Source organism: Astatotilapia calliptera, chromosome 10, assembly GCF_964374335.1.
Source record: "Astatotilapia calliptera chromosome 10, fAstCal68.1, whole genome shotgun sequence".
In the NCBI taxonomy this organism is placed as follows: domain Eukaryota; kingdom Metazoa; phylum Chordata; class Actinopteri; order Cichliformes; family Cichlidae; genus Astatotilapia; species Astatotilapia calliptera.
The window spans coordinates 25,905,483-26,049,661 of record NC_137431.1 but is presented as its reverse complement, the minus strand read 5'-3'; the positions used below and the strand labels follow the sequence as shown (position 1 = coordinate 26,049,661).

The window sequence follows — 144,179 nt, the reverse complement described above, 5'->3', positions numbered from 1 at the left end:
AAGTTACAGAGGTTTTACTAGAGACACAGCTAAGCCTTTTGCAGTTCGGCATAATTTTAAAAAGTTTGACATTTCTTGTTGGAAGTCTTTTTTTTTTAAAAAAGACAGCGGCTGACAGCGCTGTAAACAACGTTAGACTGGAGGGCAATAAGCTAGCAAATAATGCAGAAAACAGAGATTTGAGATGGGAAATACATTGAGAGAGAGAACTGTGCAGGAAATGTGATTTCATCGTGGTGGAAGCAAAACAGCAAAAGTAAGAGAGAATTCATGACGATGTTTACGTGAAGTGTAGCTTTGATCTTCTTTTGCTTCCGGTTCGGTGAATTTTGGTCACAATGATGAAACCTGCAGCTTCAGAATCTGTGAGCTGTCAGCTTTCAGCCCAGATGGCGTGTCTGTTGGGTGAGGATGCCGACATCTCGCAGATTCTGATGCGTCGGGTCTGCGCTTTGTGTTTACGTCTTTGTGTGGAATCCGTTTACTCTCATTTGCTTTTTTAGCTCTTTAGTGGTTGCTGAAATAGTTTTGTGAGCTTTAACCTGAAATTCTGGCGTTTCTGGCAAAATACATTTATATTTAAAAATCGATTCAGTATTTAATGAATCTATATCGCTTTATTCAAGCTAAAATCGATTTTAATTGGAAAACCGATTATCGAAACCCACCTGTAATAATGATTTGCTATGTGGTGGCTAGCTACACAGCTATGGTTAGCATAATATAAAGACAGTGAAGCTGGAGGACGAACGTTAAAAAAAGTTCAAAAGTTAACGTGAGGGTTCCCGATGGTTTGGGACAAATGCAACTGCATGGCAGGATGCTGTAAACAGACCAAACTTCAGTCAGGAGAACAACTGAGATATTGTGGATGGATTATTGTTCAGATTAAACAGAACAAGATACAAAGCATTAAAACAAGTTAAAGACACAACAGCCTTAATAAATGCAGAGTAGTTTAGACCGGGAAGCAAGGTTCATACGTCATCACTTAACAACTGGATACTAATTGCTTAACGCTTTATTTTAATAACAATAACTAAAGTAAATGAACCTTGTAACGCTTTAAGAGCTGCACAATATTGTCACATAATAAAAAATGAAAAATGTTTCTTACCTATATATCATATCTTAGGTCACACTTTTTAACTAGCTGCTTAAAGCCCTGCTTTTCCACCATGTAACCACATCAGTAACTTACATCCGTTTACTCTTCCTGTTTGTTCCTGAACATTATCAGATGTAGGTAACCCGTGGGACAAGAAGCTCCATCTAGCATGTAAAAAGTCATATTTCCTCAGCCGAAAGACTCGGGGTTTTTTTTGCATAGGAGCTTTTTGTTTTCTTGTTATCCCACAAAATAAGATGAAGTCCAGGTCCCAGCTACATCAACTACAGCGTTTCACTGCCTTTCTTTATCACTGCAGCCCCTTCATGAGTTCATGGCAGAGTTTTAGTAGCTAGATCATCCTATCTGTATGCACATTTGTAGAGGCTTTGGCTACATGCTACTAATGTTACACACTTTCAAGAGACCAGCTACATCAACATTAAGGAGCTGCAGCAGTCTTTAGTGGAAAAATATAAACTAAATCTATTTTTTTAATATCCCAAAATGACTATGACCTTAGGTGTATGTTGTTTGTCTTATTATGTGGCAATAGACACATAATAAGACAAGCCAATCATATTACCCATTTTACATTAGCTTGTTTAAATGCTAACATACTGACACTAACGCAAGTTTGTTACACTCAGTTAACAACACTCACACAAAAATAATACTACAACCATCTTAACTAACTCATTGACTAACTAATTTGAAAACAGTTAATGTTAGCTTACAATATTTTGAACCTTAACAATAGATAGATAGATAGATAGATAGATAGATAGATAGATAGATAGATAGATAGATAGACAGACAGACACACACACACACACACACACACACACACACAAAACAAAACAAAACAAAACAAAACAAAACAAAACAAAAATATTAGTAATTAGTAATATAATATAATTTATATATATTATATTAATATAATTTGCTTTGCTGTGAAGCAAAGCAAATGATTCACATCATTTTCAAACTCCTCAAATCTTTTATTGAGTGTATATATTCACTCAGGGATTTGATTAGGACTGAGATCTAGCTGTGGAGGCTCTTTGAGTATAGTGAACTCATTGTCGTGTTCAAGAAACCAGGTTTATGATGATTTGAGCTTTGAGAAATGGTGCATTTTCCTGCTGTAAGCAGCCACTAGACGACGGGTAAACTGTGCTCATAAAGGGATGGACATGATCAGCAAGAATACTCAGGTAGGCTGTTGCGTTTACATGATGCTTAGTTTATACTAGGGGGCCAAGAGAATATCCCCCACACCATTATACCACCAGAAGCCTAAACGTAGGATAGATCCATGCTTTTATGTTGTTTATGCCAAATTCTGACCCTAACATCCAAATGTCACGGCAGATATCGAGAATCATCAGACCGAAAAAAAATCATCACACCATCTTCTGTAGTCCAATTTTGGTGATGCGTGCAAATAGTAGCTTCAGTTTCCTGTTCTTAGCTGACAGGAGTAGCACTTGATGAGGCCTGTTGCTGCTGCAGCCCATCCTCTTTGAATTCGAAAGAAAAAGAAGCACACTGATTCACAGGAGGTCTTCGCGTCTCCTAATATTAGTAAACATCGGTTTTGTGTAACACTTACCATGATTGCTTAAAACCTACGGAGCCCCTCTGATGACATGGTCCAAAAAATAAATAAGTAGTCCACAATTGTTCAGGGACTCTAGGTCACTCAGATCCCTGACAATTTTAGGCTGGGAATGAGCTACAAATGCATTTTGAAAAGCCTGGCACTGCAAGGAACCATTATTCCAGAGAGACATTTAAACAGGATATTGAGAGCCCAGTTGCTTTGCAGACGTAAATACGACCCGGACGCTGGGATAGATTTTATTGTCAACCAACTGCAAGGGCCTGGGAAGGATCAAGTGTTTCGTTCCCACAAATTAGCATTTCGTGGGCACGTTACACCTATTTCGTGCCCACGAAGTAGTATTTTGTGGCCACAATTTATTTATTTTTTTGGACCATGTCATCAGAGGGGCTCCGTAAAAACCAGTCATTGTAGTGTCTCACATTAGGCCAATAATAGTAGACCTGTGCTACATTTGTCCAGCTAGGCAACACATATTTCTGCATAAGAGATACATGAGACACCCTTTAAATAAGCAAATTTCATGTTTAAAATATGGAAATGCAGCCAAAATGGACCATACAATGGCCTCAGTGAACACATCAGCACATAAGTAGAGATGAGGAAACTCAATCACATTAGATATTAATATTACTATGAGTAAATTATATATATTATATATTCTGTTACATGGTTTAAAGAATACAATGTGATAATCACACATGAGAACGCTGTTTCCAGTTATACAAATTTATTTTATTTCACTATTAAAGAAACCAATTATGTGAATAAAAGCTCACCACAAGAACATCTCCCAACCCAGTCTTACAAAGTTGCAGTTACAATAAAAAACTGTTGGTGAGCTAAAAAACAATCCTGGTGCTGATGCTTGTCATTGAACGTTTTGGACAGAGCTCTTGATTGAAATGCCTACCGTTGTGTGTAGGCATTTCGGTCCAGATGTTATGGAGTTCAGTTCAGCTAAGATGTATTTCTAAAGCACCGGATCGCAAAAATAGCCGCTTCTCGGCTGTTTATATTGTAAGGTAAAGACCATACAATATAAGAGAGAAAACCCCCCAACAATCAGATGATCCGCTGTGAGCAAACCCTTGATGACAGTGTCTGTGAAGGTTATCAGTCATCAAGGCCATAGTAGTCTAAGGAGCTTGGAAAGAAAAGCGCCTGGACTTCTTTAAGTTAAAGAAGTCCAGGCGCTTTTCTCCAAGCTCCTTAGACTTGGTGACGGTGGGAAAGAAAAACTCCCTTTTAACAGGAAGAAACTTTCGGCAGAACCAGGCTCAGTGAGGGGCGGCCATCTGCCTCGACCGGTTGGGGGGGGGCACAGCTGTTATAACCCCTGACGCAGCATAGCTTCTAATTCTGAAAGATACGTAGATACCTTAAACCTGCACTCTATGCAGGACACCAAGCGATGACACGACTTGCAGTACTATAGGAGTCTATGCAGAAACAGTTTTCTCTCTTGAATCTCTGTAATTTTTTTGCTACTGAGTGTCTGGGTGCAGTCACTCATTTTGGGCCAATTAAATCAAATGAACTTCCATTGTCTAAGTTATAGCCCTATTGAACTTGCGTTAACCAGCTTTAATAGGGAGGGCCAAAGTCGTAGTTGTGCTAAATTTCCTCGAATTCTCCTCGGAGATTTTCGAGTAGCTTCCTTTGTTCTTGAAAGTTCTTTTCCATTTGTCTCATCGCTTCCCGTCCATTCCACATCTTTTTGGTAAGGTCACTAACCGTATTTTCTAAGGCCTTATTTTGTTGTTTGAGTATGTCAACTTGGACATCGTAGTTGTTTATCAGATTGTTATGTTCTTCCTGTGAAACTTTGGGAGTCTGAGCTTGGGTTTGCAACGCCATGTCTTCTGTTTTCAAGGCTTCCTGTAAATCATACAGATTTTTCTTGACCTCTTCAAGCTCTCTTTTCATTTCCTCAAATTCATGGCACAACAACTCCTTTTCTCTGTTGGTCACGTTAAAATCATGTTGGGAGTCTTTCTCAGTGGCTTTGGAGATCCGTGATTCTCCTTTCACACCCTCATCGTGTGGTTTCAGTTCTTTTTGAGAATCACCACTCCTTTTGGAAAGCTCCTGGAGGTCCTGTTCAAGAAGTTCGTTATGCCGCCTCAATATGTCAATTTCATGTGCAAAGCATTGGCGTTCCAGGGTCTGTCTGAGCTGTTCACTGTCCGTTGTTTTGTTTTCCTCATTCATGATCCTTTTTCTTTCTTCACTCTCTTGTAACTCTTTAAAGGCTGTGTTTTCCTGATGGAGCTCAGTTTTAACAGCCTGTATTTCCTGTTGCATGTCATCTTTTTCCTTTTCAAAGTCCCTTTTCAGCTCACACATGCGTTTTACCGTCACATCATTTTCCTCTCTTAAAGACTGGTTGTCCTTTTCCATGTCTCCCACTTTTATAACCAAGCCTGTCTTGCTGCTTTGCAACTCTCTGATTTCTGCCTCCATTTCCTGCATCACCTCTTTCTGTTGCTGGATCTCTTTGGTTTTGGAGCTGTTTAAATCCTTTAGAATTTGGTTCCAATATTCCAGCTCTTGAATTTTGAAGTGAATTGTTTCATTCTCTAGTTGCAGGTCTCTTTTCCTCTTGTTTTTAGAGAACCCACTTCATTTGAAGAGAACTTCAATGTTTTTTTGGAGAATCTTGTTCTCATTTATGAGCTCTCTTTTTTGCTCCTTAAGGTCGGCGTTCTCGACTTTAAGGTCACATATGGTAGAGTTTTGTTGTTTGAGAGTTTTATTCTCATTTTTCAGCTCTTTGATTTGCTGTTGAAGTTTTTCGTTCTCGGCTCTCATGTTGCATGCAACAGGATTTGACAGACTCATATTTCAAATTGAAGTTGATGCTAAATCTCTGTACCAACTAAAAGATTTTTTAAAAATACGGTCAACTGTGTCAGAAACGGAAGTTTCGAGTAGTTTAAGTGTTTTCCTGCCTAGTGAATTCTTCCACTATCTTTGAAAGACTGACAAGAGTGAGAACCTCTCCCCTATTTATAGGTTTTCGTGTGCTGATGTCATAAAGAAGACCAGAGATCAAAGGGATTCTGCCACTAAAAGTTATTCCACGCAATAATTTGCATTCATAACAGTTTCAAACGAAAGCTCAGCAACACTGACGTCAAGTAACATCAACCAGATGACGTGAGCAGGGCATTTTGGGGAACCCAGAGTGTTTCCAGCTGATTAAATACCATAAAAGACGTAGTTATTTTAACGCCATATAAGTAGTAGCACTTATATGGCGTTGGACGTCTTTATTTGCATACTCACCCAGTATAACCACAAGACCAAAATACTGCCATATATAACATGTCTAACTTTTCTGGCTGATAACATCACAGGAGCACTAACAGAAAATGGCCCACTGAGGATGCTTATAGGTTCCAGAGTCCTGTGAACGTCTAATTGGCTGCCTCACTATATTACTTCACACAGCTTTCAACCAACAGTAAATGTGGTGCCATATTACTGACTACCTGGGGCATTTGCTTTATACAGTAACAGCCAACATGTTACAGCAGCTGCTTGGAAATCTCAAGCACTCAGATATATGATTTAAATGCAACAGAGGAACAAAGAGCACGGTGAAAAAGTCTTGTGCTACCTTTCATTTCTTTATATTTTGTCAGGAAGACCATCAGAAAGCCTGGAAAACTATTGCTTAAGACCACTTTCAAAAATAAGAAATGTGGCTCCTTGGAAAAAAATATATATAAGCGTGGCTTAAGACTTTTCCACAGTACGGTGACTGTGAAAACATTCATTTAAAGGCCTGCTTTCAGCTGTGCTTAAGCAGAGCTGCCCAGGTTTTAGTTGACCTCACAGCCCAGTTTGTCAGTGGTGCTAGTTTCAGTCATTATGCAAATGTGTCAATGGTCTGGACGTGTTTTCATCATTAACCACTTATGCACATGTTTTACAGATGAGGCAGATTACGTAAATCAAGATGTTGAAAGAAGCATCGGTGAGAAGATGTGACCATCCTGGACAGCTCTGCAAGTTATCTGGTGGAAAACTGAAGCTGAAAACTGCTACTTTAAAAAAAGATTCTCATGTCTGTCTGACTGATGTGCAAATAACATGCACAGATGCTTTTGGACACTGAAAGTGAAAACCAAGTCTGCCACCTGGTGGTGAAATAAATCAATTTAAATATAGTGTAAACAAATTTGTGTTTTGCTTTTTTTAAAATCTTTGATAAAAACCTTTTTCTTAAAAAAAAAAAGGTTTCCATTTTTTAATCCAGTCTGTATACGTAAAAAAAAATGAGTGATGAAAATGATAAAAAAAAAAACATGATCAAATTAACTGAAACTGACCACACATAGGCTATTATTTGCTTTTTCTGCTCATATTCTAGAATTTTTTCAAATTTATGACACTGATCCCTGTGAAAAAAGTATAATGTATTACAGAGGAAGTAGACTTCATTAAATTATATACATGCAATAATTTATAGTTGTGGTCAGAAGTTTACATACTCTCATCATGGGCATGAAGGTCATGGTATTTTGGGGCTTTCAATGATTTCTCTGAACTGATCTTTTTCCAGGGTGGAATGATTGTACAACATCTTTAATGACTTTAGAAAACTGGGTGCACAAGTTTGAATCTATTTTGGATTTTCTCTAATCCGGCTCAAGTATATACATACACTTCCACTAATCTTTGGTTAAATATCCATTGGTAAGCTTCTGGAATACATTTCCTGGATATTTGATTACTCTTCTTGGCAGTATTGGTAGAGTTCATTTAAACTGATTGGTTTGCTGGCACAGGCACGGACCTGACGTTTAAGCACAGTCCACAAATTTCCAATAGGGCTGAAGTCGGGGCTTTGGGAAGGCCATCCCAGAAGCTTTGTTAGCCTGCTCTATCCTATTCTGAAATCAGTTCTCATGTGTGTTTGGGATCATTGTCCTGCTGGAACACAAGTTTGAGTTTTTTTTAAATATTTGAGTATATGTATATATTTCAGTTTGTATGTATACTTCTGACTCTGTGTGGAATAAAGAAAATCCAAAAGATTAACATGTATGCTGTACAATCTGGAAAAAGATCAAAGACATTCCCATGACATTTATGCCCATTTATGATCATTGTGTGTAAACTTCTCACCAAAACTATATGTGCAACAAAAACACAAAGGATTGATTCCAAGTATGTCTCTCTCTGTAGTAATTAACTTATTTTATTGTTAATAAAATAAAGTTATTTGATTAACTTCTTTTTGGTTTTATTTTTGTTTTGCAAGTTCGCAACAGTGTTTCAGTTTTACTTTGTTTTTTTTAAACATTTTGGTTCCATTTAATGACATTTTTCAAACCTATTTTTAGTCATTATAATAACCGTGGTGTTCAAGTACATTATGTTTACACAGTGATTCTATGCGGTAAATAATAAAGCCAGAGAGGTTTTTCTTCTTAACAAAGCCAGAGTCATGTAAATCATTTCATCTTTAATGGATTGTTTTGACATGTTGGTGAAAGTCTTCATTAATAACTTCCGAGTCAACGGCTTCTTAGTCCTCGGTGGGTTCAGGCTCTGTGTCAGATTAGCTGATTATAAAGTCATAAATTCAGGCTCATGCATCATCTCACACAGTTATTCTTAAATTTGAAAACAAAAATAAGAAGCCTCTAAAGTGGCTCTTTGATTAAATAAAAGAAAACATGACTATGGGTCAAACACAATAGTACAGGATTGTGGCTCTCAAACCTCCAGCCCAACCACATGGGAGCATCACCTGTTCACTGTGATGCACAACATCCAATCAAAATTACATCATAAAGAGACATTTGTTGTCAATCCTGGTACGACTTGTTTGATCCAGAATTTGAGCCCCTATTACTCTCATGATAGTTTGTATGCAGACTCAAGTCTACTATTTATGGTTAATAAGGGTAACCTTTAAAAGTCATGAGCTACTCATAATATAGGTAGACCAGCAGAAGACCACAAAAATGTGTCTCACCATCAGGATTTGAACCCTGACACTGAAGTCAGGCATGCCACCGAGATTTGGAGACATTATGAAGGATCAACACTAAATACAGAGACTCTTTGCATACATTTTATCAATAGAAGTCCATGCAAGTTTGAATGCTTATATTTGAGCTTTACTAGATAATGGAAACATGGAAAACAAAACAATAATAGCTCTGCTAACTTATTCAGTTTTAAAAGTTCACAAAATAATTATTTTAATTTTTCACCCCGTTTTTTTTTTTTTACCTTTGTTCACCAAAAAGTTAAATAACTTTGTTTCCTTTCCTGGTAGTGCAGATAACCCAGAATAAGCTTTATCGCGTCATCAGTTTCACCAGTAAATGGCTGCATTTCTATGACAGTAACACCTTCAAAGGAGGAGTCGTTCACAGCAGAGTTTTTAACACAGAGACAGTTTTATTAGCCTGAACAGATCAGCCGAGACATCTGTCTGAAGCCGCTCGAAACCAGCAACCACCACAGAGGACAGACGACCAGAGCAAACATTAGTGCCAACAGACAAAATGTAACACACCAAGTTACCATTTCTCTCATACATTTTAATATATATACTTTGCATGTATATACACTCAGGGTGGTGCAGTGACGTTCCCAGGGAGGCAAAAGTGACGCAGCAAAACATTTACACACACGAGCCACTGAGGAAGTTTACAGTGAAGCAGACGTTGCTGTTTGAACCCAGATTCAGTCATTGCAGAGGCAGTTTGTGTTTCAGCAGAAAGAAACGACTTCCACCTCGATGAGGTTGATCTTTTTTGTCCTAACCATTAAGTAAAGGCTCCTACTTTCAGCAGAGTGGCTTTGAGAAGCATGTCGAAGTAAGGCAGGGCGCTCTACTCAGTAATGACAGCAGGTGTGAGGTAACGTTTTCCTCCTCTGAGTCACAACTTCAAAAACAAAGACTGAACATGAAACGGCTGCAGGGTAAAGATGGGATTTGTCTTATTTCACTTCTGGGGATGTTCTGGGAGTAAACAGGAGTCTGGCTGTGTAGCTAACCACCTCTCGTACACACACTCGCTCTCCAGTTGATGAAGGTTTAAGCGTTACTCAGGGCGTCCACACCTGGCAGGACTTTACCTGAGGACACAAAGAGCAGATGCTCAGTCAGGCTCAACATGTTAAAAACAGTGTTTTCTATTCTGTGAGTGAACATGGGGCAGCTTCTCCCATCACACACCCTCCAGCAGCTCCAGGCTGGCTCCGCCTCCCGTGCTGACATGGCTAACTTTGTCTTCTGTGTTCCACTTGGCGCAGCAAGTAGCGGTGTCACCCCCACCTGAACAAACACACGTGAACGATTTAAAGGTACAAAAACACCATTAAATTATACTTTTACTTGCTCTTTGTGCACATTCCACACATTTATGTTTTTTTTGTTTTGTTTTTTTCACCCAATCAAACAGCCTCATCATTTAATCTCGCTGTAAACCCCCTCATAACATTTACGATCACCGAATGTTATTAAGAAGGTGACATGGCTGCAGTAAAACCATCATAAATGACTCATTTTTGGACTAACTGCACATGTGGTGCTACTGTTTGTACAGCAAACAAACCAGATGTAAGAACACACCTCATTATGAAAGATCTGCTTTTATCTGACAGTTTAAAAGGTGCAGAGAGACAGGAAACAAAGCTTTTCTCCTCAGCTTTGCATACTCAAACATTTTGTTTATTACGATTTGTCAGTAGTAAAAGAACAAGATCTAAAAAAAACAAATATGGAACTGAACCTGAATGATTAAAAAAAAAAGAAAAAAAAAAAAGTCCGAACTGTAAAGCTGCACTATAAGTAAACGTAATGTTCTTGAATGCAGCACGAGTCCCTGTGTGTCTCCAGTAAACACTTGTGTCCCATAAACCAGACTACAAATAAATCACAGTAAAATCTCCTTGTGATGAGCGAGGGATGAAACTGAGTGAAACTAAGGAACACGCTCCCCATTCGTCTCCTCTTTCTTACCGATGATTGTGATGCAGCCAGATTTGGTCACCTCGACCACTTTGTCCATCAGGTTCTTCGTCCCTTTAGCGAAGTTGTCCCACTCGAACACACCGACCGGACCGTTCCACACGATCTGCTTGGCCCTGCCGACCGCCTCTGCGTAGGCCTTAGAGCTCTCGGGTCCACAGTCCAGACCCTGCAGAGGAGGAAAGAATGCTTAACCTTTCTTCATAGTCCATTAAGTAGTTTTAATTTAAAATAACTTGTCCTTTCTCACCATCCAGCCGGCGGGGATGCCAGCAGCAACTGTTGCAGTACCGGTGGCGGCATGTTCGTCGAACTTGTCAGCAGTGACGAAGTCGACGGGCAGCGTGATCTTGACTTTGTTCTTCTCAGCTTTGGCCATCAGGTCTTTGACGATGCCGGCGCCCTCCTCGTCATACAGGGAGGTACCGATCTGACAGGAGCAGGAGGACGGGAGAAAAGATTTGTGACTTACATGAAACCAGCAAAGACACAATTAAAAACAAGTAAATCTGAGGAACTATATACGAAGAGTATTCAGAATGGGGACACATTGAACACTTTTGAACATCCTAAGTTTTGCATCTAAAACTTTATATTCAGCTATACATTTTAAGATTTACCGTAAACTTCCATGACTATTACTTTAAAAAATAAATTAATATACAGCCCTCTGAAATCTGATGTTTCTTTATGATACAGACAGGACTGCAAGAAGAAAAAACATTTACTCAAATCTGCAGACATTTATCACTGCATGATTCATATTTTGGGTTTTCTTCTATACGAGTCTCAAAGAGGTTTTGTGTTCAAGTCCTACTTAATGTTTGGAAGTTGCACCGAAGCTACCCCACGAGATGAAAACTGTCGAGTTAAGCTGATGCTGAAACTTATTTTACTTCACGCCCTTCATGTGTTGAGCAAGTTTGTGTCATTTCTAGTGGAGACGCTCAGTGCCATTTAAAGGGAAGTGACAACAGCTTTCTGATATCTTGCAGCCTCAGATGGATCAAGATCATTTAGGAATGTACACAACACAACATTTACCGCCCAAACAGGAACAGTAGGAGGATGCCCGTTTCACAGGGCAGATTTGCCCATTGTGGTGCAAAATAACCTCACCTTTTTGTAGTTTCCAAGTTTACTAAATCTAAAAAAAGTTATGCAATGTCACAAATGACTGGGATAAGAATTTTATAGCTGCACCTGTAACTGTTTGCATTGAGGCACAAATCACAATAAGTAACGGCCTGTCATTTTTAAGAGCTCCAGCTTCTTTCACCTCACACCCACTCTGTCTTCATACCTCTGCTCTTGCCTCATAGTTCAACTGTGAGCTTAGTGAGATTAGGAATCTTTTTCCCCAGGCAGGCAGCAACTTATCACTATTATTGGGTTTGTGGTAGCTATTCATTTCATAAACTGGGCAAATAAAACCAGGAGGAGGAAACTGAATAAAATCTGCTTGTCAAGAAGTCAAATTTAGGTCACAATCGTGACTTTCGGTCTCTGCAGTGATGCAAACAAAACTGTTTCACAAGACCGTTTCGTCACTACAAAAGTCCAAGTGTGAGCTCCATTAGAAGGAGAAATTTTATTTTATTAATCTACCTGAGGCTGAACACTGAGGTTAAAACATGAATACTCATGGAAAACTAAGAAACATATCCACTCAAGACTCAAAAAGCATCACTGTTTTAACTTAGTGTGTTGTATGCGATTTGTTTTTTTTAACCGAGTCATCTTTTTTGGGAAGTTCATCCAGCACAAGGGGAGCAAGTGTAAATGCAAACTATGAACAGCTAAACAATGTGCTGAAGCTCAAAGCTTTCTGAGGCACAGAGCAGGCGACCTCCATCAGGTGAAGTCATTTGAGCCACCATTTTTAACGGTTTGATTTTCGAATTGCTTTGGCGACGCATCCTCCTCCTCACCTCCATGTTGTTGAGGACTTTGAGGAAGGTGAAAGCCATGCCACCCCCGATGATCATCTCATCAACCTTATCCAACATGTTGTTGATCAGCTGGATCTTATCTTTCACCTTTGCTCTAAAACAGAGAAAACACGTCAGGACAGACAAACAGTGACAATCCTGAAATTCACTCATCTGTACATACAGGAGCTAAAAACTGGTTTATTTTATTAGTTAAGATGTCATAGCCAAATTTTATCCTTAGATTTTCTCTCTTTATCAAAACTGCACAGTCTTTCGCCGCAGGGCATCTGGTGAACCCACTGCCTCCTAATGCAAAGTTCTGTGAGTCAATAATTCAATTAAGTCTTTGATTATATAAGATTAGGCATTTCAAGCAAAAATATTCACTGGCTCTCTGTGAGGGCCTCCTCCTCTTCCTTTATGCTTTAAGGGTTTCATGTAGGCTTCGTGACAGCTGCTGTAGTCTTTGGCTTTGAATGAAACTCTTCTTTGTAAAGTAGCATCTAGTTACACTGAGACAAACTTTAGTAATTCAAAGTCTTTTAGCAGTGCATTATTTCTCCATTATTGTTAAATATTGGCTCATGGAGCTGCTTAGATATTATATTGTATTGCATCCCACCACACAGAACAGTGCAGGAAAACCATTAATGACAAGAAATGGTTGAATAATCTGGTTTTTGTTGTTGTTGTTTTTTTATTCCAATATTCGAACACAACCTTCTGTCATTATACCAAACCCTTATCAATAGATCTGCACTGTTATTACATTTCAACTGTAGTTATTAAAAAGAATTATGTCAGTGAAATCAGAAAGCGAAGCTGCTAATCGATTTATCTGCACCTCTGTACCATTAACCTCACCGCTGATGACTTTGAGCTGCAGAAAAGTCTGCCGTCTCCTATTGCAGGTGTAATGTTGTAAGTCAGGGGTTTAACAACAGCAGTCGACGCAGATCATTTACACACTAATGGTCAGCATCCTCACAGAGGAGCTGATTGGCTGCAGCAGTTGACGCCGACTGCCAGCAATTGTTGCACAATGTACTCTGGCATGTTGCCACATCTGGCTGGCAGCAGACCAAGCAAGTTAAGGGTTATGAAACCACGGCAGGACAGAGGTACAAAGCTACAGGAAACAGTGCCACAGTCTCACTAAAACTGTTGATCAAGTCATTATTCCTGAGAAGCAGCTCTTATTCTCACTGTATAGAAGCAATTTCTATACAATTAAATAGAAATACATTCTAATGGTTACCTTATACAAGACTTTGACACGATTAGCAACTGTTAGAAAATAAAGTTGTTTATTTTGGAAGTCCTCACTTAATGATGGAAACTGTAGTTTTACTTCTGTGCACAGAAGGTTAATGGGCAGTTTTCTTTCTGAGCATAATTTGCAGACACATGATAAAAGGTTTAAAACATACATAAAATTTTGCTTGTTGACCACCAAATATTTGTGACCATAAATCAGGGGTTAGCGTATAAATCAAAATCAACTTAAATCTTAATCCTGGATCTGCCTGCTCACTGAGCCTTGAATAAAGCAGTGCACAGTGACACCACAGACAATATAATGAGCTTTTCCTCTATTCCTGGCTGGACACCCTGTGACCCTTCCTAAAGAACTGAGCAGAAGAAAATAATGTCTAAAGTGGACACAAATCAGAACTAGTGACCATGCTCTGTGTAGTTTTTTTTAATATTGTCCAGCCAACATTTTCAAACTTCATCTGTTAAAAAGAGATGTTCTCACCCTCCGAGGATAGCCAGGAAGGGCCTCTGAGGTTTTTCCAGAGCCATGGCGAAGTAGTCGAGCTCCTTCTTCATGAGGAAACCAGCTGCCTTCTGAGGCAGATTCACTCCCACCATGGAGCTAACAGCGACAAGGATGAAGAAGTTACAAACTACTGAATTATACCATTTAATTAAACTAATCGAATTGAAACTTCTCAAAGACCATCTGCTTTGAGACCGCAGATTTCACCTAGTGATCATCACTGTATCCACCTGACCTGCGTGGCGCTCACCTGTGGGCTCTGTGAGCCGTCCCAAAGGCATCGTTGACGTAAACGTCTCCCAGTTTGGACAGAGACGCTCTGAAGAAATCAATCTGCTCCTGGGTTGCCTTCGTCTGGAAAGACAAGAGAAGACAAACACCATTTGTTAAGGCTGCAAAGTGCAAAAGCAAGAGTTCATTTTACTTCAACAAGACTGTTGGCCTAAATTCAGGGACTCGTTTAAGTCCTGTGAACTGATGCTGCATGTCTCATCATCCTGATCTCAAAGCAGTTTTTCCTTGTTTCAGCTCCAATCCAGTTCCACTGTCCACATACAAATAAAAGCTAATCTACCTGCCACCAATGAGCAGAGGGCAACACCTACATACCCAAATATCTTCAAGCTCAACTCCGTTTTGTGTCCAGGTATAATCGGACTGCTGTCAATATGAACTCAGTTTATCCATCAGGATTCAGTCAGTACATTGTGGGTCAGGTTTCTGATGCACTTTAACAGGGAAAGGTCACAACTGTGAGACTGTAGGCAGAGTAAAGGTCAAGAGAGCTCTTTAGGGGTCGACCAAATGCCAGGGAGCCCAGGTCACTTCTTTCCAAGGGACAGGTTTCAGGCTTTAAACTTTTACCCCCCTCCAAAGAGTATGAGCTTCAGAAACCAACAGAAGTTAGCAATTTTTGTAAAATAATTGAATAGCTGCAGATTAGTTTTCCATTACTTGACCAGACTAACTACTTGCTTCAGGCCAAAAAATAAACTGGGTAAAACTAAATATGGATCTTCCCCCATAGTTCGACACAGTGATGCTTTTAATAGCCAGACCTCCAAGCTGAAATAACCCTGATGAACTTCTGTGAAAGTTCATCAGTGAAATGTCACAGCTACAGAAAACACTTTACAGTTTCACAAACCGATCCTTGTGTAAAAAGCAGTGGAGCGCCCATTTAAGTGAGAAAGTGAGACCATTTCATGTTTTTATAATGAGCTAAAAATAAAGAGACCGTGGTGTATACACTACAGCGGTACAGTAGAAACCAACCAGCATACCAACGAGGCCTCACAGGACAGGAAAAGCCCACAGACCTTCAAGATAAATGTCAACAGGTCAAAAGTGGTGCTCGGCCACGGCTCAGACCGATGCTCATTTCAGACAGCGTCTGTCTGCGAGTTTGAATATGCTACATTATTTATGCCTCAGCATAAAGGAGGAGATTAGGGAGTGCGACCAGGCATTCTCTAACCAGACTATTTATCCCAGAGATGGGAAATTGCTCCTACAGCAGCCTTACTAAACCACACCATAAATGGCTTATGAGTAGACGAATATGAATCTCAATAAAAACACAAATGACCAAATTTATCTTAAATAGGTAAATGAAAGCCTATTATTGTGTGTGTTGCATCATTAGGGCTTTTTAGAAAAGCTGGTTTTAGAAAAGTTTAGTCACATTTTCACAGTTAGTTTATCCTACGAACATAGTGCGGTTAACAGTGTGCTACAAAACAGTCTCTGCACCAGCACTGTGATGTCAGATGGTGATGCAGCAATTTCAGGAGAAGCTGCAGCTGGAGTGACTGAGTCTTCCTCCATGTGACCGAGCACAAAGAAAATCTGCTGAACCGACAAGGTGTTGGCCATTTTTCTGCTTCACTTTGCATCTTTTTAGGTCTTATTGAAAGTGTGTAAAATATAGAACACACTTTTTTTAAACTATAAAAAAGACACCTTTGTCTGAGGCCTGGGTCATATTTTCAAATACAATTTTGCCTTCCAGTGATTCATCCATCCATCCATCCATTCGCTTCCGCTTATCCTTTTCAGGGTCGCGGGGGGCGCTGGCGCCTATCCCAGCTGTCATAGGACGAAAGGCGGGGTACACCCTGGACAGGTCGCCAGTCTGTTGCAGGGCTAACACACAGGGACAGACAACCATTCACTCACATTCCTTCGAACATTCACACCTAGTGACAATTTGGATTATCCAATTAACCTATCCCCACAAGCTGCATGTCTTTGGACGGTGGGAGGAAGCCGGAGTACCCGGAGGGAACCCACGCAAACACGGGGAGAACATGCAAACTCCACACAGAAAGACCCCGGCCTGATGGTGGAATTGAACTCAGGACCTTCTTGCTGTGAGGCAACAGTGCTAACCACCGTGCCACCGTGCTGCCCAATTCCAGTGATTATGTTGACAAAATGATTGGGCCACATTCCCTTTCGCACTGACGCTCTCATTCTCCGTGTCTTTTGTGCTCGAAAATTCAACTGCAGCATGTTCGTGGATAGAGCCTGGTCTGTCCTCCGTGTACGGCTTGGTTGCCAAATAACAACTTGCTCAGTTACATTTGTGATGCAGCAAATTGCCATGTGATGCAAATAGAGAAAAACCAATTTGGCCAAACTACATTATTTCAATCTCTGAAAAATTCACTTCAGTGTGTTGTGAGAGGTTAATGTTCAACTTCTTTTAGATGGAGGCAAAAAGAAAAAAGTAGAGGACTGGAAGTAAAGAGACAAACTGTAGGACTACATGCAAGTTCTGAAAATAACAGGAACTTGATTGCAGCTGTAAGTTATCGTGCTCTTCTTCACACCGATGGCAGTTCAGAGACTAAATATTCAATTTTCTAATATGACTGTAGTCTTAGATGACAGACCAATATTCTGTCTTTAGGAAAACTGACACACACACACAAAAAAACAAAACAAAAACTGAAGCCCAAACCACACATAACGCTGCCGAGTCTAACCACTGTTAACACTCAAACCTCAGAAGCTCACCTTGTTCCCAGAGGGGTCCTTCCCTTTGCCCTCCTCGGCAACGTGGAAGCGGAGGTTCTCCAGCAGGATGACGGATCCAGAGGTGGGGTCAGCACAGGCAGCTTCCACCTCAGGGCCCACACAGTCCTTCAGGAAGGTGACGTCCCTACAGTCACAGAATTAGTGAGTGTGATTATGATTGGTTCTTAGAGCAGATCTTCTCTTCTTTAGTGTATAGATAGACATGTATACATTTTAAACGAAACAAATCTGCCTTTGCTAGAAGCAACCAAAAATAGCGTTAATATCTTTCTTACTAATACCAGAATATTTCAACCATAACAAGGACACCACCTCTGCCCTTGTTAACAAACACCACTTATTCAGGCCATCATCTCACCTCCCTAGGAGGGTCTTGAGCTCTGCGGCGACGGGCTCCAGGGAGTATTTCTCAGGCATGGCGTTTCCGTCAGGACGGCCCAGGTGACTCATCAGCACCACAGACTTGGCTCCATGATCCAGGCAGTGCTGGATGCTGGGGACGGCTGCCTTGATCCTGAAGGCACCACACAAGTGAACAGGAGTGTTTAGAAAAAAAGAATCAAGTCACACTTACTCAAACTTAATATTAATGTTCTTGCTTTTAGGAATGTTACATTCTTCCCTTTTCTGTTAAAAGACTACAGTTACGTTTGTCAAAAATCAAGGCCAGTGAGATCTTGACATCGATGTATGGAGTTTTAACAGAATTAAAGCATGCTAGGAAACTACATATTTTTTCAGTTTTCATTTCCGAGGAAGGCTCTCAGCAAATCTAAATCTGCTACTCCTCTTCTAGAAATCCCAGCTGCTTAACACATAACAGACTGAAAAGATTCAGAATAAGATAGACGCTACCTCTGGTTGTTTGTGATCGCCTTGTCCTTCATTGGAACGTTGAAGTCGACTCTGAAAGGGAAGAAACATTTCACATCAGAAAATAAAACCAGGATGCTACAAAGTGCTACAAAATTTTAGGGAATTTGGCAAGACTTTAAGACAGGGGTGTGGAACTCTAGGCCTCAAGGGCCAGTGTTCTGCAGGTTTTAAATATCACCCTGGGTCAATACACCTGAATCAAATGATTACTTCAAGACATATTGAGTGGGTAATTTAGTCATTTCAATCAGCTGGGTTGGATCAAGGACACATCTAAAACCTGCAGGACACCGGCCCTAGAGGCCTGGCGTTCCCCCACCCCTGCTTTAAGACTATACCCCTTACCCATTTGTTAGAAACCAGATGTAACTGGCAGCTGAGACAGGAGGTCTTGATTTAAATCTTGCACCATTTTTAGCTCAGTGTTTGGTCCCTTCTCCTTCCTCTATTGACTCCTGGAGTCAGCTATACACAGCTCGAGTCCCCTGATGCCAAGCAGTCAATACCATTAGCTGAGAAGCTTTCCTCTAAAATGACTTTTAGCATGCTTTATTTTTATTTCCTATGTAGAGAGGAACATACGTTTTAACCTTCAAGGTTTTAACCTTGAATCCCCCCAAAAATCATCAGGACAGTAATAAAATTTTTTTTACTCATGCATGAAATTGGTCGACTTTGTTTTGTTTTTAAAGGTGGGGAAAAAAAAAAAAAGCCCATTTTGAGCCAGGAACTGAAACAGTTTTCCTTTTCATAGATGCACACTGGCAGCTTAGAGTACACGCCGTGTCCCTCGTACTCCAGCCGGTTACATAACTGCCTCTCCTTTCCCTCCCTCTGGGGAACTGATGCTCTGAGATGTGATCAGCCTGCACGCACTCTGTACCTGCCGTCATTGTTACAGCAATCCACTGTCTTAGTCTGAAAGCCATCAGTCAGCAATTCAGAGGCTCAACAGTAGGATCTTGTTCACAGGTGCCACTCATCCAAAAGCTGTGATAGTTTTCCGCTCTACTTCTGTAAATTTCTGCATTTCCCCCCCTGTTGCTCTTGAATGCAGATCTTTATACGGTTTATAGCACAGTGGACTCTAAAGCTCTTTTAGCTGCTTTACAACTAGAAATAAGCTCAATGAAGGAGTTAACAGCAGCTCAGCAGCTGATTTTCATGGGAATTTTCAGTCACTTAATAAAGACTTGGATTGCAGTAGACTTCAAGTCTACTGCAATCCATCAAGTAAAACTTTAAACCTTTTTTTTTAATGCTGTAAAGTTTGGTACATTAACATGTGAGGGTATTTCTCACTTTTGTACAGAGCCCCAAAAAGCACTAGTGTGTTTGACTCTCCATTTTTGCCTTCATCTTTCTGTTCGCTGGAATTTTGCAACCCTAAAACTGACATGTTTCATGCTGCTGCAGCAGGAGCCTACATGACAGAGGAAGCCGGCTGCAAGTCTCTGCTGAACACATTTCAATTCTGTCAGCCACTTCAGGTCTCTATAGCAACATAGAGCCCTTTCCCCTTTTCAATAAAGAGCCCCTCCCCCTTTTAAATTCAGGGCCAGCCTTGTTCAGTAAGGAAACCCCGATTCACTGCCTCCATCTGAATCTGGGGGAAAAAAACCCCACCACCACCATGTGTCATGCCACGACAGGCCCTGGGTGTGATCTGACGTAACCCATTGTCTAACTGTCTTAGACCGGCACAACATTCGCTCACATAACTCAACATGTGGTGAATTTTGACCTTTTAACACTCAGCAATACGGGTGAACCTTGTTCTAAGCCACCTGGTGTTGCATCACCAAACTGAGCGAACCAGCATGGCCCTCTGACATTTTCACACATGGTGTCAGTTTCAAAAGTGCCTTCAAGATCACTGGAGGGGGCTGCAGAAATATAAAGTGAATGACTGCCAAATTAGACTAATATAAATTTGACTTCAGTTGTGTCCAGTTAGGATGCAGGGCATCTTTTCTGCTAGAGAGATTTCACTGGAAGATAGGAATAATAATAAAATAAAACAAACAAATTGGACTGAATTGCCAGTGACCTAATCATTACCTGTTAAAGTGGATCAGTCGGCTGATTAATAAAGTCAGAGTCTTGTTTGATTCAGTTTTCAAGCAATTAAAGTGTTTCTTTGGCTCAACCTTCATATCCCAGCTCAAAAATCACTCAACTTTTTTGGGTTGTTTTGGGCCTCCTAAACTACTGAGAATGGATGTCAAAATGTGAATCTGGATATTTGCGATAGCTATTTTTTGCCGATTATCATTAACTATGAAATTAATAATCCCTTTCATAGATAACGCCAACAATTGCTAGTTTTCCCTCTATATATGAAATAGTTCCTGGTGCTGTCTGAATCATCACCTTTAAAATCTCCTTTGAGGCCTAAGCTGAAATCTGAAGACTTCAATAACATTCATCATCAATTTTCAGGTTTTTAAACTGACAAACTCATTATTATTAGAGGGATGCTGGTGTATTTTACAGGACTGACTCGGATGCCAGTGGTTCCATCCATCCATGCAGCATCTCCGCACAGGCACGTAACATGAAAGGAAAACGTGACAACCGACGAGTTCACTTCCTGTCGTCTGCCCGTCGGACTAAACCGACTCAGACACCATTTAGCCATCACTTTAATGCCCTCACATCACTGTGTGTGAGCACCAAACAGTCTGCCACCGCAGGAAGAACAAACACGACATTTTGGAGAAGCTCATCAATAATCTCATTTCCGATTAGCCGCTACGGTGCCAGCAGAAGCTAACTGCCAGGCGATAATTAACGCTCACCTCATAACGACCCGCTTCCCCTTGACGTCCACCTTGTCCAGGGTGAGTTTGTTAGACAGAGACATTTTGCTGAGTTTAGCTGCTTCTTTCGTGCACCTTCCTTTGCTGGATCTCCTCCGCCTCCTTCGGCTGTTGGTTAGCTACCGAATGACAGCGGTGACCTTAACGCAGCGGAGGAACACCACCGGGCAGGGCAAATCGCACACCCGCCGCTGCTGATTGGCTAATGCATTAGGAGAGCTTCCACGCTGATTGGATCGGTTTGCTGTTTATCTTCTGATGCTTCCTGATTACTGCATCAGCTGAACTTAGTGGATGTCATTCAACCCCCCTCCCCTCCTGCATACTTTAGAAGATATAGCAAAGGCCAGGGACGGATCTACAGTCATGGCATTGGGTGGCATGTGCCGCCATATAATAGTCTTTTGTCACCCCAGTCAGTCAGTCATCTGCAAAACTAGGGTGGCACTAAGGGGGACAAGAAATTATTTTAGGGTTCCACATGCCACCCTATGCCACCCCTGTAGATCGGCCCCTGCCTATATGCTCTTTTTAAATTTTATTGATAGCCACTAAAACCATAATTATGATTAAAATAAACTATATATACTGATGCTTTTTTTCCTGAATACTGTCATCAGGTTTAGTGCAGGAAAAAAATGGTAAAAACGTCATTTTCAAATGACAGCACAAAAAAAGGAAAAAAATGCTACCACGAAAAATGTACTGTGTCGACCAATAAAAAAATGATATGGCAGCACATGAGGTTTGTGTGACTAATGCGAGAGAGAGAGCGAGTTTTGAAATGTGAGAGATTTGTGAAGTTTAGCATTTTGTGGTGTAGTTAGTGTGTAGCATTGTCTAGTATAGTCAGTGTGTAGTGTAGTCATTGTTTGGTTTTGTGTGTTAAAAAAATTAGGGTACTATTGAATGTCAAAGTAGGCAATGCTGTCTCTAAGTGGAAAAAAGGAGGAGCAATACACCTCCCATTGTTAGACCTGCAGGTTTTAGGCCTGTGGTGTTCTCATGTAATGTAACAAACCTCATGTTACAATTTTATTTTTTCTATTAAAAAAAGAGTGTGATGCTTGAGTTAGATTTGTGTGTTAGACTATATTTAAATGAAATGTGTATACTTTGATGTATTTTAACCATATATAATACATATTACAGAAAGTAACAGTTGCATATGTGTAAAAAAAAAAAACTAAGGACATTTCTCTAGATCTACCCCTGGCAAAAGCATCAAGGATATTATTTTTGCAAAAATAAGCACATGAAGGAAAAATATAATTAGGTTAATAATAAGGAAAGTAATATCTGTAAGGTAAAAACTGTCAATACCGATTAATACTTTTGAATAAATGAATGAAATTCATAATACATTTTAAAAACATACCAGTAACTAAAACTTAAGAAATCTTTTAACAGATTATTTAGATTCAGGGATAGCTTCTTTCCCAGAGCTATCACCGTAGTAAATAAGCACAAAAACAATTGAACCTATTCCATACCGTCACTGTCATTATATTATGCTGCTATTCATACTGTCATTATATTAATGCTGCTATCCTGTATATATTGTACATACTATTGTTTGAGTACTTACGATTGTTTTTTTTGTACTTTTTATATTTTACATTTATATTTATTATTGAAACTTGCACCAAGGGAGTGGCACTCCAATTTCGTTGTACTCTGTACAATGACAATAAAGGCTATTCTATTCTATTATTGTATACACATCCTTGGATGAATATATTTGATGTACTGAGTACATTAGTTAGAAAATGTGTCACCACTTTGCAAAGGTCCCAAAAGAGATAGCATCATGCTCTGGGGCTGGTACAGTGGTACTGGTACATTGAACACAAATGGATGGAATAATGAAGGATGACCTCCAAATTCTTCAACTTCATCTCAAGTCAACTACATGGGTTGGTACCAGTGAGTGTACTAAAAATCTGACTACATTGGTATTCAAAGCTTTCCAGGTTATTTTTGTTTTTCAGGCCTGTATTTCTCATGTAACAGTATTTCTCATGATCACACAAACCTTGTAATTTTAGATTACCATATTGCTCCCTTCAAATGTCTTAAGCCTCTGTTAAAAAGCCTAATAAAAACACACGGCAGGTAGTAAAATCTGTATTATTTAAATGTTTTAATGCCCTTCAGCAACTCACTTTTCCTCAGTTCAAAACAGTTCTGTCTGATATCAAGCCAACTAATAACTTTATTCAAACAGATGGAGTCAGTAGAATCACACTTAATTTATTTGGACAAAGAAACATGTTGGAATAAACAAGAGCATTTGCTGTCTGAACACGCAGATATTTTATTCATCTGTACAAACAGAAGGGTTGGATGGAAGGTAGCTCTGTCATGGCACCTCTTCACTCCTCTCTCCACGGTTTGGGCTGGATCTTCCCGACAGGTGACAGATTCCAGGTGATGCCAGTCGAAGTTAGCACCTGAAGCAAGAGAAGTCAAATTTATTTTTTCAGTATTGCCTGGTGAAAATGAGAAAACAGACAAGTTTGGAAATATGAAACCAATTTTTAAAAAACTGAAAAATTTGCATATCAGTGGAAAATGCGAGTGTGAAGTATCAAACTTTGTTTTTAATTACTTTTTACTTTTGCCATTTAATAAAAACACCAATACAGAAAACATGGTTATTCTGTAGAATTTCATTTTGAAACAAACGTCTCAATACAGTAGGGAGTCTATATTCAGTCCCCAAAACCTTGGCAATTGCTTTATTTAAATCATTTATTCTGTTTTAAACTGAATTAAACCAAAGTATAGTTTTAACAAATGTGATCTCAGTATCGACCAAACTAACCGCAATGTTTTTTGTTATCTTTAAAAATAGATTATTCCTCCTCCCCCCACACCAAACATCCAACCACACTGACTATATTATCAATGTTAAGGTCTGTTCAGGTCATGCTCATAACTGAATGTGATGCGATCAAACTTACGTATCCCCACACGGCTGTGCAGAAGATGGCTCCACTGACCAACACACCAGCACCGTACTTTGAGTGGAAATTCTGGGGGAGGTTGGATCCATGCCTCACCTGCCGCATGGCCTGGCCTACATGACAAGAAGAAACAGTCCTCATGTTAATGACTGAGCTGTCAGAATGAAAAGAGATGATATACAGAAACTACTGAAAACAAAGGGAACAAAATCAATCAGTAACAGAAACTAATGATAAAAACAAAACAAATCTAAACAAACATCTTTTTGTTTAATTTTTTTACTTCATCTTATTATTGATGTATATGTAGAGGTATTCATGGAGCGCTTCTATTTTCTATCTAAACTATGTGTTTTTGTGTATTTTTACAGTTGTCCCCTTTCATAACATACACAGTAACTCATTTTTAAAGTGGGGTTTAAAGAAACCAATACATGCTTAAAATAAGCACGTACATTCTGCTCTCCTGTAATAAATAGTATTTGTGAGTACAATTCGCTGTATTAAATGTTAAGCTCAATACTTCCACAATCAATTTCGCTTTCTGCTAGCCTCTTTTAGAAGGGCAAGTCAAGAGATTTACTAATCTTATTTGCCCTTGCAGTATCGCACTCTCACATCAGACGGGTACATTCGCGTACTTTCAAAAATGAATGCATACTAGGATAAATACTCGATAAAGAAATGAGCATTGCAAGTGTGTTAGCCTGTCACGTCTTCGAGTTACGCAGGTCAGAGGGTCGGACAACGACATGTTTATTGAATAAGGAGCACTTTAAAACGACTACCTAATAATGACTCTCACTTACGGGATATAACTCTGGTTATTAAATTAATCGGGAAAACAGCTTTTTAAGATTTCCTCCTTCAGTGGTGCTAAGGTTAGCCTGTCTGCATGCTGACTGCGGTCACCGGCCCATCAAACTGTCATTCTCCAGGTCAACTAGTATTAAACAGCACACCGATCTAAAAGCGCAACCATTTAGGGCGAGTTTATATGAAAATAACTGCTTTCTTACCGCTAATGTTCACTGCAGCTTTACCAAACCGGTACATGTTGCCTAGCCTGATGTCTTCAGATACCCTTGAAGCACGGAAGTGTAATATGGCCGCCGCACGTAGACAAAGCGGAAGTTATGCTGCGTTCATGTTCAATAGTAAAATAGTCCCCGCCAATGTACTTGAGTAAGTCATTCAACCTTCCATAAAAAGGCTCTGGTCTCCGCTAGCAAACGAGCTGTTCTCGTGACGATGTTTTTCAATTTTCACATCAACCTACTATATTAAAACCTGTGGAATTAATGCTGATGCTTAGTTATGTCAAATTAAACGGATATCCGCTAAAGATAATATAAATTACTTCATATTTATCCCACTCTTCTCTATTCCCTGAACGCAGCATCATCACGAGTCTTAAAACGAGCATGCGCAGATAAAGTCTTAACATTAAAAGTGAATACAGAAGATAAATACGCACTTTAAGCTGAGATAAAGTTGTAAAATACGCTCACATAACTGGCAGTTGCTTTTGTTAAGAAATATAACGACATATATTACAATCGAATCAAATCATAGGCTACACAGTGTTAGGGTTAAGACCCCTACTAACAACATGGTTGAGCACCGTGTCAGGATGGCCGAGTGGTCTAAGGCGCCAGACTCAAGGATAATCTCCTTCCGCAGAGACGGGACTTCTGGTCTCCGAATGGAGGCGTGGGTTCGAATCCCACTTCTGACACATAACTTTTTTTGGTTAAAATCGATGATACAAAATGATTAGGGTAGGCTGAGTAGGTTATTAGTTAATTTCTACAAATTAGTTTAGAACTAATTAACAAGTTTACCAGCTCAAACATTTATGCTAATGTTCTGAGCTTTCTGCACAAGTACTCACTCTGCATTTTGTAGGAATCGTGTGTTTGTCAGGCACAATCCAGGACTTTTTAAAATCAGAGTGCTTTTCAGATGTAAATGAAGTGTAGAAAACTGTTGCAGAAAACACTGATCCACGTAGATTTTCCTGTACAACTATTACAGAGAATGGTCCAGAAACAGAGAAACTACCCAGTGAGTTCTCAGGGTGAAAATATCTTGTTGATGTAAGAGGTCAGATGAGAATAGCCAGGCTCCTATGAGCTGATAGGAAGGTAACAGAAACTCAAATTCAAATTCAAAGTGTTTATTGTCAGTACAGAAGAAATAGCATTCTCTGTGCAATGACACTCTTCCTTTGCTGTCCATTCACAAATGCCAAGTTAGGTAAGGGGTAAAAGAACAAAAATAAAATTAAATAAAATTAAATAAATAAAAAGATAAAATACGGATAAAAAAATAATAAAAAAGATAAATAATTACAAATAAGTAAGCAAAGAAAAGTGTGGTATGCAGATGTTGATGTCACTCTGTATATTTTATTTTATTTATTTTATTTATTGTTTACTCTATTTAATTTGTAAAATATGTGTACACACACACACACACACACACACATAGAAAAATATTTAGTATACACATCCAGAAATGCATATACTATTATATATTGTACATATATTTATTAGTTTCAGATGTAGCCATTCTTGTATTTTGCTTGTTTACATTATTGTATTTTGCACAACTCTGTTGCTTGTGAAGCTCGCACACAAGAATTTCACTCACATGTGCTGTACCAATGTACCTGCACATGTGATGTGACAATAAAGGTGATTTGATTTGATTTGATTAGATGGATGTACAAAGGAGCTTAATGTGCAAAGCAACCTGATGTGCAAAATTGCAGTTGAGGTAGGTCAGCTGTTCAGGAGTCTGATAGCAGTGGGGAAAAAGGAGTTGTTGAGTCGGGATGTTCTAGATTTCACACTTCTGAACCTTCATCTCGAGGGCAGTCCATAGAAGTAGTGCTGCTGTTCTTCCTCATGTCCACTATTATCTCCTTTGTCTTATCAGTGTTGAAGGCAAGGTTGTTGTCCTCACACCATGACACGACTCGTTATAACCGCGGTATGCAGAAGAGCATCTCTGAGCACACAACACACTGAAACTTAAACCAGATGGGCTACATCAGGAAAAGACCACACTGGGTGCCACTCCTGTCAGAAGAGCTTGCGTGGATTCGGCAAATAGGAGACTGGAAAAACATCACATGGTCTAATGGGTCTTAATTTGTGCTGAGCCATTCAGATGGTAGGGTCGGAATTGGGCATAAACATAAAGGCATGTAAACATGTTCAATAAAAATCGAAATATAGATATAGAAAGACACAAGACAGTCAAGTCTTCATATTGTAGTTTTTTTTATTTAAATCAAAACATCATTTCAGGATTATAACAGTATGACTGTATGATGAATAATATATATACGCATACCAGGAATGTCAACATATTGGATGCTTTGTTTGTTTTAAATGGAAGTTACATAGAAGAAAACATTTTTCTACAGTCAGAAACAACTCCTGAGTTACAAATGAACTCACGTCTGAAGGCTTGAAAACGCTTCAAAGTTTAGCTGTTACGTCCATGACAGCTGATCTGAGGGTTGGTTTTGGTCTCTCTGTCATCATGGATTTAGTGTTAAAATCAAGGTAAACAGAATAAATGGGGGGAAATAATTTCCAAATGTTTGTTCGTTTAAAGGAGCACCACGGTGACCGCACTTACCATTACGCATTTTTTCTAATTCATTTACTGACAAGGTTTTTACATGTCTACTGCTTTTACAGGTCAAAAAGCAAATTGAGAATGAAAAGAGCAGCAAATCCTTTGTCTGGGATGTTGAATCCAGATGCTAAAATGCTTAACTGCTGTTCTGTGGTAAGATCGCAGGAGACAGCAGAGGGAGAGAGAAGATGGCCTTTCCATGCAGAGGAAACACATCAACCTGCACTGTCACAGTAGTATTATAAAGCTACTTTCAGCTGTTCCCTCCTGAAAGATACCCTTAAAGAACCCCAAAGGGATCTGTGTCTCTTCCTGGAGTCAAACCAGGGATCTTTCACTTGTTAATAGTGACTATGGAGACATTGATATAAGATCAATCAAATATGTTAAAGGTTCCCACCAAATCCCCTCAAAATCAGCTCATTTTTGGGACAGATTTAGTGTATTTAATTATGCCATGCAAAATTTGACCTTTATACTTGGAATATTTTTTTCCAGCTACAGGAACTGTTAGGAGTAAGCCGAAGGGTAGGGATAACAGACCTATGGTACATCATCATCCTCTTACAGTTTGAACATGCATGCAGGTACAAATCTTCAGAGATCATCAGTACAACAGGCCTGATGTGAAAGTTAGATGTAGTTTGTAAGGAAAATGTACTTACTCTTATAATTAAAGTGACAATGGACGAGTTTTAGATTTAACTTATCATGTTAGGAACTGCACAATGTAGCGGCTACAGAACAATGACACCAGCAGTGTTTAGACTACCTCCTTTAAGGCCTTGATTTAATGACGCAAGTCTGTGTCAAGGGCAGTGTATTATTATTTCCTGTGATTTATGTCATCTTACAGCAATGGATTTTCTTATCACACAGGCCCAAAGACTCAAATGTACAACTAACCCCTATGAGCCAAAGGTTCAGACTTTACACTGCTCAGTTTCAGACAGTTTTTTCTACTTTTGGGTCTCTGTGAGGTCACAGAGAGGGGATGTCAGCAATATGGTTATCTCAGGCACAGAACTCTGCCTGGTGTTTCTGATGGGCAGCCAATCATAACCAAAAATCGCTTCCTGAGACCCTAGAGCGAAACCTGGCAACCATCAAGATGAGCTGATCACCTTTTTCAGCACCACATAACTACCAGGAGCTCAACAAAACGCTGGGATTGGTTGGTGGATCAGTGTTTGAGAGATTACAGTAACAGCTCTAAACAATTAAAGAACTCTACATTAGAAAGCTGCATTTCTAACCGTTAATGCCTTCAGACGAGATTAATAAAGATAAATTGAATTCAGTCATTGTATACAAGCCGAGATTGGTCCAAAAGTAGTGGTAGATGGTCAGAAGGTGGAGGAGTTTTCCAGCGACCCTATTAGGGTTATCAAATTACCAATATACATTAAGGCATCTTGTTCCCCCTTGTGGTCACGGTTCATGTTTTAGTTCGCCTTCTTGTTTTTTCCTTCCTCGTCATCGGTGTACTCCGTCGGCTCCTCTCCTGGCTTCAGAAGCTTGCCGATGTAGTCGTACTTCACTGAAACGTAGAACAAAAATCTAATTTAAAAAAAGAAAAAGAAAAAAGACCCGAAGGGAAAACAGCCAAGGTCTGCACGTTGCGATCTGCAGCTGTCTCACTTTATTAATGTGACCTCACACCAAGGCCACCTGCGTGAGGTGGCCATGAAACTCATCCAGAGCCGCCTCAAGTTACTCTTTTTCTCATTTTCTTATGAAAATCAAACATTTTATCACTGCAATTTTGTTTAAGCTCATGCAAGCAGTGACATTCTCTGATCGCTCTCTCTCTGTGCTTCTGGGCTGTTTCAGGAAAAAGCCCTGAACACATAAATGGCAGAGATGGCCAAAATCTCTTCCTTTTTCACCTGCATGGTTCCAACAGGTTTTTGCAAATTTGCACTATGAGCATGATGGGAAACAATCTTAAAGCAATCCAGTTGTAATCTGATATCCTTTTAATCTGATAACAGGCTACTGACAGTGAGGAAAATAAATATTTGTGGCTAAAGGGTAAAGGGAGATAATGGATTAAGAGCTGGCAAATCAAACTGCCCGACATACTTGTTGACTGAAACCCTGGTTGATCTAAGTACAGGCTTTATTTTACTATAAATGCTTAGTAAATTATAAAATACACAAGAATTGTAAAACATTTTTAAATTTTTTTCTGTGGCATTTTTGGACCCTAATAACCTGACAGTGTGCTTTATCTTCCACTCACTGGTGAACTGAGACTCCCAATCAGAAAGGCTCTCCTTTTGCATGGAGTTCAGGTCCGACAGGTCATCGTGTTCATCTTTCAGGCCCTCCTTATCCAGGCAGAAGGTTGCCAGACCTCTGGATGCATCTCTGCCTGCAAACACTCCGTACGGTCCATCTGCAAGGTGAGGAAGACATACGATCAGATGATCGTGCATGGGAAAATATCTTGAATATTTGTCTTTAAACCACAGAGCGCGCTGAGGAAAAATCTGACGTTAAAGAAAGGTTATTTCAAATACAGATAATGATACATTTTCCCCAAAACCCCCCCAAAGATGTGGTTCATATCATTGAGGGTGTTTAAAACTCCTAACGAATGCTGTCTTATCCCAGAGTATACTGAACTAGGTGAGTGACCACCTGCCTCAGTTTGGATTTATTTAAAAGATATAACAAAAAGATCAGCATATAGAGTTAATCAGCCTTATTTGCCCCCCCCCAACAGCAAACAACAGCCAGTCCTAAGGTTTTCCTCGAGAGCTGCCAAAGCTTTTTCAACTTGAGGGCAAATTTTAATATAAGTGATCCAAACTCCTGAAATGAGACAAACCGTGGAATTTAGGCTACAGGGCAGGGTGTGGAATGCACTAAGAAAATCTGCGTGACAGATGACTATCATGTTGTCCAGAGGTTACACGCAACAGAGGTTACATTCTTAGATAAGACAAAACCCGAGAGTGCTCACTCTGTGCCCGTTTCCACAGAAGTGAAAAGTCACAGAGAAAATTGACTGTGTCCAGGAAATCATATCATCCACATCCAGATACTTCCCTAACTAATTTACTTACCTAATTTTTAAATTTTGTGTTTTCACGGCCTCAGACTTTTCTTTAGATTTTTGGCCATTTGCTAAACATATTTTTGGCTTTTATTAATTAAATGGAACTTAAAAAAAACTTGTTAAAGATGACAGTCCTGGTGGTTTTCACTCTTTCATTTCATCCTCTTAGAAAGTGGTTTTCAGAAATGGGAATGTGCAGCTTAAGTGATTTTGTTTGGTTTAAACGTATTGTTGTCCATTTTCTGTAAAGCTATCATCAGAAACAACTGCTATATCTGTGTCCAAAGCGTTGTGTATTGCATTGATGAGACATCAAGTGAAACTGAACCAGGGCTGGGTTGTACTTTTGTGTAATAACAGTTTGTACCATAAGATGGTGCAGTGAGTTTTAGATCAATTCTGCTTAGTCACTACAAAAAAAACATAGTCAAATTAATTCAAAGTAGTCCAAATGTAAAGCTATAAAAAAGAACAATCTAGATAACAGCTATTAAGACATTAACTACATGTTAACAGCACATTCAGACCAATCAGAGAGTCTATCTACTTTGTGTCAAGCTCTGAAGGCACCAATATTTTGACTCCTATATTATGTCCTCCATCCGCACAGTACATACTGTTGTGCTTTTACTATATTACCTGGATGCCCCGGGGCTCATATAAAACCCTGAATGGTCCCTACTGCAGTTTTAAACCCCTAATAGACTGGACTCTTCTATGGACAGAAGAAGCATCGGGTATGTTTTAAACATTGCAGGGATCAAGCCCTTTTTCTAAGAACCCAACGTCTTCATAGACGATCTCTGGCTCCAAGGCCACCGCAGCCCCTCTGTTATGAAACGGGATCTCAGTTAAACAACTAAAGGGGGTGTGGCGCCAGCTCCAAGACACAGAAGTCAACTAAAAGTTGTGCCAAGCAGCAACAGTTTTTTGTTTTTTTTTTGCATTTAGCGATAGTAACTAAACTAAAACCCACGCTAAACTAACTGCCGTTGGTTTTGTTCGTGGCACGAGGACACCACAGTTAGTAACCACTGCACGCGCGAACGTTACCTGGTCCGTAGAACTTCTTCCCTCTGGTCACGTCAAACACTTTTCCGTTGATGGCCATGAGGATCCGCGGGTTCTGCAGCCCATCGTAGGGCTTCAGCTCCGCAAGCGTAAAATCTCTCTTCTTCATTTTGGGCAGTGGTTTGTCCTCCTCGCTGAGCTCCGGTGGTTTGTCCCCGCGGAAGATTTTGTACAAAAGGAAAAAGCAGAGACTGAGCAGGGTCAGATTCAGCGGAGAAGTGAAGATCTCCTGAAAAATTCCACCAGAAGTTAACTCGCTACTCTCTGCTTCGGCCATGTTGTCGTCTCTTTCCCCTGAACAGTGTGTGCTGGGTGGGATTGGTGGAGCCTGACCTCACACTACTCAACGGCTTAGGGCCGAGCCAGCGCTTGTGATCCCTGGACCAATCACAGTTCTCTCTCACCCTTACAGTCCGCTGTTTGGACCAATCAACGTCTTCTAAGTGCCTCCATAGATATCGTACTTTGTCCATGTAACAATCATCTGTGGAGGCCAAAAAAAGTCTAAAAAGCGCCAAAAACAACAAGGAAGTTACGGTGCGACATGAAACCACCACTAAAAGAAGATATAAAAGACTACAAACAGTTATGTAATGTAACAAACAAATTAAACAAAACAACACATAAAATAAATACAGAGATGCAAATTTATACAAATGCTTCTTAATTCCTTTGTGTTCATTTTGGATGTTTTTGACTGCATCTTGTCTTTTTTGTGTATGTGGTCTTTGTTTTCTTCATTTGGTCCCCGAATTAAATTAATGTCCTTGGTCCTGTGGTGGATATCGTCAATAATTATATTGATAACTTTACACAAAAAACTAACAATAATTCTGTTTTAGAAATGATTAATATGATAAGTCTTTAATTAGTTCCAAAACAGAATAAATACATAATAAATAAGTAAATAAAGATATATTTCTAAAAAAAAGAAAAAAAAGAGTAAATGTAAACAAAAACAGGCTTAAAATGTTTAGAAGGTCCCAGCACAACTACATAATGGCTACATATTCCTATTAAAAGAGATAAAAATGACCACCACAACAAAGTTATGTTATTATAAGTCAAACACAAACAAATGAAACAAAGCAACACACATAAAACAAACACAGAGACGCAAAATGACAGAAAAGCGCTTCTTTGGACTCGGTGTGAAAGTGTTTTTGGTTGTTTTATGTCTTTTTGTGACTCTCTGTTACTTTTGAATAAAAATGTTTTTATAAAATAAAGTTTAAAAAAGTGGATCATTTTCTTGTGCCTGGTGGTCTCATTCAATAATTAATGCTTGAGATAAATATATCCATGAATTAATTGTATAATATGCTAAATCAATACATATTATTATTATGTGTGCAACTTGTAATCTTGTATTCTTCTAGATTTAAGTCTCTTTTTTTTAACTTCTGGGTGATTTTCTGATGAGATTAAGGTGCACACAGGCAGACTGAATTAAATAATAACAGTAAAAAGCTGTGGTTGTGGTAGGGTCATTTGTGGCTTTCAACATCCGTCGATTGTGTCATAGAACTCGGTCCACTTCCTCTTGGAAACCGCCTCTCTCCGGTATTTGGTTCCCACCCACCCAAACAAAGCTCAGCTGGCGATTTTTTTCCTCACAGAGACGATACTTAGCTTCGTGTCTGCCCCAGCGGCAGTAACCTGAACCTGTTTTCAGAGGACTGGATTCCTGATAACCAGAAACCATGACCAGTTGGCTCCCGTGTGTCCCGGTAACACGCTCAGCTGACTGAAGGCTTGTTTATAATTTCACTCATTGCGCAACAATAATAACGTTAACCGAGCTAACCGCCAGCGCTACCAGTACTAACACCACCCGGCTCTGCGAGGCTGGGAGCAGAGATGAAGAGCGAGCCGACGGCTGCTGTGTCCACTTTAAAGCGGATTTGATAGACGGGGCTCAGCCTTGGTTTTGGTTCCTGCTGGGAGGAGATCTGATGCTACGAGAGATTTGTTGAGTCAAGCTAGCTACCCGGTGAGTTTTGATGTTTTTATATGTAGCCTAGCCCAACTCGGGAGCCCTGAAACCCTGTAAAGATAATGCTCGGCCGTGTTTGAGCAAGTAAGCTAGCTGGATCATTTCTAGCTTCATGCAAGGTAGTAAAACCACACCTTTGCTTTTTTTTTTTATTAAGAGAAAATAAAAGAAAGAGACTTTAGTAAAACTCTAATTAAAGCTAACTCTATATCTCAGGAATAGAAACACACCTAGTAAGACTTTCCTTTTAAATTCAGGTTATCTTAAAATAATATAGTAAAGTACATAGTGTATAAATATTTAATCTACGTTATGATAATTAGTGGTTATTTTCAATGACAAGTGCAGCAGTTATGCAGTAGTAGCTATAAATTTAAAGGAAATAATTCGTGTTTTATGTTGTTAGTCAGATTAAACTAGAAATTAAGGCTACAATTGTACCTTTTTCTTTACCACTTTTATGTAGGTTTTTGAGGGTTGGGTCTTACTGCTGCAGTTTTGTTTCACTTTCATCTTTGAAAAAATAAGAAAAGAAATGCATCCAGAGATTCAAATCGTAAAAAAATGATTGTGAGATTCCCTGTGAAGTAACTATGGTGTTAACAGACTCTTACAGAACGGGTGAGGATTTAAGTTGGTAATTTCTCATTGTTTCCAGTGCATGATTTATAAAGTTCAGTCTCTAACTCGTGTATTTTCTCTTTTCAGCTGCCTTATAAATCAACTCCCCTCTGCTCTCCCTTGTTTGCTGTGCCGTGGTCTCTTCTCTGGCTTTTCCAGACGCCGTCGTTATGACCGCAATGCGTGTGGACGTCAAAGTGGTGATGCTAGGAAAAGAGAGCGTGGGGAAGACTAGTCTGGTGGAGAGATATGTTCACCATCGCTTCTTGGTGGGCCCGTACCAGAATGTGAGTGTCAGCTGCTCCACTTCAATTTTCCATGTTGGTCTGCTGCCTCCATGAAGGGCTTCAGTTTTAACTTTAGCCCAAGGGAGGCTGTGGTAACAGAAGATCAAGTCTGTGATTGTTTCAATGCGTCAAAGCTCTGACAGGAAGTAGGGTTGCAGTAATGTTTTAGTACATTTCTGCAAGCTAATGCTGCATTTTCCATAAATAATAACAGTATAGTAAACATTCTATATATACCACCTTTGCAAAGGGCTTTGACAAACAGACAAACACAGACCAATCAATGGCAGATCTAAACATTAAAGTTGGACAAAAAATGTAAACTTATACATGTATAAGAAAAGAATAAAGGGAGCCTAGAAGGCAAAAGTATAAGGTAAGACATCAAGTAAAAGAGAGTTCTAAGAGGTGGTTACCCACTCTGCAAGCCTAATCTCCTCAGGTAGGTAATTCCAAAGTAGGCACCTTCAGATGTAGGTCTGGAACAACCAGGAGGCCCCACCTAAGGATTTAAGGCTCACTCATTTCTGCAGCTGTAGGCCTATGAGGCAGACATCCTCAATTCTATCTTGTAAAGGAAGCTGCTCTGTTGATGACTTTCTCCATGTGAGAGTGTGAAAGTATTGGTTTTATCCTCACAGTGTTGACCTCCCTCGTTCTCACTTAACAGTTTATTTATTCTCGACAGGCTTTTAACAAAGTGAGCCATCTTCACCTATGAGCCTTATTTTAAAGTGATTCCAATTAAATATGACTGCATCATAAATTGTTTTCTTAGACCCAACAGGATTAATGGCACTTGTTTTATATCTTGGACCACTTCTAATTGCACCATGTGACAATACTGTGAGGTGCAGAAAGTTTGATGATCCAATTAATCATCTCAAATAATCAAGTATTTTTCCCACCATGGTTCGTTTATTCCAGCTAGGTGTCACACCCGTTTTATACAAGTCATTAGCCTCTTTAAAGCCGCAGGAGTTAACCCAAAATGCTTTCTGGTTTAGGCAAACCTGTTAGCCTTCCAAGTCTCCAAAAACACAAACACTAAAATAGAAGACGTAAGTAAACACACATCATGTTTAAAATCTACAAATGGAAACAAAAAACAATTAACGTCAAAATGATAAAAATAGCTTTTAATGGTATTCAAAGTGCATATTTAGGATTTTCTGGAAAATCTAGATATTGCTTACATTTCCTACAACACTCATGTAGAAAACACCTGTGGATCTTTACTTAAAGCTCCTCCATCAAGCCATCTCTCTTCCTTTCCTCTGTCCTCCAGATGGATTTTAGGAGACACGAAGTCTTTCAGTATGACGCAATGAGATTGATTTCTGTGTCAAAACCTGCGTACATTTCGAGGAGGCACAAATTAGAGAAATGAGAAAAGCTTTAAGAAAAAACGAAATCCACATATCATCTGACAAATATCAATCTAACATGGCTGAAAGCAGTCATATCATATGTTTGCAGTGTCTAACCCCACTGCTTCTCTCTTTCTGACAGACCATCGGTGCTGCTTTTGTTGCCAAGCCAATCCAGGTGGGAGAGAAAGTGATTACTCTTGGAATATGGGTGAGTTAGAGGCTGCCTAAAATGCACGTGCTTTGTGATAGTCAGTCGTTTCACATTTGATCCCTTTCTTGCAGTTCAATGAGCTGATGGAAGATTCATAAACCCAAAAAGGAATTTTGTATATTTCCCTTTTTTTTTCTTTCCTTTTTTCAAAATTTCCTCTGTTTGAAGACCGGAAAATAGCCATGAGTAAGAGCAAAGCCAGTCCGATGTCATTTGTCCTGCTGAAGTTGCTACTTTATGCTGTTAAAAGGTTCATACTAACAGTAACTCTGTCTATTTTTTCCAAACCCAACTACCCACTGCACTCATGGTGTCACAGCTTCAAAGTTATTGGAACCAAGAGAACTAATATTGCTAAGCTTTGCTATGTCACAACCAAAACTTCCTCAACACAATAAAACTTTATGTACCATATGTATTCCAATAAACGGTCCAGAATTTTCCTTTTTGTGCACCATCAGCCAAGCTGACTGGTCTCCACCCCATGTTGTGCTTTTGTCCCTACAGGCCTTTGTGTTGTTTGTGTTGATCACATTTCCAAAGACCTAGCTTTTAACTGACTACCTGGTTTCTGTTTTAGGAAATAACCAAAACAACAGCCTCTTTATATCTTTAATACCGGTATAATCATACTTAAATTACTACCTAACTGAAGGTTGATGATTCTGAATTTTCCTTTCAGAATAGATTAATGTCATCAGCATGTACCCAGTATTAATGTATCTTAACTTTTAATTTAAATTAGTCGATGTTAGTGCCAGTTAGAAGAACTCTCTGCATAGCTGTCCTGACTCAACCTGCTAAAGGATTAAAAGTCCGAAGCTAAACAAATGGTTTCCCTGTGTGAATGTGGAAACTATGTAAAAATGATGGTGTGTGTGTGGGTGGATGCAAATAGTTATTAATGAAAGTAGTTTTTATCATATCTCATATAAATGGTAATAAGAATAGAGGTAAAAAAAAATACATAATATTAATTTGACCTGTAAAATTTTGGAACCACAGCCTGTTGCGGCATAAAGATAAAGCATTTGAGCTGTTTATGATAGCTTTAAACAAAAAGTTAAGGCTTCTCTCCTGATCATTTCATCACTGTTTAGGTTCCAGTTCCAGTTAGTTCATCTCTTCTCTTGTGTTTCCCACTCAGGACACAGCTGGATCAGAGCGTTACGAAGCCATGAGCAGAATCTACTACAGAGGAGCTCGAGCCGCCATCGTCTGCTATGGTAAATCTATACTTTTACAGTGAAGAGGAGATATTCCTACGTTAATAACTTCACTGGATACTCACCCTGACCTCCTGTCAAAATCAGCTGATATTTGTTGTGTGTGTTGAAAGTTGGTGCTTCTTAATTATCCTTGTTTTTCCACTGTTTTTGGTGCCTTGTAACTTAAACTTAGCCTAAATACATGAGTTAGCACAATAATTTGTTTAGGGCTGAAAAACACATTTAAGAGCAATTTTACAACCACTTCAGTGTTGCAACAAAATCGCGTTTGTTAAGCAGCTTTGAGTATCAGTATCAAGAATGTCAGGTTGGCCGGTGTGCAAATTAGCACAGTGTTGCTGATAATTATGACGCGCATATCTGGTTTATAAAGATGATGGTGTTCACTCACTTTCAGTCACAGCCAGGTTGAATTTCATGATACGTTCTTTTAATAGGTGAGTCGTGACTGTTAATGTGTTACAAGGGGACCACAAGAACTGTGACAAGTCAGCTTGGCCTGCGTTTCTTTTCTTAGTTTCAGATTTTGTTTTCCCACCCTCATTTGGGCGACTGTAGCTCAGGGGGGTTGGGAAGCGCATCTGTAACTGGAAGGTCGCCGGTTCGATCCCCGGGCTCTCTGTCCTGGTCGTTGTGTCCTTCGGCAAGACACTTTACCCTACTGCCTACTGGTGTTGGCCAGAGGGGTCGATGGCGCGATATGGCAGCCTCGCTTCTTTCAGTCTGCCCCAGGGCAGCTGTGGCTACAACCATAGCTGCCTCCACCAGTGTGTGAATGTGAGAGTGAATGAATAGTGGCATTGTAAAGCGCTTTGGGTGCCTTGAAAAGCGCTATATAAATCCAATCCATTATTATTATTATTATTATTATTATTATTATTATAAATTCTGAAGTTATGAGGGTCAAAACGAAAGTGTGGGTCGGCTTCAGTACCAGTTCTGCTCGGTGCTACCACAGCTCACTCGAGGCAGCAGTTTCCATTTCATAAATGAGACGTCCTGCCCATCACTGCACTCTGTAAAACAGTCAGGAGAATCCTTCAAAGGCAGGTACACTGACTCGACCTGGTGATGATTTCAGCAGGTGACGTGTAAATCAAACTGGTGTTGTGATGTCCGGTTTGAGCTGTTGTGTAGAAAAATGTTTCAGCATGTTGTGGGCATTTTAATCCGACTTTAAATAATCATGTTACAGATTACAAGATTACAGCTACCAATGCTTTGGGCTGTTTCAACTGTGCACATATGACAGTGCTGTGGAAAATTTGAAACCGGTTCTCAAGCAGCACCGGTTTTCAATTCCAGTCTGTAATCTCTGTATATCTTCCTATTCAGTATCATTTATTGTGACAGAAAGGTCCCATTTCCATCTATCTAAGGTCTTGGAAAAACCACAGGTGGCAACAACGGCTATCATTTTAGGCATTTGAAACCACAGCTTTCTGATAGAAGATATGTACGGTTGTGCTTTGCAATCTATAATATCAAATTTGTCAATGGCAAAAGAAATTGAGTTTAGGGATACAATATTTCTCAATCCTTTTAAACGGCAGTAATGCATTATCAGTTTTTTTTTTCTTTCAGTGTATTACCCCATTTCCTAGAATCGGCATCAAAGAATCCTGGCTTAAGTGTTAAGAAGCAAACTAGTTGGTGTGGTGTTGGCCTCTAACCAAAGAGCCACTGTCCAGTCCTGAACTGCTTTCAGATCTGTGTCTTTTTTCCACATTGGGGAACTTTGTAAAAATAGTCGGTGGATAGTCATTTCCCAGCAGATTAGTCACACTGCTGTGATGTTTAGTTTAACATCTTTCTTCTTTAACTTCCTCCTTCTTAAGTTGGATTGTATTTCACCTTATAGCCTAATCTTTCAGCATATTTAATCAATTATATTATCAAACAAATAATGGACAGATTGGCTGTTAGTTTTAATGTGTGACGAATATGGGGTGCCTGCTCTGTATGGATTGGTGAGTGTGTGTGTGTGTGTGTGTTAGGGCTGCCACAAACGATTATTTTGATAGTCGACTAGTCACCGATTATTTTTGCGATTAGTCGACTAATCAGATCATCATCCATTAGACGTAAAACTACAGCTTATTGCACCAGCAGCATCTGCTCTTATATAACTATCATTAGCTTACAGCTTTAAGTGTTTAAGGTCTGTGCTAACTAAAAATAAAGACAAGATGATAGTTTATTAAATTTTAATGAAGTTTTCAGATTGTTTCAGTGGAGTTTAATAAACTCCTTGCTATCTAAAATATAACAGGACACTGGAGTATATTCTGGAGCATCTCACACTTCTGATAATCAGCTGTCTGCTTGACGTTTATTCAGCTGTGTAAAAACTATAACTTTAATCTCAGACAAACTGATTTACTCAGGAACAAATAAAATACTAAAAAAAAAAGCCAAACAATAACATTTTAAGTTATCTAAGTGACTCATATATATTCAACCTGAGTAGCGAAAGACAGCGGTGGGTTTGAAAACGATTTGCGGGGAGTCCGGTGTTCTCACGGCTCTAGTGAGCCTCGCCCCCGGCTCGCTAACGAGCTAGTGGGTAACAGACGTCTCTGAAAACGTCGGAGCGCTTTTGAAAATATGTGGTGTCTTGATAAACTGAGCAGATATTTGAGGTTTACACAGCTACATTCTCGCCTGAAAATATGTTAAACGTTTAGTTTGTGACCCAGAAAGAATAATAAGAGTAACATTAAAACTAACTAGCTGCCGCCATTGTTGGAAACTGCGCTGGGCCGCGCTATGAATTCTGGGACACAGCTGCTTCTTCTTCTTCGGGGTTTAACGGTAGCTGACATCCTTGTACATGCAATGCTGCCATCTTCTGTTTCAGTCCGTTATTACACTCTTAAATTCTGCCACTTATTCCTGCGTCTTTTGTGATCTTACAAAGCTTCAAACGACGCGTCGACTATTAAATCAGTCGTCGACGATTTTGATAGTCGACGTAATCGTGACTAGTCGACTAATCGTGGCAGCCCTAGTGTGTGTGTCTAGACAAGGATGTTGAATACTGAAAAGTCTGCTGTATATTTTTGGCTTTCAGATCTGACTGACAGCAGCAGCTTCCAGCGAGCTCGCTTCTGGGTCAAAGAGCTGCAAAACTACGAGGAGGTAAGATGGTTTCTTTCATTGAAATGATTGCACGTCATTTGATATGTGATTTTTTTTTTTTTTTTTTTTTTTCTTCACACGCCCAACAGTCATCTTAATATGGAAGCTCAAAAGGGTTTTGGGGGCATTCAGTTTTACACCATAAGTAAAGTTAGCAAATTGCGTTTATACAATAGCCGATTTATACAATAAAATTATATTATGATGGTGTAACTCTGCTAGTTGGCTGTGTTGGTTGCTAAATTGGGGTTTCAGTGTAATTGCCTCTGAGGTAATCCGGCCTCCATTTTGTAAAGCAGTCAGTTTATATGCATCTGTTAGGATAATGAAGCACTGAAAAAACACTGTCTCATTCTGAACTCTATTTCAGTCCTTTACACAGCTGAAAGTACCATATATTTAAACCAGGCAATATCTAATCAAATAAGACTCAGCTTGATGGATGTGATCAGATGGTTCAGTTTGTAGTAAAAAAAATATAAGAGTTCAGTCCACAACCTTATGGAAGATTGTTTTTATTTTATTTGATTGTTTTATTGATCCAGATAAATGTATGTGTTATTACTATCTGTGGCCGCACAGTCTGCTGTCAGCGAGGTTTACTTGAAGCTGAAGTCCCACATTGGATTTCTGAAATTTCCATCATGTCAGTAATGGACATTGTGTTTTATTCTGGTGTGTTGTGCACTGCAGCACTGTAAGATCTACCTGTGTGGCACCAAGAGCGACCTGATCCAGGAAGACCGGAGTCTTCGCAAAATCGACTACCACGACGCTCAGGACTTTGCTGAAGGTGAGCCCAGTGGAGTGTAGACATGCAGAAAGATTACGCTGTAACATGTTTTCTTTCTGAGACGGTGGCCTGGTCAGAAGTGAATTAACATCAGTATGCTTAACAGTATGCATTACTTATGAAAACAGTTGAGCAATAGTCTTGTGGTTTCTTTCAGGTTACTGATTTCTGATTTTCGAAATTTTCAAATTCCTAAAGTTGAGGCATTCATAATTTTCTAAAATGTAAACATAAATACATAAAACATGGAAGAATAAAAAAACCTAGTTTGGTTGTTTATTGATATAAAGCTAGTCAACTTTGTCTTTTATATGTGAACAAATTTACAGACGATCACAGACAGTTTCAGTTGTATCCACAGTGTCACTTAAAAATACCCTGAGTGTTTAGTACATGAGTCATTTTCCTTACTTTATATACTGTAAATATGTGTTTGAACTCTATAAATGCTCTTCAGCTGTGGAAAAATGATTTATAGTTGATTCCTTGAATGTTTCTGATATTTTCTTGTCTTTTTCTTGAAAATTGTATCCGAGACAGCTTTAAGAGACCAGTCAGATGTGTTGACAAAGTTGATCATTTAACCTTAGAAACAGGATTTTCCACGTGCGCTGTCATGTTTGAAACTGGGGGAAAGACTGTATACTGAAGAGCTTGTGAACACTCTGGATGTTGTTAAAAGGATGTTAAGAAATCTCTAACTTCTGTCTGCTTTCTCTGTGTGATCAGCCCGAGTTGCAACACAAACACAATTTCTCTTCACTTACATAAGTTTGTCCTTCAGACTGACTGATGTTTAACCTGAATGTTCTGGTTAATATTCACAGAGATTGGTGCACAGCACTTTGAGACCTCCAGTAAAACGGGGAATAATGTAGGTGAGTTCGACCTCGAGTCACCGGAAGACTTCATGTAACACAGGTTGTTGGCTCTGACCGCAGCCTCATTCATTCATTCGTGGTTTTGATGAGTGAGGAAGTGAGCTGTAGCATTAAAAATATGGGTATGTTTTCGTTAACATGCAGGATGATCAGAGGATGGTCAGAACACAGCATGGCAGATACAAGTTGGCTCCTCATAAAAGATGCTTGAAGCTGCTGCAGATACCCACTCAGTTTTGGATTAAATGTATTCTTAGCAGTGTTGTATGTGCAAATGAAAGCCTTTCAGTTTTTGATTGGAAACATTTCAAGAGTATCAAAACTGTTGCTCTTTGGCAGCTTTTCTGTCTGTAAAAATGCAACACAGGGGTCAAACTTAGACACATTTCTTCACAAAAACAGGAGGCAGAAGGAAGGTTACACAGGGTGACCGCTTAAGATCTGAGTAGTGCATCATGAGGTTTTCGAATTGGTGTGTGTAGCCAGAATCAAACAGGGACAAACTGACATGACAAAATCCACCAAAATGGCATAAAAAGTAGGTTACTGATTCACCCAAGTCCACCTTTTATTTTTGTTTACCCAAGAGAATCTCTGCATATTTTCACACCCTTCTTCAAACAAAACAGCTGACATGAACTGGACAAATGTTATTTTTAAGTTACTTATTAGCACATAGTTTTAATATGTACTGATAAATTTTGTGCACTTAAGAGTGTTTCTCTTTTTTTATGCGAGTGTGATCAAAGAGTGTTACCATAATTTTCCGCTAATCACAGCCAGACATATTTAATTTACTTCCTGACAAGAGAAAATATTTAATCTAAGAAGCTTAATGAATGGATTAATTAATTGGTAGATTATTGCCAGTATTCTAGTGTGAGGCCATGGCTGAATCTGATGATTAAAGTCTAATTAGAACAAGAGCGTTGTCTCCTTTGTGGCTTTTAGCATTCTCTCGCTGGATGCAGGTTTTGGAGCATCCCTTATCAGCCTGCTTACACTAAAAGAAGCTATTGCGTGCTGTACACCAGGTTTTAGGAATGTGAGTTGGCTTGTTTTTGTTGGCCATGACAGATACGAACTGATGGAAACTGACAGGCCTCATTCTTCCTCTGCTTTCCAGATGAGTTATTCCAGAAAGTTGCAGAGGATTACAACAGCACTGCTTTCCAGTATATGACAGGTAAGCGTGTCGTTCATGTACACAGATTGTTTTTGTTATCTTTATATCAATTCATGTGGCAAGGGTAATGGAAATTTGTTTGAAGTTATGTTATCCGTAGCAGAATTTACTGCAGAACTTTCAGGAAAATCTAATTTTTTAAAGTTAAAGGTTTAGCATCTGTGCAGAAAATATTAAAAATGTTACACATCCACAAACGTGTTTGAATTAAAGAAAAGCATGGAAGTAACAAAGGATTACAAATAAAAGCCCTTGACTTTTATTTAGTGACTTTATATTTAATTTACTTTATTGCAATTTGTTGTTACTCCATCAAAATCAATAGTTCATCTATATTATGATGTTAAACTAGCATACAGTTATATGGAATACAAGTCAACATACTTTATATCTAAAGATTTTTTTCTAGTAGTATTAAAACAAATACTTTTTAAAATAAAAAAAATAAGAAACCAAGTTATAACATTTCACAAACAAAATTCATGGATTTAAAAAAAACAAAACTTTTTTGCACAGAAATTAATAAAAATCCTTTCAGAATAAATAAACAATGCTGAGACCAATTGTTCTTTTTTTTTTTTTCTTTTTTTTTTGGGTCCAAGAATTTCTGTTTGGTAAATGTATAGCTGAGATTTAGACACTACAGTATTAGTGCTCAGATGGGATGATGCATGAGGGATCACATTTTTGGCTTTTAAATAGTATTAATCCAAAATAAAAAAGCAGAAATTAACTGTGACACAAGTGATATGAAGTAGCCATTCATACTTAGAAAATATCAGTGGTCCCAGAAATGATCCCTGAGGAACACCATCATAAAATGGAGTAAGTTACAAATTACTGACCTATAATATAGTAGACGCGGGACCTTATAGAAAAGTTTAGACTTTGGAGAAATATATCTATTATCTTTGTTGCTAAAATTTTGGGGAAAAAAGACCAGTACCAGTCTTTTAGATGTGAATATAAAGTTAGAGCTTTCAGCTAATTAACTTAAATGGGAAATGGGTGAAACAGGTTTCCTTAGGTTTGGCAGGACTTTCTCTAATCTATACAAACTATCAAAATGTAAAAGCAATATGCAATGTGTTTATCTCCTGGAAATGATCTCAAACTAATTTAAAGTCCTATCACTTTTGTTTCATAGCAGAGGAAACGGGCGTCGACTTAGGCCAGAAGAAGGACTCTTATTTCTACTCCTGTTGTCACAACAACTGATGCTGAGGAGCAGGACAGGAAGTGTTTGCATTCCCTCAGCTGGAGTCAAACCTGGAAATGCTGGAAAGCTGTAACTCATCTATGAATGTGGTACCAAATCACAAAAAGGAAAATCAAACAAAACTCTTTATACTTTGTTGGATATGTTTCTTTTTTTCTTTTGTGCCATAATGAACTGAGAGCTGCAAGACTTTGGGGAAGAGGATCCTCAACTGCTGGGTGGTGAGGGACTTAAAGACCACCACGCCCACTTTTTTTCACCAAGTTATTCATATTTATCACCATATCAACTTGTGACTTTCCTGCAGCCCACAGGGCGATAAGCCTCCCCAAGTTCACAGTGTTAAACAATCAGAAGCAACACTGTGGTTGGACAACAGCCTGCAGTGGTAAGGGTGTGGGATCCTCACTGAAGCCAGACTGAAAGAGAACTCGATTGATGCTGTGTGTTTTAGCGGTTGCTGTGTTTTGGGAGGGGGAGTTGTTTGTTTGCAAATGCTGATTTTGTTTACCTCCAACTGTATTTAACATTGTTGTGGAAACACATCTGTCAGTCCTGCTCATGTTCAGTCAAGGCTACACAGATGGAGAAGCCAGCTAGGATGAAGTGTGTCAGAAAACTACTTGTGTTCCTGCTCTTAATTAAAGCCGGGGTAGGCAACATGACCCATAATAACCTTTCAAGAGGGCGCTAGACTCATGCAACTCCTCTACGCTCTGATTTTAGGCTTTAAAAGAAATCAATCAGTTAAGTTAAAAAAAAAAAGAAAAAGCCTGAGTAAGAATTCATATGTGGTAGCTTATTGGGTTTTGCAGAAGAATTTTTACCCAGAAGAGTAGGGTTTGAATCCTGTGTGGAGACCAAACTAAGCTCATGCTTCAGGATGAAGGTTGTAGATTCTGGCACAATCTTGGTTTGTCTTTTCTAGTTTTCTACCCGCTGCATTTTTAAGTGAAATACTTGAAAAACTGGCAAAACACACGACATTTTTCTTTATAGAGGCCTTTACAGTAACAGTACATCTTTTGCTATGTGTCAGCCACGAAAGCGCCGTACGCTGCCACTACTCAGACTTGTTGTGCATTTGTCCTAGTTGCCACTCAAGGTAGTGCACCAACACCCACAAAACCCCCCAAAAACTGTGGCCCAAAAAGCATAATTCCCAAAGACAAAATAATTTAAATAATAATGCCTGAATTGGGTATAAATTCCCCCCCCCAAAAAAAATCCAGTATGAAGTCCAATTGCTGTGTCCAACACAGCAAGAACACTAAATGCTGCTAAAACAGATCTGTTTTGCATCATAAGCTACAATTTCTGTAAAAATGTCCGAAAAATAAGCTGGTTTTAAGGAGGTGACTAACAACACGCCCACATATCTGTAATTAAATTGCATGGCCTGAGCTGCCTAAAAGAACATTTTTAGGGAATGTTACTTTTCTACAAATAATCTACTGTTTTTCTAAGTTTGAATGCATCTCTCAAAGAAAGAAATATATCTGACAGATTTCTAGCAGGAAAATCTTGGAATGTTCAAATGATTTCAGGAAGAAGCTCTTCTGCAGAAGGACGATCAGCGAAAAGCCTCGTGGGCTAACATTGTAATGTCCCACAAACATTTAAAGCTATATTTAAGATTCGAGTCACTAATTTATTGCCTTTTAAGTTGTACTGCGCAATGGACTTGTAGGTTGCTGCTTTGATGTGTTGATGTTCAATATTGATGCAAATATTTTTTAAAAAACAACTGATGTCCACATCTGTTCTGAAAAATAAAAGGCTCATTCCAAGAATGTTTCAGAACGCAGATAGATTGTAAGTTTGAATTGATCCACAGTATTTTGCTTGTGTGTAATATTTGGCAAAGACTGACAAAAATACTGTATATGCGCAATTTTGGCATTGGATTGCATATCAGCATAAATCTTTGCACGTTTGCCTACAGAAGTGAATTCGAGGAATACTAAAAACCTTTTTGATTCAGGTTGGTATGTTTGGCTTTTTATCCCACACTTACAGCCCACTTTAGTGGATCGGACCAGTGAAACTCCTTTTTCTTGATATAAATAACTTTTAACTACACACTTAATCCATGACATATTTTAGTATTAGAAAAATAAGTGCAATTTCAAAAGCATAAAAAAATGCTGCAATGAAGGAAATCTGTCACCATGACTCTTTGGGCATAAATTGTAAGAAATAAATGGAAAATAATGGAAAAAGTTGTAACTTATTGCCCAGACTGTCCTGTCGTTATAAAAAAGAAAATTTTGATAATTCACAAAATATCATATTAAAAAAAAATATATTTCTATATATCTATAGTAGTGAAAACATACTAATTTGGATCCTTGACTTGTGTGATTTATTTTAATTAAATAATAATGTGGTATAATGTAATTATTTTAAAAATTGACATTATTGGCTTTAAAAAGCATCCAAGTATCTCACAGATCTCTTTTCAGATTTATAATTATTAATCTCAAAACAAAAAAAAAGATACGAGCCACAAGATGCTTATTTCATGTCTTCTTATATATTTATATAGCAGTTGTTTTGACAGGTCAGTGGTTGAGATCTAACATAATTACACTGGAATGAGACATTTCTTGTTGGGCAACTGTAAAAAGGCATTAGTAGGGAAACTTGGCTCTCACAGGGGCGACATTGTTCCTTAAAAATATCTCCAAAGAAATACACTCTAAGGCATTGGCAGATAACACACAGACAATATTAAGCTTGAAGACAGAGCGAAACGTGGCAAGAACACATACCCAAGTGCAAGCGTGGTGACAGGAGTCCGCCGTTTCAAACGTTTTTGCTCCCTCCGAAAGACTTTTGTTTCCCCGAGAAGTGCGGGGGTCAAGAACGAGGGAGGAGGGCATCGACCCCGCCGCTCTCCCTCCCTCCCTCGTCACCGTTTGTGCGTCACAGACCAGCGAATAAATAATGACTACAGAGCACAGCACACACACTGGAGCCAACTGAGTGCTACCTTTTCTTTCCGACTGCAAGGGCAAGGCTGAGCGTTCATTTCGCGTTGCACACCATTAGTTGTTGGACGACGTGAGCCTGCAGTCCAACAACAGTGGAGCTGAATGTCCCAGGATGGCACGAAATCTTTCACACTTTAACTTTCAAACAGTTAATCTTTTTTTTTTGGCATGAAATGTTCGAATCTAGAGTCTATTTGTAGCTGCAAACCAAATCTACATGTATTAAAAAACAGTTGATTCCATTATACTGCATTTTGTTTTTCCCAACAACACCAGGAAAGACAAAGTTGGCATGGTTAAGACTACTCCAGGCAGCCTGTCATATCTTCACTGGTAGTCCTGGATCTTGAAGCACCAACTAATTGATGTGAGTCATCATGAAGAACTGGAAATGGAGAGGAGAGTGGATTTAATATAAGCAACAATTAATATTCCCAGGATATGGAGTCCTGCGTGTACGTTGACTCGGGCCTTTGTGGCAGGTGTTGCCAGCATCGTGCGTCCCGACAACTGGACCACAAGGGCGAGTTGGTTGTGGTGGTTCAACAGTGTTCAGATTAGAAAGAAAAGCTTTAAAAAGGACACAGAGAACTTCAGCTAGTTTAATTCTAGACAAATACAACGTTTTTCTGACACGGCCTCAAACTGCACGGATGTAAACATAATCCCGATTTAACTCAGTAGAAGTCACAAACCGAGCCCAGCTGTGACTCTCTTTTCTAGCATAAAACATCTGCCTCTAACCGCACAAAGCTTCATAGGACACCTGACCTACACCTCCAACAAACATGTGAGAAAACAAAACAAAAAAAGATGAAATGTGTTTCCAAGTCTCATGATTGATGTCCCGGGTCCGGATAGTTTTTGTGCACTCGTAGCAGGTGTGTAGATGGAGGTAGGGAGTGATTACCAGGGTAAAACTACATGTAATGCAAGCATAAATAAACTGCAAAATTGTTGGATGTGTGTCAGTGTATACATAAATTATATTATATTATATTTTTTATTTATAAACCTCACAATTTGTTTATTTTTTTAAATGTAGTTTTCTCCTAAAAGCCCCTCCATACATCCAACTGAATACTGAACATTAACAGTGACTGTAACTGAGTAACCTCCATGTGCTTCCTCACTGTAGTGACTCTGTAAATAATGATCCTCTGTGCGTCACTCCTCTTCTTCATCCTCCTCCTCCTCTTCTTCTTCTTCATCTTTGAGCTCCAGGTATTCGACCCCCTCCTCCTCCATTACCGTCTCTCTGTCGTCTTCACTAGTGTCTGATTTATGCCTCTCTGCATCACCCTCTTCCAACAGCTCCTCCTCCTCCTCCTCTTCTTCAGCCAACAGGTCTTCCTCCAAGACATCCCTCTCCTCCTCATATGAGGAGATGGGCGAGTAGTGGGGGAGGTCGAACACGTGCGGGCTGCTGGGAGCATCAGAACTACTGGGAGGAGGCGACGTTGCAGGAGCTGCGACGGGAATAGTGATAGGTACTGGGATGGAAAAAGCAGGAAAGGACTCTGACGCGCACATGCCGGCACCGGTGCTTACGTCCCAGGCCCTCCTGGCAGTCGGGTTAACGTTGCAGGTAGTGTTAGTAGCAGAGGAGGGAATGACCGCCATGCCCAGCCCTGAGGTGAGGGCTGTGGGTTCGGGTGTGTACTCTCGGATCTCGCCTGCTTCTAGCGGTTCCCCGCAGGGGTCATGGGCACTACAGGACAGCTTGCCGTCCAGTTTGGAGATGAAGAGCAGGCCGTCATGGTGCTGGCAGCAGTAGGAACTGACGCACAGTTCGCAGAAGGACGCAGCCTCCTTACTGCATATGTCACACTGGTGCCACGGACATTCCCACCGACCTACAACAAATGCAAGAACATTAAGGAATCTTTATTTCACTGAGGACCACAACAACATTTCCACCAGCTGTAATAAACATTTGGTGGCATAGATCTGTTTTGGGACCATCCTACATTTTATTTTCATAAAAACTGGGTGATATTGTGTGGATTAGAGAAAATCCTAAATAAATTAAGTCACTGACCTGCAGGCCTCTTGGTGAGGTTCAGGCAGTCTGCATGGTAAACCTTGGGACATCCAGGTTTTTTACATGACACCATCTGTCCTCCGTCTCCGCAGATGAAACACTCGTCCTCCCTTTCTTTGGTCAACACCACCTTTTTCTTCCTCTTGCCGTGACCTCTCCTCTTCAGCTTGCGATCTTTATCATCAGGCGGGGGGTTGTTCTGGTTCAGAGAGCAGAGGAGTAGGTTATTCCCAAACAAACACAGGTGGTTATTAATTTTTGTGGCGTGTCCCTCCTCTCACCTTTGGCCTGAGGCCTAAGAAGCCGCTGCAGTTTGATGCTCCACATTTACACACTGTCTTCCTGTTGCCCAAACACTCCAGGTTGTAGTTGAAGGTGAGCTCTGTGCCTGAAAGGATAAACACAAATGAGTGAGAGTGGCTTGCTGGCATCACCAAACATCAAGATAGAAACAACTTCTATCTTCTGATCTGTAAGAGGCGGCGAACCTGCGGCAATGTCGATGAGAGCGAACAGTCCCACCCGGGTGTCACCGTTCACCGTCCACTTCTGCGTCTCACAGTTTGGCTGACAGCTGTGGTTCATGAAGCGTGCCTCGTTCCCCTTCGGCCCAGCATCAATGATCCGATCCTAAAACACAAAGTCATCCAACAAGAAATTAAATTAAACTTAATTACTGTATAGGTCTCTAGTTTGAAGTTGTAGCTATAACCTGTACTCAAACACAGGTCTGGCCATGAAATTTCCAAAGTGCCAAGAAAGCATCTACTGCTGGTAACAAGGTTAAAACTACCAAACACACGATTCTGTTAGAAGTGCATTCATACCTATCAGGAGGTATTGATTGAAAAAAAGAGACGGCAGGAAATAAGAGATGTAGGAAAGCCATTCATGTTCAGAGGCTTTACTCCAAAGCTGTTCTGTGTGAATAATTTTAGATCTTAATTAGATTTAATCTAACCATGTGGCAGTTTGCTACCGTTTTTTTTTCTTAAACCATAATTTGGACTGCTTTAAACACTCTTCTGTGTTCCCTGTTAAGGCTCAAGTCCTTGGTTAATGTTGATGCACTTGTTATTTCTCCTCAGAACTACATTGACCACTTTATCCTCTATACTCGCTCAAAAAGAAAAACGACACTACCAGTTACTAGACAAAGTTGGGGAGGCCACTAACTGAGCTCTGACCCAATGTGACTGGGGCCTTATTCACTTGATCCAACATGGCCACCATGATTGTCACACATTCATAATAACTGACAAGTTAATGTCATGTAGTAAGCGGCCACGTAGCTGCAAAACCTCAGTTAGTGCATTCTGTAGTCTTGAATAGGGTTGCTCTTGAGGTTAGCAGCGTTTTCACAGTTATAGTTCATTTACTCTGGTCCAAATCAGTTAATGGTAGGGCTTTTCGATATAATGATATGTATCGGATGACGTCTAATGTTTCATTTTACGCTATCATTTGTTTCGTGGTGTCGCAAAATAAACTGTTTATGGCAATACTTTTTCATCGTTTTGATGGTCACTGTAGTGGCTATATTATTTTCTTAAAGTTCTCTCTTTCTCTTATATTTAATATAACCACACTACAGACAGACAAGCGCTTGTTTTAATGCCTTGTCGTTAGCAACAAGGTAACAGCATCACGTGTCCGCTTGTTTATTTTCCACATAAACCTTTCACAATAAAGCTCAAGATCCTGTTGAGACTTTTCAAAATAAACTGAATCATATGAAAGACGATGCAGAGTGTTTTCCGATGAAAAGCAACATAGAGCCGTCAGGTGCTAAAAAAAATAAACCTTAGACTCAAACGCAGCACGCTGTGTAATAAATACTCACAAAGAAAACGGCGGCTGTTACAACTTATGTCTAAAAATGTATAGTTTCATGCATCGGTTACAACACTCGACTCCAGGTACATGACGCCCAGCTGGAAACACTTCCCGCAAGTCGAGCTGCGCGAGATTCACAGAATTTACAGAAAATGTTAAATTTTTGTGATTTATATCGTTATCGGACGATAGATGTCTTATATCGGGATATGAGATTTTGGTCATATCACACAGCCCTAGTTAATGGGTTTGTAAACTTGAAGTATTTTCCTGTGGTTTGGTTTCTTTCCACTTAGTTATTAGGGAAGATATGATGAAACGATAATTTACATTTTACAGCTGGTTGCCAGCCCATACAGACCTTTGTACATCGAAGTTACCCTGTTGCATCCCAGAATGCAAAATATATGTGGCTACGGGAAGATGTTAATTTAAACTTCCAACGTTCACCTGATAGTTGGTTGAGGTCTGATCACTTTCACACCATAAATGAATCGGTTAGGAACTGAATGAGACCTCCTCCTCCGAAGGGTCTTGGTGCAGTTGTTTTGCGATTAATGTGTACACACCTGCATAAGTGAACTGAACGTAACAGGCTAATGTGAAAACACCCTAAAAACACACGTGGCTCTGAGTCGTACCTTGTCAAGAGTTAACATGTAGAAGTTACAGATGTTGTTGTCCTGAGCGTGTCTGATCCTCGACCTGCACTCCTCCTCATCGATCACCTCCCCGACATACTCGCTCACAAACTGACCCTGAGAGAACAAACACATACGGGAAACGTGGATCATTCACTCCTGGCTTATGATGGGAATTCCAGCAGCAACAGCAGCAGCACTGCGGTTACCTTCTTAATGTCATGGACACAGCGGAGCCCCCAGCCTCGAGACAGCGTCCTAAAGATCTCTACTTGGCTGTACTGACGCTTGGTGAACGCCTGGTTGAGGCACCGCTCGGCCGCCGGGCAAACCTGCAAGTAAAGAAGCGGCCTCGGTCAGATACTCGACACCTGGCTGCAAAGTCCAGGGCAGGCAGCCGCTAAAGTTCCCGATTCAACTTTAGAAGATCTGGAGCAATACAACTATTACGTCTTAGCCCCACTAAACTCCAATTGGTCAAGCACAGCTATTGGTGGCAGCATAGTAGATTTTTAAACGCATTTCTTAACATCCTGAAAGTAGAAAATTTCACTAAATAACTAAAAACACTTAGATCATGCACCTTGTACAATAAAATTCTAGAAAAAAATGAAACCAAACTAACTGGATTAAAATACTTGTAGAAGCAGTCTGTATGATTTAATACACCTGTGGCCATCGAAGTGACTGGAACACCTGAATTCAATGATTTGGATCAGTCAGTGAATCCATCTGTAGCTGTGCATGAGCGTGATGAAGGTGTTTCGGTACCTGTGGATGGCATTCGTAGAGCAGCATGCGGTTGATACACTCGGAGTCCATCCCACATGGACTATCATCTGTCTTCTTGCAGTTACAGCGGGGGATCTCTGAGAGGTCGGCAGTGAAGATCTGAACCTTTCCTATTGGTCGATTAACCTGAATGAGTCAGAAAGGTGTGTATCACTCATCACCGAGCATTACAATCAAACCTCATTTTTTAAGTCAACTTATGAAGAAAGCTTTTTACAGTTTCTTTGTGATTTAAGCAGCTTGATTTCAAAGTAAAGGCACCTCCATTACCTTAATGTGTTTGTATGGAGGAGGCTTCCTGTCGTTCTTCCTGTCCTCTTGAAGCTGCCGAAGCTCCTTCTCTGCCTGCAGCTCACGGAACCGCACAGCCGCCTCCTCCAAAGCTGAGGAAGGACGTCAAAAGTCAGCGATCGCAAACACAAACCATGATATCAAACCGATCAAAGGACAAATTTTACTTTTGCCTACCTTTTTTGTAGGTCGCATCAACCCCTTTACCCATCTTTTCCTTGCTGTTGGCGTCCACGTCCATGTAAGGGAAGACTCTGGCCTGGTAGGTCCACAGGTAGTCGTTGGAGCCGAAGAAATGAACGGGGAACTCGCCGACATCGTGCCTCATTCTCTGGATGTTTTCTGGGATTGTTTTGGGATGGCTGACCTCTGCCGGCCACCACCTTATGGAGCAGAAAATGGGAGAATAAAGGATTTGATGACGTGCGTCTGACTTTTCAGATTTAAAAGACTCTGTGGGTCATAGCTGACCTGTAGCGCCCAACTTTGACCCATACAATGTCTTTATAGCGAGGCTTCTTCCCGGCCTTGCAGTCGTTGCAGTACCAGCTGCCTTTGGGCATCTCGATGTTCAGACACTCCCGATGAAATGCAGCAGGACAGGACTCACAGCAGAGTAGGCTGCCCCCTGGAGCACAGGAGGAGGGACAGCATTGCATTAACCTCTCATCAATGAATCATGAAGCCAGCCGTCTGACAGCTAAAGCTTGTCAGACGGCTGGTCTCACATTTAGTCCTATATGTACTCTGTATGTATACAGAGGAGTTTATGGTTGGCTCAATGACTTTAAGGTCCTGTTGCTGTAAAACAAGCCCAAATCATCACACTTCCACCATCAGCAGCTGGTATAAGATGTTCCAGCTGATTGGCTTGTTTCGTTTTTCGCATTACAGTCAAACATCTCCCCTTTGGTCTCATCTATCCAAAGGTCTTTATTCCAGTAGTCTTGTGGTTTGTTCAGATCCGACTTGTGCGAAAACTGAGCTGTAGTGCCATGTTCTTTCTCCTACAAACCTCTCAAAACAAGCCATACTTGTTCATTCTTTTTTTCAAATTGTACCATCAAGAACTTCAGGTGAGGCCTTGAGAGTCTGACATGCAGCTCTTGGGCTTTTTGCAGTTTTGCTAAACAACGTTGGGGTAAATTTGCTGGAATGTCCACTTCTGGGAAGTTTGGCAGCTGTGTTCAGTTTCTACTTGTGAATGATCGTTCTCACGGTAGAATGATGGTCTTTAAATTGTTTGGAAATCTACTTGTAACCCTTCCCAGACAGATAGGCAGTAACAACTGCTTCTCTAAGATCATTACTTGGCTTGGCTGCCACAGAGTCTGCGGGACTCTGTGGTGATTTTGTGGGAGTCCGTTGGACTCTGTGGCACTATCCCACTGGGTATAGTAAACAATGAGACACTGGAAAATACCAAATTTTCCAGAACACCTGCCAGAGCAGACCAAAACTGGAAACTTCCATTCCTAAAAAAGTGGGAGCTCCCAAGAGCCTTGGGTCTTTGATTATGTCCAAATGAGTCTATGGCCTAACCCTTTCTGGGTGCTTTATGTCTATTTTACTTCAATTTTGTCCATGTTTTTAAATGTATTAAAACTGTATTTCACTAAACGCTTTTCTGCCTGTTGAGGCTGCATCTCCAGTGGATTTTGCATGTTTTTGGACCAGTTTGAAAGTTTACCTTAGAGCAGAAATTTGGTCTTCAGCTCTAGCCTTTGAAACAACGATGATGATGAATTAAACAAAAATCTTAGTTCTTGTGGAAACAATAAAAGGTATTCTTAAGTTTTTCATACAGTAATTCTGGATTTTGGTTCAGTTTTTGTTAAATAAATAATGACAGTGACATATGCCACGTGTTGGTGATCGTAAAATACTTTGTGAGAACCAGATGATTTATTAATATCCTGACATAAAACCTTACCGGTACTTTATTTTCCACCTGACTGTAATTCGTAACCGTAAGGTGAAATAAAATATAAATCTGAGGTGAAGAAAACAGCTCAGCAACAAAACCAGTTTAGTCTGGTCTGGAGTTTCCTTTCGCATCTGTACCTTCAGTGCAGACGAAGCACCAGCTGACGTTCACGTGTTCGTGATTCTTGACGCCGCGGCGGGGGGTGAAATGGTTAGGACAGACAATGCTGTTGTTGGAGAGTACAACACTGCCCGCTGCCATACAAAGATCTGTAGCGTGATAGGCAACCGGGCAGCGCACGCAACGTACCAGCCGACCTGTAGACGTAAAGAGGAGAGTAAATGCCACGGCGCAAGACGGGTGATTACAGCGAAGGTGCGGTCTGAGCGTCCTCTGATTACCTTTAGAGATGTTGGAGCTGTTGGGATTAGCGATGAAGCAGGTGAGGCAAACGTGGATGGAGCAGCGGAAACCTCTGTTTACGGGTACGGTCGGGGCGTAGTTGGCGATGCACTCGCCATGATAAAACTTCCCGCACACAGGGATCATGCAGCGCCGCACATCCTCACCGCGCTTTTTACACACAAAGCAGGTGTGGAGTCCTGGACACAGGAAAAGTCACAGGTTTAAATGATCACCTAAAAAAATATATCTTCATATTAATTTAACAAAATGAAAACAGCAGATAATAAGTGGCCTCAATTCTCCCTCTAATCGCTTCCAGAATGCAATGAACACAAATGACTGGGAAAATATATATAAATAAAACTATAATTCCTAATAAAACTATGATTATTTTAACAATTCTTTTTAAATCTGTTTTTAATCGTGAACTATTTGTTTAAAACTTCCCATGCTAGACATGATTTCAATACTAAACATGTTTTTCCATTGTATGAACAAAAATAAATAAAATGGCAAACATGACAGGCATTTTTTTAAAAATTATTTAAAAAAAAAATATTTAATGATTGCTAAAACAGACTAAAAAGTCTTACAAACAGAAATAAAATTGAAACCAAAAATAAAGAAAATTTTTGAAAACTAAAAATAACTAGAAAAATTTGCATTTCCTGCGAAAATGCAGTGTGGATGCTTTAAAGCTGAAGCTGTATGCAAAACGTACAAAAATACAAGAATTTAGGAGAAATAGTATAAGATAACAGAAAGAATATATTTAGCCAAAAATACTTAAGCATTACAGAAACACTATGATTTAGAAAAATAGTACAACATAGCAAAAATACTGTGATTTACCAGAGACACTGTGATGAACTATGAATATTGTAATTTTAAATTAAGACTATGTTTTAGCACAAATACTATGATTTGACAGAAATACTATCATTTGGCAGAAATACTATGTTTCAGCACAAATACTCTGGTTTAGCACAAATATTATAACATAGCCGAAATACAATTATATAGCAGAAATGCTATATTTAGAAAGAAAAATATAATATAGTAGAAATAGTATGATTTAGCAGAAATACTACAATATAGCATAATAACAATGATTTAGAACAAATACTATGATTGAGCAGAATAGTTATAACTTAAGAGAAAATACTGGAAAAGCAAGATGACAAGCTGAAAAAAAAAAAAACGGAACATGGTTAAGTTCCCTCAAAACTAATTGTTGTTCACCTGTGAAAAAAAATAAAGAAATAAAAATAAATTTAAAAAACAAGAAGGAACAGCCAACAGATACACACAAAATCAAATATGTATACACAAATGCACAGAGAGAGACACACACGGAGGGTCTATGTCAGTCAACCAGTCTGAATATATTATAATTTTTTCCAACAATGAGATGCTGTCCTAAAGAGGGTCTCTCTCTCTCTCTCTCACGCACACACACACACACACACACACATGGAGAGAGAAGCATGTTTTCAGTCAAGCAGCCTGGGAGCTGCTAAATTTGAATTCACAGAGGCTGTGTACTTTTTCCCGCCAAAACAGGTGCACACACGCAGCACAGAGACAGGATTTTTGTAGTCTATGGTCGTGTCCAAATTCATGGGCCGCATCCTCCTGAGGACCCGGCCTTCGTGGTCTACTGGGCCGGGTCCTCAGAAGGCATAGGCCGGAAGGCGTAGGCCGGAAGTAAATGGCCATGAAATTGGACGGTCTAGCCTTCTGATTAGCGTCACCGCTGTCTCGATGGAGTTTAATAAACTCAGCCGTCTGCTCCTTGCTATCTAAAATATAACAGGACACTGGTGTAAATTCTCGACCGTCTCACCCTTCTGTTTAATCAGTTTTCTGTTTCACGTTTAGTCAGCTGTGTAAAAACCAAGGAGGAACCCACCCGGGGGATTAATAAAGTTTTATTTTATCTAATCTAATCCAATAACTTTAATCTCAGCCAAACCGATTTACTCACGAACAAACAAAACACTGAAAAAAAGCCCAACAATAACATTTTTAGGTTGTCTAAGTGACTTATATATTACGTTTAACTCGAGCAGCGAAAGTCCGCGGTGATCTGAAAATGATGTGCCGGGAGTTGTGCCGTTCTCGGCCGCATCAGTAACCCTCGAGCTCCCGGCTAGCTATCGAGCTGGTGGGTAGCAGACGTCTCCGAAAACATCGAAGCACTTTTGCAAATATGCGATATCTTGATAAACCGAGCAGATATTTGATGTTTACACAGCTACTTTCTCGCCTGAAAATATATTAAAAGTTTCTTTTGTGACCCAGAAAGATTAGTATGAGTAATTTTAAAACTTAGTAGCGGCCACCATTGTTGGAAACTGGAGTTTGGCTGGGCCGCGCTATGAATTCTGGGATATGGTAGGCCACGAAGGACACACCCGACCCATCCTTCAAATTCGGGGAAAAGGAGGACGCATTTGTCGGCTGCATTCGGAGGAGTCTACGAATTTGGACAGCCTTTGGCGCGTCGCTGTGAAATAATCGGTCTACAAATGCGGCCTCAGGAGGATGCAGCCCATGAATTTGGACACGACCTATTTCTCATAGTGGGGATTCCCCTCAAACAAATGACCATAATTTCCTAACTGTATTGGCCAGAACGGTCATTCTTACACCGTTTTGTTCAGAAGAGATGGGGGAATCGTCAAGTGTTGACAATTTATCATTAAAATATGAATTTTTAGAGATATATGACATCGATGACTTGTTGGCTTAGAAGCCACAAAGGCCCCAATATGCAAATTTGAATGCCTCAGCCCACATATATGATTGGCTGGCTGGGAAGCCGTCCAGGCCCTGATTTGTAAATTTGAATGTCTCATCCCTCAGATATGATTGGCTGGCTGGGAAGCCGTGCAGGCCCTGATATGTAAATTTGAATGCCTCAGTCCTCACAGAGGATTGGCTGCCTGGGGACCTGGCAGAAATATATAGAAATACTATGATTAAGCATAAATACTACATTTAGCAGAAATACTATATTAAGCACAAATCCTATAATAAGCAGAAGTACTATATTAAGCAATATAAATATCCTATAAAAATCCTATAAAAAGCAAAAATACTGTACTATGATTTGGTAGAAAAACTATAATTAATCAGAAATACTATATTTAGCACAAATCTTATAAAACAGCAGCAATGCTATGATTTAGCGCAATAGTAATAACTTAAACAGAAAAATTGGAAAAGCAAAATGGACAGCTGAAAAAATGCTGAACATGCCAAGGTATACTTGTTAAATGAAAAAAATCGGCAAAAAAAAAATATATATAACAGCCACGCAATCACAAATATGGACACATATGGAAACACACATGCACAGAGAGAGACACACACAAGATCCAATTCAGTCAACCAGTCTAAATATATTGAATTTGAATCTTACAATGAGATCATCCCATAAAAAGGCTCTCTCTCTCTCTCTCTGTCACACACACACACACACACACACACACACACACACACACACACACAATCCAATTCAGTCAACCAGTCCAAATATATTGAATTTAAATCTTACAATGAGATCATCCCATAAAAAGGCTTTCTCTCTCTCTCTCTCTCTCTCTCTCTCGCTCTCTGTCACACACACACACACACGCACACACAGGGAGAGAGAAGTAAGTTTCTAGCTCAGTCAAGCAGCCTTGGAGCTGCTGAATTTGAATCCACCAATCAGAGAACCTGTGCACTTTTTCCTGCCAAAACAGGTGCACGCAGCACAGAGAGACACAGGATTTTTGCAGTCTATTTCTCATAATGACGACTCCCCTCAAACAAATGACCATAATTTCCTAACCGTAGGGGCTAGAACGGTCATTCTTACACCGTTTTGTTCGGAAGAGATGGGGGAATCTTAAAGTGTTGACAATTTATCATTAAAATATGAATTATTAAAGATATTTGACTTCTAATGCACCATAACTGAGTAGAGCAAAGCAAAAACTGCCTTGACTTGCCCTCAAACAACGCTTTCTAACTCTAAATGTATTTGGAGTATCGATATCATTCTTTCACTGTATGAGACAGCAGGCTTTGGTGAACAATCATGGAAATTTTCAGGTCTCTGTGGAAATCCATTAAAAAGATATGACGAGAGAAAAAAGTGGTTCATTTCCAGAGTTTGAAATCTGAAGAAATCTGAGCGAAGGACGAATTTCCTACCCTCAAACAAGTCTAACTCATCTCAGAACAGTAATAGGTGAGAAAATAATTCTTGAATTGTGAGCGTCAGGAGTGTCTGAAGATATACTGGGACAAGCCTTATGTCTTAACTTTGCTTCGTTAAGAAGATATGACGATTCGAATATGCCTCTCATTACAGAAATCAAGCGGTGATTTTGAACAAGCTCTCCATTGACTTTCTATGGAGAGCTTTGCGACTTTGTGTTGGTCTGAGGAGATTTGGCAAAATTCTATAAATCTCACAACAATGATAGTGACATTTTCGGAAAGCCAGCAAAAATACCTACGTTTTGATGTATAATTTGTGAAAGTTGAGTGAAAATTGAGCAAGTAGCAAGAAGTTGTTCGGACATGAAGAGAAGACTGCAAAACCTTCAGTGGCACACTGGAAGCCAAGTGCATAGCAACCATAACAACGCATGTATTTTGTGAAAAATCACAATTGTGCAACTGAAAACTTTAAGAGGCATAAAAGTAAAACGGTAAAAGATTTGAAAAAGCTGATTTATACCTGAATAGCCCAATAATTTGAGAACATTTTAAAGTTTGAATGGTTGTTCTACGTGAAAATATGAGGAAGTAGTTAAGTTTCAGAAACAAGCAAATTTTAGCAGAATTGCAGAAGTTTCCCATTCATTTCAATGGGACAAATTAAGCTTAATATTTTAAAAAGTATAATAGTGAAAAATACCAAAAGACATAGCACACATTAGCAGAAATAGCAGAATAGTTTAAAATTTGAACGGTGAAAATCGGCTGAAAATTGCGGAAGTAGTTAAGTGCCAAAAAGTGTACGGAAGTCCCAAGAGGAACTCAATAGTGTGGATGCTTAAAGCATCCACACAATAAATAAATAATAACAATAAATAAATTTGCGTAGTGGTCTATGTGTAGTGGTTTACATAGATTCCCAGTTTGATCCTGGGAGCAGACACAAAAAATAAAAAATAAAAGTCCACCCACTGCGGTGACCCGTTGTGGATTAAGGCAACATGGGGAGTGAAGAAAAATCCAAACGCTTGGATATTTCTTATGCTAGAACATCTTTAGACTTTACAGTCTGACCTTTTGTAGTGATTTTTACATTTGGAAAATTCACACATCAAGAATTAAATTATAGGCTCTACTGACATCAGGGAACAGCTGTTTAGTTTTTACCTGATTTGCACTCTGGACAGACAAACTTCCCCTTCGGTGCTTCGGCCAGAGATATGCAGGGCAGGTGGAAAGCGCCACAACACTGACCCTCACAGAGCAGCAGCTCCCCGGTCTTCTCACACACCTGAGCAGAGATCATAGCATAACTAGAATGACTCAGAGAGAGGGAACTTTACGTCTCATGTATGCATGGTTTGCGAGGTGGATATGAAGGCTTCAGAGTTTTTAGAGGAAAACATCTAATGTCTGCTAACTGTTGTTTAGATCTGACCATAAAGTAATGAACTGAACAGAAATGGAAGCTGTGATAAAATGTTTGAATACAGCAGCAGAGAAGTCGCTGTAGAGCTTCTTGTAAAGACACAAGTAGCGTTCTAATCTATCACTGCTAAAATGAAACCTTTTCTTATGGAGCTTCTGGACACATTTCTAGGGATCTTTTTGTCACTAAACTGCTGAAAGCTCACCTGACATATGTTCTCCTTCATGGAAGCCGGGCCTCCTCGGTCCCCTATGATCTTCCTCGTAGGTAAAAGTGAGTCGTCACACAGTGACAAGTCGTCCTTCATGGAGCAGAAACTGTTGTCCAGGCTGGATGGTTCACCCTGAGGAGACAAAGCAGGACTTTGCTGTTGCATAGCAACAATTTTAATTATTGCTGTACGTAAAAAAGTAAAGCTGACCAACCTCTGACTCTGCTCCGTCCTTTTTGATGTCCTCGGCTTTACCGTCGTCCGGTTGAGGATCGTCGACATCGGCTGGTGCCGTCTCCTCCTGTCCGGGTTCTGGCGAAGACTGCTCTGGAGCAGAAGGTGCAGGAGTGCTGGTCTGAACCAAAGGTGTGGGTGTACAGAGGTCAGAGGTCGTTGCCGGTGTGGACTCTGATGCTGGAAGTGGCTTACTCTTTGATTTTAGGGGTGGTGCTGAGCAGTCTATGTGGAAGAAAACCATATTTGAAACAGTAAGACAGAAAAACTAGCTTTTCAAGATTTTCAACTCATAACAACAAGGACTTCCTCTTAGCATCATATTAAATTACATTAACTGTGCAGATTAAATACGCTTGGCTGTAAATTCATCTGGACTCCTCAGAGCGTATTTTAGTTGGCTGCTTTCCCAAATTTAATTTACAAGGAAAAAAGAAAATCTGGTGACTTGGAATTTTTTTTTATGTTAACTTCTTCTTCTTCTGTGTCATAAAATGTTTGAAACCCACTGAACAAATAATGTAATTACACTTTATAGATTTAACATGTACACAATGATTATTTTATTTCATTTACAACATTTAATTACTTATTATATTTTCTCCTTTCTAAATCTGCTGCTTTTCCACTCATGTTTTGTTTGTTTTGTTTTCTAAGCCATCACTAACACTGACCTATGAGTCAGTCAAGCATAAATATACAAAACTCAAGGGATGATGTGTGTCGTGTCGACATATAACAGATAATTTAGTAAAGCACTAATTCTAAATTGTATTTCTGGACACTTTGTTACTAGCGGTCTGTCACAAAAACACTATTTGTTCTCATTTCTTTAATAAAAACTATGGAAAATACCAAAGATAACACAGACATAAAATTGTATTTTTACACTATTAATGTGATTCCCAAAGAGTTGAAAACTGGGCAAGTGGAGGAGAAGAAGAAAAAGTGGCAGATGAGTAATAATCCTCTGATCAAGCATGTCTTTATAAGCCTGCCTCTAATACAGATATAGGCCTGCTACCTACTGTTAAGTTAAATAAAAGTAGTCCTGGATGAGATACCGCACACTACAGTGTAATTTAGAAGGCTTTACGAAAACTCACTGACCAGATTGAGGAGTTGGAGGTGGATTAGTCTTCAGTGTTTTGACCTGGAACAAAGAGGAACACTTTCAAAAATGACTGCAGTTAAACCAACATTGTTTTAGTCTATCAAACAAAAAAAAGTTTCTTTTTTTGCTTTGTTTGTAGCTCTTATCTGCAATTCTCAAAAGCATTTTAAGGCTAGAATCCTCCATCCATGCCCATCCATCCATCGTTTATTCTAGCCAGGTTGGAAAGGGCATCAGTCTGAGATGCCCACACCTCCTCCAGCTCTTCTCGGGGGACACAAAGATTCCAAGCCAGTGGAGAGACATAATCCCTCCAGCATGTAGGACAAGCCCAAAACACTTAATCTAGGAGATGTCCTGGAGGCATCCTAGTCACATGGCTGATCCAACTCAACTGGCTCATTTCGATGTGGAGGAATCAACAGCTGTATCCTGAGCCCCTCCTGAGTGATTGAGTCCTGTCTCTAAAGGTGAGCCCAGCCTCTCTTCAGAGCCTTTTCAACACTTGTATTTGTGATCTTAATCTGCTCTCGCTTCACCACAGAAAACTGGATTTATACACCAGTCCATCTGTTGATCTCCATCTCCGTCTTGTCTCACTTGTGAACAAGACCACGAGGGAGCTCTGAGAGAAACTTCAACCTCAAGTAGAGGCTCCACGCATCTCTTGCTGGGGAAACTGGGGGTGCTCATCTACACGATATCAGTTCTAAAGACATTCTTAGGAGTGATACACAGAGGATCAGGGAAGAACTACACGCTGTCAAAGTTTTATTTTGTTTTTGAAAGTCACTGACTTCTTTTCTTAGCTGAGATTGAATGTAAGGTGAGTGATGTTTAAAATAAAATATTTAAAAACAAATAAATTCAATTAAAAACAAACACTTTTAATCTTTAAAGGCACTTTTGGCTCTATAAAATTGTTTATCTGTTTGTTTGTTTTTTAACTACACAATCTGAAATAATCTGATCATCTCATAGTCTCAGCTTCATCTCCACAGCATAAATCCTTTACTTGTATTATTTATACTTGTGTTTGTTATTTATAACTCAAAGCAAAGCTTACATAAAATGAAATACACTTCATTATTTGAAAGCCCCAGACTTTAAGAAGCTCTTAACATAATGCGTGTTTAGATGCGCTTAACTAAACATCTTAACTAAACACGTGTGGGAGGATTAACCCTCCATCATCTCTTAAATGCTGGAATGACTGGAAACACTCAACCGGTGCTTATGTTTGTGACCGGAGGCCAATCAAACATCCCTACGTTGTTTTTATTGGACTGAAAAAGGATTCTAATGTTTCTAATGCCCGTGGTGCAGTGCTGTTTATTTAAGTAGCACAGTGCATCGGTCATGCATTTGCCTACATGCACATTGGTGTTTCTAAGGTTTTTTCAACACAGTGGCAAGTTTCTATTATTTGACTATAACTGAACATCAACTATGACCAAGCATCAGACTGAATTTAGGAAGGTAAAGACATCTGTCTGACCATCAGATCATCAGTTCTTACATGCTGCTTACAACTCTCTCCACTTTGTATTATCAGAGATATCTCTCACAGCTCAGGTGGAGGCAGGATTGATCCAGAGGAGAAACTATTCCACCCTATAAACCTGAAATCTGCGCTACAGCTGACCTGAATGGTGTGCAGAAAAATCCTATACTCCAAACTGAGATTCAGGCCTCAGGACCTCACACAGTTCCCACCTATTTCTAACAAATGAGTTCACGGTTATAGTAAAGCATTCTCTCCTTCAGCCTCCTCTCATTTATCGTAACTGCCACACTGTTTTCAGAGAGAAAAACCTGTAAAATCCAAACTTACAACGATTCATTTTTGTTAGGGCTTTAAACGCTCCCTTGCACTCCCTCATCAGGTGCGCTTGTTTCTAAGTCACTAATCCATGCTGCTCACAATTATCGCAATAAACCGACTGCATCTTTGTGTATGAATTAGTGTTCATACACAAAGTGTTAGTGTTAGTAGATCACCCAAGGAACTTTCCATTCCCACTGGTGCATTTTTGAAAATTTTCCTTATACTTATTTGCTTTACAGCTTGCAATAAAAACAATGTCTTGCTGGTGCAGGAGTGACTAAATCTGACCGTGGATAACATAATGAGAGCTTTGACCACTAATTTTGTCTTGGAGTCATGGAGTAACAGTTTTTAAATGATTATTTCTTTTATTAAGGAGAAAAAGTTATCCAAACCTGCTAAGTCCTGTGTGAAAAAGTAATAACCTGTAACAAGTGGTTGTGCCACTCTTGGCAGCAAGAACTACTTTGTAAAGTACTTTGTGATAACTATCAATCAGGCTTTCAGATCACTGTGGAGTTTTGGTCCACTCTTCTTTGCAGAATTTTAATTCCAATTCCATGAATGGTCTGTTTAAGGTCAGGCCAAAGTATCTCAATCGGATAAAAGTCTGAACTCACTCAGGTACTCCAAAACCTTCATTTTATTTCTTTTTTGGCCATTCAGAGGATTTCTTGCTGCCATGTTTTGGATCATCCTCCTGTATAATAAGAGTACTTTTAATGAGTCATAAGCTTTTATGTTCTGTTTAGTCAGCAGTGGTTTTCTGTGTCTCTTGAACTCTCCCATTGATGCCATTTTTACCCAGTCTCTTTCTTATATTTGCATAAGATCTTTGACCTTAACCCTTTAAGACCTACCATAGAACCAAGTCTGCCAGAGCTTACTTTATATTTTAACATGTTGTAGAGCCATTTTTGGGAGCATTTCAAGTTGCTATACATCAATACAACTGTTATAGCCCATATTTTAATAATATGTATGCATTAAGTCCATAGTAACTACATTAATTGCAAAAAAGTGCAATAAACTACAAAAAAATTGAAAATCGTTTTTGTTTTTTGTTTTTTACATATATTTCTACTTGGAGAAATTTAAGAGGTTTATCCCTCAAAATTTTAAATACAAAAAAGTTGCAAAAAATAGTTTACAACAACAGGAAATTTATTTTGAGTGTCTTCATAGTTTTATTTTTGAGATACAGCAATTTTTATATACTGCAGGAAAAACGAAAAAACAATCCTATGATGCAAATTTGCAAAGAAAACAGCATGTGTATCAAAATAAACTATTTCCAGCAGTGCAATTCGAGTTCTAAGCATCCCAGAAACTATTCAGAAAAGCATAAAGTCAAACATGACTTCTAAAAACACCAGTATAGGCTTTTAAGGCTTACAAGTAAAAAACTACATTTTCCACGAAAATGACGTCACTTCCGATTTCGGGCAGGAAATAGCGTACATGCGATCGTTCGCGCTGACGTCTGTTTCAATGTGGGAAGTGTTACGAACAGCTGATCGGATCGGCAAAGCGTGTTTCTGGAATATTATGTTTTTGTTCCTGCAAGCGCTTTTTATGCAATATTTGCAAAGCTATATGTGGAAGGAAACCGTGACCTAGGACAAGCTGATGGCATAAGATGTAAGTACAACTCCTCCGGTTTCATATGCAAAAAAAATTATTGCGCTAGTTCCGGTTCTACAGGGATTTAAAAATAGGCAAAACGGAGCGTGCCCGCTCCGACTGGCTTTAAAGGGTTAACTGAGCCAAGTTAGTCCCGCAGTTCCTTAGATGATGTTCCAGGTTCTTTTGTGACATCCGTGGGGAGTCATTAGTGTCTTGGTAGACCACCTCCGGGAAGGTTCATTACTGTTCCAAGTTTCCTTCATCTGTGGCTCTCACTGTGGTTTGCCAGAGTCCCAAAGCCTCGGAAATATCTCTGTAATCCTTTCCAGACTGACAGATGTCAATCTTTGTCTAATATTAAAATCTGTTTGATGATCTGAAACATTTAAGTATGACAAATGTGCAAATACTTTTTCATGGCACTGTACTACTGATACTATAGGAGGAAACTAAGATTTTCTTTCTAATTATAATTGCTAACTCAGTAAAATCTAATCTGATGTAATGCTTTTATGAAGGTAAATGGATTTTTTTGCGCTAAATAAAATGTACAGCTCTATCTTATAAGCTGGCACATACAAATACATTACACCAAACGAATAAATGTACACTCATTAAACATGCTGTACCTTCTTCTTGAGGCCTGTTGATGCCTCGGCCTCCAGGCAGTATTCCAGGATCTTCTGAGTGGGTTTTCTTTTGCGCTTCTTCTCCAGCACAGGAGCGCTTCCTGGAAAAACAAGTGTCACAGCCAGATTAGCATTAACCATCACAAGTTTTCAACACACCCGTAAATCAAAGTTTTATGTGGCTTTAGAAAATTTTTAAGTCCATGTGTGGAAACACTGACAGCCTGCATTAGACTTTGTTTGCTCCGTCACACATTTGTAGGAGCAGTGGATACAAACCAAATAACATAAGTGATGATAAAAACTGACTATTATCAGCCTGCTACAAAACAGAAAGTGACTGGTTCTCTGTGGAATACTCTCAAGGTTTTTCCTACATTAAAAAGCCATTTGCAGCAGCTATGTGTGGCTCAGGAGGTAGGCAAGGCAAGGCAAGGCAAGGCAAGGCAAGGCAAGGCAAGGCAAGGCAAGGCAAGGCAAGTTTATTTGTATAGCACAATTCAACAACAAGGTGATTCAAAGTGCTTTACAGAGACATTAGAAACAAGAACAAATAAAAAGCATGATTTAAAATTGATTAAAACAAGCAAATAAACTAACTAATTAACAAACAAACAAACAACAGTATATAAAATCAAAACAGATAAAATCAGAACAGTAGATAAAATCAGTAGTTAAATGTAAGTTTTGAAATTTAAGCTTAAAGTGTGGATTTGGTGCTTTATTCAAATGCAGCTGAGAACAGGTGAGTCTTCAACCTGGATTTAAATAAACTGAGTGTTTCAGCTGATCTGAGGCTTTCTGGGAGTTTGTTCCAGATATAAGGAGCATAAAAGCTGAATGCAGCTTCTCCGTGTCTGGTTCTGACTCTGGGAACTGATAAAAGACCGGATCCAGATGACCTGAGGGATCTGGATGGTTCATACTGGGTCAGGAGGTCATTGATGTATTTTGGTCCTAAACCATTCAGAGCTTTATAGGCCAGCATCAGAACTTTAAAGTCTATCCTCTGACGGACAGGCAGCCAGTGTAAAGACCTCAGAGCTGGACTGATGTGGTCCACTTTTTTGGTCTTAGTGAGGACTCGAGCAGCAGAGTTCTGAATGAGCTGTAGTTGTCTGACTGATTTTTTAGGTAGACCTGTAAAGATGCTGTTACAGTAATCAAGCCTACTAAAGATGAATGCATGGACTAGTTTTTCCAGGTCCTGTTGAGACATCAGATCTTTTATCCTTGATATATTCTTGAGGTGATAGTAAGCTGACTTTGTTATTGTCTTAATGTGTTTTTCTAAGTTTAGGTCTGCATCCATCACTACACCCAAATTTCTCGCCTGGTTTGTGGTTTTTAGATGTATAGATTGAAGTTCTCTGGTGACCTGTAATCGTTTTTCTTTGGCGCCAAAGACTATTACCTCAGTTTTGTTTTTGTTTAGCTGGAGAAAATTGTGGCACAACCAGTCATTGATTTCCTCAATGCATTTACCAAGAGCCTGTACAGGGTCTCGGTCTCCTGGTGACATTGTGATATATATTTGTGTGTCATCTGCATAGCTGTGATAGTTTATTTTGTTGTTGTTTATAATCTGTGCCAGTGGGAGCATGTAGATGTTAAACAGAAGGGGTCCCAAGATGGAACCTTGGGGAACTCCACATGTGATACTTGTCTGCTCAGATGTGAAGTTACCTATTGATACAAAGTATTTCCTGTTTTCTACGTATGTTTTGAACCAGTTTAGTACAGTTCCTGAAAGACCTGTCCAGTTCTCCAGTCGTTTGAGTAATATGTTGTGGTCAACTGTATCAAATGCTGCACTGAGATCCAGTAAAACTAGGACTGACATTTTTCCACTGTCTGTATTCAGACATATGTCATTAAACACTTTGGTCAGAGCGGTTTCAGTGCTGTGGTTCTGTCTAAAACCTGACTGGAAGGCATCGTAGCAATTATTCTGTTTTAAGAAGTAACTGAGCTGTTGAGAAACTGCTTTTTCAATGATCTTACTTAAAAACGGGAGATTTGAGATCGGCCTGTAGTTGTTCATTTGTGTCTTGTCAAGATTGTCCTTTTTCAGTATAGGTTTGATTACAGCAGTTTTTAGTGATTCTGGAAACACACCTGATAATAAAGAAAAGTTGACGATCTGTAACAGGTCTGACTCTAAAGTCTTTGAGACCTTTTTGAAAAAACTTGTTGGCAGGACATCTAAACAGCAGGAGGAGGAGTTCAGTTGACCTAAGATGTCCTCCAGGTCTTTGCTGTTAATAGGTTGAAACTGTTTCATGGTGTTTAAACAGTTTTTTGGTGGACACAGTACATATCCTGGATCTGCTGTTGATGTACCAATTGCTTGTCTAATTTTTTGGATTTTTTCAGTGAAGAATTTGGCAAAGTCATTGCAGGCCATGGTCGAACGAAGTTCAGCTGCCACTGACACAGGGGGGTTTGTTAGCCTGTCAACTGTAGAAAATAAGACCCGAGCATTATGGCTGTTTTTAGTGATGATGTCAGAGAAGTAGGACCTCCTTGCATTCCTCAGTTGTAAATTATAATTGTGAAGTTTCTCTTTATAAATGTCATAATGAACCTGGAGGTTTGTTTTTCTCCATCTGCGCTCAGCTTTCCTACACTCTCTTTTTTCATTTTTCACCAGTGTGGAGTTTCTCCATGGAGACTTTTTCCTTCCAGAGATAACCTTCACCTTAATGGGAGCAATAGTGTCCATTACATTTAACATGTTAGCATTGAAGCTATTGACGAGCTCATTGACTGACCCTCTGGACAGGTCAGGTGTTAATGGGAAGACCTGGTTAAAGATCTCACTACTGTGTTCAGTTATACACCGTTTTGTGATCACTGTTGTTGATATATTTGTGTGGGCTGAGATTTTACTTTCAAAGAAAACACAGTAATGATCAGACAGGCCCACATCAGACACAGTAACCTTTGAAATGCTCAGGCCTTTGGAGATCAGTAGGTCAAGAGTGTGTCCTCTATTATGTGTGGCCTCTGTTACATGCTGAGTCAGCCCAAAGTTGCCCAGAGTGTTACTCAGGTCTTTAGTCCCTTTGTCCTGAGGGTTGTCCACATGAATGTTAAAATCCCCAGCAATAATTACACAGTCAAAATCAACACAGATCACAGACAGCAGTTCACTGAGGTCATTAAAAAAGTCTGTGCAGTATTTGGGAGGCCTGTAAACATTAAGAAACACAACTTTGGATGGGGCCTTCAGCTGTAAAGCCACATATTCAAAAGACTGAAAACTTCCAGGAGATAGCTGCTTACATTGAAATGATTCATTAAATAAGACAGCAACCCCTCCTCCTCTCCTGCTCGCCCTGACCTCACTGATAAAACTGTAGTTAGGAGGGGTCGTCTCGATGAGAACAGCTCCACTGTTACTTTGGTCCAACCAAGTTTCAGTTAAAAACATAAAATCAAGGCTGTGCTCAGTGATTAAATCATTAATTAAAAATGTTTTCCCAGCTAGAGATCTAATGTTTAATAAAGCCAACTTAAGTGTTTTAGAGGTATTACTTGTCCCCTCGTGTTTGGGAGCAGTCTGTGGCACACAAGGTATGTTTACTATGTTTAAAGATCTTTTAGAGTGCAGCTCTCTGTGTTTTGACCAGGCCACATGTCTCCTGTCACCTAAAAGTACAGAAATTTTAAAACCTTCTAGTAAACAGGGTCCCAGCTTCTCCTGGGAAAAGTCATCACTGCCATAATCCTCACAGCCCGGACCCTTCACACATCACGCATCAGACTGCGGAGACAGGGCATGAAGAGGAACTAAGGGGGGCGAGGCTGGGAAATGTGACTTCGATTGCTCTGTTGAGGGTGGGGCTCGATGGCGAACCTTTGGCCGCTCTGGTGGGGGGTTTATGGGGGACAAAAAGGGATTGGGACGGGGGGTAGATCTGAGCCCAGCATTGACCCGCTCCATCATCTCCTCAGTGAATTTCAGGTGTGGGGAGGAGGGAGAAAGGGAGGGGGAGGAGGGTGATGGCCTGTCAGGGGTTTGGGGGACTGGGGAAGGTCGTGGTCCCTTGTCCTGGTCGTTGGTGTTGTTGAGAGAGTTGGAGGCAAATAGGGACCCCTCTTCTTGCCTTAGATGTCTCTCCTTTCTGAGGCTCTTCCTCAGATGCCATGGATGTCTCTCCTTTCTGAGGCTCTTCCCGGGTGGGGGCAAATGGAGCTCCTCCTCAAGGTTTCTGCTGGGCTTTGTCTGTTCTTGGAGTACTGTTTGTTCCTCTTTATGAGATAACTCCTCGTTTATCTCAACCTTGGCACCAAGCACGGATGGATGACGTATGGAATAAAACAAGTTGGAGGTGAACAGTTTCACCCCTGACTTGTTAAAATTAAATCCATTTGCTTTGAACAGATGCCTGCGTTCCCAAAAAATATTAAAGTTGTCGATAAAATGCACTGAGTGGTCAGCACATGCTGATATAAGCCATTTATTCAGTGTAAACAACCTGCTGAATCTCTCGTCTCCTCCTCTGACCGGCGGTACAGGTCCACTGATGAATACAGCTGCATTCAGAGAGTTTACAGTATTTAATAATCCAGTAAAGTCCCGTTTCAGAACCTCCGACTGTTGTTTGGACACATCGTTTGACCCTGTATGCAGAACAATGTTTGTCACAGTTGGATATTCCTCTGCAATTTGAAGAATTCTCTCCTTCAGGTTGTTGACCATATCGTTAGGAAAGCAGAGGACTTTAGTGTTCTTACCGCACATCCTTTGTACATCCTTTACGGCAGAGTCACCCACAATCAGAGTTTCAGGCCTAGCCTTTAGCTTTCCCTGTGGCCTTTTACTTTTCAAAAGATTTTCCGACCTTACTTCGCTACTTTTAGATGGATGGTTGTCCGATATAGATCCAGGGTCCTTTGATAGTGGAGCAAATCTGTTCTGCAGTTTCACATTCAGTTGTTTTGGAGGTTTGTTGTTAACCTTCCTATTCACGGTTGTCCAGTCCTGTTTCCTCCCGTATACAGGGGTAGAAGAGCTTCTCTGTCTCGTAGGAAGTGAAGGCCAGTCGGTTTCAGAGATTTCAGCTCGCTGTGCCCTGCCTGTGATACGTCCTCCCCCTTCCAGGAGACATGATTTATGTCTTGGTTTTGCACCAAGACAGTCTAAGGGGGGATTATCACTTGAGGATTTATAATAATGCACAGAGTCTACTTTCTTGGTCATGTTATCTGTGCTCCTTAGCTGTGTACTAGCTTGCTCATCGCCATTGTTTTGAATCAAAGGCAAGGTTGTTTCATTTCCACACAGTCCATTTACCTCCACGTTTACTTCTAAGCGATGAATTTTTGTCTCCAGTACTGCAATCTTCTGCAGGAGGCTGTGGTAGTCATCTGTGGAGAGGGAAGGCATCTTGTTGCTAGTTAGCCTAGCGGTTAGCACCTTTCCAGGCTATTGAGGCTGCTCGGTGCCCAGACGCTGTAATCAGGCTTCAGCTGTGTCTAGGCCACAGACACACGGAGCGCTGAGGACAAGGTAACCATAAAATGTTGCTGTTTCTGTTAAGAACACTCTAGTCCTAATGATCTACAAGTGTCCAGAAGTTATCGCAGGTAAGCTCACACGGAAAAAAGGGAAAAAATCAGCATAAAAATCAATAAAAATCAATATAAGAAGCAAAGCATTCAAGAGCAAAGAGATGAAGGTAGGTTAGGTCATCAGTGGTTTATTCCCCTGGTCTGCATGAACCCACATTTCTTCTGACTGTATCTATGTGTGCTCGACAGGAAGTGCTTAAAATACTTGTGTATGTGTAAATATGTGAATAACTAGTGCTTTATTAATAATAACTGATAGTTTACAGTAATGAGATCACTGGCACAAGAATAAAGCTTAATACAATATTTACTCTTCATTTGGTTAAAGCTCCTGTTTAACCAGTCATCTTAAGCTGGTCTCATTTTACAGTGTTACTGACAGTATTTACTTTAAGCACTTAACTTACTGCACGCTGAACTGTAACCTGTTAAAACAAAACACAAACTTCATTCTTACAAATTCTTGGGAATTCCTGTCATGTTCCAGTTCTTGTAGAGCTGGGCGATATGAGATTTTTTCATATCACGATATGTTTTTTTCATTTCAGGCGATAACGATATCTATCACGATATAAGCCAAATAACTATATTTGTAAGATTTAAATGTGCCGTTGCTCACAAGTAAAATGTGAAATAATCAGCAGCTTGTTTTTATTCAAATATTTATTTCCCATAATAAGTTCAACAGGGTAGATGTACTCAAGGAACATGAGACTTTTTCAGATAAATAAAGGCAAATATTGCAAACTACACAAAAGGCAGCCGCTAAAGCGTTTAAGTTTCAAAAGAGAACAAACGAAACAGACTACTAAATTGTCAATTCCACTTAGAAACAAAATATTAATTCTAAAAATAAATCTTAGTTTGTTTTACAGAATAACAGACAAAACTGACTAACTTTTGTCAATATCAAATAAACTGAGAACTAAAAGGAAATTCTCAATCTCTCCTTGTTGTATAGCTGAGCTTTTCAAACAGTTTTAACAGTTACTTTAGTCTGACAAAAGCCGAATGACGAATTAGCGCTTCCAGTCAGAGACTGAGGCTACGTCCACACGTACACGGGTATTTTTGAAAACGGAGATTTTCCGTTTTCGTTTTAAAAAATAATCCCGTCCACACATAAAGGCAGAAATGAAGGAAAACGCTGCTATGAACATGCCAAAGCAGCAGGTGGCGCTAGATTCCTAACCGTGCAGAAATGTTGGCCAATCAGAAGTCTAGAAGCCTCGGTGGGAAAAAGTAAACAAAGCTGGGGCATAGAAGCAGAACCGAGTCGTATGTGTGGACGGACAGTAACTGTGTGTATATGTAAGCATTTAAACACTGCAGAGAGTAGAATTAACAGTATTGTAGAAGTTAATTTCACCGAAACAATAACGTGGCGCACAGTGTGACGCATGCACCAGTTTATTGTATTTCCAGACTTGCTTTCGGCACAATTTACAGTGCACGCTACTCTGTTTTTTGTCAGACTTGAAATAGCCGAAATACCTTCACACTACGGAACTTCTATGGCTCTTCCGTTCGACAATCTCTCCGGCGTTGGAACCATCATCTGTTTTCTCTTCGGTCACGCTCGGTTGATTTTTCTAGTCGGCACACTCATTTCCTCCATTACCCGCTGGCTGCTTCCCAAACAAACACACGTGCGGCTTGGCACTTGTGCTGTACGTAACAAGTCACACGACGTGACGCTGCGGCTGTGATTGGTTCGGCTCTGCGCTACTTAGTTTGGATTGGCTGACCTTTTTTTTATTTTTTATTTTTTTTATTTTAAGAGGACAAGAGCGGCGAGGTCTATCGCGATAGCTTAATTTCTCTATCGAGTAAAAGTTATATCGCGATACATATCGTTATCGTTCTATCGCCCAGCTCTAAGTTCTTGTATCATTTCTGTTTGCCTTTCTTTAAGTGCAGTTGTGCTTACAGGTTTATTACTGCTTATCAGCGGCATGAATGTCGCGGTAATTTTGGGCTTTGAATTTATTTTTAATTTTCTTTAATCCACACAGGGTCAAATATATAAATACGTCTCCACTAATATTTGTTTAAGTCCACAAATTTTCAACATGGTTGAGGGCGGGACTTTCAGAAGGCTATTCCAGAAGCCTAATGTTAGCCTTCTTTATCCATTTAAAACCAGTTTTTATGTGTGTTTGGGTTTATTGTCCTGTTGGAACACCAAACTGTGTCCAAGTGTGTTCAAGCGTCTAACTGTTGATGGTGAAGACGAAGTCCTCCTCCTTCATTATTCCATCCACTTTGTGCAATGTACTACAGGCAGCAAAATCGCCCCAGAGCACAATGATACCGCCACCATGCATGCACCAGTTGGTACTGTGTTCTTATGTGGTTTGACAGCTCCACATTTAATCCTCCATACATGCCTCTTGTCTAGAGGCCAAACAGCTCAATCTTTGTCTTTGACCTTTAAACTGTCCTCCAAAAAGCATTTGGCTTGTTCACCTGGGCAACTGCAAATTTCAGTTGAGCTTGAAGGCGTTGATTTTGGAGCACGGTCTTCTTTCTTGATCGGCATCCTCTCACTCCGTGTCGATGTAAAACTGGCTTCACTGTGAACAGCGACACTGGTGTTCCACCAGTTGCCAGTTCACAGCAGCCTTGAGCCTTTGATGGTTCCTAGGTTGTTCCTGAACGTCCTAACCAACTTCCTCTCATCTGAGGCTGACAGTTTGACAAGGTCTAGCAGAAGATCCAAAGTGGTGACTTAACCAAATAAGGTGTACTTATGTACAATTGTTTGAACTGATGATGGAATCTGCAGTTGTTTGAAAGGACTCCAATAGATCTCCACAGCTTCTATAAATCTACAATTATCCTTCTTACAGCTTCACTGAGTTCCTAGGACTTTTCTGTCTGATGTCAAACATTTATTTTTATGCTGGCAAATAGAAACTACCATTTGAAGGCAATCATGACCACTAATGAGAAGTTTAAAAGCCTTGCCCTTATCAAGTGAAAGAACCTTTTAACTTGTAGAACCTTCAGCAGCACTTATTAAAAGAGTTCATGTATAAGTTGACCCTGTGTGAAAGGTATGAGTACTGAAATGGCAGAGGAGCACGTCGATACCCGTGCCTATGGCCACAACGCTGTCTACAACACATTTGCATATTTCTGGTCATGGTTCAGGCTTCTTAGCGCCAATGCAGGAAAATCTTAAAGTTAACCGTATAATATTTCAACCACAGTCTACACAGAGACTTGACCTGAACTTGTGTCCTCAGAAAGAAAAGCACACAAACATAGTCCTACCATTGTCTTTGACGATGCTTTCTGGTAGCGAAGGTTCTGCTTCAGGAGGAGGGGTTAACGTGTCGATGGAAAGAACAGGTGCATCTTGTGAAGGTGTGTTTTCAGTGCAGGGAATTTGTAGGTCAGAGGGCGTCGTTGCACAGATTTCCTCAGGGGGTGGTGTCTGTATTTCGGGAAGTAAGTTCAAGGATGGCTGGACTTGCATGCTCTTGTCACACTCCGAGGGTTCAGATATGGAGGTAATGGGTTGAGAGGCCTGAGAGAGCAGATTGCATGAGTTGTGTGAAGCAGTATAAAGTTACACTGGCTGGTTAATACTAAACTGTTATGCTCATATAATAATGTGTACTTACAAAAGAGCTTACTTTGTGTGATTTTTACCTTTCCAATCAACTGGAGAGGCTTTCTCGTTTTCTTCCTCACGGAGAAAATCTGGTCGTACTCTTCAGTCCATTCAAGCATCCTCTTGCTTGGTTTTCTTATTCGTTTATGTGCTAAGGGGACAAATTTTATTTTATTTTTAAAAAGATTATAGATATACATTTATTTTTGACCTATTTATCCCTTTGACAGCATCAGTATTTGTTAGTGCTGTCAGCGTTAATGTCGTTAACGGATCACCTCGTGTGTGTGGCTGGACTGCGCTAACACGTTAACGAGCTAACCGCGCTAATGCATTGACGCCGTGCAGCCCCACGCACGGGGCGATTCGCGCTAACTCACTAACGGAGATTTGCCGTGTTAATGCGGTTATGGCGTCAACGTCATTTTAACGACATTAACACTGAGAGCACTAGTATTTGTACAACTGGTAGACTAACTATGTTAGCAGTCTACCCATTACATGAGCAGAAACATACTGCTATTTTTTTTTTTTAATTCCTCAATGGCAAGTCAGAATTCAGAACTGAACCTAACAGTTTAAAGTACTGTTACTTTTATACCTGCAGTTTAATGTGCACACAGATTTACACCTGTGGTTAAAGGATTTACTATTCAGAAACACAGATTTTTCATTTCATACACATTATTGTATAAACTAGGGTTGGGGAAAAATAAAACAACAGATGCAGAAAAGCATCACGATATTTTGCGTGATGATACTGTACCATTACAGGGACACAAAAGAGGCGTAAGTATTTTCAAATACTTCACTCTTCAGTGAAGTATTTGAAAATCCCCTATGTGTAAATGGAGTTAACAAAAGCTAGGGGGGCAAGGCACTACAGCAGGGAGGGCAGTTGCCCTCCCTTGTCTCCCCCTCTGTAGACTCGCCCCTGCTGGGAATACTACGAACAAGAGGGCTCATCACATGCAGATAATGTTAGCCGACCAAACTTGTGAATTGGCTCAACCTAAAAAAAAAAATCAACCAAGACTCAGCTTGACAAAACAACCCCCTAATTCAGTGAAAGCTAATGGCTCAGTTGTGCAAGTAAAAATAGGACAGCATGTATCCATGTATCATAACAAATAACCAAATAAATAAGATTATCATCTCCAGCTGCCTGATAATTGTACTGATTTTTTTTTAATTGAAATTTTTTCATATTCTGTGACTAATTGCAACTAGTGGCGACTAAATGGTTGTCCCAGCGTTAAGGCTGTTGCACACCAATGGCCACTTCTAATCACAAGGCGATTGCACAGGTTGCCCGATGGGAGGCAACTTTTCTGCAAACAGTCACAATCCAATTTGGACTGACTCACCACCTACTTTATAAAAGCAGACACATTGCCAACATGTTGCCATCAGTCTGAAGGAGTCTTTCCCAATCAGCACAACTTGAGGGGACTCAAATGAACTGGATGTATTCTGATTATTGCTGAGAACAAATGTAATAAAACAGAAATTCCTACCTATGTAGTCAGTGACAGATGTGTGATTTATCACAATTAATTGTTGTATTATCAGAAACCGTCTGCATGTAATTGCCTCACACACTGATATCAGTCTGACTCTGTCTCATGGCAACATTTATGGCAGGTTTTAGTTACAGTGTTGTTTTACTTGACGTAATCGTATTGTATAAAACTGATATTGGCCACGTTTAGCAATTTGCAGTTGAAAATGGCTGAAGTATTTATTTTTTAAGGAGGTATTTGCCAGAGTGCTTAATATTTAATCTAAACAGAATGAGGTACTTCTGTAATTGAGTAATCAAAGGGTAACGAGTACACACGGTTATGAAGCTAATCCGATCGACACAACCTTTACAACAACAACCCCCACAAACAAACAAAAAAAACAGCAAAGACATGACAAACATCATCTATATTTTGGTTATTTGCATTGAGGATTTTAGTGATTAGCCGGTTTATCTGTACTGGCATTTATAACAACGAATAAAACAAAATTCTAAAAAATAAACAAGAGATGGAGAAATGGCCTCTAAACATGGTGTGACTGTCATTAATTGTCATTAATCAAAATTAACGCTGATGATGTAGCCTTCAACTGGCTGAAATTATCCTTATGTTTCTGCTACTAAGCCAAGATGGCAACCACTGAGGGAGAGAAGAGTTCAGGGTTTTACTCTTAACCTTTTGACCATTCTGCTTGTTCTAGCAGTTTATGTAAACACACTAATATGAATGCATTTATACACTTGAAAAAGCCGGTGCTAGTGTGGGAGCACTTGAGACACACAAAAACCTCTTTAAAAACAATTGCTTTTAGCTCTCCCTTGCCTCCCTGGCTTCTATTCAGTTTTTCTCATTATCTTTCTTCTACATTACACCCATCAGCTTAGTCTCTCCGTGGGGGGCCTCTACACTAAATTCTCCTTACCTGTCGGATCCTTGTCACCTTCTCCAGTGTTGTGCGTCAAGCTCGCCTTCTTCTTAGTGCAGTCCACAAGCCCATTAGGCTTTTCCAAAGACAGTGCAATGTCACGACCCTTCTGCTCCAAAGGCACCATGATCTGTAGATTCTCCTTTACTCTGCTCCAACTGTCCTCCTCGGTCACCACAACTGCTCCTTCACCACCTCCAGGCTGCTCCCATATGCCCGGCATTTTTGATGAGCAATCCTCTGTTGATGAAGAGTCCTTTGCTGGCATGGACGACATTCCTGACTCAAGTCCTGGGAAACCAGGCCCAGACCTGGCACGACGACAAGGCACTTTGCGATTGGCTTTCTTTTTCCACCTGGATGAGCTACCCCGTCTGTTGTAGGGCCTCTTGGACATCTGATACGGACCTTCCTCATTATGTGCGACTATGGTTTTATCTGGACTTGAGTTTGAGATGCTATGAACAAAATCTAATTGTTGATCTTGTCCTGCAGGCGTAGCCTCCCCTGGCATCACTAAAGGCTCTTCCTTAACATGTGCACTTGGTGGCCCAATCTCCAGTTCTAAGGGCGCACCGTCTCGCTCTCTAGTGTCATGCAAGTCCTTCAGCATCATAAGGAAGGTGCTAAACTTGTAGTTGGTGTCCGGCTTGAAAGAAACTGGTTTACCATTGCTTTCATTTGTCAGGGACTGAAAAGAGACCTCTTCAACATTTTTAAAGGCATTTATAAAAGCAAATGGCGAAGACGGTGAATGCGATAACCATGCATCTGAGGAGCAATCCTCCTTCTTTGCCTTTGCTTTAGAAGTAAGAGGTATAAAGTCCATCGGTGGAGTTGAGGGAATTGAGAGGTCTTCATCTTCACTCTTAACATCTGTGTCATAGTCATTGGAATCAGAAAAAATCAAATGGGGGCTGCTACAACTGGAAAAACTGTCAGGCGCATACTCAACACTGTCATTAGAATGTGATTTTGGAGATTTTTTACTAGTGCAAAAGTCCGATTTGGCCTTGGGACTGCAGCTCAGGTCCTCAGATTTTCTAAAATTATTCAAGGGTTGTTTCTGTTCAGCCTCCTTTTTGACTTTTTCACGCTTTTTTTCCTCAGCCTCTTGCATGGCCTTCAGCGCTCTAGTCATCAGCCGACTGCTGGCCGGGAGGTGGGCAGGCTGCTCTTGCATGACTTTATTCACTTCATCTAGGCCACGCTTTAATTTATAGGCCACTTTCTTGGTTTTCTCAGAGGAAGGACGTCCTGGAAAATAAGCTCTTCTACATGCTAACCTTGCACGCTGGTGAGAAGGTGGAACGGTCGTTCTATGTGATGTGACAGATGTGGTTGCTTGGTCTGGTCTGACCAGTTGTTCAGAAGACTTGCTTGTTACATTAGAGTCGGGTGTCTTTTTACCTTCAAACTGATCTGACTGGTTCGAGGATGAGTAACTCACAGTACTCAGACTTCCATTTGAAACTGGTATTCCCTCTGTTTCTGGGCTACCAAACTCCTCAGTGGAAACATTTGAGGTCATGATATTCTCATGTGATGATTCTGATGAGAAATTAACCATACTTGACTTGCCGCGTGCTTTTAATTTCTTAACTGAGACTTTTATTTTGGAGGCGACTACCTCGTCTTTTGAGGCTCTTCCCTGACCATCCATCCAGTTTGATTGTTTGGATGACAATGTAGTCATGTTAGTATCCGATCTTCTCTCTTTCTTTGTGCTTCCAGGTTGGTCTTTGGAATGAATAGTTGTATTGGAGTTTGAGATCTTCTTATCTTTTATGTCCTTGCGTATTAATTTGACAAAGGGTAGCCTACATTTAGAGACCAGACTCGTTTGAGTTTCTAGCCACCCTAATGGGTCCGTAGTTTTATCTTGTAAACAGGATGCTGAAGCATTTTTGCTCTCTTTTTCCTCCTCAGCAATGTTTTCAGTTGTATAATGTTTTTTAGTAGATGTCGCATCAGAATGTTCAGTTTGACTGACAATCTTTGCACTCTCTGAAAACCTGGATAGATCACTCAAATTATCTTTCACGGTGGCCTCTAAGGACTTCTTAATGTCTGAAAGACTTAACTGGCCACATGTGCCACTGATGGTATCCACTGAACTGGCAAATGACTTTCTACCCTTTGAACAACCACTATCCTCAGAGTCTAGAGACTTCTGCTCACCCACACCACCAGCTGTACCAAAGTGCCCATTAGCAGCAACAGTGTTTTTACACTTTAGATTTCCTGACTGTTCAGGAGGCAGATTCGTTTCAGTGGTCTTCTGCTTGTCCGACAATCCTGACTGCTCGTTGGCGGCGGCACTGACAGAGGAGGAGGCACAAGAAGCTGGTGTCTTTTTACTAATAACAGATGAGCTCTTTTTCTTACAGGGGACCTTACTGAAGAGACTGCGGTCTGGCATTGGACTGGTTGTTTTAGGTCGCCTGTCTTTGCTCGATTTGCTAAACCAAAGACCACTTTGAATCTCAGGCTGCTTCTTTACCTCTTTGACAACCACAACAGACGGCTGAGTTGGAACTAGCTTAGGCTGACGTTCAAGTGCTTTAGGACACAAAATTTTAGGGACTGACTCAAGGTCAGAGTACGGGCACTCCTCACTGTCTCTATCCGATTTGTCAGGACTATTATTCAATGTCTTTTTAGAGTGTTTACTTTTTGTATCCTTTGATGCTTCATTCTGTTTCTTCTTTCCAGAAGATTTCTTTAAAGTGCTTGGCTTTGTTGGAGTTGTAACAGGGGGTGTAATTACTGGGGATGGAATGGATCCATTGGTTATGTGTGACGTCTCAGTATGGGTGGAGACAGATGAAGTGACAGGAAGAAAGTTTTGATGGGTCTTATTCTCTCTTTCCAGTGGGGAAGCATCATGGAAGGCATCAGCTATGGACAAAGACATGGAAGACGCCATTTTGGGTCTCTCAGGAAGAATGGATTCAGCTTCTGCCACACTGGACTTCCAGGATTCCTTAAACCGCTTAGCAATCTAGAGAAAGATAAGCAAAGACTCCTCAATCTTTGCGCATATTTCAGCTTACAGAAATAACCTGTTTGGCCTTAGCAAGTCTTTTATTTCTGGACGTGCAAGCTTTCCTTTGTTATCTACCAGGAAGGTTCTTTTTTTAACTCAAGGCATGCAAGTGTTGTCCTGCTATTAATAAAATGGTATTTACGGTGTATTTGCTGTTCTGCTCCCTTTGTTTCCCCCTCCGCCGTAGTAGGAGGAGCTGTTCAAATTCAAAGCCTCCATGGAAAGTATGAGTTGATTTTTCCTCCACCCAAACCAGCTCCTGGGGCTCCCCAAACGTCCTGACATGGTAGAGCCGACAGGGCCGGTCGCTAGGCTCTGAGACAACAACAAAAATTACTCTCAGTCCAGTCAGATCAGTGCATCACCTGAAGAAAAGGGAACTTGAAAATATAAGAAGACAGCAGTCTTAACAACCCATAACTGATGGAAATACATGATGTCTTTATGTCAGAACTATGAGCATGACATATTGCTAAATGACCACAATGCTATCAACTGAAAAAAAATGGCTCTATATGGAACTTCTTCTTTGTGGGAAAGGAAAGTACCATATATGCTGCAGATTATGGAGGTACTGTAAAATTAAAAGAAAATGTGCAACAGGCGCAGCAGGAGGCCCGCTGTGACTTTAGAATCATAAAAACACTCCAAGAACCATTAAAAAAAATTCAATAATCATGCTTTTTTTCTTTGTTTTTTTTGTTTTTATTCCCTTAAGACATAGGACACCTACATAGGTTTTTAATTTATATCTTTAATGTTAGGCACATTATGTTTACGTGAAATGAAACGCGCCAAATAAATAAAAAAACTCATTGTAATTTGCTATAAATGAGCAATTTGAAATGTTATTGTTACTGTTTGTGAATAACAATTCTTTGTATACAAAGACTAATGTGCGGCTAACACATAGCCAACATAATCATTTAGGTTCTCAATATATGACAGCTTTTAAGAAAGCTGCATACAATCATAGTTCATCATTGATAAAATGGTGAAAGGTGAAGAAAAACTAGCCAATGATAACATAGTGTAGAAAAGGACTGTCATCCGTCACTTAAGATAACATTTGGCAGCAGGATCCATATGAGCGTCCCAAAAGTGAGAGCATGCACTTGGCACAATGATAGCTTCTTTAATTATTTGTAAACCAATTATTCCAGACACAGAATTACAGTAAGGGACAGTAAGGACATAACAGAATAAGACAATATCCCTAAACCCTCAGGCAGTCATCACTCGATACATAGTCGCATAGCCCTCGAATTCATTCCTGAACTTTATAATGTCAGATATCTTTATTTTACTGTAAGTAAACACAGCAGTTGCTTTTATTCACCAATTATTATTGCCGCTTGAATGCCTCTGATATGGAAACGGGTAGCCTAGTAACTCTGAAAACACATTTTATGAAACTGTACAGAACTACACACATACATACAATTGTCTTTTCATGTCAGAGAGCATGAATTTGAGAGTAATCTTTTAAGTGTACTTCATGTGAAAAACACATATTTTGTCCAGAGAAAGCAGGAAGGCATCATCCTGGCATCACATAAGGAGATAATGTTCTGTGTACATCCATCAATTTTCTTCCACTTCACCAATTCAGGGTCGTGGCTGTAGCTGCAGCCTAACCCGCTTGTCACTAGGAAAGAGTCGGGATATACCCTGAACAGGCTGCCAGTTTGTTATAGGACTAATGGCCAATTTATGCTCACCACATTGGTCACTTTGAACAGTAACGTCAGCATATCTCCAACCCATTTACATCACCACTTGTTACAGTTTACTCCCGAACAATAAGTGTCGCCACTCAGCCAAAATCCCCACATCAGTGCTGGTTTATGAGGAGAAGTCACGACATTTCCCCCCCTTTTCATCTCTATTTAATCTGGGAACGTCTGAGCTCCTGCACTGATATCTGATTCAAGTGGCAGTAATAACAGACATGACAGCAGCGGCGCCAGTTGATGTGACGTCACTTTTGTCGTCATTGTGAGAACGGCGGGCATAAACAGGCCATATAACAGAGAGACAATCATTCACAGTCACATTCACCAGTTAACCTACCGTGTATGACTGGGGAACCTAGCTAAACTGTGTTTAGAAACCATTAAAACATAAACCAGTATAATTGTTCTGTAAAGAACACCACCTGCAGATTTGGGCTTTCACTATTTATTAAGGGTATTATTGTTCAGGCTTTACAGAAGTGGCAAAGTTTTCTCCTGAAGCACATAGTTGCAGTGTAGCCAAATTACCACACCTCATAATTTTCTCCCAAAATCCCCACACTCACTGCAACCTGTACTTTAAGTTGGCAACCCCAGTATAAGAAGTTAAAATAATCAAATATATCTCAAACAGCCTCAACGTCAGGCTGTGTATGTGCTGTTAATCACCGTTAATTGACTCACGGATTCATTCTGTAACCACCAGCTGAAGTTAAGAGACCAAACCATTGCACAGAACAATTAAAAGCTACTCATTTACCAAGCACCGGCTTGGGTTATCACAGTAAGTCAACAATGTTCCAGGCCCACCTTTCGCTCTGTGATAGACTCCTTGTACGGGGTCAACAATCACCTCGCAGGGCCACCATGGTCTCCGGCTGAACTTTGCCCAAACGACTTCACCCTCAACAAACTTCACAGGTGGCAAAGACTTTTTCTTGAGGCTGCTCTGAGGCTGACAACAGAAAAATGAAGAGGGAAATATAAGTAAAAGAATTATTTTCACTTAACAGAACAGTACAGAAGATATAACAGACAAGAGCAAAGATAAAATATGACCTTGTGTAAGTGTACAAATATTTCACACAAACAGATATGAAAAGGATTTACTATCATTTTATATTTTAACCAAAAGTTTCAGTTTCACGGCCTCCAAAAACCTTTTCTGTGGTCTAATTTTAACTTGTCATCATGCCCAGTTCAAACCGTGACACAAACCTCAGCATGGAAACACCAAAACCCAGTACCAATTGTAGCTGCTGGATTGTTTGTGTAAATGTAACCAGGCTGAACTTGGAGATACATGAGCAGGCCTGAATTATGACTGGCATGTAGCAGGCCTGACCAGAGGGCTGACATTGGGAGCTGCTATGATTTAACCCTGTGTAAAAATAAAGGGTCATTGCATCTCAAGTCATCAATTTTTTTGAATTTTTTCTGCTTAATCAGCTCTGATTTTTCTTGAAAATGTCACAGTTTGAAATTTAGACATAATTTAGCTTATATAAAACATGTATTTTTTATAAATAGATATAATTTTTTTACAATCTGAGTCCACGTTTGAACATGAATATATAAGAAATTATTAAAGATTAAAGCCTGAAATGTTCACTGCCCTTCTCTTATCACAAAATTAAATCAATATCTGCAGTTTGGGACAGGTGCACTAAAAAAGCTCTCAGTATAAGCTAGTTGAAATAAAAAGAAAGTAAAAAAAAAAAAAAAAAAATGAAGGACTTCTGCAAAGTCCCATATTTGAAAACACACTAACTTCACTTTGCAAAAGACAATTTCTGCATTGTATATAGTTACATTTCACAATAATGCAAAACATAATGTAGAATACTATTTAACATGATTTTCTTTATCACAAAAATTAAACAAAATGCTATTATCATTCAACCTTTTATGCTGGATTGAGCAAATATCACAAGTTGTACCACAAAATTAAAAACATGAGCATATTTCTCATTTTTTAGACCTACTGCCCCGGATGAGTCTAATGATTCAGGTTAAGCCTAAAATATACCGAGAGGCATTCAAAATGCAACAAGCACCAATGCAAATCTTTTTATAAATAAAAATAACCACAACAAAATAATTCGGGGTAATAAAAATGAGATTAGTGCCTCATTTCACGTGAGTGTCTTGTAAGGCCAAGACGCCGTGTCCACATTGCATGATCAGTAGTCCGATACAAGCCTAACACTTTAATGCTACGACTGCTACGGGAGACTGCAAGACCTGTAATATAACTATATTAAACTTTACGTTTCTGCTTCCATCTACTGATTTTTGTTTTTCTGATACAACTTTTCATATCTTACTCAATTCAAAATGAGTGTTGAATGAAAAAGTTATTTTCTTCATTTCTGTGACCAAGAATTTCACTTTAAAAAGTATTCTACGCATTTTATTTTGGATTATTGTGAAATAAAATGATATAGCATTCAGAAATTGTCACTAGTTGTATTTTGCAATGTTTGCAAAGTTGTTTTTTTATTAGTCTGTGCTCACATATGAGACTTTATAGGATGTATGGCTATAAAGTCTCATAAAGCTTTATGGGCTCCAGAGAGAGCTGTGTGACCAGAAAAGCTGTTAGCACTGGAGACAAGCTCACTTAAGGTGTCAATCTAAAAGCCTGGGTGTTAGTTCTCAACCTTTTTCTGGCATGACATACTTTAGACTAAGAGAGAAAAACAAAAAACAAAAAAATCACTGAAAATGAAAAAGAATCGAATTTCTTGTCATATTTCCCTCCCCTGGTCATCCCCATCCATCCGGCCGTGGCGCTACACCTCACAGTGTGAGAATCACTGCAGCGGGTGATAGTAGGAACAGCAAATGCAGATTTTACGCTATAGATCACAGATTTCTTGGCCAGCAAAAACAAACTACTGGCATTTGAATAAAGCTGACAGGCAGCCTGTCTTTTGCCATCATTCTGCAGTCCAACTGTGACCTGATTTTAAGCTGCATGCAGCATGAGTTTGAACAACAGGGAATAGTGAAAGTAATACTTGGTTACCTGGTGGAGATAACCAACCACACTGTGGTCATTGTGGCTGTTCTTGTTTTATTACTCCCTGCAATATTTCAAAACACATCCATCCATTTTCTGCAAGTTATCTGGGACATCAGTATGAGCTGAGATGCTCAGCCCTCTCTGTGCCCAGCCACAGTCTCCAACCAGGGTGACACAGAGATGTTCCCAGACCAGCCAAGAGATGTAATCTCTGTGTCCTGGGCCTGCCTTGAGGCTTCCTCCCATTAGGACATGACTGGAACGCCTCACCTAGAAGGTGTCCAGAAGGGATCCTCGTCAGCTACCCAAGCCACTGCTGCAGATTGTTGGCTCTTCTCCTAAATGACTGAACTCCCTACCCTATCTTTAAGGTTAAGCCCAGACATTGTTTGGAGGAAACTCATTCCCATCACTTGAATCCGGGATCTCAGCCTTCCGGTCATTACCCTGACACCTAGTTCACATCGCTGCAAATATATAAAATATGGGAATAGCTTCAGAGGCTCAATAACCACTGCTACTTAAATGAAAACCCCTAAGATTGTCACTTTACCAAAAGGTTAAGATACCATAACTACAACTAACCAAATATTTTATTAGTTAAATAACCATCCAACATGTCTGACACAGTTTCACAGGGGTAAAGCCAGGACATGAGAGCTAAGCCTACTGATAACAGCTAGCCCAGCTCTGTCCAAAGTAGCCTTTTAATCCTTTTACCAGCACTTCTAAAGGTAACAACACATGATGTACTATATAATTTATTTAATTCAAATACCTCCTTTGAGTTGAGGAAAACTCTTTAAACTACAGGAAACTAAACTGAATTTTTCACGAACACGGCTTTCCTGTGAGGCTGCCATCAATGTCCCATCATGTCTACAAACAAAAAGCTTTTATGGGTTTTTAAGACATTCTGATAGGTCACTGTAAGAATTAAATAACATTTTATTTATAAAGCACCAAATGACAACAATAGCTGTTTTCGTGGTGCTTTATACTCTAAAGGTAAAGATGCTAGAATAACAGAGAGAAAACACCAAAAGTCAGACAACCCCCTATCAGCAGGCACTTGGCGACAGTGGGAAGAAAAAACTCCCTTATAGCAGGAAGGAACCTCCTTGAATGACGCCTGCATTTCATTTAGATGCTTCAGTTTCAGGGTCCAGATGCTGGTTGATGGTCAGACGGTGCCTTCAAATGGATTTTGTGGTCATGCTTTTGAACTTGTGCATGTGAAAGGATGGTATGGACTTTGTTTGTATCCTACTTTAAATATACTGTACTGAGTGAAAACATCCGCTGTGTTGTATTTATATCGATTGTTATGTGAGCCTATCGGTGTCCTAAAGAAGGCAGCCCACAGAGGCTTTCCATCATAAAAACATGTAAAACAGTGCAAACAGTAAAGTTAATATTAATATGAATATGAAATTTGACATTTTGTCATAGATTTTAGGATAACTGGTACCTACAGTCAATCGTGTGCTTTATAGGATGGTTATAATGGTACCGGGGATTTAGTGGGTTAACTGTGGACTATTTATTCAGTGTTTGTTTAGCACTTTGGAAATATGCATCGTAGAAGTATGTAAAATTCACACTGATACTGATGAGTACAACTGGACTGCTGAGATGGTAAAGGCAACTTCTTAGAAAGGTTCTGCAGTTTTAAGGAGTATTTTAAAATCGGATTTGTAAAAGAACTGTCACTTTTTACTATAAATCGCAACAAAAACTAAATAAGAGCTTTTGAGTAATTTGCCTCCATAGCCTTTGTTGTGTGTCCTCTGCTACAGCTCAAACTGCAGGCCCTGTAGCTAAGCATGCCGTCAGTAAGCCATCGGCACCGCTGGCATCATATTTCACCCTCCACGCCCTCCCTTCAGTTCTGCCCTCAGCTTGAACACCTATGGCGGAGGTGAAAATTATCCTTTGCTGCTTTTTAAAAACAGACAGCTGCGGTTTGTTAAAGGCAGGGCAACAGCCGTGGAGCTGTGCGTTTGTCTGCATCAGGCCAGCATTTAAAATAACCAGTGATTTGTTATGACAGGTTACAAGCAGTGAGCCACTGCATGTCATGGTCAAGGTTTGTGTGTGGAAAAAGTTTTGTAATCCAGCTCCGGAGAAAGTATTTCCCAGCCAGGTGAATGCCAGCAATCCTTTGGCTAGACCCAAAAGCCGTTGCTACTTCTAAAAACCTCTGAACTGCTGCTGTTTCATGACGAGATAACTTAGAAGGGGAAAAACTTGCCATTGAATGCCTTGAGGGGCTATCCTCAAATAGCAGTAACTCGGTGTCGCTGTCCCACTCGTCCTCTGAGCCATCCCAGTATCTCCTGCGCTGACCGGAGGACTGGGAGCGGGTGACGACTTTGGCTGTCGTCAGAGAAGAGTCTTTGGAGTGCAAGTTTACGTCTCCGGAGGCGGACTGAAGTACATTCCCCACCTTCTCCCGTTTCTCCTGAATGCCACTGAGAGGTGGCACGGTCCTCCGCTCCATGTCATTGTCGTCATCCTCAAACAAAGAGGATTCAAAGTGGAGTAAGTTGTTCGCAAAGGGACTGTTACTGTCGAGGGAGAAGGCCGGACTGGGTGGGCCGGAGAAACAGTTTTCTGTCTTTTTCTCCGAAGTGACAGAATCAGTATAATTAGGCGCCGGTGTGTCTCTACTTCCCGTCTGGACCTCAGGTTGTTTCTTTTTGGAAGCAATGTTAACAACGGTTGCCTCTCGGCTTGTAACCTGGGTTCCAGAGTGATCCCTGCCAGTGCAATCAGCCCAGGAGTCCCTCTCCATATTCTCCCTATTCTTCTTATGTGTCCCCCACTCCCATCCCCTCTCTGGCTCCCGCAGCGGCAAGACCAGGTCAGGCTGGCTCACCATGGTGGTGAGATGCTGGAGCCTCCTGAGAGGACTGTACGAAGATGAGGAGGAGGATGAGGAGGAGTGGTCCCTTTGCGTCGTGAACCCATAGATAGAGGAAGCATGTTTGAGTGAGGAGGTGCCTCCTGACATGGTTAGCCCAAGCCTGTGATCCTGGCGTCTGGAGGGGCAGGAGAGGACGGTGAGGTCACACCCAGGGGTCAAAGGGCAGCTGGTCTGATGACTCTCCCTTCCTGGGCCTGTGTAAGGCCCACTCATGCTGGCATGACTCCTCCCTGAAACATGAAGACAAAATAATCAATGAAGGGCCTTCTTTCATTAAATGGAAAACCAAAACATAAAGACTTTGGGAGATGCCTTGTACATTAAAATCCATTCTGATTCTTCAAGGCTGTTATTTTCTTTGATTTATTTGTGACATTTTTTAAAATTTTGTTTCGGCACATCTTTCAGTCACTTAAACGTCTTAAGAGCTTATCTGAAGTTATCCCAAGCAGTAATGAGTAATGAGATATTTGAAAAAAAAAAGTGGCAGAGAAAGGGCACAGCTCACAGAGGCGAGATCCGCAAAAGACAACACAGCCTGCCTTCCCGTGGTGTCAAAATTTGGGAACAAAAAAAACAAAAAAAAAAACGTAAACAGACTCACTGACGACGGGAAGGTCGAAATAATAACGTGTCATTGTAAGAGGGGATTCTGCGCAAACACCGCCGTCGAGCTGCAAAATCCTTTTAGGAATGTTATCGCGATATGATGAAAATGACATCAAGCGCGATAAGGTCAGCCTGTAAACTCGCACGCATGGCTACAGTATCAATAAACCCGGTGACATTATCACATCCCGTCGTGTTGGGGGGAAAAATAATTAATAAAAAAGAAAATCAAGCCCGCGTTCACGCGCCGGCGCTGAAAACGCGAATTAAAATGGACCCGTTCGTGCGCGTGCCCAAAAGGCGTGTGCGCGTTTGCATCTACATATATCTGTGTGTTTTTGTATGTCTGTGTGCAGCTGCATGAGTGTGTGTGTGTGTGTGTGTCGTGTCGTTCGCTGCTCTCCAGTGGCTCAGTGAATGCACGAGAGACAAGACACATACATACATAACATGCGAAGACCACGACACACACAACAAGTTCACGAACACACACACTCACACACACTTCCACGGGCTTCCCTCCGACAGATGCAGGCTATGTGCATCAAACAGCAAAATCACGCAGAAAACGCCACATGACACGGGATGTGTCGCGAGAATCTTACCATTCCACTGTCGGCCAGCGCAAAAATGACCCCCGCCCCGCTCATTTTGGCGTTTAAATGTGTCAATTTCCAATTTTTTGAAAGCGGATGAGGAGAGTCCCAGCGGCAATACTACTAGGCCTGGATCCTGTGAAACGTACTCACTCTCTACCCCCCCTCCACAGCCTCCCTCCACCTCCTCCTCCTCCCTCCTCCTCCTCTCAACATGCGCTAAAAAGCCTGGTCCAGCGGCCCCCGGAATAGAAATTCAGGCGTGTTGTGCTCCTCCAGCGACACTCCCCCTTTGCTTTGTTATAACTACAACTTTATAATCCCCCCTCACCTCCTCAGTCTATGGATGTTTGCTCTGTTGCATGGTTATTTCCTGCCCGCAGACTCTGCCTTGCCCCTTGAAAGTCAGTATCTCTACTGTGCGCACTGCCAGTCGTCACCACTGCCTCCCTCCCCAGCCGGTCCAAAGCATGGAGCACAGAAGGGGGCCGTAAATTTCTCCTTAATAAAAAAGATATATAAAAAGACACAAAGAGAGGAGAAAAATCTGAGCTGTCAGCCATCAAAAAACCCCATAACAAAACAAAACAAAAAAATGCACCGGACGACCACGCGACACCTTCAGAAAAAATCGCCCCGCCCCTCTTCTTAATTACAAGCATCAATTATTAACCCAAAGCGGGCTGCCTTCATCAATGACATGCCATATGCCAAACTTGTGCCAACAACTGACATCTTCTTCATCACCACCACCACCACCACAACCCCCGCATGTGAGGGCAAGCTCACATGCTCCTGGAGATAAGACGAGTAGTAATAAAAATAAATAAATCAACAAAAATGTCCACCACCACGTCTGAGAGGCTGTGAAATGGTGCAGCAGTCTACCCGGAAAAACAGAAGGGTTTCCTTTCCTGAGACGAGTTGCTGTGTAGTCTCTCTGGCTGCACACCCGGTCCCTTCAAAATGGAGTCCTCCAGCCTGAGAGGAGGGAAAAAAAACAGGCCACAAAGTGTTAATATATGTTCGATATAAAGTTCACCCAGTCACGGAGAAACTGAACCACAAAGCGCACCTCTGCCGTGCTCTGATGGGGTTTCTGCAGGCTGCTTTGGGTCTTGTCACGGCAGTAACATTTTCTGTAACATGTTGTGCCTCCCAAAGTCACTGTCTTATGAGCGTTTCTGCCACGACAGGAGGGGGACTGAGGCTCTCTTATCCTCTGGTGTGTGTGTGTGTGTGTGTGTGCCAAACGTACGTCTTGACAGCAAAAACCACAACATTTAATGGCACTTTAACCGTCGACCGTGCTGCTTTGCTTCCAGTTTTTCTTTTTGTGTGCACGTCTGAAGGGAAGGCTTTTCTTCTCTGTCACACGGAGGGGTTGAGAGCTGAAAACAACTGCAGCTCACTCGGCCGGGGAGACATACGAGATTTCTGCCGTGGTGTGTTTGTTTTTTATGGCTGAGGAAATCTCCAGATTTGAAGATTTGTGGGGAGGATGTGTGACTGGGGACACGGAGGATGGTCGGGGGATTGTTTCAGGTGTAAACGAAAAAATACCCCCCCCCCCCCCCCAACCACAAAGACACACACACACATACACACACCTCTCCACAGTCACCGGGTGGCGATGTGAGAAACGGCATTTACAACCGACATGCCGCAAAAAAGCACTCGCAACCCCTCCTCTGTCAAAAAAACATTGGGTGGGTCAACTATTGATGTTAAATAAATACACCCTTTAGTCCGATAAGATCATTTCTGAGCCAGCAGAACAAAGAAGAGTCAGATTAATGTACGCTTTCTGCCGTCACACACACTTGGTGTGAGCTCCTCTTTCCGTTTGAGAGGGAGGGGGAAACCCGGACGATTTAGGATGCGTTTTGCTTTTCTGCCTCGATCTTGGCAGGAGTGGTCTGCTGAGAAAGAAAAACAGACTTGTAGAGACAGACAGGAGAAAGGCGAGGGGAGAGACGGGCAAAAAGGACAGGGCCTGCTAAGGGGTTTGCGCAGCGCAGAATAGCGCCGCGGATCGGCACGGTCGCGCAACTCCCGGCGAGCCGCTGTTGGCGTCACTCAACTCGGTTTCACGGTCAGTCTCCGCTTCCCGGACTTTCCACCGCTGCATCATTGCAGGTTCAGGTGCTTTATGAGTCAGAGCTTCCGTTTGCAAATGATTTAAAGTGTGAAAAAGTTGTCAATACTCATTTAACACACCCATGAACTCAGTAGATGCAAGACGTGGAAAAACGATTCAGTGATTCAAAAAGACTGGAATTAATATACGCACAGTTACAGTTCATTGAAATTGAATCATCAGAAGGATTTTGTGCTTCTGTTATTTTGTCCATCTTAAATGAGAAAAACTATTTCATTAGTCTCAGTCCTGCATTTCTATTTTTATCTTATTGTATATTTTTATTCAATTTTATTCTACTGTATATAGTATATTATTTTATTCTATTCTGTACAGCTGTGTACTGTATTTATTCTTATTGTATTCTAATTTTTGCGTCATAACTTTTGCACTGTCCACTTCCTGCTGTGACAAAACAAATTTCCCACGTGTGGGACTAATAAAGGTTATCTTATCTTATCTTATCTTATTTAAAATGTTCTGTGATTATTTTTGACAAGTTATATTAGTGCTAAATGTTGCTAACCTGTAGCCAATTTCACAACTGTAAAGCACTACATAATATTTTACGATTACGATGTCACAATACAGTATGGTTTGGTCTGTTTGTGCTGTATATATTATGATGAATTAGAGGAATTAGCACATTTTTGTGGATTCCACGCACTGCTGAGATCCTCCTCCACTGTCGTTTTAGTCTGTTGTTAAGTGGTTGCTGGGCAACTCGATGGCATTACGAAGTAACAATGCGTACGTCAGCTTTTGTGGATATAGATTAGATGCCTCTCTCGTGAAATTAAAATGCTACTCTGCTTTTATAAGATATTGTGGGTGCATAAACTCATACACGATTGGTAGTTGGTTGCTAGGCAATGCAATAACGCTACAATATGTGATATGGTAGATGAGAACCTTTAGTAGATGTACTTCGATGTATCTGTGTCCCAAGTTTGTTTGCTTAACTCATGATCATGTAGGAGGAGTTGAACACTATTAGCAGACATAGATGTCATGTATTATATATGATAGTGAGATTATCAAACAAAACATAAACTAAACTACAAATTAGACAAATTTTAAACAGCAACTTACTAGTAAGATATACTTCTTGTTTTTATCCCAAAGGGGAATTCCTATGGCAGCTATGACACCACTGTGGTGTCTGTAGCTGCCATTTAATCATTATTTTGATTTGCTTATATGAAGAGGGAGTAAAATATTTGTTTGTTTGGCTGATTTTACACGCCTCTGTCATTATATCCTCACACTACCTTCCTTGAGGGTATTCCAGAGAGTTAGAGAGAGATGAGAACCAATTTAATACAAAAGCCTGTTATCAAACAGTTACTAGATGACACAGTTACACAGAAATATTTTCTGTGTGCTCTGTGTTATGTTGATAGAAAAATCTATCAACATAGCAATATGTGAATGACATGAAAACAGAGTCCTTCCAGGTTTTTGGAGTTAATCCTGGAGAAGCAAATGACAAACACAGTGATCGACAGGTGCATATTATCCTCTAATGGATATTACTAGGAGAATAGCCTGATAAATAAAGTTCTAAAAGGTTCACATGTTCTCTAGGAGGGGATTCATATTACATAAAGGTAGAACAAATTATATGGAACTATAATCATTAACTGGGGGGTTGCCCGTTCTGCTGCCAGGGAGGAAAAAAAGTAGAAAAAAAAGTAAATAAAATAAATGAATTAAGAATGGTCAACAGTTAGATAAGTAGGTTACAAAGGTACAAGTACCACTGAGATCAAGTAAAGTCAGCTCTTGTGGGGGTAATGAATACGATCCACTTGTTCCAAATTTGGAACAATTTGATTTCTTAACTGATATGTCAGTTTTTCCATTCTAAATATCTCTAAAGCCCAAACCAGTCATCCAGGGTAGGCTGAACTGGGCTTAACATCTTCTTGTAACTGTTTTCTTACTTGCCACCAAGAGTAGTTGCACCAACTTAATCTCACTCCTACGTTCCAGAAAAGGCACCAGACCCATGTATAGAACCTTAAAATCTAGAGGTATTTGAGCGTTAAAGACTGCGCTTAAGGAGGCCTGGACACCCATCCAGAAATCTTTTAACCTGGGACGGTCCCAAAAGACATGGAAATGATTAGCAACAGTCAAGCCACATTGTCTCCAGCATGGCATATGAGCGCCTTTATATCTCTCTTGATATGGTGTCTTGAAGTATCTAATAATATTCTTCCAGCCGTGTTCTCTCCAGCTCATGGAGCAGGATGTACACGGAAAAATTATATAATCATTTAAAGTCAATTGATGTAAACTCTCTGGCTACCTCATTTGGTGCACCAGTTTGAATGTGAATATCTAATCAGCCATTAATATGGCAGAAGGTCAGAACATTTAAAAATGTAGACATAGTCAGGATGACCTCCTGACATTCAAATAGAGCTAAAAAAAAATAAAGACGAAAGGTGATTTGATTGATTTTGAATGTCACATGGTTGTTGGTGCTAAATGGAATGGTCTACTGGGATTTTCCCACACAATCATCTGTAGGGCTTACAGAGAACGGATCAGCAGTTGTCTGGATGAAAATGCTTTCTTGATGCCAGAGTTCAGATGAGAATGGTCAGACTCCCTTAAGCTGAAGGCAAAGAAGACAACAGTAACTCAAATAACCACTTGTTACAAACACAGGTTTGCAGAAGAGCATCTCTGAACACAACACAATCGAACCTTGAAGCAGACAGGGTGCAGCTGCAAAAGGCCACACTGGATGCCTCTGCTGTCAGCTAAAAACAGGAAACCGAGGCTACAATTCAAACAGACTCATCAATGATGATGCAAACATTTTCTTGGGTCGTTTTATGTTTTTAAGTACCAGCTGAGCATCATTTAAACACCACAACCTACAACCTACTAGAGCACCTTTCAGATGGGGTGGAGCAGGAGATCCAAGTTATGGATGTGCAGCCAACAAATCTGCAACAACTGTGTGATGCTGGACCAAAATCTCTTATGAATATTAAAACTTGTTGAATCTATGCCATTAGAAATTAAGACAACTCTGAAGGGAAAAGAAGGTCTTACGGCATACTAGCAATGTGTGTCTAATATAGTAGTCAGTGAGAATAAGTCCAACATTTACTGGTCTCCACCACCTTCTTAATAAAAACTAAATGCTAGTTTCAGACTTTGTGTGTCTGCTGGTTGGTGCTTGGTGAGTTATCAAAAGTACAGCTTTAGTAGTTCATTCTCTGAAAACAAACCACAAAAACTAGTGCTAGATATGAGTGCAATGAGCGGGAACTATAAAAACGGTATACACGTAATTAAGATACACTGTTAAGAATCAAACCGATGGGTCTGCACATTTGTCAACCCTATGAGTTCTTATCTGTGCCATGATATGGTTTCCCTTTGAACTTCTCTTCTTGTTTTTTTCATTTGATTGACTGTTAGACTTTCCCTTCACTTTTTTCCCCTATTAAACATATCATCTCTTATGTAAAGGATTTGCAGTTCATCATGCATCAACCAGAGTGGGTGCTTCTCCTGCAGAGCACCACGAGGTTTTCGAGTTTCACTATACATACAGATTAATAGTGATGAGCAATTTAGTGTGTTACAGATATTTATTTTCCCTGCCTTCACATGACTCAGCTGAAAGACTCTGTGGTTTCTGTTCTGCTAATAAAAGAGTTCACACAGTCATCGCAGTTTTTTCCAAACACGTCAGCTGACCCGAATGAGCTTCTTTAGGTTTAATGGGTTTCACCTGCTTTTAACTTCTTTCAGTATTGGTCTTGAATTCTGAAGCTCAAGGAACAGAACTTAAACCGGTATACAAGCTGGATAGATTTGTATGGGGAGTGATGCTCATAATTGACTTTTTCTTTTTTTTATTTAATACGTATAAAATAACAGATATTCTTGTCCACGCTGATAGCATCTGAAACCCCAACCTGACTCCTTTACTTTTTGTTTTGATACTTTTGTACTTGTGCCAGTATTGGCTGATTAAACTTAGCCAGGCTTGCTTTTCACCTCGCTGGCAGTCGTTGGCAGATACAGACATCTTACTTTTCACAAGGAAAAGTTAGATGTCTGTATCAGGAGCGTTTTGTCTGCCTATCTCCACTCTCTTCATTCGGTTTGGTGGATTTTTTTCTGCTCTCAACTGGGATCTGCAATCGAAGTTTCAGGATATGAGGCTCATGAAGTAATTGTTGATAAATTGTGTGTTTACAATAAAACAAATGCCCTTCCTTTCCTTTTTTTCCTGCAGGGCTGAGCACAGGACTTTGTTCTTCCTGTACAGCAGAGGGAGGGATCTCTGTATTTCCCCCTCTTCCTCCCTCCTTTTTTTTTTGCTGACATTACTGCCTGCATACTCTGACAGCTGACGGGGTGGGCTGCAAAGGGAGGCTGTCCTCTGCCAATGTTGGGCCTCTGGGAAGATCAAAAATAAGTTTTTTAATGCATACTTTAGTATCAAAGTCTGGGACGAAATTACTAAATACATACAATGTGGTGCAGAAGCATTTAGTCCCTCCCTCTTATTATTATAAGACAACATATTATTATTTTTGCATATTTGTTACATGTTTCAGATCCTCAACCAAACTTTAATAATAGATGGCCCACTCTTTTTTTGCAGAATTATTTTAATTCAGCAGCGCTGGAGGGTTTTCGAGCCTGATTAAGGTCATACCCAAGCATTACAATCTGATTTAAGTCCAGACTTTGACCAGGCCACTCCACTTGAAAACCTTCATTTTGTTGTTTTTTTTTCTTTCAGTCATTCAGAGGTGGACTTAGTGGTGTGTTTTGGATCACTGTCCTGCTACATAACCCAAGTCAGCTTGAGCTTCAGAGCACAGTAATAGCCGGACATTCTCCTGGAGGATTTTCTGGTAGATCTGGTTGATCAATAACCGCAAGTCGTCCAGTTCTTGAATCAGCAAAGGAGCCCCAGGCGATCAAACTACCACCACCATGATTCAGTGTTGTTATGATCGTTTTATGAAAGGTCGTGCTAGTTGTACACCAGATGTAATGGGACTTAACCCTTACTAAAAGTTCAGCTTTTATCTCATCAGTCCGCAGAAAATTTTCCCAAAAGTCTTGAGGAACATCAAGATCTTTTTTGCAAATGTGAGATGAGCCTTTGTGTTCTTTTTGATAAGCAGTGGTTTCCTCCTTTTCCTCCTTGAACTCTGATTCAAGGATGCCATCTCATCCTTGAATCATCAACTCTGACCTTAACTGAGGAAAGCAAGGCCTGCAGTACTTTAGATGTTGCTCTGGGGTCTTTTGTGACCTCCTGAATGAAACATTGGAGTAATTTTGGTAGGCTGGACACTTCTGGGAAGATTCAGAACTGTTCCAGGTTTTCTCCATTTGTAGATAATGGCTCTCACTGCGGTTCATTGGAATCCCGAAATCTTAGAACTGGCTTCGTAACCCTTCCCAGACTGATAGATGTCAGTGACTTTATTTCTCGACTGGTCTTAAGTTGTTGTGTCCCTCTTTGAACTCTTGTAGCGATCTTTACTTTATCAGACAGGCTCTATTTAATTTTAAGTGATCAGGTCTGATTGTACAAGACTTTGCACAAGATAAATTCCTCTATTTTTTTAGTGCTTTTTGATTAGGGAACATATTTGCACTCCTTCTGGGAGTGGAAATTAATTTCCAGGTTCTGGACATTTATCTCCAGGGAACCTAGTGGAATATTTATAAGCTCCTTCTCATCTCCAGAAAGTTTATCTACATAGTTGGATCAAAGTTTCTCCAACTAGCGTTACTCTTTGATACTGGAAATTTAACACCCTGCCACATGATAGATTAGATGCTAGTATAAAAGAAAATGATGAGAGGATCTGGTCAGTCTTTTCAGAATATCTCCCTTCAGATTTGGAAAACTTGCTCCTAACAGGGAAGAATTTTGCTGAATGGAAGTTCTCAGTAATAACACACAACTTGATGGCTGCTGACCTGCTTACCAGGGTACTGCTTACCCTGAAAAGAAAGACATGTAGTAGATTGGGATGTATGGGGCAGCTAACATACCCCTTTATTTTTTTATTGGAATTTTTAATTACATGTGGACTTAAAAGTAACTTTTCATTTTCAATAAATATGAATCAATAATTTTGTGCTCCAAACTTTAGATTGTATTTGATGATATTTGTTGAGCTGTTTGAAATTTTTGAAATTACCTGCCAATTATGAATGTTATTCCATTTACACTGACTCATGGTTTGACATGCTAGCCAGAGCCCTCAGATGCTGAAGTCTGGCAACAACTTTATTGACATCAGCAGCATGAACACATCATGGTGATATCGAAAAAAAAGGATACATTGAGGTTGTAAGAACCTGTGGGATGACATCATTTTATTATTTTATAAAACTTTTTTTATTTATTTATTTATTTAACAGATTTGATTACTCATTAACTGATGGTGCTGGAAAACGGTTCCAGTCCACTTTAACCCCTGGCTTTATCCATAGTCGGTGCATAAGAGATGGAAGGTGAAGGAAAACCATGAATTCTTCTTAATAGCCAGTAGGGGGTGACTTATTTAGATGCAAGTTAGATTGTATAGAAGTTTATGGGAAAACATCCTTTTGCTAACTTAATTTATGACTTTTCTTGATGAGTTTATGGCCTCATTCTTGAGTTTCAAGTCTCATTAAATGGTACTGGATGATGATTTTTTAGATTACTGTCAAGATTAGAGTAAAAAAGGATACATTGTTAGAGTAAGCTTGTCCTGTGAGAAGTTACAACAGGCAGCAGTGTTCTTGGTGTTTCAGTCAGACCTAGTGGCAGAGAGCCAGTTAGAAACACTGGAGCATCTCCCTGTGGCCTGCTTTGAACAGTCAAATTAAACAGTGATATCGCAGGTCAACAGCAGTGAGTTCTCAGAGTCCATGCACCAAACATCCATCAAGCATGGACTCTGAGCATAGTCTCACCACTGCATAGTCTCGCTACGAGGCATTCTAAAGAGACACAAAGATGTGTGTATGCAGCCGTTATCTCGCAGGAAGTCATGCAATGTCTTCCTGCTTTTCTACCCGTAACGTCTAGTGACCTGGACAATCAGGACAAAGGCTGTTACCACAGAGGCAGTTAAAGGATGAAAAATAAGTCACAGCCTGGCACCGTTACAGTTGAGTTTACCATCTGTAAGTAAGATTTTGGCAAAAAGTGACAAAAGACATAATAAACAAAGATACATTTTAGTTGCCTACTGTGGTTGTGTCCATCTCATACGTACTCTATGGCTGGAGCAGAGAAACAGAAGCTCGGTATAGACCTGAGCAAACTGCAGTGTTAGCCTGTAGCTGAAATGAGTTGGATTTGGCCCCGAGAACCTACCAAGCATAGAAGTGAAAAATGTCAGCTTCCCAATAAAGGTCATAAACATTAACATATGCCCATCACTTCTTTTAGACAAAAACAAACACCCAAAATTATTATATGGGATGCAATAAATAGTATTATAGATATCAGTTTAAATAAAGCATTATTATTACATTATAATTAAATACAATTTTATTTGTTTGATCAGTGTTATAGATAAAATATTATAATAAAGTTTGGTTCTGCGAAAGCCAAATGCAAAGAAATGAAGAGTGATTCAGGATTTTTGGACAGTACTCTACTAATGTTTTTAGAGAATAAAAGTGGATGCTGTGATCTCGACAAGTACATTCATTAACCTGGAACAACATCTTTCCACAGACTCATACAACACAAATGTCATCCATGTCCACGTCGATCAAATTTGTCACTAAAAGGTTTTTATACAAAATATTACAAAAATCAAAGACAGAAATCCCACAATCTTACTGACTGCTTCAACTTAAAAGTATAGGAGTGTATTCACAATACTGAATATGTGCGTGTGTGTGTGTATGTGTGTGCACACACATGCACCTTTGTGCTTGCTATAAGAATTATTCATATTTTCCTAACAAGCATCACATTATCATATCATACATGTTTTTAATTATCACCTCAGAACACATTTCTTTATAATCATTAAAACAAACCAAACAAAAAGTGTAAAGACTTCAGAAATCCACCAGGGGGCAGCAAAACAGCGCCCAGTGTTGACGGATCCAACACTCAGAGCTCACACAGTTTCACCAACGCAGAAAAGAGGTCTTAAGTGACTAAAGCGACTAAACAGTGTCAGATCCCGGATGAGATCATGACTATATGAGCAACTTTTACCTGTGCACAAAGTAAGGCCAAACCAACCAACCCAATCTCTGTTTAATGTTTGCTATATCTCCTTAGGCTTTGAACTATACAAATATGTTTTAACCCTTCCTGCCCGCTTTATATCAGTTACACACAAACCTTTATGTAAAATGTAATACTTAACACACAAAATTTAGTTGCTTTAAAATTACGTTTGTGCATTTAATTAACTGCGTGTTTCACAGTTAGCCCACAAAAGTATATTGTTATTTAATACCATTTATTCTGCCTGTGTTCAATCGCCACCGGAACCTTTTCGTTATGGATACTTTTTATTCAAATAATTCCTTCAGTAGTTGTTACAAAGTTGTTACTGACATACAGAGCACACAAGGATACAGACATAAACAAGCAAGTCAGGAAAATCAGACTATGTACCAATCTGTAATAATATTTTATCATTGAAAAAGCAATTTTTATGACAGGATTCAGATGCCCCCCCTTTATAAAGGAGAGAAATAAATTACAAATTACATAACATTAGATTCCTGTAAAACACACACACACACACACACACACACACACACACACACACACACACACACACACACACACACACACACACACACACACACACACACACACAGAGCAAAGCCTCTTGATTTCAAATATGAGATTTTAGTGAACTGACTGAGCGAAAGAGAGAGATCCGGAGGCCCACGACTGTCTCCCTCCCGGAACTGTGTGTGTGTGTGTTTCTTCCTGTTGTTTCAGATTCCACTTCACTCCCCCACTGCTGCCAATCCATGACCTCTGACCCCAGCTGAACCCAGCTGTCAGCTGTCCTGGCCTGCATGGGACTATCTATCTCATGGATCTAATAAGAAGGTTAGATGTGGCTCCACCACTCAGCCTGGCTGCTAATTTGTCCCAGGGGTCAAGGAAAACGGCTGTGGGCAGGTCACTGACAGAAAGCAGATCTCTGTTTCTTTTAGACAAGTGCTCACAGAAACATACGATCCTCTTGCCACATTAACGCGGAGCAGAGTGTAATAAAAGGTTACACCAATCAGCACCTGCTTAAGATCACTTAGGCGTCCTTAGTCCAGCCATAGCAGCTCTGAAGGTGTAATGCGGGGCTGTACCATCCTTTATTGGACCCTCCACAGCCCAGATGTCTGTGATAGGATGTGTTTTCCTGCTAAAAGAGGCCACCTGTTTCAATGTAAGGGTGTATGTGACCTACACCAACACAAGGTGGGAACATGAAAAAAATCTCCTGTTCAAGACTTAAAAAAAATCACATTATGGAGCACTGATATCAAAATAATACCATAATCCAAAGTTTCCCATAGTGCATCCTGCTGCCATCACCTAACATCAGACATGACCGTTAATCATGAGACCAGGCCACCTTCATCTGTCACATGCTCACTGGTCATTCATTTAGTGGCAAGATATGTCGTGGTTCCACAGTGTTGTGGGTATCACGTCTGCTTTATATGTGACAATTATTTACTGTCTGATTATATGTTAAGACATATATGTTTCATGAAGTTTCCAAACCCACTCGTCTAAAGTGCAAGTTGGTGGTAAAGCCCAGCACTGTGTCTACACAAAGGCGTGAGGTTTCCATAGTGTAGTGGTCATCACGTCTGCTTTACTGGTCCTGGGTTCAATCCCCAGTGGAACCAGTGTTTTAGACAATACCAAATGGTGTATCTTTGACCTAGTACCACTGACAATCTGTTCCCTGTACATCTTCTCCAGTCAAAATATTGGTTTGTTCTAAACATTAAAAACACAAGCTTTGTATCCAAAACTACACACAAATCGACGCCCATCTATTTAGGCGTTTAGGACTTTAGGACTCTATTTAGGCATCCAGTCTTTGTTTACTTCATTGGTGGATATGTATATTGGATGGAAAGGATTGTTCCTCGAGGATGTGTAATGTGCTTACACATTAATTAAAAAACAAGGACCTCAAGTGTTATTCAATACGACCAAACCACCTTTAAATTATGTGTATTGAGCCATGTACAGATTTTTAAAGCCATTCATTCAGTGATTTGTCAGCTGTAGTGGTTCCATAGTGTTGTGGTCGTCACGTCTGATTTACCGTACACGTAGGAGGTCCTGGGTTCACTCTCCAGTGGAACCATGCTGTTTCAGATGTCTGCCACATAATAAGTGCATCCATAAAGTTTAAAGTGGGAGTTTGCCCAACCAGTCTACATGTGTTTTGTGGACTTAGAGAAGGCATTTGACCGTGTCCCTCGGGGTGTCCTGTGGGAGGTGCTATGGGAGTATGGGGTGTCTGTCCCATTGCTACGGGCCATTCGATCCCTATACAACCGTTGCAAGAGCTTGGTTCGCATTACCGGCAATAAGTTGGACTCGTTCCCGGTGGGTGATGGGCTCCGCCAGGGCTGCCCTTTGTAATCCGATTCTGTTTATAATTTTTATGGACAGGATTTCCAGGCGCAGCCAAGTGGCGGAGGGCTTTCACTTAGGTGGCCTCAGAATCTCATCTCTGCTTTTCGCATATGATGTGGTTCTGTTGGCTTCATCGGGTGATGGCTTCCATCTTGCACTGGAACGGTTCGCAGCCGAGTGTGAAATCAGCGGGAATGAGGATCAGCACCTCCAAATCTGAAGCCATGGTTCTCAGCCGGAAAAGGGTGGAGTGCCCACTTCGGGTCGGGGATGAGTTCCTGCCCCAAGTGGAGGAGTTCAAGTATCTTGGGGTCTTGTTCGCGAGTGATGGGAGAAGGGAGCCGGATATCGACAGACGGATTGGTGCTGTTTCAGAATTTGAAAATTGAGAATTCATCTCATAAGTCATGGCACACTACTCTTCCCAATTAGCTGCCTGAATAACTTACAATTATTGGTACTGATATCGGCAATACTGGCCCAATATTTACTTGCTATTGGATCGATACCAAAATTTGTAGTGTGACACAGCAGCACTATGAATGAGGGAAAGTGCGAATGTTGAATGTTTTTGTTGAAATGTCCAGGCAGCTATATATATGTTAAATGACAAGATATACAGTGGCTTGCAAAAGTATTCGGCCCCCTTGAACTTTCCCACATTACAGCCACAAACATGAATCAATTTTATTGGAATTCCACCTGAAAGACCAATGCAAAATGGAACGAAAATCATGCATGATTCCAAACATTTTTTACAAATAAATAACTGAAAAGTGGGGTGTGCGTACAAAGTATTGGTATCGAATCAGTATCGTCGATACCACCCAGAGAAATCACTTGTATCAGATATCACTAAATATTAGCACAGATCTGACAGTCAATGGCTCCCGTTACTCATCTAGTCTGAGGAAGCACTGGTTGAAGTGTTTGTGTATTTATTGATTTCTTTTAAGATTTCTTTGAATCTTTACAAATATTTTAAATTATTTTATTAAGGTTTATATGTTGTGTGTTTTTTGTTTTGTTTTTTAACAATGGATGTAAAGTCTGTCAATAAAGACTGAGTAATTGATAGTTTTTAGGTCATTCAGTAGTTGGTTTCCTGTGTTCTGTGGTGGATCTGTAGTGTAGTGGCAATTACATCTGCTTTACGCACAGAATGTCCTGTATTCATTCCCCAGTGAACCACTATGTGCTTCAATTCTTGGAGTTTTAGTATTTTCCAAAGATGACCAACAATCTTTGGTGGACTTCACTTGAACTCTTTAATCAAAATCACTTGAAACAATTGACTCAGCCCACCAACTACGTACGAAAATGTTGGCAGCTGGCCTTTTCCCCCACAGAGACTTTTATAGGACACAAAGTTAGCAGTTGGCGTGCCCACGTCCAGATGCCTTCCTAACCGCTCAGCACAGACTATGCTCTTATTTATTTATTTATTTATTAACACATTTCACTGTGTGTTGTACTTGTATGACTATGCATGTGACAAATAAAGAATCTTGAATCTTGAAAGTCTTTCAGCAACCACGGCCATCGCCCCCTGGTGACCATTAAAAGATTGCAGGGTTAAAACTCAGTGAGCACTAATTAAAACAGTGTCTGTAACATGTTTGATGATGACCCCAGATGAAAGCCATAAACTAATATGTGTTAACTAAATAACAAAAGCCATTGTCTATACTACATACTGCATGTAAGTACATCCTCACAGTTGCCAATTTTTTCCCTGAAAAAAAAAAAGAGCAGAAAATGTCCTTTGAGGTTGACTTTGATGTTTCGTAATTTCTTTTCTCCCATTGTTTTTATTGTCTCCCAAGCATTTAACGCCTGTTACAAGCACCAATTAATAGGTAGATAAAACAAATTTTTACACTTTCAAAATGATAAATTATCTGCACAACCTTTATGTAAACATCCCAAACAGCAACACACATTGAGGACAAATTGAGGACACCACACCAGAGGAAACATTTCTTTTTAAAGAATGAAAACTGTCAGAAAGCTCAGCACCTGGAGTTGAGTCAGTGCTAACCAACAGCCCCAGATGCTGAATCATCTTTTCACCACAGATATGGACACCAGCCCAGAAGGGTCACCCTTCAAGTCCATCACAGGCTCTCCATCAACGAGGGAACCATATGGAGTTTTTCTCCTGCTGCACATGTTGACACAGTCGAGGTAATGAGTCTCTGTCGATCGTTCCAACACCTCCCCACGGACTCACAAACACGCACAGCTGATGGATGAACTGCAGTGACCAGATGAGCCGTCCAGCAGAAAACATTAGTGGACTCTTGTTTCCTGGTGTCCTAAAATGAAATTCTGAAGAGACAGCTTATGTTTTCAGTACTCTTAAATATCATAATTAGATGTTTTAACTTTATATAGCTGGGATTTACATGCATTAAAAGTCCGCTATCGATATCAATAGCACATACACACAAAATTAGTGGCTCAGGAAATTGAGCAGAGCGACTCGTGATGGGTCAATAAAATGATCTATGCACAGTATAAAAGGACTATGAAAAGATTAAAACAGGAATAAACAAGCCCAGAAATGATGCTACATAAATGCATTTTAGAAACCACAGAGCATTTTCTATATGAATCGAAGATATACTGTATTCAATATATCTAGGTATGTTTCTTAAATTCTTATTTATGTTACACTTTGGGAAGGCTAACCAAATAAACAGATGACACATTGAATAAACTCAGCTAATAGTTTATTAAGTACCACTTAAGTGCTTGTTGGTGCAAATATCTAGTCAGCCAATCCTATAGAAGCAACACAGGGGATTTAAGCAAGTAGACACGATGAGGAAAACCTGCTGAAGTTGAAACTGAGCATCAGAATGGGGAAAAAAGGGGAATTAGGTGACTATTAATGTCTGCAGTATTTCATAAACTGCTGAAATAATAGGACCCCCCCCCCCCACACACACACACACAATCATTTCGAGGAGTTTTTATAGAAGGGTCTAAAAATATTCCGTGAACTGCAGTACCTAATCAAGTGGCTTGTGAGTGTCCGCTGCATGTGCTTTTGGGAATGTTTTGTGGTTGTAACGGCAGCTGTTCTCCACAAAGGGGAGGCAACAGCATCTCTTTCAGAAGAACAAACGGCATGTTTTTTTTCTTAAACTTAATTGTGCTCTTTATGATGTGAAAAACACGGCACTGTCATTCCAGTCAGTCCGGTATTTTGTAAAATTCAGGCCAAATATTGTCAGAAAAATATGAGGAGAAAGTCACTTCAAAACAAAAAACAGGAAAAGCCATGAGCTAATGTTGCCAAATCCCGACTCACTGGGATGTTTTGAAATCTTACACTAAATATCCTCTCTACTCTCATCAAAACTCATTACCTCTCCTCATATACATAATCCTCATTAATCCTACTTGTACTCATGAACAACGTGTGAAAAAAAAAGAAAAAAAAACTCTTTGAAATGAGAGTCCGCTTCATTCCAGCTTTGGTGCCGCCAGACAAAAATATCTCAGGAGACCATTAAAAAATGTCAAATTCAATTATGCCTTTCTCTCTTTTGGGACACCACACACACACACACACACACACACACACACACACACACACACACACACACACACACACACACACACACACACACACACACACACACACACACACACACACACACTTATGTAAAAACTGAATGAAAAGAAGAGGAAGTCCTGAGGGCTTTGAAAGCATGATTGGGAGAAAGCCCTTGTGCTGGTTAGAATAGAAAAGGTGAATAACAGCTCCTGGTAGCCGGCAGCCAGCACAAAGTGGAGTGGAGAGCTTCATTCTCCTTGCCAGAGAGGGAGACCCCTCACGGGGGGTGGGTGAGGGCCCAGAGGGCCCTCAGCAGACCGGGACCTATGCTTAATGAGAAATTCCTGGGGATTTAGAGGGGCGCAGAGGTCTTCATTTTCTCACTGCGCCCACCGTCCCCCGGTAGCCGGGTGGTGAGGTTTCTCTTTCAGCCCTGAAACGTCCCCAGAGGAAGGGAGAATCCCCCCATTCAACACGAGCAGGGCCTGCCTGCCTGCCTGCCTCCTGGATTATGTATATGAGATGTGGGTTGCAAGATCACAACCTGCCACCTCCTGCACACTGCAAAAAATGTCAAGTCATTTAAAAGCTGCACCTGCCCCCATAAGCAGCATCCCGTCTCCGCTAATTAAGATGCTGTATTCACAGTAATGATTGTGAGGCAGGAACAGCAGCGGATGAAATTCCACACACAATAAGTCTAGAAAAAAAAAACACAAGGCATGAGCCAACATTTACATTTAATCCTCCAGGCCAAGATAGCAAGATAGTTATTTTCAAGCATGCAAGTTTTTCTAAATGATATATTTTTCCAGGTACATGTTTGGGATGGTGATTTAAAACAATGAAAATCATCCTATACTGAAGAAGCGGTACAGACAGCAATTGAGTTTAGACACTTTGACAATGATGTCACTTTTCAGCCTCAAAGCAGGAGTGGGGGAGGGGGCATACAGTCTTCCATACGGCAGTAGTTTTATAATAAAACCACTGAATACAATTTTAATTACAGTAACCAAATTGAAAAATTCAACATCCCACAGGAAAACAGTGAAACTCATAGACACACTGTATTATTTCAAGAAAAACAATATTTTACACCTGAGGTACAGCTTCATGACAAACAGTGTAGCCATTGTGTTGCAGTAGTCTCACAAGTTTGCAGATAGCTTGCAAAAGCGGCGCTTCTTAAATCTCTAATGATCCTGGGAAAGGTGTAGCTCTGCGGAAGCATTATGACCTTGTTGTGACAGCAGATAAAACTCCCTCCACAGCTCAGCATAGTGAAGCTTTGTTTGGGAATAAATCTGTGTGGACTGTTTTCAAGTTCTTTATTAATTAGCAGAAAATGAAACCAAAGCAGAAATGTCTCCAAAAAGGACACAGTCCCCCCGGACTCCAATGGTAAAATACCCAACGTAGTTACTGACAGGTGCAAAAAAATCATTTTGCTCTATGTAGGTAAGTATCCCAATTACTGTATAACCCACCGTTGTAAACTGTATTAACTAGTGGGAAGCATCACAGTGGATAAACTGCAGCAAACACAGTGAAAACAACAGAGTTATATTTGATGTTATATGTTTCCATGTGCAACAAATGTCCCATCACTAGAGAAAAAAAAGATCATATAAAGAAATTACATATATTTCATTTTAAAAAAAAAAACAGAACTTCAAACCATTAGTTTTTATGTACGTCCCTGGGACAGCACGTGTGCTGCAGTGTGGGGATTGTTCAGCAGCATAGGAACCTGGCCCCGGACGGGTCAGGAGATAAATCTTCCTTGTGTTGTATGCTTTTTGTCAACATTCTTCTAGCAACAAAATTTTTAAAATTTAGTTTAGTTCTAGTTGATTAAAAGAAAATATTAAAAAATTCTGGGAACTTGCACAACTTTCACTTTCAATTTGTGATTAGAAGTCATCTGAAGATTGCTCAACCTTGAGATATTTGTTTAGTACTGGATTACATGTGCTGTACTTTGTTTTGTACTGGTGAAGTAGCAAGCATAAAACTTTGTGTTTAAGGTTGGTAAATTTGGCTTTACCAGGTGAGTTCAGTTAGGTCAGGTTGTGACAGGATTGCCAGAAGCATGGTTGTATTAGATCTGAGCAACCCTCCTCTCCATACATAGGGGATGATAGCACTACTGTAGATAGAGGACAGAATGAACTCTTAATTTTTCCAACCAGCTCTATAGACAATTCAACAAACACAGGCATTGCTAAATAAACCCCAAATCAAATTAAACCTGTTCCAGCATGCTGCTCTGACCAGAGAAAATGAACCCCATTGGCTGCAGAACGCTAAAAGTAGTTAAAACCACTCACCACCACTTTTTATTGAAATGAACAGTTTAAAGCTGAAGAGCTTATCAAGTGTACCTTATTTTCCTTCCAGTCCACTTTGCTCAGGCTGCAGGGGAGTGGAGGCTGATCTCGTCTACGCGGGAGTTAATTCTCCAAGTGTCTAATTAAAAGAATGAGCTGGGCGTTGAGGGGCCGCTGGGAAGCAGCTGCCCCTGTCGGAGACTCCCAGCACCAGGCCTTTGGACCCACTCTGGCCCCGGGACCCCGGCTGAGACGCTCTTACAGCTGGCCCCTCGGCTGAGCTTCAGAGGCAGAGGGCCCGCGTACTGGACATTGTGTTGGGAGAACCCTTGCTGAGGTCCGACTCAACTGAAGACACAAACAAACCCCAGTCGGCCGCTTGACGGCTTCACAGGTACAGAGACGGCGTCCTCTCACCAGGTCTCTTCAGGAAGCCGTATTCATGATAGAGCATTAGGGGAGCAGCAGCCTCCCCATTCAGGACTGCATTCACATCCCTGGCATCTCACTGACAATCACATCCACGGCTACTCACCGCGTCTTAACCTCAACTGACCTCTGGTTTGGTGGACTAGTGCAATACATGACAATCTGCTTCATAATTTGGCGATGGTGAAAGCAAGTAGTGGAAATATAGTCCATGTAAGATTCTCTCAAATAAGTCTGAGGGCTGTTCAGGAACATTAACAGAACCACCACATCCCAACTGTGAAGTTTAAAGCAATTTAAAAAAAATTTTTTATAATAATTTTTTATTGAGGCAACCAAAGTGAGTAGCTTACTGCAGTATTGTGACATAAACTAAGTATAAGGTAATCCTTTTGAATATAGTCATTACAAATATTTTTTTGTCTAAATCCAAATGTGGGCAAATTAAAGGGTAATGAGGGGTTTGGGTAAGTAGGTAACTTGATACATTTATCAAAAAGCTGCTTTTTAAAGTTTCCTTTAAACAAAAAAAAACCCAACCCATTCCTTTCCATTACTCTTTATTATTTAGGGAAAAAAACTTGCTTAAATCCCATTTTGTGACATTTTAATTTTCTTTAAGACATTGTGCATCTATTACTTAATTACTTTGGTGTAGTAGGAACGGCCATGGGGAAAGTCTTGATCAGTAGGAAAATCTATAAAACCTACATTTTGTGCCCTTCCTCACGTTTTCCAAAGCCAACTAGTGGGCTGAACTTTGTTTTTGCTATGTTGATTCTGGTCCCCGGGCCTTATGTTTGACACCCCTGCTCTAACAACTATGCGCAGTAGTTTTGCACACAGTACAGGCTTCCACTGAGGCATTATTAACGTCTCACTTGATCATTTTTGTGTCCCCGGAACAAAGTCTTCTACTAAGTGTTATAACAACTGTTAATATTAAAGACTGTAAATACATTACTTTCAAACATGCAATAATATTGGAATAAGACAAAAATACATTATCTGAGTGGATTTTTTTCTTTTAGAACCTTGCAAAATGACAATGCTGATCTATAAAGCATTAACAAGTGATTTAAAGATGTTTAATGATAAGCCATCAGCTCCTTAATAACTGCTTAATGTGGCACCTGTAAGACACACACAGCCTGCCTGGCTTGGAGTCGGATTGCGTCAGTGTGCTTTCAGAGCCAAACAACCCTCCTTTTTAAAACTCAAAACACAGCCAGGGGCTTTGGCAGAAAAAATGATCCCCACTCTGCCCCTCAGCATGAGCTGGGACTCTCAGTGGGCACGGCTGCAGAGTAGCTTGGGATCATTTTGCCTCCTCTAGTGAAAAAAAAAACCCAAACAAAATTGAGCCCCTATTTAAGGACAGAAATTGATCAATTTATTATACCAGTGTTTGGATGAAAACTATAAGAGCCTTAAGGTTTAGACAACAAATGTGTCATTAGACCACATTGAACAACAACATCTATTTTTCTGTGTTTTTTTTAAATATCAGATTTATTCAGATGTAAATGAAATTTATGGCTGGGTCTACAAAATAATGTGCACATTCACATCAAAACTTATGCACATATTGGTAACTTGTAATGTTTTAAAAATGGTACTGTCTATCAAAATAGTTTGCAACTTCAATACTAGCATTAACAATACAAAATATCAAAAGTATCAATACCAATGCTGGTATCGGTATTAGATCGATACTAGTGGGATGAGATCGATACTTTGTTACTATCCTCGAAGTTCAGTATGTAGCTGGCTGGCTAATTTTATTTTGAAAATAAAGAGATTGATAACATCAGAAGCTGTATATTTACATTCCAGGTGTCCAAAAACCCCCCAACCCAGTTTCACAATACATGAAGAGCTGAAAAGTGTGCTTTGTTGTGTTAACTCCTTATTGTGGAAAGTTAAAAAAAATCACAGTGATTTAGTGGTCATTAAAGTGTGTTTAGAATTTGAAAACTGATGATTCATCTCATAAATCATGACACACTGATCTTTAATACATAAGCTGCCTTTATGAGTGAAAGGTATCGGTAACGGTATTGGCAGTACTTGGTATTAGATTGATACCATAATTTGCAGTATCATACAGCACTATACAGAAGAGCTTCAAAAAGTGATAACAGCAAAATGAAAATATAAGCGTTTCTTTTTCACAGAGTTAAAAACAACTTATTGCAAACTGAAAAGGCCCAAATTTGATGAAAAGACAGACATCACTATCAAACTCGGCATTCAGTCCCTGATAAAGACACCAAATCTGCATCTTTCCTCAAGGCCCAAATTAAGCACAAATACGAGGGGGAAAAAAGGGAAAACAGCCTTGGTTCTTCCCTCTGGCTAAAAATTAAACATCCGTGAGCTGGTTGTTCACTCACTATTTAGCCCAAGTGTAAATAAGTCGTCTTTGCGGGAGAAATGTACGGCTAATTGGTTTGTTAAGACGAGAGTGGGTTTGAGGGGAGAGACAGGGGGAGAAATTTCCCCTTTCTTTCATTCCAGACAGGTTAAATGTGCAGTTAGGCCTGGACAATGGAGCCGTCCTTTCACATGCAAAGATGAGGTATATGGAGCGAGCCGGTTTTTGTGGCCGGTATATTGAAAGGCACCAAAGCGGAACGGTATCCCCTCCCCTCCAAGCCTCCCACTTTTCCTCCTTTCTTCACTCCCTCCTCTCCCTGCATGCTTCCTTTGCTCAAGCCTCACCTTGCATCCACTGCTCAGCCTGGTGTCCTGAGCAGTCATGTGTACTTCAGTCAATCCTGCATCTCAGTGTTTCGCAAGAACCACAAGGTAGTGGCTGGATGTGTAGTAGGTGAGACATTCATGCCCAGCATGTAGGAAATACCTGTGCTCTCATTACCATTCATTAATTCTCTAAAGATAGAGGAGATTTAAAGCAATTTAGAGAAAACCTGAAGACTTTAGCATTCAATATAGTTACTGAGCTGGCCAACAGGGGGCGACTCCTCTGTCACCAAATGAAGCCTTTATTGAAATGCATGAGAAAACAATCCTACCTTGATTTATGTTGATTTATGTTTCAATTATCTTCTGTTGGATGCATATCCATTTTTTTGTGCCAGCAGCTAAACAAGTGTACCTTCTTTTGTAGTACACACCACGTTACGGTATTGTTTGATCTGTGATTTTGGTCCGTTGCTAGGTGGTTGCTCGGCAGCATGCATGATGAAGTTTTATGGACTGAAATTAGACGTTATTTTCAAGATATTAAAATGATATGATGCTTTAATAATGTGTTATCGGTAGATAGATGTTAGAAGTGGGTCATTGTAGCATGTTAGTAGATGGTTGCTAGGCAACATGATATAGCTAATTTATATGAGATAGATAAGAACCTTTAAAGGGCCTAAGATGTACCAGTTTGCAAATTTTGGTAGCTCAACTCTTGATTGTGTAGTTTGCTGAGATTTTGTGTATAATAAGTAATTTTTTTCTGCATCCTGCACTTTGATTCAACACTTGATCCCCGAAATTAAGATATTTTAAAGAATTTGAGCACATTTTGGCGCTGAAATAAACTGTTAATTTCTGATATATACTGCTAATTTTTGATATTTACTATTAATGGTTGTTGTTTCACTGTCACTAATGATTAAGACGAGTGGAGCTGCTCTAGCCTATCTTTAATGAGCAAAGCAGACGGAAGACAGTTTGCAAGAAAACCAGGGAGAAAAGCAAAGATTGGGGGCAGTAGTGGAGGGTATATGGGTGGTGTAGGGGGTTTGTTAAACAAAGACAGAGGCCATGAAATAGTGCTTGTGAAAGCCTCGCGCTGGTCGGCTCATTGAGTTGTCAATCTGCCCGGCAGGTCCCCCTGTATGATGAGACCTGTCAGCGAGCCTCAGAGAGCGAGCAGGAGGGGTAGGGATGACCTAATGCTAAATCACCTCCCTCCGCTTTCTCCTCTCAGAGGGTTGAGTGACACCCCCACCGGCCCATAATACAACCCCTGTGGCGGGCCGGACACTGGATCACTGGATGATGGTGAGGACAAAGCACTGGAAGACAGTCAAGAGAGACATGTGGCTCATTCAAAGTTGATTAGCAACTAATAACGTCTGCTGAACAAGCGGTTTGCGATATTTAACACACCCGAATATAAAGCAGAAATAAACTTGTTTACAGCTCGGTCTGTGTAGCTCACAGCTCCTTTCACGAGAAGTGTACGAAGGTATAGTTTATATAACTTTGCCATAAAATGATTGGCACCACGAAGGGAGACTGTGAGTTTCAGGCTAATCAGAATCTCTTTGTTTGTGGTGTTGGTGCCTTGTGGAAAATATTTTGGCAATTTTGGGGCTAATCTAACTAATAGTTTGCCTAATAAGTTCTGCTGAGTGTTGTTGTATTGTAGATTACGTTACACCAATCAGCAGGTATCTGTGTCTGAGCTTTAACCTAATCTCAACGGGAAGGCATTGTGCAGTCTGGCTCATAGTTCAGTGAAAATCACCAGGAGAATGAATATGAAGACAAAAGGGAAGGCCTGCATCTCCTGGAATTCCCTTCCTTGACTTAATGGTCATTTTTTCAGACAGCGAGGGGGCAGGTGGCAGCATAAACAGATTCACCCATTGGCCTTTAGTTCTCTGTCACCTCCTCCAACCTGTCACACCATCTCTTTGTCTCCATCTCCCCGAGTTCAGCTCCGCACCAGATGCATTGTCCTCTTTGACGACTTGATGTCTTTGTCTGTCACAGGGATGCAAATTCAAAGGCACACACACATAATAACATACAGCGGTCGCAGCCTGGCATCCTGACAGATTCTTTTAAAGGTTATGTGTCAATCTGCTCTGACAGCCATGATAAAGTCTTACAGATTCAGGCCCACTCAGGAGACAAGAAGGAATCCAATGTCAAATAAATGTTGTGAGACGGCATCGTGTTACGCAAATGCCAGGAGCTGAGCCGATTTGTATTTATTTAATGTCCACCCCACATGGGTTTTAATGACACACAGAACAAATTAACTTATTACTTCATTATCTAACTTACTGTTTGCCCAGGCTGCCTCCTCCTGACAAAGCAGGCGGCAGAAGTTCCTGACTGGTTCAGTTTTCTTCACCATACGGGCTAAACTTCATCATGCAACGCTACTTTTATTTAGTTATCGTGTTAACTTACAAAAGATGACTAGATTGGAGTAGATAAAACATTTTCAGTCAAAGTGAAAGCTTGAAAAAAGTCTTTTGTCTATAGATTAAAACTGTGGCATTAATGGAAGGACAGCAGACACTGTGATTCTTAGACATTTTATTATCAGCTCAGACTGGCTCTGATAACATAAAGTATATTTTACCCATACCTGTTTTGTCTCTTTTTCAATAGGACTCTGATTTAATGTATATATGTTTGTCCAGCCTGTGCCTGGTTACATGTAAATGTCATAATTTGTATAACATGTAAAATTCAGTCATTTGAGATTCAAAGCTAGCTAAAGAGAAGGGCTAGAAAGAAAGAAGGAGAGGTTCATTTGCATGAGGAAGGATACAGTTTGCACTGTAAAAGGAAAAGTCAACAGCAATCGGGTGACTTCCACAGACTCTACTATGGACAGATTTCTTTATATTTCAATTCCAGCAGCGGATATCCTAAACTCCTCTCTCATGATTGAATTCTTCAAGTCCAAAACTTTCAGTTTTCACTTCTCAGATCTGACTTTACTGTTGCTTTTTAAAGAAGTGGCTGACAGGACACCACGAAAAACTGCTCGGGTGAAGCTTTGTGTTGAATCAGGATCCTGTGGCTTGTGTTTATGAGCTGTGTTCAGCCTCTGTTAGAGGTACAGTATAAAACAACAGCCCACACACAGACCTGCATGCAAAAACACCACCTGTTTTCTGTTAGATATATATTTTAGGAGCTGAATTTAAGTTTTACTTGGCTTTTAAAAACCTGTTTTAAATTGCCACTGTGGAGCAGCCATAAAAAACCATATTCTCAGTTGTATTTATGCCATGTATGAAGAAAAATGTCCATATTGAGGCTAAATAAGCTCTAACTCAAACCCACAATAGTCCGTTTACATAAATAGATTTATCCATTGGTGCAAAATAGCACAAACCATGTATCACCATCACCTGTCATATACACATATACTTAATTAGGCATTGAAAAAAAGAAATGTCACCTGGTGGGTGAATGCTGTCACTGAATGTAGAATATTGACCCCATTAATAAGAGCAAGTCATCAAGATTTTCAGTGGCTTAAAGTAACTTTAGCTACCTGCTAGCTGTATAACAGTATGTGTAGGATTGGGTTGGTGCATTTATTTGCCAAACCGATCCATCCATCCATCTTCTTCCATTTATTTGGGGCTTGCTCTGCAGTCTAAGCAGAGAAGCCCAGACTTGCCTTCTTCCGATTCACCTCCTTCACCTCATCTATGGGAACACTGAGTCGTTCCCAGGCCAGATGAGAGATAAATCCTCTCCAGCGACGCCCTGGGTCTACCCTGGGACCTCCTCCTGAAAGGACATGACCGGATCAGCTCACCTAGAAGGCATAGGTGCCCGAACCATCTCAACGGGCTCCCTTTGATGTGGTGGAGTAGCAGCTCTGAGCACCTCTCAAACGACAGAGGCCAGAGCCACACTTCAGAGAGAGCTCATGTCTACCGTGTACTATTTTTCAGGTCCTAATTAACGGTTTCTCCTAAATAAAGGAGTGACTTCACCTGCTTGGGAGTCTATATAAGCTGGTTGCCTTGTGAGATGGCGCTCTCTCTTATCCTGGAAGGCTGGTGCTTTTCAAGTACTCAAGTTGATTTTCATTCACTTTGGTTCAGTTGTGTCACAGCTATCCTTAGGTTAGCACCTAGTTTTCTTTTGTTCACTTTTTCTCAGATTATGGCTAATAAATCGGCTTTGAGATTAGAGCTAGTTAGCCATTTGTATCCAAGTTTTGGTTTCAGATGACACAGCTTGTGAAACTAGAGTATTTCTACTGCTTTGGCAGGCCACTTGTTGGCAACTGGTCCTTAGCAACTGGTCCACATTTTGTGTAATACAAAAACAAATAATTAGTGACTGGGAACTTTTAAATGCATGTTGTTCAGGAACACACAAATTTCCAGTGACAGGTTGTTGACGTCTAGACATCATAAGTGACAACAGCTTGTGTCAGACTGTGTGGAACGACTTTGTTTTATTATTGAAAAAACTTCTTGTTACTGGAGTTAAAAATGGAGAATCTATATTTTCAGACCGTCAGAGGTGGGCGGTTTGTCCCGGCTGGGCTTGGCACGGCTCAGGAGGCCCTCTGAGGCTGGCCTTGTTTGTTTGGACTGCAGACAGTAATGTGGCGAGCGGCAGCCCGGGAGACTGACGAGGAATGTGGCTGAAGGTCTCATCTGGCCTCATCAAAAGACGACCGCGAGCCTCTCTGTTGTCTCCTCCGTCAAAAAAACGCACACCATCAACACTGAGATTACTGCTGGACATGCCAGACCTCACAGCACCGTGCTGTTTGAAGTCCACTAACTGGAGAAAGGAGAGTTTTTAATAAGTTCCTTTTCTCACAGCATAATCCACTTTTCTGCCACTGATCTCTGTGTTCAGTGTTTTCTCATCATTTAATGATATTTAAGATGAGCTTTTAATCTGTGTAAGATCCTTAATAGTCTTACTCTAGTTTTAATTGCGTTCTGGACCGGATATGGGAAATGATAAACCTGCTCATGCAAATGTCCTCAGAGGTTATATATCTGTCATTGTTGCACAGATGTGCAAACATTAGTAGCATTTGACTCTCAATTTAGACCATCTTTATTATTTTTTAGTATACTCAGTGATTACTTAATTAAAACACACCTGTTACCTGGCGAAATTCCCTACACTGACTCTGCCACAACTTCTGCATTCACCTGCTTTTGTCATTGTCATAAAATTGGATGACACAGCAGTGATTGGGTACATTTACAGAGATGATGGTGCAGCTTCCAGTCTTAAAGGACGAACCCCCCACACCCATGCCACAGCCTGCAAACAGAGCCTTTCAGATGCCGACCTCCGGGGCTCAGAGACAGTTTCATTCCAGAGCTACTTATAAATGCACTTAACCAGTCCATCACATAGCTATGGTAGAACTGTTTGTACTCACAGTTACAAAAATCTCATTGCAAACTTTGCACTACAGCACAGTGCAACACTAGATCCAGTAGCGGTTTTTGATACGGGCGACACGGGTGGTTGCCCGGGGCGGCATCGTGGTGGGGGGGCAGCATCATGGGCATCGGCAAAAAAAATCAAAACAAAAAATTGCTCGTACTCATGCTGCCCCGACATCAACCAACGCATATTGGGAATGGCATAGGCACCGATTGGTTTTCTATCGCCCATTTGCTGGGAGTAAGGGTGCCCTCCGTTTGCGAGGTGCGCCTGCTGCTTGTGGCACAGGGAGGAGAGTGTATGTAAAGTGCATTTCTCAGAAAAGAGAAGGATGATCCTCATAAAGTAACAACTTGTGTATGTCACTGTTAGGTTTTTCAGTTTGACTTTCCAAAAGTTGGAGCAGCTGAGAAATGTTCCTCTTAGATATTTTTGTTAAAAGTAGAGTTACATAGACAGGTAAAAGTAGGAAACTGTACATTTATTGTATTCAGCGATGACACGTTTACTTCCAGCAGATTGTGGATATCTACACTCTGTTTTTTCAGAGGCATTTGCTGTTTGCCTCAGTGCTGGTCTGTCTATTACTCTGGCTGAGGAATTAGGAATTGCCGTCTTTTCCCCATGATGATGAACATTATATCACTGATATGTCATTTGATTCTTTTTTATATCCAAACCCATCAATCTCAGCTACACCCTGTTATAATCAGCTGCTGAAGAAGAGTTAAAAAGGCAAAACATCAGCACATCCGCTCATGTGACTTTTATATTGCACTATTATTCTCTATGATATATGGCTCAGAGTGTTTCATTGTCTTTTTCTCTCTTCGATGTCGAGCTAACTCTTGAATTTTCCCTTTCATGACTTTTCATGACACAGTTTAGATTTCATGCTGAGTGAAGGTTTACATTTGAAAGTGGTTGAGGAAAATCTCAGACAGTTGAAATAAGCTGTAGTAGAACTGCCTGAAATAGAGAATTACAGTAATCCCAATGTTACAGGGAAGCCCAGACGGCTCGGGCACAGCTCCTGACATCCTGCTCTTCCTCTGCTCTCACCTTTTAATTGGTCGGAGCGGCCGCCTGCCTGTCAGGACGTCCTGGTGCTGCATGACGCCTGCGTTTCCTCCTCAGTTTAGACAGAAAGGCCTCTGTCTGCAGTAGTTTCCATGCTTAGCAGCACCGAGCAGGCGCTTACCTGTTCTGCTCATTTCTGTCGTGAGTTATGGGTTTGTAAATGTGGACATCGGCCAAAAGTGTATAATTTTAGCTCCAGTACGCCATTTTCTAAGAGATTTGCTGTAGTTTCCAGCACATAGCTCATAAAATATCTCACTATCACCTAATCAACGAGACATTAAGAAAAGGCTGGTAACTTTTCTCCATGCTTGCATTTGAAAAATAATATTTTTCAATATTGTTCACATGCATTGTCGTTGTGTAGGAGAATGTATGATGCTCATACACAAGTGTTAATTAGGTCAAACAGAAATGCAATTATATTATTAAATACTAAGATTCCTGAGAAAACAAGTGAATGAGTATCTTTTGGTTATGAGACCAGCTACCTTATAATCTCTGTGATTCTGCTCAGCAGGTCACCACTGATTAACTGATAGTGTGTTTGCACTGTCTGTTATTGGGTTAAATTAAATGTAACAGCGGTGCCCCTAATGGCAGACAGAGTGCTTTTCTCTCGACCGTTTCTTTGTCTCTGGATCATTAACGTCTTCTGGAGGAAACCCCGGCCGCCGTCGCCCTGTCTGTCTCTGTGTAGACTGACCCGTAGCTGTGTGGTCAGATGCTGGTCACAGTTTGAGCCTCCCGGTCACCGGGGCTCTCGCCAGACTGTCTATCACCCCACGGCGCTCACTACAGCTTTGAGACAGACCGTTTCTGCAGCTCACGGATCAGAAACTCATGTTTGGGTGGAAACATGCTGCTTTTCTGCTAATTGTGCAACAGTTTAGTTTGTGACCACACCAACAATCTGCCATATTGTCATCTGTAAATAATCGCAAATACTGATGATATAGAAACGTTAAAAAAAACAAGACGTTCTTATGTGAAATTAGGAATATTTGAGATTTTACACAATTTGTAGGTCAGTTTTCAAATAAAAACAAGTGAAAGAGGCGCGGATTACATTAAACCTCTCCCATTCTAATAATAACCTAGAAATATGCCCACACTGTTTTCTTCAGTATGACTTTTCTTAAACAAACTGACCATTTTCCATCACTTTCGGACAAACACAACCTCCCTGCTGACCTCTGGGTGAGAGCAGGAGGTCACTTTCTCTGCCCTCCTCCTCCTCCTCGTCCTCTGGTAAGAACAGCTGGCCCTTGTCTTGTTCTGGAGGTTTGTAGATGAAAGCAAAACAAAGCCAAACAAACAGAGGGAGGAGCACAGATTTGTCATTGGTGGTACAAACACAGCATTCGCTGACATACCAGAGAGATCACAGTCAAACAAATATTGTATGTTATCACAGATAGTGCATGTTTACGCTCACAGTGATTAATTTAAAGTCTGTGTCTCTCTGCGTTGTTCTTCTCTTCTCATTTAACTGGTGTTTTTTTTTCTTTTTTTTTAAGTAACACCTTCCATAGCAGATCTTTGCGATGTATAATGTGCTTCACAAAGCTGAAAACAGAACTGGATAACACATCTGCAACATCCACAGCTTAATTTGTATCCCTTTATATATCTAAACTGGCTGACTAATAAAGGCCTCAAAGAAGTCAGAAAACGCTTATTTTCACTAAACTTAACATAAAAATCTCACGTCAACAGTGGGTCAAAACAGTATGTCTAATGGAAAGGGTGTCTTAAAAACAGAAGATCATCCAATTACTATTATTTGCCCAGTAAGACCCTTGAGATTAAAATGTCTTCTTCAACTGAGGCTGAGGGAGAAACTGGCCCCATATTCAATTTTCATTCTATTGTCTTTCAGTTAGTTTTTATTTTGTTTCCTCTGTTAAACCATTTTCACGAGCGTTCACCATTCACTAAACAACAGCAAGACAAACAGAGCAAATCACTGGTAAACTTTGTGATCAATTTCAGCAACCACTTGCTAACTTGGTGATGAGTAACAGCACTTTAGCCACATTTAACCATCCATCCATCCAGGACTTATAAACTGTAAACACTTTGTCATCCACGGCCAGTTTAGAATCACCAGTTCACCTGGCATGCCTGACTTTGGAGTACAGCCAAGGAGTTACCTCGGCTTATCATAAACGGTGGGAACGGGGGTCGTGGGGTCTTCAAGACTTTGTCATACAAACTCACAAACAGTTTTTTCCACTCATCCCTGTTTTTTAAACAAAATATTATGAGCTTTAGATGTGTTGATGTCTTTTTGTGTATTTTTGAGACTGACCGAAAATGTGTGTATTTCACATCACAAACCACATAAACAGTGATTGCAAGCGTTTTCCTCACATTTGTCTGGACACGGTCTTATTTGGCGGCACCAGTTTATTTAGTTCGGGAGACTTAGCGGCTCCGGTTGTTTCACCCACATCTGTGTGTACGACAGCACTGCCAGTTTGTTTTAATTAAGCTCCTGCTGTGAACCTCTCTAGTCTCGAATGTTGGAGATGCTGCTGCTGCTCGTTTCTGCTCCGCGGATTGAAGAGGGGAGCCTGGATCCTAGTTTCAAAATGTCCTCTACTTTTACCCTGATAAAGAAGGGGACACAGACATCATCTGCAGCACAGATGCATACATTTTTGGGGCCAAACCACATTATTTTGTTGTAGATTTAAAACCAATCAATATGTGAATGAAGTGCAGAATTTCAGCTTTAATTTAAGGTGATTTACAATTTTTTTAAAAAAATTAACCATTTAGGAATTACAGCCATTTTTATGCATTGTTCCCTGTTTACAAAACGCTGCTGTTCATCTTAACGGATTAGCTCTGTTCCCGGCAGGAGTCGGGCCACCCGGGAAAATCCTTATCTCATGGATGCTGGAGGAGAGGTGATTCTGTTACAATGTGTTTGACTTACTGAGGGCATGTAAACAAAATGTTGATTAGAAGTCTTTTGATTTGACAATGGATAGCTGTTAACTTTATTTGTTTAGCTCTCTAGCAAACAAGATTTCCAAGGAGTTTCCTATCAGTTTGGAAGATTTGGATCAGGTGATGTTTGTGTAACAAGTTCACAGTGTTTTCCAAAAAACACTGCTGGCATCCTTCACCTGTTTAAAGAAATCAAACAATACTTTTATTTACTTTAAGCTGGAGACAAAAGAAAACCATATATGGATTTAACATCTCTGTTTCTGGATATGTCTGAATAAAGAAAATGCTAAAAAAGAAAAAAGTCACTGTTAGCTGCTGTGACATCACTACACCGTTTTTGTACTTTGTATTTTGAAACCTCCATCTAGTCATCCATTCGCTTCTGCTTATCCTTTTCAGGGTCGCTCGTGGGCTGGTGCCTATCCCAGCTGTCTTAGGGCGAGAGGCAGGGTACACCCTGGGCAGGTCGCCTTAGCATCATATTTTTGCCTGCTGAGTAACAGACTGACTCAGTTTTGAAGTTGCCATTACTTCCCATGACCTGGGTTAGATGTTGTGACAAATTGGCGTATGGAAATCTCATGACGTAGACCGTCTATCCAGATAAAGCTCACGTGTTGATACCTGTAAATTAGACACAGGAGCACCCAAGCGTAGCAGTGCAGACAGCAGCGTAAAACAGCAGGTGTAACTTACAATCTTGACTGTATGCAAATTAGTAACTGTTATTAGGTATATCTGTTCCACTGCTCTTTAACATAAATATCTAATCAGCCAATCACGTGGCAGCAACTCAGCTAAGAACAAAAAACTGAGGCTACAGTTTGCACTAGCTCACCAAAACTGGACAACAGGAGATCAGAAACTGGTATAAACATGAAAACATGCATCCATCCTGTCTCGTATTGACAATTCAGGCAGCTAGCAGTGGTGGTTAGTACCACCTGAGCATGGTTCAACGCCACAGCCTAGTGTGCCCATCTTCTGATGGCTGTTTCCAGCACAAAGTCAAAAAGCTCAAATCATTGCAGAGTGGTTTCTTGAAGATGACAAGAAACCTGGGTCACCCTGGGTCAACACACCTGAATCAAATGATTAGTTCATTACCAGGCCTCTGTAGAACTTCAAGACATGTTGAGGAGGTAATTTAGCCATTTAAATCAGCTGTGTTGGATCAGCAACACATCTAAAATCTGCAGGACACCGGCTCTCAAGGCCTTGAGTTCCCTACCCCTGCAATAGAGCATCTATTGGATAGATGCTGACAGCTTTCAAATGCACACCATTATTGTGTAGGCTGAATTAGCTTAAATACTGAACCATAAATGAACTTTTCCCATTAAGAAACTGTAGATTAGCTTGACCCTGAGACCTGAAAATTTAAATTGGTTTCATGGCACGTTTTTAGGTTGTTATGTAATTTAATACAATCCAAATTAAAATTATTCCCGGAAATCCAAATGGTGAGATGATCTGAAATGTTGCATGAAAAGCAAAAACCTCTTAGTGATAAGATGTTCAGACACAATTTCATGATGCCAGGATGTTTTTAGTCCATGAAAACACCCATGTGCTTAAATGAGGGTTTAAATACTTCTGTACCAGGTATTTCCAGCTACTGGCAGATGTGAAAGTCAATAACTGCATAGAAAAAAAATGTTAAATGTGGGAGGTAGAAAAAAGGAAAACTGGATTTAGGATATTGTGGGAGGTGGAAAAGAAGAAGCAACTCTTTTTTTTTTTTTTTTGCCCTACAAATAAAATGCCTCTGACAAAGCGCGGAGCTCAGCAGAGGATCCGAGGATCACAGTTGTCTGTTTATGAACTTGTGTCCTTGTGTGTGTGTGAAAGAGAGGTTTTAAGGCGGCTGAGAAAACAAACACACACACATTCACAGAGGAAAAGAGGAGACTAGGAGGAGTGCCGCTCTTCCGGACTGATAATTACATATTTTACCGATGATAGATGAAAAGCGCGTGATGACAGCCTTATTCTTCTTCTTTGTTTTCCCTTTACATTCTTTCTTATTTTTCCATGTAGTCCACATGCCCACAGACACTCTTGGGGATTTAAGGGGCATTTCAGTCATGCAGTAACTCTTCTTAACTGTCCCAACTTGCATTGCAAATACAAAAAACAACAACAAAAAAGCATTTTCCATGTGCAGTTGGAGGCCTGATTGTTATGTTTTGGTTTAAATTCAAGTCTTGATGAGCACTTTTGTCTGCCGCGGGTGTTTAATTAACTTGAAACTATAATCATACACTGCGTTTTGTAATATATCGCCAGTGTTGCCCTCAGAATTACTGTATAAACAATGCTGACATATTGTGTTTAATTAATAGCTGTAAATCATGTCAACTGGAACATCCAATGTAACAGTCTGGTTGAAGGATTTTAAAATCGTTACCAAAGCCCACATCAGTATAAACATAAACATGTGGGGAGCACAGTTCCGAGTACGGAGTTTGAGGACGGAGAAATGTGCAATAATGTGACTCCAAAGTCTCCCAAGAAATGTAAGTCAGTAGGTTTTCCCCCTCATTGCGATTTGCTGCAATAACAAATTAGCCAAAATTCACTTCTGCTACGTGGGGGGTCGTGTTGACAATTAAAGAAATATTGTTTATTATGTTTGGGGCGATGACTGGAGTGTTTGACAAGCCGTTTAGTTGGGTAATACCCCTCATTCACCTGTGAACTGACGTGCATGGATGATGATTTGATTGAGTTATAGAGTCGACATTTGCCAGTGGAGGAAGCAAATGAAGTTTGTTTTACGCTATTTTTAGTTCAACATAATTATGGCTTGTTCTCATGCTAATTATCCTAAAACACCCTCAGGGGATTTTGATATCACATTTTTTTTTATTTATGGTAAGTAAATGTTTATTTTCTTTTCGCTTGTAAGATTCAGACTGAGCTGTTTCTGTTTCTGAGGTGATGGGAATCCGTGTTTACTCATACAAATGACTGGAAAATATAATTTATGGGTAAATTTTGGGCATGCTGCTGGGAATTCTTTGTTTTCATACTAACTGTTGCCTGATATTGTTGCAGTACTGCATGGTTATTGTTATTTTTTTTCCACATTTTTTGTTTGTATTTATAATCATAAATTTATATTTTTATGCCTTTAACTTGAACATCTTGGATTTCTTTTGATTTATGAGTTTTATGGTTTCCCGCCTCTATGTGTTTATTTTCTCTTGTTCATCCTGTTTCCTTGTATTCAGCCTGTCAGTTATTCATTTCCTGTTTTATTTTGAAGCCTTTTGCTCTTTGTTTTGTGTGTTTAGTTTTACATCCCTTTATTTCATTACCTTAATTGTCTTCAGCTGTCCCTTGCACCCCACCTGTTCCCTATTCCAATGATTAGCCTATAGTGTGTCAGTCAGTATAAATTGTCCCTTTGTCCTGTGTTGTGTCTGCTTCGTCTTCCTACCTGTAGTATGTCTGTGGGATTTTTTTGGGGGGGAGAATCTTGCCTTTAATAAAGGTAGTTTTCTGTTTGGATCTCATACCTGCTGACTATGACACGGATTGAGGGCGGATTATCTGACACCAACCAAAGATGGAGAATACTGGTCTTATGTGTAAAAGTTGCACCTTTTCAAACATGTTAGCTGGTAGCATTAAGGCATAACTTTTACATTTAAGGGAAATGTTCTCCAATTCTAGTTTGTTGCACTTGTTAAGGGCAAATGGTGATTGCTTGCAGACAAGTTGGTGTCTTCCACTTAAACTATGACAGAGCGAGTTTTTTTGAGGATGGATTTTCCACAAAGGTGCAATGCTGCTGGTATGCATAGACTTTAACTTAATTTTCAATTCAATTTATATAGCATCAAATCACAACAACACCTCAAAGCACTTTACACTGTAAGGTAAAGACCCTACAATAATACAAAAATAAACACAGAAAACCACAAAAATAAACACAGAAAACCACAACAATCATATGACTCTCTATGAGTAAGCGCTTTGGTGACAGTGTGACAGAAAAACTCCCTTTGAACTGGAAGAAACCTCCAAAAAGATTTTTAAATTTTATCTTTTCGCAGGTGTTCCGTATGTGTAATTACTTGAAGAGAAGACCCTAATGCACAACTTTGACATGGAAATAACATGAGCAACCATACCAAACACACCAACCATAATTAAAATGCAGAAAAAATTCTAAAGACTCAAGATATATGAAATGTATATGAAATATAACAATAAACCAAAACTTTGTTTTTCCCAACTCTGACAGATTTACCTCCCTTGCCTTTTGTCTTTTATGTTTGAAGCTAACATGAAAGAAAGATGAATTTTTAAAAGAAGCTTAAGCACTTTTCCCCATAATTACTTTTACTTAGGAGCCTGCTGGATGAGAAATCCCCTCCATGTCACTGTGTGATTTCAACTATCTGTGCCTTCATTCACACCAGAGTTTGAACATTACGTACTGAACATGCAGTCAGCATTTTGATCAAAGCACGGCCACAGAGCAGTAAATCTTCACAGTGTTGTTACACATGCTTTGTCTTGTTATGACAATAAAAGCTGAGTAATCTTGTCATTCATAAGGAACAAAGTGCTCACCGGCAGCTGCTCTTTGCTGTGTTCTGTTCATGTTGTAAAGTTCACCCATAAAACCCGTCTCATGCAATCACGGTGCTATAAAACCCCTGCAAAAGTCAGTTGTCTTTGAACATATATTTAATTCAAATACATGAGCGATAACCCGCAAACATGACCGCACTCGCGAATCACACACGCAGACACACAGACAAGATGTCTCGGAGCTCGAGCTATTTTAACGGGGTTTTCCAAATGGTTTTCAAATAAATTCCACCACTAAGAAGTGGAGCCCATTTTTATAATGTGGGACCAAAAGGGTGTGAAGGAGGAAAGAAGCAAAGAATATTACTGCGCTAAAAGTAATTCAAACTCTGCTGAATATCTTGATTGTTTTTGAGTGTTTTAAGGTTTATATGGATCATTTGTGTTTGGAGCCTCGAAGTCATTTTTCTGGTCTACAGGATATTTTTATTGGGAACGAAGACTTTCAGGTCTGACTGTGAGAACTCTCCACGCACCACAGCACCTGAACGCAGCACTGCATGATCCCTGCAGCTGCAATCTTTCTGAAAATCATCCAACTGCTCTGATACTCAATGAGGCAAATGGCTGAGATTTTATCTTACACATTTCTGAACAGCCGAAGGCGCACAGATGTTGCTCAGTGCAGGTTGTTAAGGAAAATTACAGACCAATTTCCAGCAGCTATCAAGACAAAATGTTATTATATATTTTCCAGAACGCTCTCGGTTGTAAAACTAGATTTGTTTGTGAACCAAATGACCTGTTCATGATTAATGCTTCGGTTACCTTCTTCGCTCCAGTGCGCAGGTTTCAAAGTCCTCCTCTTTTCTTATCTGTGTGCATAGGAAACACTCAATTGAACAGATTCATTTTTAAGATAAATTGTGGCACCTCATCCAATATTCGTTCATTTAATAGTTTAACATCGGCCGCAATATCATCCTTCTCATGTGTTTTTTGACCTCTGTATTTCTTTCTTGGGACTCTGTACTGTGAAATAAATGAGCATGACATCGCAATTCTGCGGCTTTTTCTTGAGGAATTTCTAAAGTAATGATTTAGGATAAAAAGTTTTCACAGAAAAGTCCATTTCCACCATTGTGGAGTTTAACGCTTCAAGTTTTTAAAAATTCTGCCACCTCTGTATTCATACTTTTCTTTTAGTTCGATTGGATGCTGTTTTTGTTCTTTGACTCTAATAGAGTAGCTTTGCCCACAAATTCACAATTTAAAGAATAATCCTTATTTTTCTCATACTGGGCCCCTCATTACTTCTGATTGTCTGAAAGAAGCCCTCATAGCCTCTTTCCCTTTAAGTCAGCACTGGCTTCTCCTCACAAACAGCAGGTTTGGACAGTCAGTTAAAAACACTGCAAAAAACTGTATTAATCCAAGCATTAGGAACAACCTGTGTTGGGGGTCCGCTCACAGTCGCAGCCCATCCAAGAAAGAACTCTTGAAACTATATATTATCAAAACATGGATGTGTATTTGCTTTCATGAAAAATTATCATTGGTAGAATACAGCGGTCCATATGTCACCTAGGCTCAGCTAGCTATGCAAAATTAATGAAACTGGCAACAAGGATGCACAACTTCTAATTTGCTCATATGTGCAAGTGGTTCTGTGTCTCCTTGTTAGCCCTGCAACAGACTGGTGACCTGTCCAGGGTGTACCCTGCCTTTTGCCTGACGGTAGCTGGGATAGGCTCTAGCCCCCTGGCGACCCTGAATTGGATAAGAAAATGGATGGATGGAAACAAAAATGTGTTTATTCCTGTTCTAAGTGGACACATCCCAAAAGTGCGCTTGTCCCAGGGAAAGATCTCTCACTCATCACTCATCTGGGAGTGGGACTGTGAACAAGTGCATCAGATAGAAGGAGAGAAGGAGAACAGACAAGGAGACACACATGAAACACAGTATCATTGTTTCCATTAATACCAGAGACTTGACGTTTTAGTAAAGGTGCATTGTGATGATTATTCTGAGGGGTAAAAGTGAAGTGATGTTGAGGACACCTAGATTTGTGAAGGCAATAACACGAAGACTGAGGGAATGCAGGATTTTTAAACTGGTAACATAGGTGTATCTACAAAAAATTGAAGATGAGTTTGAATCTCTGACTTTGGCCTCAAGGACAGAGGTCAAGTTTTCTAAAAATCTTGAGTGCAATAACTTGAGAACAAGGCAAAATCTCAGATGAGTTTGAAGACTGGTGACCTTCATCTCAAGATCAAGATCAGAGGTGACATTTTCTGCCTAATTGTATCTATTTATTAAAAAAGGACAAAACTGATCATCAATACAATTTGCTTTAGGCCCACGAAAAATTTGTGGCAAGGTGTCTGTAACTTGATTCAGACGTGCTCACAAGTGTTCCCCGAGTATATGTCAACTTCATTATTTTCAATCTTTCCACCATTACACCAGTATAGATATGACAGGAAAAAAGAATAGCACCATAGGCATCCTTTAAGAATTTCATCTGTGGCAAAAATCCCAGTTGGGCTCGCATCAGGAAGGCTATTTGGTGTAAAATGAAACATGCCGTACACGCTGTGCCAACCCCTGGTGGCAAAAGGGAAGCTGAAAGTAGCGTCACACCAGACTGTGAGCAGAAAAAATTCATTTTTGTGTTTGTTCGTTTAAACTACACATCTACTTATTTGATTAAAAACTGCTTTAAAAAGTGTTGTTAAATCGACAAATGTGAGTCAGAAACTGGAAGAAAAAATAAAAAAATTTTGTGCTTCCAATTTTCCTCGTTGTCTTTGAGTCGAAATGTAACCTACAAAGATCATAAATGGTTTTTAGCGTTCCGTTGCGTGTGTGTGTGTGTGTGTGTGTGTGTGTGTGTGTGTGTGTGTGTGTGTGTGTGTGTGTGTGTGTGTGTGTGTAGTTCAGCTTTACAGTAGGAAGCATTTAAAACTTAAGAGGCCTAAATTGCTACCTGGACCTTCTGGGCCATTAGCTGCCTTCTGAGGAGAAAGTGCAGGGTTGAGGGAGATGGACTGTAATATGCTCGCTACACGTCCGTTGACGCAAATTCGACTTAATGACATCCATCAGTCACATCCTCTGGGCTCCATACATGAACAATTAGAGGCCTGCTTGGTTGCGCTCGATGGTAATCGTTCACATCAGCTGGGTAATGACTCTGTAAAAAGCCCCAACAACCTGTTATCAAATGACAGTTTTTCATATTATTAAAAGAAGTGGTTGCTTTAAAACTAGGTGCATGGCTCTAGTTGACACAGCTTTTATAGTTTTTTTCTGGACAATTTACTGTAAAATTAGTGTGCATACATTAACTTGCTGATGTGAAAATCAACTTGCATTCAGAGGCCTGAAAACCTTTTTCCTCAATCAGCGAGTTAGTTTTGTTTGTCTTACTGTGCTGTTTTTGTATGGTTTGAAGTGGGTCAGAGTCTGTTATAAAAGCACAGTTTCTCATGTCTTACTCTAACCTTGAACCAGAATTTAGCCATATTTTATTCATGTTGTAAAATATGCACCCAAACAAGCCAAGTGAAACAAATTACCAAAGCGCTCCAAGTCTTTATGAGCTGTAATATTAGGTAAATTTTACCCATATCCTTCCTTATAAGGATATATTAGTCATCAACTCACAATGATAAACCCCTTGGAGACTTTTCCTAAGCTTATGTCATGAGTATAATTATTCTTAATGTGATTAAACTTTAAACCCACATGAACAATAACGTTGTCCTTCATAAACACAGATTTGAAATGTTTGACTGTCCTGAGGTGAGAGCATACAGTATATTCAGAGTAAACACGAGCCCTGTGTTGGAAAAGAAATAAAATAAATCCAAGAAAGTTTCAGACTAATGCTGAAGTGTAGTGCAGCTAATAAGACTAAAGAGGAACAAAAAACCAACAGCCTTTTAAAATGTGAAGCATTCTAAATATTGTAGATGTATTTTGGTGTGTCTGTCAAAGCTGCAGCGCTTCCAGTTCTTGAGGCTGGACATAAGAGTGAATATGTACAATTTAAGTGGAATTTATGACCTACTAGTGTCCATTCGAGTAGCCCTGAGGCTGTGCAAAAGTCCAACAGCACATCACTCAAAAGTGGTTACGCTATACGTAAGTAACTGAGGTGGAAAGTAGCCTGGTACAATTATATAATTTTTTTAAGGATCTGTTAATGTTACTGTCCCAGAATAGCTCTTTCCAACTGCAAACGCTCCACTAAAAGATATTTCAACAAAAGATAACAAAGCAGGCACCTGGCTATGTTTCAAGGTAAAATGTAATCTACAATTTTCAACAGTTGGAAAAGTTGACACTTCAAGTTAAGTCAAGTGGCTTTTATTGTCATTTCAGCCATGTGCAGTGGTACAGTACAGAGTGAAACAAGATAACGTTTCTCTCAGACTCTGGTGCTACATATGACATATAACAGACAATCAACACAGGACTACATAAAGTGCAATGTACAAAAATTGCAAAAAAACAAGACAAGACAGTGCAACACTTGCCAGAACAGGACGATACAAACACAAGACAGTGCAATCGAAATGTGCAAAATACTGAGTGTTGTGTCAAAAAGTAACTTGGTGAGAAGATGTGGTGAATCAGCTGGGAGCAAATAAACAAATCTCACACTTATCTCAATAAATAAATATCTGAATATAAACATGTGAAAGCTGTAAAAGGATTTTGGGTATTTTACTTCTTGTCAGAGTTTAGCTGGTTAATAATGTTTGAGCAGGCTTTGGTGGATGACAACAAACCATTCATGTGTGTAGCAAAAGGTGGACTGCATTTGCATAAACACCAGCTTGAAACCATCTTTAGGTTTTTATTCTTTAATTAGTCTGTTTTTGTAAACAGTGACTAGTGGAAGTCTTAGCGAGCATATTTTCTACCAACAGTGGAAGCTGTTGTTACCCTCAGAGGTTAAAACTGTGGTTATGGTTGATGATTTGGTCAGTGCTTATCCAAAACGTTACGTCAACACAACAGTTAATGCTTACATTTGAGAAATTCTTGACTTAATGATAGGTGTTGGTGGTCAGAAGAAATGTGGCATCTAGGAGCGCCTCCCACATTGACGTACTGAGAAACTGTCATTGGTTTGTGCCCAATGAGCCTATGTGTTGTACTTTTGGTGGCACCAAAGCACGTCACATGGACTCTGTGTCTGTGCATGCAGTTATTATGATTTTGGATTCTTGACACTTAAAGTTATGAAACTTCCAACTTCTCCAGTGTTCCTGCTTCGGTTTACCCTCTGTGGACAACTGACATAAACATCTGTTTCTTTCTTTTAAAGAAGCCTCCTTCCAGCTTGTTATTGGTTCATGTGGTCGTCTTGAAGGAAGTGGTTCTCGTCGTTGCTGAAAGCGGGTGTGAATGCTGCATTTTTAAAAACAAAAGTGATTTATGAGACCTCTGGGTTCTTCTTTTGTCTTTACAGCTGTGGTTTCGTCTCGACTGAGTGTCTCTTAAACACTTAAAAGGCTGCATCCTTTGTCTTTCTGTCCTTGAAAGTCGAGAACTCGGGCCGTCTGATCCTGGAAAAAGCAACTGCAGTCCCACTGATTATCCTCTCACCTGCTTCTAATACTGCTTGTCTTCAGTCATGATCTTTAAATTGCTTTAAATTTAGTAAAACAAATTCCAACTGTTGCTGGATCCAACTATGTGTGAGATTTATTAGAGAACAGAAGATGAAATACTGCTTGTTATCATTTTATTAAAACAGGCCAGAGAGTTGGATAACAAGGTTTCCAGGAGACATTAAAAGTTATAACATGCTATATAATATTTTAAGATGTGTTTCGGCTTCAGCGGTCACTGATTTTGTATCTTGGAAGTCAGTCGTGTAAATTCCAGTAATGCTAGAATTGATTAATTCCCATCTTCTTATAAGAATCCGATATCTGCTGTAGCGTCAGCAGTGATTAATTTGGGCTTATGGGAATGTTGTATTCGGTAAACAGCAGCCAGGGTCCAAAAATGAAAATGTAAACAGCAACAAAGGCTCGGAGTGTTTCCACTGAATTCAGGGTAAAACAGGTTAGCACAGTGAGTGGTTTTATTGCTCCCCCATGGGGAAAGCAGTATGTCTGAAATGAGTTATCACCACAGACATAAATCTAGTCTGACACAACAACTCTGCTGGCCAGGAAACGAGTCAGTCAGTGAGTGAGTCCAGTGTGTCAGCAAAGCTGACAGCTGAATGGACTGATTGGACAACTGGGCAGCCAGACGAGCAGGATTTGGGACGCCGGTTAAGTTAGAGCTGAGATGAAAACCAGCAAGTGCTAATGAAGGAGTGACATTATTCAGTTATTGGCTTTGTAACCCTGTCCAGACTGATAGATGTCAATGACTTTATTGCTCATCTGTATCTTTAGTTCTTTTGGCCTACTTCACTTTGTCAGACATGTTATTTAAATGATTTCTTGATTGGATAGGTCTGGGTGTGAAATTGAACCCAGTTTTCCCAAAAAATGTGGTTGATTCATGACTGATTTCTAAAAACTAAGAAATCAGGAAGGGCTCACATACTTTTCCACAGCACTCCAAGTTTTGAGGTGCAGGAAGACCAACCTGGGAATTGCTGGACTGTCTTCTGTGCTGACTGTATAGTTTTACCACATTATACTTAGAAGAAAAGGTGAGTGACTGAGCTCTACTTAAACATAAAAAGTACAGATTCTGATCTAAAAGACTAAAAAACATCTTAGTCAAGTTTTATTTGTATGAATACGATTTTGTTTTTCTCAAATTAAATCTGGACTAAGTATTTAAACATAAATAAATCTAAAGTAACACAGTATTACAGCGCACATGCTACAGGGTATTTTACCTGTTTAATATCTGACAGACCAGCACAGTGCATTTCTGGACGGTGCTGCTTTGCACAGTGGAAAAAGGATCACCCTGATCAGACTTACAGTCAGTTAATCACATCTCCCAGCAGTGTGATAAACTCATTAAAAAAATCCAAATTTTCTCTCTTTGCATGCACATAGACAAAAAAAATGGCTGCCTCATTTCTAAATGGCAGTTTGTGACGTTTTTATGTAGGAAGTTTGCAATGACGGTCACAGAGTTTTATGCTTACAGACTCAAATTTCCCTCTGCTTACATGCAGCAATAAAGAGTGCTTTAAGAAAAAGATGGTGGTGGTAATAGGAGTCACTCATCATTTACAGAGGAGAGTGTAGGTTAAATCCCCCATAGTGCCAAGTGTTTTTTTTTATTTCTCTGGTGCTATTTTATCATAATTTTAAGTCACTTTTATTTTTAGATTTAGGCACCAAGAAACTTGCATTTTAAATCATTTTAATCTTTTTTCTTATAACTGGCCTGTTAATCCTCAAAGGCTGTTGATGTTGTTTCTTTTTCGGAAAGCTACATTAGTTTCCAAATCTCCTTTTTTATAGATTCTCAACAATATGTGATGCACAAAATATACTATAACTGAACTACATCAGATTTAAAGGTATGTTTTTTCCTCAAGACATCTTGAATTGATCCAGCTCAGTATGCGATGCATTTGTACAATTTCTGGGAACGATAAAAATATTTCTCCATTGTTGCGCTAACGTTGTGTTTGTGGTTGGTTTGCTCCTTCTTTGGTGGTGAAAAAAACCACAACACTACTTTTTTGCTGCAAATCAGTCAATCTGTCAAATTTCTCGACAGGATTCCTTGAAAAGTTTTGTTTTTGAGTGACCTGAAATCAATGTCAAGATGAAGAAGAACAAATTATCCACCCATGTGTGAAAATAAAAGTCACTAAAATAAAAGAAAATGGTTAAAATCTTGATGTGTGAGCCATAAAGCTGACATTTGTTCAGCTCTTCTATCATTATTTCAGAGTTACATGTCCACATATATGAGAGAAGATGGTTTATTTGACTATAAGCTAACTTTTTAACACCACTTTCAAATCAGCTGTGCAAAAAGCCAGAAAATAACCTGGTCTGGAAATACTGTTTTTGAAATTGGATGCAAATCTGAAGAAAGGCACAGACTTTCTGTGTCTGTCTTCACAATGGAAGCCCAATTTACCCACAATAAAAAGCCCTGGTTCTTGGGTTGTAAACGTAAAAATACTTTTTAGATATGTCCCATTAAGTCTGGACCGAGAATGAATCAGTGTGTGTTTTGGTGGTGAAGCTAGAAGGGCCTCTATAATTCATCCAGCCAGGCCACCGGCCATAGAAGTCACTGAATAACGAACTGTCTCACTGGCCAACTGCCGCACTGGCTTTCTGGCTGATGAGGCAGTCAGGTGATTACAAGGACGCCATTCGGTTTTACAGCAGAATAATATGGCCACTGTTCGCTCTCTTTCCTTTCTCTCGCGCCCCATGAGGATATAGAGGGGGTCGGCAGGGGAGTAATTAAGGTTTTAGGGAGCTGCCTGGCTGGTTCAGGGGTTAGAGGGTAAAGAGTTGGGATTTATTAGGGCCATAAATCAAACACAGACCTCTTTCCCGACATCCCTCCTCCGTAACGCCCCCTCTTTAAAAAAAAAAAAAGTCTTTCATGCATAGATAGATAAATGGATAGATAGATGTTTAAAAAACTGTTACCTCACACACACTGAGGCTTTCAGTTCTGACGCACAAATCTTCCTCTGATGTTTGTGAACGTGTCAGCTCCACAGAGGTTCAACTGTACTCCAAACTGTCCTTAAGGACCCCAACACCTCTTTGGTTTAATAGGAAACAGGGACGGTCAGTCAGTCAGTACAGAGGTCCTCCTTCAGTTGCAGGATGCAGGGAAAAGATACCCAACTTGAACTTGATGTAGACTTAAGCTTACTTCTTAGCTTCTTCATCATTGTGGGTGAGGATGAGTGTTTTTATGCCATAATTCTGTTTAATGCCAATAAAGATTTTGCGTAAATATCCAGGACTGATGAGATCTAACTGCAGCACTGGTTTAAAACAAATCACAGAATTAACAAAATGATTTATAGGTTGAGACACTTTGAAGTAAATTTGTCCAGCACTGCCAACATTTCCATCTAGTGAAAGCAAATCTTAGCGTTTCTGTTTCCAATTATTGCTGCTCATCAAACAGCATTGCATGGAGCCTAACTAATATCTTTGCATGAATTTGCATCCTTAATATTATATTGGTAAAGTGGATGTTTTTCTGAAACCTTTTTTCTCTTAATAAATGAAATCATCATTTAAAAAACCTGCTCTTTGTATTTACTCAGGTTATCTTGGTCTAACAATAAAATTTGTTTGCTGATCGGAAACACTTAAGTCTGAAAAATGTGCAAAAAAAGTAAAAATTCAGGAAGGGGGCAGATACTTTATGACAACACTGTACATTCTCACCTATGTACTTATCAACTGAGACACTTTTCCAGTCGGTTTTTCCTGTGTTGTCCTACGTAGATTGCATTCTCCTGGTTTTCTTTTCATTCTAGTTTTCTTTATAGATTTTGTTACATAGTTATTAACTTTTATACAGTTTTTCTTTTGGCTTTGCTCATCGCCTGCTGCTCACCTGGTTTGTTTGCCTCACTGAATGCCTGCATTGCCTGCATTTCAAAGATTTCCCTATACAGATGATTTTGAGCCTTAATAAACATAAATGTAAAATAATTTTACCATATAAAAACGCAACTCCTCTACAATTGCCATGAAGAGGTTAATTGGCTATGGGCCCAGAACTGTTTTTGTTTTTCAACCAGACTGTAAATGTGTTTATTTCTTCTCTAAAGTCGAGTATTTTATGATGATTTCTGGCGGCAGACTACAAAAAAAGGCCATTAGAAGATCTGCAGTTTTACGCCGGCGTCATTTTTCAGTCCCGGAGGTTGCCACCGAGTCTGGAGCTGCTGTCTGATGACTGTTATCTTATTCTTCTATTGCTCTTGATTTAAACAACTTGATTAGTATTGATGTGATTTTAATGTACTGGCTTATTCTATCCTGTGTTTCATTTCATCTGTGCTGATTGGCTTGTTTGTAAATGCCTAAATCAAACCCATAAAAGTGTTTAAAAAAAAAGGAAAATGTTTTGACAGACCAAACTAGACAGTGAAAAACAAATCTTCAGAGCTCCTCTTCCATCACCGGCCTCTTCTGTCCTCTCAGTGTTCAGAGGCTATTTTAATCATTAAAGGCTCAGGAGTGCTGTGGGTGTGTGTGTGTTGGTGCTCTGATTGAAGGGCAGCCATTGAAGAGTATGGTTTCGTGGTCTGGACTAACAGTATGCAGGATGCCATACAGGCCTGGGCTGACACAGCTGCACCACACCAAGATCATAGCGCATGTGGTTAATGGGTGGGTGTGGGGAGTGGAGGTTGTGGAGATGGAGAAGCAGCGTGTGGGTAAGGGGATGTTAAAGCATCACATTATAGTATGTAGATTAACCCTAATTCAAATTCTTAATTTAACAGTTCTCACTGGGACTGAGAACTGCCCAGTATGGTCTGTGCTGTAGTCAACTCAAAGGAAAAACAAAGAGGCACCCTCATTTTCCTTTGGATCTAATTTGTCATCTTTTTTTTCTTACAGAAAAATACCATAAAACTTTCGGACTTTCAGAACTGGAGACACTGCAATGTCTTGACAAACATCAGTATTGCAAATAGGTGCGAATGTAAAGTTCTTTGACTCTAAACCTAGAAGCCTTAAACGATACTCGACTTAAATTTGGCCTGCCTTTCTTTTATGCCTGCTCCATGGTCTAATAGATGTCTAATCTGTTTTCTTCCTAAGACTTTGTCTTTATCGTCGTGAACGATTATTAAATATCAGTAAGGGGTAATTTTCAAGGGAATGGTCAAATAAAATTTAGTCATGTGGTCATTTTTCCTTCTCAGAAAATGTCAGTGATGCAGGGAGCCTGTGCCTTTACTGGAAAAGGCTCACATGCCGTAGGAATGGATCGACCAGATCCCCATTATTGTTGTTATAAAGGGAATATAATTGTTGCACTTTCACAGAGCAAAGCTACCCCCCCCCCCCCCCCCCCCAAAAAAAAAAAAAACCAAACAAACAAAAAAACAGGACCCACACTAGAGGCAGTGTGGCGCTGCCCAGAGAGACAACCTCAGAGAGCAGACTGGCCAATTTTTTATTTGTTTTTTTCTTTTTTTATGGGCTCAGTCACAGAATTTTATGCTTGAACCTCATGTCAACAATCACAGGAAGAGGGTAAATAAATCTTGTTTGTCAAGGAAAGTGTGTTTTGTCACATTATAAAGTGGTTATTAAAGGTTTGAACACAGATTGGAGACTTTCTGGATGGAGTTTGTCTGGTTCCTTCAGGTGTTTCATGTTTTTTTCAGGTATTCTGGCTTCCCTGCACAGTCCAAAGACAGGCGCTTTAGTCTAATCAGTGAACCTCAGGGGTGTGTAGATCAATCCAAATATTGCCGGTAATGCCGTCAGATCAATACCAGTGCCATAGGATCGATACTTTGTTTCTATCCTATAGATTTTTCTTCTGGAAATGAAAATGTAGACCTCAAACATCCACTATGAAAAATGTCTGGACCCATATTTTTGTTGGCTGTCACTTTTGTCTAGAGACTGTAGAACATTTAATCAACCTAAATTGACCCAAAGTGATTTGGAAACTGGGACATTTACATTACAAGTCTTCAAAGAAACTGCTTTCAATATATAAAAAGGTGAAAGGTGAATTGTGTTAAGTAATTATTGTGGCATAGAATAAGATGCTCTGTCAAGATATGGTTGTAAGATATGACTTGAGTGGTCAGTACAGGACTAGCAAAGCGCTACATAAATGCAAATATATTAAGCTGAAAATTAAAAATTAGAAGTGACACAACCTGAGATAGTCATATGCTTTCAATAGCAAAAAATTATATATATTATATAACCACAAAAAAGAAAACACTGCCTGCTTTAGACACTTAAAAACTGAGTTTAAAACATAATCAAAAATGCATTTACATTTATTCATGATTCTTTTAACTACATTAAAAATTAATAACTGAATCTGTGCAGTAAGGAAAGAAGTTTGATAGTTAAAACCATGCTCAAAACATACAATAAGTAACATTTCTGCATCAAACATATTACTTAAGTAGACAGTATAATGTAATCGGATGTATTTTGTGTTAATTTATCTATCGACCTATTTATCCATCGGCATGCTTTATTAACCCTGGGGATTTAAAATATTACTATTAAAGATAGAAGAAGGCAGTCAAAGTGTGAGGTTAAAAAAAGGTTCAAGTAAAGGTCTGTGCTTCTCTGCTGTTTCTGTTGCCGTCCAGCATAAATAAAATTCAAGATTCATCTCCTGGCAATATCTATATGTCCTGTAAGTCTGAGGCTAAGGTTGTAATATGATTAAATGAATTGTGCATTTTTGATTTTTATATTTCTAAGTGATCATTTGATTTATAAGAATTCAGAAAAAAATTAAAACATTAAAAAGAAACAAAAAACAAACACCACACCAACTCTTTCATAAAGCTAATGGTGAATTAACTTAAAAACGTATAAGATTGTTAGAATAATTTATCATTAGATGGTTGTATCGAGTGATTTTCTTCAAGATTTTGTAAATGAAAACACCAGAAATTCAGAGAAGCGCAGTAGAAAATAAAACAGAGCCTGTTTATTAGTGTTATCAAAGCGATCCACTGATGTCTCCCCACTTACAGACAGTCCACTCTCTGCTTCCTTCCCTCAGCAAAAGCCCCCCCCTGCTCTCCCAGTGAGTGGCCCATTGACATACCAAGGGCCGCTTTCAGCGTGCCTTCATGTCTGTGGCTCTTTTTAGCAGCCTGCGTCTCCAGCGAGTGTGGCCTGACAGAGGACGTTTTCAAACCAGCTCTGACATTGATGAAACACCTCGGTAGAGTCCAGGAGCTGTAGTTAAACACACCGCAGTGAGAGTGCTGACTGAGACCATGAATCTATGTGTGTGTCTCTGTGTTTATGACTAAGTAGTTTTTCAAGAGTCGTTTGGCAAACAGAGGCCTATTTGATGCATGAAACTTTGAATCCACACTTGCACTTGGAGAAAACATTTTTCCAGATAGCTGCCAAATGCAATTTGATGTTATATATATTTGGAATAAAAGTCCGATTGTTCGACTTTTAGAGGAGCAGGATGTATTTCTTTTTCCCCATTTATGCTGAACATTATGGATTGAATGAAAAGTTGTGACAGCGGCAAACTAATCTTACTTTTTAAATGAATCATTAAAAGTGTGGAAGCCTCATCATATTCACAGGTTAGAGGAGGGCTTGACAGATCAGACTGAAAGTGGAGGTGGTGGTTTACTGTACAGGTCTCATTAAGAGCTCTGGAAGAATATGAGGCAACAGGAAGTTGGTTCTGTTGTAGTGCCCTGCTCTGCCCTGCTTCATGCCATGGTCTGCTCTGTCTCAGCCTGTGTGTGTAGATGCTGAAGGAGATTGAGTGTGTGAGAGAAAACACATACACACTCTAAACTCAACAATACCACCTAAACCCCTAACCCCGAAACAAACCTACTCCCAATTCTAACACTTGAAATGACCACTTTAATGCTTGCAATGCACTTCATTGCAAGCATGAAAGCCTTAATTGGTCCTCACAAAGGCAGAAGATTATTTTTACACAGGCACATGCGTGCATACTAGGAGCAGAGCAGTAGTTTCCTGGTTGTGGAAGTGAATGTGACTATTACTGGGCTTTTAATGTCTCCAGATTGCAAGCCTTGTTCCTGCCCCCGCATCCGCCGGCACTCCTCCGTCCACAACTGTGAAATTGGGACCATGTGTTGTTGCTGCAGTCCTCCTTCTCCTTTCTGGACTCCTTTTTTTTTGCCATCTTCCTAAATTGGGTTTTATCAGCATCCCTCAGATTAAGAAGCACTGCTTCTCAGTCTCAGTCTCATGCTCACCTTGTTCTTCAGGTGTTTCCTCACTTTATACTCACTCTGTACAAAACACAGGGATTAAAATGCAGTTTTTCAACCTCCCCACACCTGTGCTGTTGCTGTCCCTTCACCCCCATCTGATCACAGAGGACGGCTGTCCCTCCCTGGTTCTTCCTGTAAAAAAGAGTTTTTCCTTCCCACTGTCACCAAGTGCTTACCCACAAGGGTATTATTATACCCCTTATTGTATTGTATTGTATTATTGTAGTGTCTTTGCCTTATAATATAAAGTGTCTTAAGGCTCAAGTCTTAAGGCTTAAGGCTCAAATGCCTCGATTTGAGTGGCTTAGAAATTTCTGACTCCTGCTTTTCTGTTCCCTTTGAGAGATCAGTTTAAAAAAATCACTTGGAATATAGAGATAGGAATATTATGGTGGCAGAGATTGCTGACAGAGGAGAGGAGAGAACATCCAGGCTAAAATGAAGCAGCCAATGAAGGGGGGTGAAAGGAAAGCTGGTGTTTATGTATTGGTGAGTGTGTGTGTTTTTAGGGGTTGCTGAGGTGCAGAGGTCACATCTCGCCAGGATGCAGGGGTCAAGTTTATTTTTCCTGCAGAGGAAAGGGAAGGAAGAGGGTCAAGCAAAAAAAAAAAAATCTCCTTAATAATATGGATCATACCAATCTCTTTAACATATTAAGGAGTTATGTATATCTCATTGCTTAGTTATCTTATTTAAATTAGATGTAAGAGTATTATATTTGTTTTGACTGTGGCTCAGGCTCCTAAAACGTATTTAGAGTTAGGTTCATAAGTCTTTGGACACAGTTTTTGTAGTTTTGCCTCCGCACACCACCACAGTGGATTTAAAATCAAACAAACAAGATAAAAATTGAAATATTCCAATGACCGTTTAGAATTTAAAATATTAACAACATGTAAAAATCCAATATTTCATTAAATGACATTTGAATTTGTTGATATGCCATCTTATTTCTGAAGTAAGGGCCATTCATGTCAAAATAATTATTTTCATCACAGAAGAGATTTGAACCCTACGGAAGAGGATTAGGGCCACTGGAAAAAAAATCTGAGAAAAAAGTAAGAATTCTGACTTTAATCTCAGAATTCTGAGAAAAAAGTCGGAATTCTGAGATTAAAGTGGGAATCCCGAGATCAAAGTGGGAATTCTGAGAAAAAAGTGGGAATTCTGAGAAAAAAAAGTCAGAATTCTGACTTTAATCTCAGAATTCTGACTTTTTCTCTTTTTACTCTTTCACAGTGTGTCTTTTGTTCTGTCTCCCTCATCCCCAATTGACTGTGGCAAATTGAGCCTGGTTCTGCCAGATGTTTCTTCCTGTTGAAAGGGAGTTTTTCCTTCCCACTGTCGCCAAGTGCTTGCTCAGAGGGTGTTGTCTGATTGTTATGGTTTTTCACTGCATTATTGTAGGGTCTTTACCTTATAATATAAAGTGCCTTGAGATGACTGTTGTTGTGATTTGGTGCTATAACATTTGATATTCTAAACGCCAGAGTATTTGGACATGCATCTAAGGTGGTTGTAGCTCCCACTGTGTCCTACATGTTAGGGAAAACAATCTCATTGTCCTGAAATTGTCTGATTTATTGCTCAGTTAATGAGTTCTAAAGGCAACTTAGAAGCAGTTGTGATTGATAGCGACTCAAGTGCTGCTCTTAATGACTCCTGAAATCTGACTATCTTTAAATTGTGAAGCATCTGTATGCAGTCCTTTTATGTGTTCACTGTGTTAGATAGTGTTTGAGTTAGCTACCATTTTCCAGCTCATCATTTCCAAATCTTTGATCGTCAGTAGTCTGGGTTGGGCTCAGATGGGTGCACAACAGTGCAAAAGCAAAGTGCTGCACACGTTTACCCTATAGTGTGCAGTGCTTAACATCAATATACAGGCGGAGGTGTGTGTGTGTGTGTGGGGGGGGCTCAAACACACGGATGCTATCTGTCTGCTGAAGGACTTCCTTCCACTCAGGCACAAAGGCCCTTGAGTTTCAGAGGTTTATCAGGATACTTCTGATACACACTCCACTCATACACAGACGCACAGACTTGCTTTAGCTTTTTCATCCACACACAATACAAACTGAGGCATCTTATTAGTGTCAGGATGCGGTGAATAGCCTCCACCCTAACCCCAGGGTTATCCTCAGAGGTCACAGTATAACATCCTACAGGAAGTACTCACACACACACACACACACACACACACACACACACACACACACACACACACACACACACACACACACACACACACACACACACACACACACACACACACACACCTTTTCCCCTTCCTTCTCATGTCTACGCTCAAATTTCACAGCATAACATCCTGAAGGAAGACTCATGGGAATGTAGCACATCACAGTGTTAAACTACAGCTCTGTTTCCAGACAGCTCAGGACACCGTGTGTTTCATCACTCCTTTACTTACCAGCGTTTAGCAGATATTTAGAAACACTGAGCATTAAAGACAAACTGAATGGCGCAGCAGGTCCTCTGTGGTGACAGAGAACTTAGATTGCTGATTTATTGGTCGATCTGCCCTCATCTATGGCTACACGCTGTACATAGTTAATGAAATAATAAGACTGCACATAGAAACCGTGCAAAGCTGCTTCCTCTGAAGGGTGTCAGATCTCTCCTTTAGAGATTGCTTGGTTATTCTGGAGAGTAACATCCCATCTGTCTTCCTTCAAATGGTGCCTCATATCTTTACCTTTGCTAGATGTAAAAACACAAAAAAGTAGCAATACATACTTTTTACCTTTAGAGCTTCTGAAATGGTAAATGTGACCTAAACTAAGAAAACAGTTTGTGTTTTCTCATTTTAATTTATACAAATGCAATAACTCCTGCATCTGTTTCGAAACGTAGCACTTCAGTAGACAAAGAGAGAGACAGAGAGGAGGAAGGAAAATTAGTGGATAAATTAAGACAGGGCACGACTCCAGCCTCATTTCTGTCCTTTGGCCACAAAACACCATCAGTGTTGAAATTTGTCTAAAGCAGCTCCTTTGTCTATTTCCACCTGAAAGGAATGGAGGCTGATAAGGATTAAAATTGCGTGTGTCTCTAACATAGGACAAAACAACAACCCTGAAGCCATTCCTGTAATCTCTCTCAATTTCCCTCACACTCAATCATCCTTTTCTCTTGTTCCCTTCTCAATAACTCTGTCTTCCCTCCAAGAGTCACATCAAAGAGCAGAGGGCTATCAGCGCTGTGAGCTCTGTGTGTGCGTGCTGGACATACCACAGCTTATCTCTGTGTGAAGCAGACCTCTTCCTGGTTTATCTGTCGCCATTTAAAAAAAAAAAGGAAAATAATGTAAGAACAAAACTCATCTAGCCCAACAAAGAGCAAATCTAAATCAACGCTGGTGCTAAATATTAGGATTTTCCTCCTGTGGAGTATTTCTTTTTACCTCTAGGGTCACGGCCAAAAGTAGCTCATGTCCAGGCTGATACTTACACACTCAGGAGCAGGAAATGGTGCAGCTACAGTGTGTTTTTGATTAGCATGGATCTGATATTAAAGGTTAAGCTATTCACTTGTTTACAGATGTTCCAGAGAGGAAACGGCCACTTGTTGAGCATCTTAACTGTTTGGCAAAAAGAAGAGTGAGAGATACGATCGCTCTTTGTTCTTCTTCTC

General features: G+C 40.1%; 6 protein-coding genes, 2 long non-coding RNA genes and 1 other non-coding gene across 17 annotated transcripts in view; 3 read left to right on the top strand and 6 right to left on the bottom strand.

Moving 5' to 3' along the window:
* LOC145431578 (uncharacterized) overlaps window positions 1-8,187 on the top strand; it is a 32,388-nt gene extending 24,201 nt beyond the window's left edge. For all 5 annotated transcript variants that reach the window (XM_080307587.1, XM_080307586.1, XM_080307584.1 and 2 more), the window contains one exon: window positions 6,679-8,187. In XM_080307587.1, the coding sequence (XP_080163713.1) occupies window positions 6,679-6,734 (56 nt within the window). In that variant the 3' untranslated portion in view covers window positions 6,735-8,187. The remainder of the gene's footprint in view (window positions 1-6,678) is intronic.
* Window positions 8,188-9,141: 954 nt separating this feature from the next.
* On the bottom strand, window positions 9,142-21,401 carry pgk1 (phosphoglycerate kinase 1). The gene is made up of 11 exons (XM_026181858.2): window positions 21,177-21,401; window positions 18,355-18,405; window positions 17,858-18,013; window positions 17,479-17,623; window positions 14,708-14,811; window positions 14,434-14,553; window positions 12,672-12,786; window positions 10,991-11,170; window positions 10,732-10,909; window positions 9,946-10,044; window positions 9,142-9,845 (listed from the first exon to the last, which is right to left on the bottom strand). The coding sequence occupies exons 1-11, from the start codon at window positions 21,239-21,241 to the stop codon at window positions 9,805-9,807; spliced, it is 1,254 nt and encodes a 417-aa protein (XP_026037643.1). The 5' UTR covers window positions 21,242-21,401; the 3' UTR covers window positions 9,142-9,804.
* Window positions 21,402-23,430: 2,029 nt separating this feature from the next.
* On the bottom strand, window positions 23,431-25,561 carry cox7b (cytochrome c oxidase subunit 7B). Its single transcript, XM_026181931.2, has 3 exons — window positions 25,186-25,561; window positions 24,164-24,279; window positions 23,431-23,650 (listed from the first exon to the last, which is right to left on the bottom strand). The coding sequence occupies exons 1-3, from the start codon at window positions 25,220-25,222 to the stop codon at window positions 23,573-23,575; spliced, it is 231 nt and encodes a 76-aa protein (XP_026037716.1). The 5' UTR covers window positions 25,223-25,561; the 3' UTR covers window positions 23,431-23,572.
* Window positions 25,562-25,793: 232 nt separating this feature from the next.
* On the top strand, window positions 25,794-25,904 carry trnal-caa (transfer RNA leucine (anticodon CAA)). The gene is made up of 2 exons: window positions 25,794-25,831; window positions 25,859-25,904. It is a non-coding gene; the product is annotated as a tRNA-Leu (tRNA).
* A 1,535-nt stretch (window positions 25,905-27,439) lies between these two features.
* Window positions 27,440-32,326, bottom strand: pgrmc1 (progesterone receptor membrane component 1). Its single transcript, XM_026182604.2, has 3 exons — window positions 31,941-32,326; window positions 30,066-30,221; window positions 27,440-29,360 (listed from the first exon to the last, which is right to left on the bottom strand). Exons 1-3 carry the CDS (start codon window positions 32,233-32,235, stop codon window positions 29,266-29,268), a joined length of 546 nt encoding a protein of 181 aa, XP_026038389.1. The 5' UTR covers window positions 32,236-32,326; the 3' UTR covers window positions 27,440-29,265.
* Window positions 32,327-33,536: 1,210 nt separating this feature from the next.
* rab24 (RAB24, member RAS oncogene family) lies at window positions 33,537-46,702 on the top strand. 3 transcript variants are annotated; one of them, XM_026181097.2, is made up of 9 exons: window positions 33,537-33,951; window positions 34,663-34,862; window positions 36,375-36,443; window positions 37,594-37,672; window positions 40,749-40,816; window positions 41,510-41,609; window positions 42,437-42,487; window positions 43,617-43,676; window positions 44,827-46,702. In XM_026181097.2, exons 2-9 carry the CDS (start codon window positions 34,746-34,748, stop codon window positions 44,892-44,894), a joined length of 612 nt encoding a protein of 203 aa, XP_026036882.1. In that variant the 5' UTR covers window positions 33,537-33,951; window positions 34,663-34,745; the 3' UTR covers window positions 44,895-46,702. The 3 variants fall into 3 exon arrangements, with proteins under 3 accessions (XP_026036882.1, XP_026036881.1, XP_080163709.1); XM_026181096.2 differs by having other exon boundaries at window positions 44,824-46,702; XM_080307583.1 differs by having other exon boundaries at window positions 33,810-33,951; window positions 34,735-34,862; window positions 44,824-46,702.
* On the bottom strand, window positions 35,981-41,664 carry LOC145431576 (uncharacterized). The gene is made up of 3 exons (XR_013911926.1): window positions 41,525-41,664; window positions 38,610-38,691; window positions 35,981-36,214 (listed from the first exon to the last, which is right to left on the bottom strand). It is a non-coding gene; the product is annotated as an uncharacterized LOC145431576 (long non-coding RNA).
* A 710-nt stretch (window positions 46,703-47,412) lies between the features above and the next one.
* Window positions 47,413-90,919, bottom strand: nsd1b (nuclear receptor binding SET domain protein 1b). The gene is made up of 24 exons (XM_080307582.1): window positions 90,726-90,919; window positions 88,837-89,741; window positions 84,365-84,509; window positions 81,961-82,133; window positions 78,767-81,773; window positions 76,357-76,469; window positions 75,976-76,231; window positions 67,117-67,217; window positions 63,030-63,072; window positions 61,900-62,144; window positions 61,680-61,817; window positions 61,213-61,336; window positions 55,824-56,024; window positions 55,560-55,739; window positions 53,967-54,123; window positions 53,673-53,878; window positions 53,475-53,587; window positions 53,184-53,330; window positions 52,622-52,744; window positions 52,413-52,529; window positions 50,424-50,565; window positions 50,217-50,323; window positions 49,933-50,134; window positions 47,413-49,747 (listed from the first exon to the last, which is right to left on the bottom strand). Exons 2-24 carry the CDS (start codon window positions 89,722-89,724, stop codon window positions 49,059-49,061), a joined length of 7,617 nt encoding a protein of 2,538 aa, XP_080163708.1. The 5' UTR covers window positions 89,725-89,741; window positions 90,726-90,919; the 3' UTR covers window positions 47,413-49,058.
* Window positions 90,920-121,673: 30,754 nt separating this feature from the next.
* LOC145431316 (uncharacterized) lies at window positions 121,674-123,115 on the bottom strand. 3 transcript variants are annotated; one of them, XR_013911612.1, is made up of 3 exons: window positions 122,868-123,115; window positions 122,362-122,653; window positions 121,674-122,205 (listed from the first exon to the last, which is right to left on the bottom strand). It is a non-coding gene; the product is annotated as an uncharacterized LOC145431316 (long non-coding RNA). The 3 variants fall into 3 exon arrangements; XR_013911613.1 differs by having other exon boundaries at window positions 122,373-122,653; XR_013911611.1 differs by having other exon boundaries at window positions 121,674-122,653.
* Between the last annotated feature and the right edge of the window lie 21,064 nt (window positions 123,116-144,179).

Coding starts and splice junctions, on each gene's coding strand:
- pgk1 (XM_026181858.2), bottom strand. CDS start 21,241: ATGTCTCTGTCTAACAAACTCACCCTGGACAAGGTGGACGTCAAGGGG. Junction 17,624..17,857: donor CTCAAGACCCTCCTAGGGAG/GTGAGATGATGG, acceptor CTGTGACTGTAG/GGACGTCACCTTCCTGAAGG. Junction 10,910..10,990: donor GCATCCCCGCCGGCTGGATG/GTGAGAAAGGAC, acceptor CCTCCTCTGCAG/GGTCTGGACTGTGGACCCGA.
- pgrmc1 (XM_026182604.2), bottom strand. CDS start 32,235: ATGGCCGAAGCAGAGAGTAGCGAGTTAACTTCTGGTGGAATTTTTCAG. Junction 30,222..31,940: donor GAAGAAGTTCTACGGACCAG/GTAACGTTCGCG, acceptor CTCACCTTGCAG/ATGGACCGTACGGAGTGTTT. Junction 29,361..30,065: donor TTGGGAGTCTCAGTTCACCA/GTGAGTGGAAGA, acceptor TCTACGTTTCAG/TGAAGTACGACTACATCGGC.
- cox7b (XM_026181931.2), bottom strand. CDS start 25,222: ATGTACCGGTTTGGTAAAGCTGCAGTGAACATTAGCG. Junction 24,280..25,185: donor AGCTGCAGTGAACATTAGCG/GTAAGAAAGCAG, acceptor CTTGTCATGTAG/GCCAGGCCATGCGGCAGGTG. Junction 23,651..24,163: donor GCACAGCCGTGTGGGGATAC/GTAAGTTTGATC, acceptor CTCTTGCTTCAG/GTGCTAACTTCGACTGGCAT.
- rab24 (XM_026181096.2), top strand. CDS start 34,746: ATGACCGCAATGCGTGTGGACGTCAAAGTGGTGATGCTAGGAAAAGAG. Junction 37,673..40,748: donor AGCCGCCATCGTCTGCTATG/GTAAATCTATAC, acceptor TTTGGCTTTCAG/ATCTGACTGACAGCAGCAGC. Junction 42,488..43,616: donor TAAAACGGGGAATAATGTAG/GTGAGTTCGACC, acceptor TCTGCTTTCCAG/ATGAGTTATTCCAGAAAGTT.
- nsd1b (XM_080307582.1), bottom strand. CDS start 89,724: ATGAGTGGGCCTTACACAGGCCCAGGAAGGGAGAGTCATCAGACCAGC. Junction 62,145..63,029: donor ACCTCCAACTCCTCAATCTG/GTCAGTGAGTTT, acceptor TCTTCCACATAG/ACTGCTCAGCACCACCCCTA. Junction 61,818..61,899: donor AGGACGGAGCAGAGTCAGAG/GTTGGTCAGCTT, acceptor TTGTCTCCTCAG/GGTGAACCATCCAGCCTGGA.